General features: G+C 41.8%; 2 protein-coding genes and 1 long non-coding RNA gene across 3 annotated transcripts in view; all 3 read left to right on the top strand.

The window, feature by feature from the left end:
• LOC127139220 (transformation/transcription domain-associated protein) overlaps nucleotides 1-131 on the top strand; it is a 10,175-nt gene extending 10,044 nt beyond the window's left edge. The window contains exon 15 of the mRNA XM_051066550.1: nucleotides 124-131. Within this exon, the coding sequence (XP_050922507.1) occupies nucleotides 124-131 (8 nt within the window). The remainder of the gene's footprint in view (nucleotides 1-123) is intronic.
• A 6,048-nt stretch (nucleotides 132-6,179) lies between these two features.
• LOC108895303 (transformation/transcription domain-associated protein) lies at nucleotides 6,180-85,157 on the top strand. The gene is given in 73 exon segments (XM_018694028.2): nucleotides 6,180-6,269; nucleotides 6,861-7,044; nucleotides 7,710-7,759; nucleotides 8,067-8,177; nucleotides 8,553-8,657; nucleotides 9,059-9,142; nucleotides 9,656-9,712; nucleotides 9,928-10,053; nucleotides 10,521-10,598; nucleotides 11,020-11,108; nucleotides 11,633-11,729; nucleotides 12,559-12,697; nucleotides 13,383-13,461; nucleotides 14,082-14,316; nucleotides 14,412-14,748; nucleotides 14,833-14,930; nucleotides 15,092-15,286; nucleotides 15,425-15,616; nucleotides 15,704-15,869; nucleotides 16,004-16,260; nucleotides 16,784-16,984; nucleotides 19,102-19,253; nucleotides 20,841-21,040; nucleotides 21,348-21,565; nucleotides 21,755-21,952; nucleotides 22,136-22,396; nucleotides 22,555-22,716; nucleotides 22,993-23,089; nucleotides 23,462-23,583; nucleotides 25,154-25,324; nucleotides 25,736-25,804; nucleotides 27,490-27,609; nucleotides 27,934-28,053; nucleotides 28,354-28,518; nucleotides 28,670-28,851; nucleotides 29,439-29,637; nucleotides 33,423-33,551; nucleotides 34,502-34,768; nucleotides 35,234-35,257; nucleotides 35,259-35,441; nucleotides 37,572-37,730; nucleotides 38,010-38,147; nucleotides 39,501-39,611; nucleotides 40,350-40,496; nucleotides 42,392-42,605; nucleotides 44,085-44,213; nucleotides 45,156-45,305; nucleotides 46,862-47,061; nucleotides 47,449-47,570; nucleotides 49,313-49,526; nucleotides 49,749-49,928; nucleotides 50,235-50,381; nucleotides 50,792-50,911; nucleotides 52,427-52,714; nucleotides 53,087-53,224; nucleotides 53,506-53,618; nucleotides 54,501-54,636; nucleotides 56,840-57,031; nucleotides 59,576-59,771; nucleotides 60,476-60,594; nucleotides 60,688-60,834; nucleotides 61,934-62,034; nucleotides 64,114-64,315; nucleotides 65,876-66,037; nucleotides 70,258-70,348; nucleotides 70,599-70,804; nucleotides 71,838-72,099; nucleotides 77,867-78,092; nucleotides 78,456-78,673; nucleotides 79,528-79,712; nucleotides 80,652-80,855; nucleotides 82,588-82,782; nucleotides 83,959-85,157. Coding segments are annotated over 72 exon segments (11,532 nt in total). The 5' UTR covers nucleotides 6,180-6,269; nucleotides 6,861-6,944; the 3' UTR covers nucleotides 84,244-85,157.
• Nucleotides 85,158-86,917: 1,760 nt separating this feature from the next.
• LOC108895301 (uncharacterized) lies at nucleotides 86,918-96,446 on the top strand. Its single transcript, XR_001962938.2, has 3 exons — nucleotides 86,918-86,953; nucleotides 89,099-89,245; nucleotides 95,963-96,446. It is a non-coding gene; the product is annotated as an uncharacterized LOC108895301 (long non-coding RNA).
• The last annotated feature ends 26,187 nt before the right edge of the window (nucleotides 96,447-122,633 follow it).

Below are 122,633 nucleotides of genomic sequence, written 5' to 3'. Positions count from 1 at the left end.
ACAATATTTCATCTTGCCTTTTTCTGCACAACTGTGATGATCTAAATCTGACAGCACTGCAGTTGCCGGATGAAAAATGCATTTCCTGTACCTTTCTCCCAGCTCGCTGATCCTCTCCACCAGGGCGTTGAGCGTGCTCTCTGTCTTCATCCTGTAGGCGGCGGTGGCGTTGGACAGCATGCTCTTCTCCTCCTCCAGGTTGCTGACTTTCTTCAGGAGCTGCTTCTCCAGCTCCCGAGCCGACGCTGCAGGAGGTCGCGGAGCTCGCTGGGGAATGAGGCGCCGGACACGTTGGCCCGCATCTGCTGTTGCTGTGAGGGATGATGGACAGGGCATCATGAGCAGGAAGTGTGCAGGGATGATCAGGACAGTGAGCCTCATGGGAGCTGTGGGTGCTGCCTTACATCACCTATAAACAAGTTGTGACTGTTCTGCATTAGTGACTGACAGGTCTATAAATATACTGTCAGGATTTCTACATCAGTGGAGGTTGGATTAACAGTAAACAAGCCTTTGTTCCCTTTACATCACATATAAACTCTTCATACATGAGAGACAAAGGGGGGTAGAAATAAATAATCTGAGTGACCAATAAATGACATAATGTGCAATCATTTTAAGATTGTGAGGTTGATGTTGTTTAAGCTTTTTAACAGACTGTAAGTGGTTGGACAAGCATAACAAACACACGTCCAGTCACTAAATCTGCTTAAAAGGAAGTTTGAGGTGAGACAATTAATCTCTTTCCTCTGATACCCGTGTTTGATCTAACGATTCCCAGAAGTGCTGGTACAACTGAGCAATGAGTTTACAACATGTCCTAAGCCTATAAATCCGTACGGAGAATCAAACTCTGATTTTTACGCATGGCGCCTTACCTCCAGGTTTTCCAGACGGTCTTTGAGCCCTTGCATGGTTTTTCCAAGACTGTCAATGGTGTCATTGGGATCTCTGGGAACATCCCCCATTGTGTTTTTTGCTTTACTTTCCCCCAGGAACCCCCTTGTCGTACTTCCTATCGTCGGTGGCTGAGGCGCACAGGGACAGCTTGGTGGTCAGCTCGTTGATGGTGCCCAGCTGCTTGGAAATAGTTTCTTTCTGCTGTAAAATCGTCTCTCGCAGCTGCATGACAGTGTTCCTGAGCTCCTCTTCCTGGCTCCCGACGTTAAGCTCGGGTAACAATGTAACAGGGCAGCTGGCATCGCCGCTGAGGGGTATTGCCCGGCAGATGTACCGCTTTCCATCGTCCGCCTGGCCGCTCGCTGGTTGACCTGAGCCCAGCGCACAAAAACACAACAATCCGCATAAGAGTGAAAACATACCGACAGCGTTTACCGTTAAGGGAAGTCGAGGGAAAAGTGAAAAGTTTAGTGGAAACACTAAACCCTTAACACTCTCTGACGAAATCCACACTGAAGTTTAGTGCGTAAAAGTGGAGCCTAAATGGTCTACCCACAAAAAACATCACGTATTTCTACAACGTAGCGCCATGGCTAAGCAGGAATAAATAAATAAAATTCAAGAAAATTCTGAGCAGAAAATCCGATAAAGGGCTGAGTCGGTCACTGTAAGCCCGGTTAATGTGACTTGTGTTAACGTGGCTATTCCTGGCGCAGGCAGAGCGCACAATGCGGTGCTGATCGGACAGCTCCTCTAAGGAAAGAGGATTACCAAAAAAGGTGTCTGTGTGAAAGCTCCTGGATTGGTTGTAGTAGACTGACGTCAGCGACAAGCTGGGTCAAACATTTGTTTATTTATTTGTTTGGAAAGTTAATTAATTAATTTGCCACAAGGACTTGAAAGATGTGATCATGTTTTGTGGCATCTCTCTGACACTTTAACTTCTGTTTATTCTGATGCTCTTTTTTGATTAATTTATTCATCGCCAATAGCTGTGTGAGACATGGTAGTGTTGTAGTACACAGTATCCGGATTGTAGCAATAAGTATAGAACAGCAGTCAATAAGACCAGTGAGATAAAATGTAAAACTCAGAACAGTAAGAGCAGATATGGATGCAAGCAATTATTCTGTCTACATCAGCACACAGAGATTTCAAGGCCAAAGCCAGCATTCAAAATTTTCCCAGTTGTCAAAAACGTGACAAATCATTCTAAATGCAGGTGAATCTCTTCAATAAACCAAGTGGTGAAGAGACAAAATGTGGTGGTAAACAATTAGCCACAGCAGCCTTCCTGTCTTGCAAAAGGTCAATAAAGCCTGGGGAGCAGACTGCAAGACACACCACTGTGCTTTGAACATGGTGTCCAATCATACTGCAAATCACACAGTCAATCAGGGTTTTTTTAATGACACTCAGGGAGTCAAATGAGTCAAATAAGGACAAAAAACGCTGTTACTAAGATGCTAAATTGTTGCCTTTAAAAAGGCGACAAATCTTACAGGCAGTTCCTTGACTAACGTGCCTCAAGGGGTCATATCAGTTCACTATCACAACCAAGTTGTGTCAATGAAATACTTGCAGCATGTCACATTGGGCCAGTTTGTACCATTTGAAATGGAAAGACTGTATTCAGGTTCTCCTCTCCTGCTGTAAATTAGATGAACTGTGGTTATCATTCACTCTGTGCTCTTGTTCAGTGAATTCCCTTTTAACTAAAGCCCATTCATACAAAAAGTATCATAAGAATATCATTCACAGTCTAATTTTTCAGCAGTGGAACAGACATTCAGAGCCTTTTCTTGAGTAAAAGAACTAATACAAAAGACCACATTGTTAGGTAGTGCTGATGCTGTGCAGCTGGTCATGGTAGCTGTAGTTTTAATACTTTATATACAGTTAGGGTAGTGGTAGCCAATCCTAGCCGACAATGAGCAAGAGGCAGAGTGCACCATTCACACTAACATTCACACCAATTACCCTAACCTGCATGGAAGCTGGAATGACTGGAGAGAACCCATGCAGGCACAAGGAGAATATAAAAAGTCCACACAGAAAGCCTTCTTACTCTAATCCTTTCATGAATGATTATAAAAAAATTTCAATATCTTTTGGCCCTCTGACAAGTGTGGAATAGAAACCACTCTGTAATGCAGAGCTGGTAAATGTCATGTGACAGGGGGCCAAAATCAGACTCAGCTTTTTCATGAGGGATCACAGGACAAAAATGTTGGCAACCACTGGTTTAATCATCAAAGATTAGTTGTATTTTATAAACTGTATAAGTTGTTTAAGCCCCCCCAGTTGATCATGCAAAGGGAGTCTATAAATATTTAATAAGTGGTTTCCTGGTTTTCCTGTCTGCCTCTTCACAATCTAATAATAAAAATAAAATCATCTAAAGATGTAGTGGAGTAAAAAAATACAATATTTTCCTGACAGCGCTTAAGTAAATCTACTTTAAACTGAGCAATATGAAACCTGTAAGACTGTGGCTAAATTCACTGGTGAAAGAAAGAAAGAAAGAAAGAAAGAAAGAAAGAAAGAAAGAAGCAGGGTCTGACGACACTGAGTGACACCATCAGTTTGCTCTACACAGGCTTTGGTAACTTTGCTAAACCTGTGCAAGCCAATTACCATCATCAGTGACAGCCTCTGCCTCCCTCGGTTAAACAGAGAATATTTTACTCTGACATCACACCTGTATTCTAGTCACAAGCTACGTGCTAGTCCGACATAAACTCCAGCTAATTAAAAACAGCTCCTGGCAGTTTCAATAGATACAACACTGTGATTTGAAATTAAAATTTTCAGTGACAACAATATTCAGAGAGCTGTTAGATTGTCTGCTCTGAGTCTTTTACACAGCTGCATGCATGGTTAACAGAGAACATGTCCTCTTATTTTGCAGACATCTGGAGTGTTCATGGGTAAAAAAAGAGTGAATGTGCATGGGAGCTTTAGATGCAAGAATAGATTCTCAGCATTCATTGTTGATGATTCAGACTCTGTCTCAAGGAGAGTGCACTTCTGACTATATGGGGAATAATGCAGGGGTGATCCGGCTTCATCATGAGGGCATCAGCAGCCGAAGTGGTGCACTGAAAAAACACAAATCTAATGGACAGATGAGTGGTTTTGGAAAGCCGCAGAACCAGTGTGTGTCATCCATTCTCCCTTTTTCTGTATAAAGCCCCAGTCAGAAAAAAAACCCACTAATGAAACGAACAGGACAGTGCAATAAGCCTGAGACAAACATCTTTTAGCAGATCATTATTACTGAGGGAACAGAGAGCGCAAAAGAGAATGAGAATGTCACATTATATGTCAAATTATCTTTTACATTATGTGTGACATTCACTGAAAGGAATATCTCATTCTGCAGTCTTTTGCCAGTGGGTTCACTCTATGGACACAGGCGGCTGTGAAGGGGAGAACTATGAATTAAAACCCATTAGCAAAGCATGTGGGCAGGAGACAGGCTTGATAGATGAGGCCAAATAAATAATGACCATCTTTCAACCAGACTTCATTATTTCCAAAGCTATTAAAACAAGCATTATGGGAACAAAATCTCAAGTCTTGTTGCCTTTTACACACACACACTTTCATTTATGAACCATAGACGCATACACGACAGTGACTGAATTTAGTGACAAGACTTTAAACAGGTCTTTAAAAATGATTAATATCAATAATACAGTATATTGAGATTTTAGATAATGACTGATGTGCTTATTTGACTGTAGACAAGAGAGAAGAGGAGAGAAAAAAACTGTCTGACAGCCAATGAAAAATCTACATGTTTTGGCAGCCGAAAAAAAGAAAAAGGAAAATCTCAACTTTTCCCTACAAAATTAAAACCCCGCAACACTCTGGACTCCTGCCTCACCTCTACTAAATGTTGCACATCTTTCCTCTAGCACTGTCCCAGTCAAATATATAAATAATCAGCCCAGAGGATCAAGATCTCAGCCCAATTTCCTATGTTTTCTTCCCCTAAAATACACACAAATCTATACCAGGCATCAGATAAGAAAATAATATTTGCAGTGCTTCATGCCAACATCAATCCATTTTCTTCAGTGGGATCTCATAGCTAATGATAAGCTCAGTTCACTGACTAAAATGCAGTTCCTGTTGCATGTTTTATCATTCAGAAAGGGTTGTGCTTGCCTCACTTTAAGCAGTGCATAGTTTACGGCCCCACTGTCACCTTCAGTGGGCTGCCATCTTGTGGTAGAAGACAACCACACTAACTAGTGCAACAGCATAAAGATATTCATTAAGACAATGAATGAATGACATTGATTCATGAAGTGTTGAAGTGTTATTTAAGCTCATGGTCCAGTTCTCCTAATTCTTCACACTTAAGTTTTTTGCTGTTATCATACAGATCTTTTGGGTTGCCATGTTGTGAAATATCAATCTGGCTGTTGTTTATCCTCCTCCAGCATGACACTTGCAATGTATTTCAAGCTCAGCAATTAAATAGGAAGACCCTTCCTCTAAACCAGTTGACCTCTGACCTTCTGTATAAGAACTGCAGAGCATCTGGTCCAAAGTGAATTTAACAACTTATGAATATTTGCAACCACAACAACTTGATGGATTGTTGTTGAAAAAATCTATTAGCAACTATTTATAATTTCAGACTTGTTGGCAAATGTGTGTCGCATTATTAATGACTCTATTAACATTGCAACTGCAGAATTGATGACTTGGAATTTAGACTCATTAACCTCAATTAATGAGGAGTTTTGACTTATATTAGTATAAACTTAATAAACACGGACTTATTAGAAAGTGGTACCAAAATGATAACAATACAACTACATGTAAAGCTCGTAAAATCAGGCTGTAATGTTGGGATGGCACAGTTGCCTATGTAAATCCCTTGCCTATCAGAATTTAGTAAATATTTTCACACGAGTCTTCACAATACTACAGAATGTGTTTACATGCTTTACCTGCTCCACTGGGTCCTGAAACAGTTCACCTCTGTCAAAGGGACAGCCACCGGTGAGCATGCGCAGTTCTCCGCACACTCACTGTCCCGGAGTCGGAAGACCATCGAAAACGATGGTCTTATATCCCATGGTTTTCACTGTGTATCCTTCCGTTGGCACTAGAATAAAACGTTTTGACCAACATAACATATTTTTTCAGAACTTTTAAAATCACATCGCTTCCCTGGGTGTATCTATGTCAATCCAACATATTAAAGTATGTTTACATATTAACAGTGTAAATACGATAAGCAATCCGCGGAAGGATATTACTCATCTTTGCCGATCGCAAGCTCCGTGCAGCAGCAGCAGCGCGAGCGCGGCGGATACAGAGCGACAGCTTCCTGTCTGTGTCGCTGGGTGAGTGCAAACGGTTCGCTTTTTATTGTTACGTTTGGCGAGATAATGTGTGTTTTCCACAGCCTCGCGTGTACGAGTAGCTTTGGAAGAGTTTTTGGCATAGAACGGGTGCTTTCTTTGTTCGGATAGTGTTGTTTTTCTTTCACACAGAGTTTAACGTCAGGCGGTGCGTGAGCGCTTTCTTTCTTTGGGGAAGCTAACTTAGCTAACGGTTGCTAACGTCTTTTGTCGAATTAACATGATGTAAGACTTTTGTTGCTTGTTGGGCATACGAATAAGCGCGTGAGGCTTCTGAATAACAGATGGCCTGCAATATTGATGCAGAAGACACAGTTTTTAATTGACAACTTCTATCGGAGTGTGCAGAATTGTGCTAGCTGATGCTTGTAATGATGTCATCACTGTGCGCCCGTTAAGGGGCATGTTGTTTGTGGATCTGTTACCGGCTCGTTAGTCAAACATTTTCCTCTAACAACTCAGATTTATGCCTAAATGTTTAGAAAATACAACTTCCATTTCTTTATTTAGATTTAAGACTTAGCACCTCTTTCAGTGCGAATGTTTAAAGTCTCCTTCCTCTTATTTCTGTAGTGTACATGAGATCACAGTGAGATCTGTGCAGACTGCTGTCTGCCCCTTTTCCTCACAGCAGCCCAGTCTGTCACGACCGCCACCATGGCGTTTGTGCCGGCACCCAGCCCCACCGTGGTCGACCAGACCACACTCATGAAGAAGTACCTGCAGTTTGTGGCTGCGCTCACAGACACCAACACACGTAAGTTCATAGACCTCAGTGTTTGATTAGACATGAGTGATGTGGTCAGGAATTATGAAAGATGTCTAAAAATGACACCAAGTAAGGTCTATTTGTATCTAGTCAAATTGTATTGTGTCCAATGCAGGTTTAGTTCATTACATTATGTGTTGCTGAAAGTTACTAAATGGAAACACACACTCATATGTTTGGTGTTGGTCCATCAGAATAGATCAGGGTAAATGTGACTTATCAGTTTGCTTATTTGCCAATTTTTAAGGGTAGTCAGAAGGTTACTGTAAGAATTTATGTAAGTTATAATTTCAAAAATATATTTCTCACATAGGTTATTCATTATACACATCTCATAATTTCATTTAGCTTTTTGTGCTTTGTGTCAGCAAAATAAGTGATGGCTCAGGTTAGGCACCTGTGTTTAGCATGGGCGATGTGATGAGAGCGATATGCTTTAGTCCAGTCAGAGGTACGTGTGTCTGGAAGAGTGTGTGTCTGTGTGTGTGAGTGTGAGTGAGTTTCTTGATGTACCTCTTGATCAGTCTGGACGTTGAAAGTAAAACTGATAAGATCTGAGAGTCCCTGCTGAGCATATGGGGATGGCCATGAAAAGTGAAACTGTATCATTAGCAACTGTGATTAATGGCAGTGCTCTGTCCTTCAAATTCCAGCTGATGAAACTAAGCTGAAGATGATGCAGGAGGTCAGCGAAAACTTTGAGGTGAGTTTGATGAATGTTTTCAGGGTGTGTGATGGAGGGGAATCATTTTCCGCATCTCTGCTGATGGATTATGATGGATATTTAAGAAGTTTTATAGATCTCAGTAAAGTTTTTTTTTTTTTTGAACTAATGGAAGTACTGAAATAGTGGAAACTGGAGATATAAAGCATGTTTCTGAGGCATTCAGTAAGCATATAGCAATAAATAAAAATCATTCATTTAAAACTTTCCCAGCACTGAAACATTACTGTTTCTGATACACAGAGTTCCTTCATAGCTTAAAATATCTTGGGTTTGTCATTTTCAGAATGTGACATCTTCACCTCAGTACTCCACCTTCTTGGAACACATCATCCCCCGCTTCCTCACATTTCTTCAGGATGGAGAGGTGCAGTTCCTTCAAGAGAAACCAACACAGGTATGAGGCTAAAGACAAGGGCATGGGACTCCTACAATGAATTTTTATCTGTTCATCAATGTTCAACAACTATTCAGAGAAAAATTCAATTATTTGCTGATAGTAGTTTCAGTAGACTATAAGGAAATGCAGCGGTAAGACGTTACAGCAAGTAAAATATCATGGTATAATCTGAGATTAATAAACTATCTTGGTGTGATTAAAATCCCATATACTCACCACTGAATTAAAGCAAGCAGATAATGCTGATTCTGGTAAATCAGTGACTGAATCTCATCATAACACATTTCCTGAAATTAGTGAACATCATTAGATCATATAAAAAGTGTATATGAGGCTTGATTATTCTCTTTAAAATGTTGTCCATTTGTTCAGCAACTGAGAAAGTTGGTGCTGGAAATCATCCACCGCATCCCAACAAATGAGCACCTTCGTCCACACACCAAGAACATCCTGTCTGTGATGTTTCGCTTCCTGGAGGTATGAATTTTTGCACCATTCAGTTACTTTAAAATTGTATTGAGTATTTTCTAGTGCTGCTAGTAGTAGATTTTGCCTTATTTTCTCACAACAAATCCATTTCCAAAGCTAAGTAAATGCACATTAAGTGTTGGAAAATTAATATTAACCACCTGCCAAAAGCAGTAAAACTTTTTCTGTGTCGGTGATGGGTTTGTTTTTTAGTAGACTTTGAACAAAGTATGATTAAATAGGTGGGGTTCATTATTGTGACACAAACACTCAGGTTGGAAAAATTGTGAAGCTGATGATGTTTGGATTTTCACTGTGGGTAGTGGGTATAAGAAAAATGAGGTATTCAACACATACAGGAGCTATTTCATGGCTATCCCACATAAAATTCTTTCTGTTTTTTTTTCCAGATTGAAAGTGAGGAAAATGTGCTGATATGCCTTCGCATCATTATTGAGCTGCACAAACAGTTCCGACCCCCAATCTCTCAGGAGGTGAGTTCTGGAGATCTGAAAGAATTTTGAAAGTGATTTTGATAGGGCTGTCCTCAGCTGACTAATTGAGAAAAAATTGAAAAATCTGTCAGATTGTGTCCCTGGTATTTTGTCCCTGTGATGATGAATGTAAATCTAGAAAGCAATCTTTTCTGGCCATTTCCTGTTAAAGACAGAGGCGCATTTGTTAATATTCTTGTGAAGCCAGAGATGTCACGATCAAGAAACCGTCTTAATTAATCACTAATACCTCATTCCCTGTGGTAAATAATGACATTGAAAATATGAGTAATCAATGCAACAATGCTCAAAACCACAATGACAAACAATAGGGGCAGCACTGCATGTAATATGTACAGGAACAGATTTCTTCTGTTAGACTTAACCTAAATAGAAGTAAGACATTAAATGGTAATTGATTTCCTCATATTCTTTGTTAAAAAAAATGGGGAACTTTTGAATGTTTTCCTAGAGTCTTGGATTCATGTCTTTTCCATAATCCTCTCTCCTCAGATTCATCACTTTCTGGACTTTGTGAAGCAGATTTATAAAGACCTTCCCAAAGTTGTTGTAAGTAAAACCTCCACAGCAGGTGGCTTTTCTCACAGTGAAGAGGTGTTCAGTTTTGATTTGATGGATACTGGAGGCATTGAGTAACTTGCCACCATCCTCCTCTCTCTGCCTCTCTTCCTTTGTGAACATGTCAGTGTCTTTCTTCTAACCTTTATGGAATTCCTAATTATCCTCTTTTGTCTCTAACCATTCTTTCTCTCTGCTCCCACCAGGCCAGGTACTTTGAGAACCCACAGGTGATAGCAGAGAACACAGTTCCCTCCCCAGAAATGGTGGGGATGATCACCTCTGTGTTGGTTAAGACTGCACCTGAGAGGGAAGACAGCGAAACACGAACAGTAAGCTAACCAACCGTTTGTAGGTGTTCATATGTCCACTTCAGTGTTTGTACTCCATACTGAATTCTTTGACAGTACGGTCACTAACCACTGGAGGGTAGTAGTGCACTGTGTTGGCTCACCAACAGCAGCGACCACAAAATGTGGTTATCCTCAACTAGAAAATATGTAGAATAGTCTTTTCAGTAGAGAACTGTTTTACAGTAGTTGATACAGTATCATTGGCCACTAAATATATGGAAATTTCATGCTCTGACACTAAACCTGGGATTCAAGGGTAAAGTGGGATGCTAAAATAGACAATTTATTGTACAAGTGCAACCCTATGGCCTTAAGTCTACTTCTTAAAGTTGACCTCTTTACCTGTTCAGTACTGCAGCAAAAGAGCATGTGTCACTTTGTGTGTTTAACAGTGGCATCACTCAGTCATTACAGTCTTCTCATTATTTTTCTCCTCTTCTTTCCAGCACACCATCATCCCACGGGGGTCTTTGTCTCTCAAGGTGCTGGCAGAGCTGCCCATCATAGTGGTGCTGATGTATCAGGTGAATGAAATACTCCTGAACTGCTAAATAAACCTACCTTTTCCCACAGTAACCTTTGTTAATGTGGTTCTATAACAGGAAAAAGGTACATGCATTAGTCACAACAAAATGTGATATCTGCTTTTTGTGTTAAAAAAGAAAAGTATGAAATTTGCAATGTAAGTGCAGGAAGGAAACACATAAAAATTCATGTAAAATACACCTCCTTTTTTGAGGTGGAAATTGAGTTGACATTCATTACAAAGATTTTGACACCAGTAACTGAACTTTCTCATCTGCAATTTAATTGATACCATAAAAGTTCTGGCATATTTTCTTTTGCAATGAATTCCTTCAGCTGTGATAATGTGTGTGTGTGTGTGTATTATAATGAAGTTAGTTTCTCACTAACTGGGATTGTGTGCTTGCTCTGTTCCCTCAGCTGTATAAGCTGAACATTCACAATGTTGTGTCAGAGTTTGTACCCCTCATCATGAACACCATCATGCTCCAGGTGTCTCCACAGGCCAGGTAAGATGCATCAGTGTATTTGTGTGTCCATGCACTCTTTCTTTGTGGGCAGTTTGAGTGTCATTTTAACAAATTTCATTTTCACTTACAGCCTTCAAAATGAGTTTGGGCATGTTTAAGAGAATTGATTTTTTTTTTTTCTGTCTGTTGATGGTGCTGCTCGGCACTCTGCCTGCCAAAGTTAAAATCCATTTGGAGAAGTTAAAATTGTAGGAATTGGCTTAGCAGGAGGCGAAACCTCTCTGAGTAGGAAGAGAGTTGTGTTAAACATTCTGAACAGGAAGGAAATTGAGCAGAGTTAATTTAGAAAAAAATACCTCAGCGGTGTTTGGCAGGTATAGTGCTTCTTCCTGACGTGCAGTAACAGCTGTGATGCAAACAAACAAGCCACCCATGTAGAATTGACTGCCATATGTAGATACACAATTTAAACCCGTGTAATTGCCACCTACTGCAGGTATGCAACATTAATGTCTTTGATGGGACTAAATGGCTTTGTCTAAATTGTGCTGTTTCCTTTGCAGGCAACACAAGCTTTATAACAAGGAGCTTTATGCAGACTTCATTGCTGCGCAGATCAAGACTCTATCATTTCTAGCCTACATCATTCGAATCTACCAGGTACACCTGTTTGATGGCTGCATGTTGCATCACTCACTGCTAATGAATAGGTTCAATGAGTAATCCTGCCTTAAAGGAAAACGGTTATCATTTCTATTCAAACCTGTGTCACTTATACCATTGTATAGTTTTTCTCAGCAGTATTTTCCAATGTGTAGCAAACATCCCATGAATATAAAGATGTAATGAATCAAGCAAACATGTTTTGAAGAATAGTTTTCTAGATATCATTTCTTCCTGTGGGTGATTGGCAGGAAGCAGAGTGTGGTATAATGTTTGCACTAATAATGAAGACACTGAAGCTGGGAAGAATAAAGATAAAACACACTTTGAAAAATTAAATTAAAAGTTTATATTTACTTTTTTTTTTTTTTTTTTTTTTTACACTGAAGAGACGAATGGCACAAATAATTTCTTCTGAAGCTATCTCCTACTATACTCACTGTGTGTGCAAACTTTATCAGGGACAGTGTAAGAGACAATAAAAACCTGCAATTGGCACAAACATAAAAAACACTGATAATACCTTTGTAAAAAAAAAAAACTTCTAACTCACCTTGTAGAATTCCATTAGTATGGGATTTAGTGTGCTGTTATTTGTGCTGTTACAGACACCCCCTGTCTATTAACAGAAACATGAAATTTAAATTGAACTAAAAGATATTGAGCACTAGCCCAAAACATTAGGGAGGAAGGGAGGAACATTAGGGTCTACAAATATTATTAAATGTATTGGAGAAAATTAGTTGGTCTCAGTATACAGTCATTTTTTTTTTAAAAATTAAGTATGCTTTTAAACCTGTTAAATGTTGTATGTGTGTGTCCGCAGGACCTGGTAGGGAAGTACTCTCAGCAGATGGTAAAAGGCATGCTGCAGCTGCTGTCCAACTGCCCCTCTGAGACTGCTCACCTCCGCAAGGAACTGCTCATTGCAGCCAAGCACATCCTCACAACTGACCTACGCAGCCGTATGTACACACACACACGCTAATGCTTATGTACTAATGTGAAAGAGGAAAATAAGAAGGCTGGGTGAATTTTTAAAAAACTTGTATTTTTTTCATAACACACATCATGTTTTTTCTTCTCAGAGAAACTTTTGGGCTAATTGTAGTTTAATGTGTTCTTCCTGGTCACAACATTAGCAGCCTAGATTTTCTTGCCAAGTCACACTTCATTTTTCACATTTCACACTTCTGAAATAACATTTTTATTAGCTGTCAAACTGGCTGTAGAACCTCATTTAGATTTGGTGGCTGAGCGGTGAAAAGTGAGACTGAATGAAATGGAATAAAAAGCTCAACCACCCATCAGTGACATTTTGAGACAATGATACAGATTTTGGTGACTTTCTGTGTTGTATTGTGAGTTACTTCTGCATCTGTGGCTGAAACTATTTTCAGTGATTTTTCTCATTTACTGCAAGAGATTTGACATTGTGGAGTTGCAGAAGACTGAGGAAACTACTTAACCATTGTTAAGTGTCTGGGTTTTGTTGCCACAACAGGGAGAGGGGCTTTGATACAGTTATTATATTTTATAAAGTGAACATTTCAATTATTTTCTGTATGTTTATTATTCTGTTGTCTTATAAAAATCTACTACTAATAACATGTATTGTAAAACTTGAAAATGTATTTCATTGTGTTGCAGAATTCATCCCTTGTATGGACAAACTTTTTGATGAATCCATCCTGATTGGTTCCGGCTACACTGCTCGGGAAACTCTTAGGTGAGTGTTGTGTTTGTTCGATCTCCCTGATGTCACCCCTGCCCCCACCCCCGTGGTTGATTGCTCAGCCAGGTGCATGTTAAGTGTCCTAGCATATTAATCAGGCAGCTTTCAGTGCTGCCAGAATTCTCAAGGGAAGCTGACTGCAACTGCTGCACAGATCGCACTGTCAAACTGTCATGTACACCTGCATCTCCAGAGGGCAGGCTGCCCGCATATCCTCCCATAGGTCGATTTCAGAAGCTCCTTGAACCCTCTTCTGATGCCAGACTAGCTCACCTCATCAACAAAATAGCTGTCATTTCACATTAGTACTACATAGGAAACAAGGCAGCTGGATGAGACCTGGCAGGACTATCAGTGTCACTCATTACCTCACCTTCTCTTTCTCTTTCTCCCTCACATATGCCAGTTTCAGTTGCATCTGCAGCTATTTTCCGTATCTGTCAAGCTTTTCCTGTCTTCAACTTTTGTGATTACTACTTTTCTGCCTTTTAGAAAGTGTCAGTTCACTAGAGCACAGGCTTTTCAGTTCTCGCTCCCATTAAATCATGAAATCTGAATATAATTCAGCTCTAAATGTCACAGTGACATGTCTCTCTCTTTTTTTTTTTTTCCAGACCCTTGGCCTACAGCACATTAGCAGACCTGGTGCACCACGTTCGTCAGAACCTGCCCCTGACAGATTTATCCCTTGCTGTGCAGCTCTTTGCCAAAAACATTGATGATGAGTCACTTCCCAGTAACATCCAGACCATGTCCTGTAAACTGCTGCTCAACTTGGTGGACTGCATTCGTTCAAAGTCGGAGCAGGAGAACGGCAACGGACGGGACATCCTGATGAGGATGCTGGAGGTAAAGACAAAAGACAGTGATGTACATTTAACACACACAGTGATGAAGAAAATGTTGAGTCATTTTTTGTAACCTCTCTTCCACTTTTAAATCAGGTGTTTGTGCTGAAGTTCCACACGATTGCACGCTACCAGCTTGTCTCCATCTTCAAGAAGTGCAAACCACAGTCAGAGATGGGTGTAGTCGACCCGGGGGCGTTGCCTGGTGTACCAGCCACACCCACTCCAGCCACCACCCCTGCCATTCCACCCCCTGCTCCTCCCACACCTGTTGCTGCAACGCCCCAACCACCAGCAACACCCTTTGACCGACCTGGCGAGAAGGAAGACAAACAGACATTTCAGGTGTCTGACTGCCGCAGCCTAGTCAAGACCCTGGTTTGTGGAGTGAAGACGATTACTTGGGGCATCACCTCTTGCAAGGCTCCAGGAGGTGAGAAGACACAGATCCATGAAGCCGTTAAGCACTTGAGGTTGTTGCCTTCATGCTCTGTCTAACCTGTTTTTTTTTCTCCAGAGGCTCAGTTCATCCCTAACAAGCAACTTCAGCCAAAAGAGACCCAAATCTACATTAAGCTGGTCAAATATGCCATGCAGGCCTTGGATATCTACCAGGTATGACCAAAGATCTTCACCATACTGTGAGCATTTTTGTTTTGAAAAAGCACAAATAAAAGTCCATATGCATAAGTCAGTGGGACATGGCTCTGATGAACAGAATTGTTTTAAATCTGTAAACAGCCAAGTATAACAACTCTTGTGTTTCTCCTGACTAGGTACAGGTTGCCAATAACCAGCAGACATACATCAGGGTGGCCAACTGTCAGACTGTACGCATGAAGGAGGAGAAGGAGGTTCTGGAGCACTTTGCCGGGGTCTTCACCATGATGAACCCTCTCACATTCAAGGAGATTTTTCAGACCACAGTGCCATATATGGTGGAGAGGATCTCCAAGAACTATGCACTACAGGTACCTGTTGTTCCATATATAAAAAATGTGCTAGTATTGCATGTTGGCTGATACATTATCCAGATGATGAGGTATTTTTTTCGTTTTAATTCATCACATGTGCTGAAATTCTATGTTGTGTTCTCTGTTGTTTCCCAGATTGTGGCAAACTCTTTCCTGGCCAACCTGTCAACATCTGCTCTGTTTGCCACCATCTTAGTGGAGTATCTTCTTGAAAGACTGCCAGAGATGGGCTCAAATGTTGAGCTCTCAAACCTCTACCTCAAGCTCTTCAAACTAGTCTTTGGCTCAGTGTCACTATTTGCTGCTGAGAATGAACAGATGCTCAAGGTTGGTCTAGTTTTTTTGTATATTTTTTGTGAGGCTATTTTTGTCTTAGGGAAATCTTTACTAGTATGACTGTCCCTTTTCCCACAGCCTCATCTCCACAAGATCGTGAACAGCTCTATGGAACTGGCACAGTCAGCTAAGGAACCTTACAACTACTTCCTGCTTCTCCGGGCTCTCTTCCGCTCTATCGGTGGAGGAAGCCATGACCTACTCTACCAGGAGTTTTTACCCCTTCTGCCTAACCTGTTGCAAGGTAAAGCCTCTCATGTGATTTCTCATAAGTGTAAGTAAGTTGTATTTGACAAGAGTGAAAAAAAGTATAATCTATTGTACATGAGTCACACTTGAATTCTTTTTTTCCTTAATCTCTTCTCTCCATGCCATTAGGTCTGAACATGCTGCAGAGTGGCCTTCATAAGCAACACATGAAGGATCTATTTGTGGAGTTGTGTTTGACAGTGCCAGTGCGTCTGAGCTCCTTGCTGCCCTACTTACCCATGCTAATGGATCCACTGGTATCTGCCCTCAATGGCTCTCAGACTCTGGTCAGCCAGGGCCTCCGCACCCTGGAGCTGTGTGTTGACAACCTGCAGCCTGACTTCCTCTATGACCACATTCAGCCTGTCAGGGCTGAGCTCATGCAGGTGAGGGAGTTGTTCTCAACATCGTGACCAATCATTGTGCAACCTAATGCAATTCTTCTTGAACTTGACTGGCAGGACACAGTTTTCAAATTAATGGTTTTAAAAGTAATTCATTCATAGATATAAGTATTTAATTATTTACGCAGTACCTGTTGACATATCTGCCTGCTAGTGGTGAACAGGCAGGAAGACCGTATCTGCATCCATCTCACTAAACCAGAATAAATCACCCATCTCTCCTTGTGATACTGCTGAACTATGGAAAGTAACTCATGTCTCAATATTGAGTACATGTCCTTGACAGAGGTTTTGACTGTCTCACAAGCCAAAACTGAGAAATAAAATAGATATAGAAAATAAATATGATTGTTCCTACTTATCTACTAATATTGCTGTTAACTTGTAGTGACTTATCAGCCAACCTTCTCAGCATTCTGCTGGTGTCTTATGTAATATGCAGTTAAATGCTGTCCTTCTCTTTCTTCCTTTTACACCTTTTCTCCTTCTCACCTCTTTGCTCCAGGCCTTGTGGCGTACCCTCCGTAATCCAGCAGAGAGTATCTCCCACGTAGCTTATCGGGTGCTGGGAAAGTTTGGAGGCAGCAACAGGAAGATGCTCAAGGAGTCTCAGAGGCTGCATTATGTGGTGACTGAGGTCCAGGGGCCCAGCATCAAGGCAGAATTCACCGACTGCAAGGCATCCATACAGCTACCCATGGAGAAAGTAAGATACAATGATGTTGAGACGTGATGTCCTCTACTTTGTTATGTTGTTTGCACAGCTCTGAAGAGGAAAGTTTTGGGATGATTTGCCTTTCTCCCCTTTTTACCTTTGTATTTCAGTTTTCGAAAGAAAGAATTAAATGCAAAAGAGCTTGATATTCCTCATTATTGTTCTCCCCAGAGAACAATATATCCTTGTCAGGGGTTTGTGGGGGGGGGGAGTGAGGAGATGTGTGTGTCCTCCAGGTAATTAAATTCATCTCCTGTTTCTCCTCCTCATCCCCAGTCAGTAATCATCAATCTAGTGTGGGCCACCATGACGGCATTATTTACTCTCACTAATGGCTGCTCCTTCTTTCTGGCTATCCATCTGTGTGTTTGCCATCATTGTGAGCGTAGGCAGTGCACACACTGAAATTCTACACACCCACATGCACAGGCTGAAGGCATGAATCTCTTGCAGGCTTATGATGCAGCCATACGGTTAGTTGGCACACTGAGGGAGAGACAGCTTAAAGTGTTTTAAGGTAGACAGAGAGATCAAATATCAGTGATCTGAATAACTTGAATCTCATCAAGGTATTACAACGTGTTAAAACACTCACTAGGGATTTAAGCTGCATATCTCTGAATTTCAGTCTGCTTCTTTTGCCTTTCAAGCTCTTTTCCAATTACTGTTTTCAAATCTCTGTAGAACTCAGCGTTAAAATGTGGTGAGGCATAGACCAGGGCTTGGGTATAAAACAATTTCTAGAACTCAGAGTGTTCCCAGAGGCCTCAATAATTATGACATGGAAGAAGTTTGGAACCACCAGGACTCAGGACAGAGTTGCCTGAATGGCTAAAGTGAGTAACCAGGCAAGGAGAGCCTTGATCAGCAGCACTCCCATCAATCAGGCCTTAATGTCAGAGTGGGTAGACAGAAGCCACTTTGAGTAAAAGACATATGACAGCCTGCTTGGAGTTTGCCAAAGAGCATTTAAAGGACTCTTAGAGCATGAGGAAAAAGATTCTCTGGTCTGTTGAGACAAAAATTTAACCCTTTAGCCAGCACTTGAAAATAATACCATCCCCATGGAGAAACAGCAGGTATAGAGAGACTGGTCAGAGGGAAGGATAGCCAAATACCGAGAGATTCTTGAAGAAAACCTGTTTCAGAGTGTGCGCGATGCTAGACTCGTGTGATGGTACGACAATGACCTGAAGCATACAGCCAATATGGCGCTGGAGTGGCTTTGGGACAAGCCTATGACTGTTCTTAAATGGCTCAAATGACCTGAAAATGGCAGTTCAGACACTTCACATCCAAGCTAACAGAGGCTGAGAGGATATGCCGGGAAGAATGGGATAAACTGCACAAATCCAGGTGTGCAAAGCTCATACAGATTTAGCCTAGACGACTCAAAGCTGTAATTGCTGCCAAAGGGGCCTCTACTAAGTACTGAATTAAGGATCTGGATTCTTTGTAAATAAGAGGGTTTTTTTTCAGTTTTTGATTTTTGACAAATTTGCAGTAACTTTTAAAACCATATTTTCATTTTGTCATAATGGATTATTGCATCTAGACTGATGGAAAAGAGGGTCATTTTTATCCATTTACAATGAACTAGACAACACTATAAAATGTGCAAAAAGTGTTGTGCTTATAATTTCTGAGACCACTGCAAGTAGTTGTGATAGAATATTTGTCAGAGTCCCATTTCTGACAGAAATATCCTCATATCCTAATACACTGACAGGTCCACAATTCAATTATGCTGTGCCCTCATCTCTCCTCTCATCCTCCCTCTAGTCTCACATCCTCCTAATCTTCTCCCCTCTGTTCTGAGTGGCATTAATTAGTTCATTTTCTCTCTTTTTAAGTGCCTGGCTGCTGCGGCTTGTCAGCCCATAATTTAGAAATCATAATGACCTTTGCTTGGCCAGATGGCATCTGTGTTACTTCCTGCAAATTAATCACACATATATGTACATGTATGTTGTTATATATTGCTGTTAAATTCCAGTGTTATTGATTTTAAAATACTGAAATTTTATTCCAAATAGAAACTTGTCATTTTAGAATGGAAATGGTGAAGATTTTGATTTTGAAGATTTGCCTGTTATCTTCTCCCCAAGGCGATTGAAACAGCTCTTGACTGTCTGAAGAGCGCCAACACAGAGCCCTACTACAGACGACAGGCCTGGGAGGTCATTAAGTGTTTCTTGGTGGCCATGACAAGTCTGGATGACAACAAACACGCTCTCTACCAGCTTCTGTCTCATCCCAAGTAAGAACATAATTATGGTCTGATTTTGACTGTAGCATATCCTTAGATATTATGATTATTGTAGCATTAATTTACAATTGATTTATTATTATTTTAGTTTTTCAGTGCCACCATAGATAACTTTTTAAGGTTCATATAAATGACAGAGGTGATATAATTTCATGTCACACATTTGGCATTGGGTCTGTACACAGCCAGGTCTCCGATCAATCTTCCCCCTCTATAACCTTTACTTGACTCAACTTGAACTTGACCTCAACTCCATGCCCCCTATTTACCCCTCCCTTCTCTCTCTGAGCCCACTCAACCCCACCCACCACACCAGCCCTGTCTCTCTTCCCCACCACCTCCACCCCTGTTCCGCCACCTGCTGACATGCCCTACTTCAATCTCCCACATCATGTCTTCACCGTTCTCCCCAACACACACACCGCCTCATCAGTTCTGTCTCAAGAGCAGGAGTCGCTAATTACACGCTTGCAGGCACTCCCCACCCCCACCCCCTGGCAGACTTCACTGTGAGGCAGAGACACATACATGAACAGACCAACAGAAAGGTGGGGGTTAGTCACATTACCATCATTGATCCCTGGGCAGGGGCTAATTGACTTTCTCCTGTCTGTTTATGCTGCACCATGCCCCTTACACTCTCCTGTCATTACTTCCGTACGCAACACACACATGCACATGCACACGTCTGTGTGCACATTTCTGAGGGGATAATGAAGTGTGTCAGTTATGATCAGGGGGCTGCGCCTGCCGCCTCCTCTTGTCAGATGTCTCGATTTGCAGTGTCTCTCTCTTGAAGGATTTTCTTTTTTTTTCCCCCCTCTCTCTCTGCCTCCTTTCATTTTCCTCCCACCATCTCTCTTTGCTTCAGTATTTGATCACTGCAAATATAGCCTTTCAGTTTAGAAAGAAAAAAGACACATAGAGTAATTCTTGAAATGCCGACTGGGGAGAACGGCGCAGCACTGGAGTGGCAGGCCCCCGGATGATTGAAGGGCAATTGATCTGACATTCTGTCAACGACGCCAGCAACCACACTTTTTCCACTTGCCACGTTCCTTGCTTGCCTTTTTCCTCCTTCCCCAGTCCCTCTCGCCCTCCCCCCACGCCCACTTCTTCTCTCTCCTCCTCCAAAGAGCAGTCTTTTAAATGGCAATAATGAAATGAAGTGATCCATCAGGTCTGCCCCTGGCGTGTGGCATTATAAAACACAAGCTCAAGCATGGAGAAAACAGCTGCTCAATCACACCACGGCCCAGCTGCCTTCAGCTGCAGTAAATAACAAAAATACCAACAGGGGACAGAGAGGGAGGCAGAGGAATAGAGAGGCAGGAGAGGCAGGCAGGAGGGAGGAATTTAAGGACAAAAAGAATCAGAGATGGAGCATTTTGGACTGCAGACAGGCAGTAAGATGAATCTTTACTTTGACATATTGAGTGAATGGGCTGAACACAAACCATTAAATGATTTTTGGGTTTCCAGCTCAAAGAAAGTTTCAGTGCCACTGTCTCATATTAATCAGTTGTCCTTGTTAATATGTAATCCTCCAATTCATTGTGTGGTTTTCTCCTCCATTAGCTTCACTGAGAAGTGGATCCCCAATGTCATCATCTCTCACCGCTACAAAGCACAAGACACGCCTGCCCGCAGAACGTTTGAACAGGCCCTGACTGGGGCATTCATGTCTGCTGTGATAAAGGACCTGAGGCCCAGCGCTCTGCCCTTCGTAGCCAGCCTGATTCGCCATTATACCATGGTCGCTGTGGCTCAGCAGTGTGGTGAGGGACTGCTGCTCTTCGTACTCTCTAAATCTAATATTAGCTTTTTGTTTTGCCCTAACATTGGCATTTATTCCCAGCTGCACAAGAAAATCAGTCACTTTCCAATTTTGTCACTCGTCTGATTTTTATTAAAATTCTGGCTTTTAATTTTGTATTGAACTTAAAATAGAGAGAATTTTAAATTTAAAACCTACATGCACTGCAACATATAGGTATTATTGTAAAACATTTAGATTTATATTAATCTTAATATATCTCACATGAAACATCATTCCTTTACTTTTGTCCTGTCCCTTAATCCCAGGTCCGTTCCTGCTTCAGTGCTACCAGCTAGGCAGCCAGCCAAGCACAGCCATGTTCCATAGTGAGGAGAATGGCTCTAAGGGCATGGATCCATTGGTTCTGATTGATGCTATAGCTATCTGCATGGCTTACGAGGAGAAGGAGCTGTGTAAGATTGGAGAAGTGGCCCTGGCCGTCATCTTTGACGTGGCCAGCATCATCCTCGGTTCCAAGGAGAGGGTATGTAACTGCGAGGAGGGTGTCGGAGAATGCAGTTGTTTTGTTACTGTGGTAAACTGTGTCTGCCAATAAGAGAACTAAAGAAATGTTTTGAAATGATTTCTATATGTTTGATTTATGCATTCATGTATGTATAATTTTAAATTGGTTAATCAGTGAATCATCCAGGCTTCTTGTCTCTATCTCCAGGCATGTCAGCTGCCCTTGTTCTCATACATCGTGGAGCGTCTGTGTGCCTGCTGCTACGAGCAGGCCTGGTATGCCAAACTTGGTGGTGTTGTGTCCATCAAGTTCCTGATGGAGAGACTGCCTCTGATCTGGGTGCTACAGAACCAGCTCACCTTTCTTAAGGCACTGCTCTTTGTCATGATGGACCTCACGGGAGAGGTGAGAGTAAAGTAGTGCATAATCCAATATTTAGCAGATAAGTAACATCTCTGTTTATCCTTTGTGGCCTTTTATCCTCCCATGATGCTTCACAAATGCATGTGTAACAGCTCGCAACCTTGTTCTCCACTTTGCTCTTACTGCTGTGGCATTGTACTTACTAACTTATTGATTTTCACACAGGTATCAAATGGAGCGGTGGCCATGGCTAAGACCACCCTTGAGCAGTTGTTGGTGCGCTGTGCTACTCCACTGAAAGATGAAGAAAAGACTGAGGAGCTGCTGGCTGCCCAGGACAAGTCCTTCCACATGGTCACGCACGACCTGGTCCGTGAGGTCACCTCCCCCAACTCCACCGTCAGAAAGCAGGCCATGCACTCTCTGCAGGTGCTAGCCCAGGTCACCGGCAAGAGTGTCACCGTCATCATGGAGCCACACAAAGAGGTGAGACCAAGGACTGTAAAGTTTTCTAATAGTGTGTGGTTTAATGCTGTGTCAGACAGGACTTTTATGTAAAACCCACCTCTATTTTCACCTTGAACACAAAATAGAAGACAAAATATCTTTTAATCTACATTAATTCTGTGTCTCCCTCTCTTCAGGTGTTGCAAGATATGGTTCCCCCTAAGAAACACCTGCTCCGCCACCAGCCTGCCAATGCTCAGATCGGCCTGATGGAGGGCAACACCTTCTGCACCACCCTGCAGCCCCGCCTCTTCACAATGGACCTCAATGTGATGGAGCACAAGGTGTTCTACACAGAGGTATGCAAGACGCAGACAGTCACTCTAATCAAATCTCCTTTTTACATGGTTTCTTAATATAACATCTTAATACATGTCTTTGAAATGTGTCTAGTGGCACAGTATTATATGGTGCAAAGGTATCTCAGATCTCCAAAATGTGCACCCACCTTCATCACCTTTCATTCCTCAATCCACCGTAAACATTTTACCCAATCTTTCAAACCTAAACATCTTAAATCACCACTGAACAGTCTTGAGTGTTGACCTCTGACCTTTCCCCCCTTCTCTTTCAAGCTGTTGAACCTGTGTGAGGCAGAGGATGCTGCTCTGATGAAGCTGCCTTGTTACAAGAGCCTGCCTTCCCTGGTTCCTCTTCGCATTGCTGCCCTCAGTGAGTAGGCCCCACTGAATTGGATAGTGGTTCCTTGTATTATTGGAGTTTTGCAATTGATGTTCACTTACCTTTTATGTACATTGCGTTGAAATTCAGGTATTTAGCTTGATCCAGAAGAGCAATTTGCAAACTATAATCCTTAACCTTGCGGAAATAAATGTAACAGATTTTATCACTATTTATATTGTATGTTGTATATATTGTTCAGTATATATTTGTTTCACCATTATGTGAACTAGGTTAATAGCTAGTTTACTAAAATCCTTTAAGTATTTAAATGATCTGAATCTTGTTATGTTTGGATTATTTTATTGATTTGTTTCTTTTCTGTAAGGAAGTGTTGTTAATGTTCTTTCCTTCCCTGCTCAGATGCCCTTGCAGCCTGTAATTACTTGCCACAGTCCAGAGAGAAGATCATTGCTGCACTGTTTAAAGCCCTCAACTCCACCAACAATGAACTACAGGAAGCAGGAGAGGCGTGCATGAGGAAGGTCAGTGCATCACGACATCACTGTGTATAAGAAAGTAAAACTCGACATTGTTTTCGGCTGCTAAACCCACCATCTTCACCAAGTATAACCAGTAAATTTTTTTGTTGTAGACACTTCCTAACTGCACTGTTGGTCTTTTAATGGTTTACATTGATCCTGACAATGCTGTAAAATGTTTTTTTTTTGGAGGCAGTATTTTAAACTTTTCGTGATCCACCATCTGCCCGCTGTTGCAAGATGTTTGTCGCCAGGCAACACCATCTTTACTTCATTTTGATGTTAGCATCCTCCTTATTTACTCCTGGTTTGTTTTTGAATTGATTTGGAATTGATCTCAAGACTTTATTGATTTACTTACAAAGCCCTGTTTATACAGCTCACTTCACCCACAACTTCCTTTGAGTAAAACACATAGCCTGAGATGCAGACGTGACCTTTCTAAATCGGGATTAAAGACTGCGCCTCTAAACCTTTGAAGTAGCCCTCTACCATGTTACCCTTGTACTTTCATCTCCTCATGATCTCCATGTGTCTTTATGTTATTTTATGTTGTGCTTATAATATATTTTGTATATTTGTTTTCTTTGTATAGTGATTTATTATTTGTTTTTAGTTTTTAGTTTTCCTTTTTGTTTCATTAGTCTGCCTTCTGTATCACTCAAGTCATTTGCCATCATAGAGGTCCTTTGTTAATTCTCCCCTCATACCATTTCCCCACCCAGTTATCTTCATGAGGACCTCCCTCAGCTTTATCACACTCTCCCTGAACCAGCTCTGCCTCTATTCATCACAGTATCCATACCATCGTAACCTCTATCCATCTACCCCCCAAGCTCTTTGTCCCTTTTTCTTTCCATTTCTCTGTCCTTCATTTTCTTTCCTTACCACCGTCACTCTTTTTCACTATCCTGTGAGTTATTTAATTCATTTTTTTCTTTTTCGGCAAAGCCATTCTCTGCTCTCTCTCCATTCCTTCATCTCTGCCCTGCTAGCACTAATGAGCGTTGCCATGGCCCGATCGATACAGGATGGAGTGTTTGTTCTCAGCGCTGAGAGGAAAATGAATGTGGCTGCCATGCATCATTCCCCTCCCGTCTGTGTGACGGTGTGGGTGTGCGTCATCAGTGTTTGGTGTTGGCATGTGTGCTTGTTTATGGCTGGCCATGCCCTCATTTGAGTGGCCTTAGTTCCTTAATGGAGACACAAGGGGTAGTGAGCAGTTCATGGGGCTAGAAAGCCTGACAAGGCCGTGTCTGATGTGGAGGGAAAATGATTTGTGGAAGGGAAATAAAAATGATTTGGTTTAATGTGTTGGGGGTGGGGGGTGGGGATTTGGTCACAGATCTGAATAATACTTTATAGCTTTAACAGATTCTTTTTATACATAGTTCATCAGAGCAAAACAGTTATGATAATAAATATGTAAATTCAGTAGCGGCATAATTTTACAAACTATGCTTCCACTTTTTCAACAGCACCAGTATACTCAATATTGAATTTGTTTCTTTTGCAATATTAATTTGGAAAATTCTAAAAAGTTTATCTGTGCATGTCTTCTTTTCTATTGTAGTTCCTGGAAGGTGCCACCATTGAGGTGGACCAGATCCACACCCATATGCGCCCCCTGCTCATGATGCTGGGTGACTACCGCAGCCTGACGCTCAACGTGGTGAATCGCCTAACCTCTGTCACACGTCTTTTCCCCAACTCTTTCAACGACAAGTTCTGTGACCAGATGATGGTGAGAGACCTCATCCTTTGTCCTCTGCCTCCTCTTTACACCATAACATTGATGTGTTGTGTGTGCTTCAAAACACCCGACAGCACAGAATGTTGTTTATCATGATTAATACTTTTTGGGTGGGAAAGCCAGCAGACCTCACAAGGTCATGCACAGTGAGAAGCAACAGAGACTATTGTCTGGGCACCTGCCTACTTTATAATAGTTTCATAGCTAAGCAAAGCTTTGCAGCAGAGATTCTGTTTATTAGGTGAACACTTGTTATTTATAACTTGAATCTCTTGAGTAAATATTCAGTCCCTGTTGCTACTGTGTGTTCTACCTGTTGAGCTAGACAGACATGCGCACACACACAGACTACACCACTTACACACAGTCTAAATCTTATCTTATTGTCTCTGTCTTTCTCAGCAACACCTGAGGAAGTGGATGGAGGTGGTTGTGATAACACACAAAGGTGGCCAACGCAGTGATGGCAGTGTAAGTATACACAGTTCAGACTGTCCTGTAATACAGATGTGAAGCTTTCATCACTCATGACATGTTGATGTGTCTTGTTTCTTTCATCTACCTTTGTTGAAATTCTGCTTGAATGCGTTACAGAAGCAGTCAGAGTCTGTAGGAACAGGTCAATACAGCTGTCTGCTGACACCTTTTTTGTTCAGGTGTTCTGTTCTGCCTAAACCAAACAGCTCTCACTGAAGGGCCAGAGAAATTGTGCCTTATACACACAAAGCCACAGTCACATGTAGTCAACACCTCTTCAATGTGGCCTCCTCCCAGATGAGCTGTGAGTGGCCATATTACAATCAATGATTAATTAGGCGCCAGGCAGGCGGTGGTGGGCCCAGCGCTGCGTCTCCTCATTATCTTCCCGACAGATAACCTTGTAAAGGCACAGAAAAGGTGAGAGAGAAAGAAGGGAAAAACAGCTGCCTCCCTCTTGTCGAAATATAGCCAGTTTTTTTCCTGTCTTCTCTTTGTGTGAGTTCATTCTGCCCAATCTCAAAATGGTGTGTTTAATTAGATGCAAATTGGCCCTTTGTCTTTCACTTCCTTTAGCCCGTGGTCTTTGTGCCTGTTGACAGCAAGGCTGGCAATGACAATAAAAGCGCAAGGGTCATGGGGTCAATTAGCCAAGCTTGATAAAGACAAAAACTGGAAAAAGAAGGATGGAGCAGGGCCAAGAAGGATGGCCTGAAGACATGTAGACATGAAAGAGGGTTTTGACAAAGAGGAGGAGAATATGGAGTGGAGTAACGAGGTGTGAGGAGGAGTATAGGGCTTGTATGAAAAAAGTAAACCATTTTAAGGTGACTGAAAAGGTTTAACCAAAACAGAATGTCACTTTCTGTATTCATGATCTGATATCAGTCAGTGTTTTTCTCAAAATGCTGTGGATTTTGTGTTGGATTCTTGACTAACATTCCATTATGGCTGCTGCCCTGTTACTCACCCAGTGCTGAGAAACGTTGTTCCTGATGTCTCTCGTTAAGGTTGCTGCTGTCTCATTCATTTCATTATCACCCTGTCTCATTGCCTCACCTTCCATATGGAACACAGACAGACAACACACAGCCACACAAAAAATGCACACATTCTGCTCTGCTGACTCTGATCATTGTCTCCCGTTCCGGTACAGCCTGCGTTGGAGGGCGTTGAGGTGAGATGTGACCTGCTGTTGCGCCCTCTGTTGGTGACTCTCTGTCAGTGATTGAAACGTAGTTCAACCAATGTTGTGGTAGTGGTGCTGGTGAAGTTGCCCTGTATTTTTGTGTCCATGTGTCTGTGGTCGTCTTCAGAAACTTTATTGTCATCTTGCTCTAATCTCGTATTTTGAACGTTAAAAAATGTCCAGTTCTCCCCTTTTTTCCCTTTGACTCTCAAGGTTTATGAAGATTATCGTACATGCTGTCCTTTATTTGTTTGTACCTGTGCATTTGTAAACAAAGGAAACTTGTACCTTCCCTGGTGGAAACTATATACCTAATGACAACAGGTGGCATTTTCAGTCTTTTGACTAAGATTCATCCTCGTCTTTCCACAGTGGCTGTCCATCAAGACTGTCTGTCAGAAATTGTGACCGTGTATAGTCCCATCATCCCTCCAAAAATTTCATCCACTTCCTTCTTTCCTCTCTTCTCTTTTTCTGACTTTCTCTGTAGGAGATGAAGATCTGCTCTGCCATCATCAACCTTTTCCACCTGATCCCAGCTGCACCTCAGACTCTGGTCAAACCTTTGCTGGAGGTAGTCATGAAGACAGAGAGGGCCATGCTCATAGAGGTAGGACACCAACTCCTTTCTTTAGACAGAGTTGAAGTAGTGTAGTGGAAGTAGTGTAAAAAATCAGTGTCTGCAAAGACATTTGGAGGATTAGCAAGTAAATTATAGATCACTGCTCAAATAGTACAATGGAAAAGATGAGAAATATAGATAGACTTTAATGGATGTTACAGTGAACATGTTTAAACTCTGCTAATCAGCACAGATGTTTAGATGAAAGTGAAGAAATTAAATCTGCATTTGTGCTAATGAAATCACTCCCATCTTTCCTTTTTCTTACCATTTCCTTCTCCTCCCCTCCCTCACTCCTCCCTCCTGTACCAGGCTGGCAGTCCCTTCAGGGAGCCTTTGATCAAGTTCCTGACACGTCACCCATCTCAGACAGTGGAGCTGTTCATGATGGAGGCTACGCTTAATGACCCCCAGTGGAGCCGCATGTTCATGGTCAGACACTAGCAGCTCTAAGTAGCAGTCCCTTCAGTCTTTTCATCGACACATTTGCTATTAGAACAGCATTTTGCTTTTTTTTGCTGCCTCAGTAATGGGCTATAATCAGGGATATATTGGCTGTTGAGAATCTCAGTGGTCCTAAAAGCAAATAGAGACAGATCACACTAAAAATGTATACTTTTCTGTCATGTTTTGTTACAGTTGTTGAACCAGTGCAGTGAGAATAGTTTTCTCTAGTCTTGTTATATTTCATTTAGTGTTATAGTTACACTATGTGTGTGTGTTCATATACAGAGTTTTCTGAAACACAAAGATGCCAAGCCACTGAGAGACGTGTTGGCCTCTAATCCCAACCGCTTCGTCCCCCTGCTGGTTCCTGCTGGCACTGCAGCTACTGTTCGACCTGGATCACCCTCCACCACCACAGCCAGACTGGATTTACAGTTCCAAGCCATCAAGGTACGCACATTTTAATTATAACTCTATTAAGGTAAGGTGTATGTGTATATATAACCTTTAGGTGGTGCTTAATCCTAATCTGAACACTACATAATCCCCAGCAATTCCACCAGTTAACATCTAACCATTTTTCTTCATCCTCTTTGCTCAGATCATCAGCATCATAGTGAAGAATGATGAGGGCTGGCTGGCAGGGCAGCACTCTCTGGTCAGTCAGCTCAGACGAGTCTGGGTCAGTGAGGCGTTCCAGGAGAGACATCGCAAAGACAACATGGCTGCTACCAACTGGAAGGAGCCCAAGCTGCTGGCTTACTGCCTGCTAAGCTACTGCAAGTATGTATCATTCACATTGTAATGCAGATGACATGCCTTGGACAGAGTTGTCATGTAAGACCTGCTGACAGGGAACTGAGGACAGTCTGCTGTCCCTCAACATTTACTGCAGATGAACCTTGAAGGAAGCATTAATCAGAAATTAACAATGGAATGTAAATTTTACTTCAGTGACTGTTTGGATATCATATTTGTGTTATTAGTTTGTCTAAGGGCTTAAGGCTAATAATACTGATCATTTTTAAAGTTAGTTCTGTTTCTAACTTTTACTAAATATATGGCATTCCAATCATGAATGACCTTCTTCCCCACCTCTCTGTCAAGTACTGAGAAAGAGCCAGTACACTTTGTGCACTAGGCACTTAGCAGATGTTTATTTTAGACCCTGCAATTAACCCCCAACTGCTCCAGACAGTACTTTTGGAGTGTATATCTTAAGTCACCCCTCTGTTATTGCTAAAATACCAGTCGCACTGTTATCAAAGATTATTTGAAAATAATGTCATACAGTATATTTGTGATTGACACTAGACATTTCTCTTTTTACCTGAGCACTGAACATACTGACCTCTCTGTCTCCCCTGAAGGCGTAACTACTCCGAGATTGAGCTGCTGTTCCAGCTGCTGCGGGCCTTTACGGGTCGCTTCTTATGCAACATGACTTTCCTGAAGGAATATATGGAGGAGGAAATTCCCAGGAACTACTTGATCGCGCAGAAACGGGCCCTGTTCTTTCGCTTTGTCGAGTTTAATGACCCACACTTCAACGATGAGCTCAAAGCTAAGGTACGTACACAGGCAATCACAATGAGACAGTCCATTTATGACTACATGCCACAAAAACCTGAAATTCCCCACAGTCTTTTACAGTTTTGCCTATCATCTTTTGGTAGAATGCACAGTATTACTGACCACACAGGGAAAAATATCCAGTATTTGGCCTGTGGCTCATGGCTTGGCTTTACAAGCATAATGTGACCACAACAGTTGAGAACACTTAAATCAAACTAAAATATGAAAAGGATCCAATCAAATGGTGAATTAAGCAGCAAATTAGATTATGTTGATGGATACATTTAATAATTGTTTTTGTACACACTATAAAATGTCTAAATTGTTAAAATTGAGTTGTTATAATGCTTATCCCTCGAAACACTAACAGAGAAGGATTAAAGACTGCAGCTTTGCTCTTATTTTTCTCCTCTGTTGTAGCACAGCAGTTATTGCTTATTTTTGGTTTTGAAAAAACAAAAAAAAAAACAACAAAAAATACATATTCAGACAAACATGCTAATTTAAAACTGTGGTGCACTTGTAGGCCTTAACTGGAAAAAAACATTTATATTACATCTTATTGCTTATTGCTGGCAAAAAAAGATAAAAATGGACTGACCATATTGCACATTTCTGGGCTGAATGACATATTATAAATGTTGCAAATTCTTCTTCATTGTGGGAAATGCAGGCATTTAGGGACCTGATCTGTGTGACTTTTGTGGTTGGTGTGTTTTGAAGCAGAAGTTCTGTGATCGAGTCAGGAAGGTCATTTTGTCTGGTTCTAGACCCGCAGAGGCTCACAGATGAATGCTTCTGTCCTCTCTACCTGACCTGCTGCTGCAAGGATTACAATCATTCAGGCTGCTTTTTAATTAAGCCCACTCTCTCTCGAATGCATGCACTCACCCATACACACACGGACAGATGTGCGCACGCACGTTTTGCACAGCTGTAACAGGCACACAGCCTGGCACAGAGGAGCAACAGCACTGCTGTTAAGTACAAGCGGGTCAGTGGGGAAGGCCTGCCCTGGCACTCAATAGCACATAGCCAAATGGATGTGTGGCAAGAACACACAACTGTACACACACACAGACACGCATGTACACGTAGACAAGAAGCTGGCAAGTGTGCCCAAATCCAAGGATGTACACTTGTGTCCATGATGCTGTTCACTCCACCCTGCTCTTTTTGCTCATTTTCAGCTTGCGTTGCTTTAGCAGCATATGGACTGGAAAAAGAAAGAAAATAAAGGCAGGCCAACTCACTGTGCTGTGTCTGTTTTGGGCCAAAATGCTGTGTTAGAATTTTTAGCAGCGCAGAGTTTAGTCTCTTTGGTAGCAGAGCCGCAGCACCCACCCTACCCCCTCCCCCTCCCCCACACCCCAACAGAATTTTGTTGTTTTTCCCTTAATTGTTCTCCTCTGGTGCACAGCAGATGCTGGCTGTGCATTTGTGAGGCAGACAGACAGACACACACACAGAGAGAGGATGTGTTTCTGTGTGAATATTTTTGTGTTGACTGGTGTTTGAGTCGTGAGCAAGAGAATGAGTGTGGGTGTTACCTCCACCGACATTTAAATAATTGCCTTTAGCATTTTCCCGGAAGCATAATATCCCAGGCAAGACTGCGTGTGTCTCTGTGTGTGCGCGCATTTTCAGTATGCCTGGGAATTATATAGAGGTTCATGTTCTTGTGTAGCATCACAGGGGTCTGGGAGAATATTCCACTTCTGGCTAGACACAGAGAGGAGTGTGTAAGAAAGAAGGAGAGAGACAGTGTGGGACAGCAGCAATGAATCATCTATGATAGCACAGACTGACCTCATGCTGCTCCTGTATTGCATCTTTTGTTCTGTTGTAACAGTTCTTACAGAAAACTGCTTTTGTGCTACTTGTTTTTTTTTTTTTGTCTTTTCTGTTGTTGTTGAAAAGCGTCTTGACTATTCATGGAATAGAATTCAAAAAGGCAGACAAGCAAACAAACAAGTGTATGATATTTATGAAGCATGGCGCGTCTGTTTCACATTCTGCTGCCTTTTTTTGTTCCTGACATGACATACAGTGTAACATCAGAATGTGTTTACATGCTGTGCTAGTATCATCTCCTCAGTGAAGATTGAAGTCAAACTGCAGTGTTAGGTTGAAACATCAATACATACTTTTGTTAGTACCTACACCTTAAAAAATTAAATGCCTCTTCTTGCATGTAGATTTAAATTCTGTTTCTTTTATTTTCATTTTTTTAATGCCAAGGTACCTTTTAACATGTTTGAATAACTGCAGAAGCTTTACAAGATTAAAACCTGAGTGCAACTGTACTAGCAGTACATACAGTATTAGACCAGTTGAATAAAAACACATTATTGAAGCAGACATCTTAAAATTAATGGCTTAGCTTGATTATTTGAGGTGTGAGATTTGCACACAGTGAAATTAGACCCTGCAGCTCTTCCCCTAACTGTGTGTAAAAATGATCCACTGGTTAAAAAAGGGTTTAAGTATGTACTTGTAGTACTGGTAGTGACTATTATTCAAGACCTCCTGTGGTTACTCCACAATAAAACCCATACATTCTGGGTTCCCCTTTCCACTGTCTCCCCCCTGTTGTGGTAGCTGCAACACACAACACACACTTGTTATTTGTTTAAGGGTATGGAGATGGGATTTAAGATAATTAAGACACCTGCAGAATGAGATCTAGGCTGCTTGCCCAGAGGTAATACATGTGCACATGTGCATTAACAGATACAGCCTGCAGGATCACATCATCTAATGGCATCACAAAAATAAGCTGTAGTCTTTCAGTGATTGATGTCAGAGAAATGTAGAATTAATAGGAACAGATGAGACTGAAGAACAGACGTGTGCTCAATGCATTTTCTTTGTGTCTTCATTTATGGGTGTGTGTGTGTCTCTCCATGTGCGTGCGAGTCTATCAGCCATGCATGTACATTGTGCAGAGCGTGTGTGAGTAATGTGTTAATGGAGGAGCTGGAACATATGCTTCCACAGCTCGTTCTCCACTGAGCGATGCCCTGTCCTCCCCAGTGATGGATTGAAGATGCGGGTTCATTAACAGATAGCAGCTTCTTTAATAAATGCAGTCGTTAGTTGTGCCGTGGTGGGGTTATTCTGCATTTACTAGCTAATCACGCCTTTGTCTTCATTCGCAGATTCCTGGTAACTATCCCTGCAGGTTTCGGGGGTGTTGGTAAATAGCATTTGAAGCCTTGCCTCAGTAGTAGTTTAAATCTTTTCTCTTTTAATGCTTTTGGATTAATTAAGATGGCATGTGGTGATTCTTTGGTATTATCGCAAAGGTTGAGATTGTTTCCTTCTGTGATTTTTTTAAAATGTCACACCTTGTATTACCATGGATTTAGGTAACATTTGTCATGCTATTCCTCAAGTCTGTCTTTATACTCTTAAGTTCTTTTTCCCCTCGCTGAAGAATCAAAGTGTTTTCACTTGTTATTATCAATCTGAAAAGGGCCTGTGTCCTGCTGATTTTAGAATAGATTTTGGAGTAGATTACTATTTCATCACTGATGATGTGCCATGAAGAGGTGCTGAGCAAGTTTTTCTTTTTAAGCAGCTTTTGAAAGCCCACACCAGGTGATTTCACTGATTAGTTTCTCCTTTCTTGAAGGTGTGTTCTCTGTGAAATCATCCACTGTAGTCTTTAAAACCTGAGGGAGTGAAGGTTGCCTATTCCCCTAATTAACTGTTAGAATGTTATAAGGTTTCTTATCATTAAAATCATTCCAATATGTTTTTTTCCTGTGTCATAGGTGCTTCAACACATCTTGAACCCAGCTTTCTTGTACAGCTTTGAGAAGGGTGAAGGTGAGCAGCTGCTTGGACCGCCCAACCCTGAAGGAGACAATCCTGAAAGTATTACCAGCGTCTTCATCACTAAGGTATACATGCACACACATGCTTGCAGGCATTCTTTTTCCTCTTCTCAACATTTATCTTCACATTCAACCCTGCTCACTTCTCCCCTCTGCTTTCTTTGTTCATTACTCAACAACTTTGTCTCTCCATCAGCCCCTCTGATTTCATTACCTGCTGCATTTCCTCTCATAATGCCTTATCAGTCCAACACATCTCCACCCTCTCAGTCATCATCAACCACATCCCACTTAGTATGATTCTTCTTCCCTGCTTAATTGCTGGCATCCCATCTTTTGCTACTTCCTTTTCGTCTCGTCCATCTGTCTTTTTCTCTCTTCCTCCCACCACGCCACCAGTTCCCTCTTCCCATCACGTTTCATTCATCAGACCAGACTATAATTCCTGGTGTAAATGTCATGGTGTGACCATGCTAAAGGTCAGCATGTTTGTTTGTGCTCTGGCAGATCTCATCACTGACTAACACCAGTCCTAATGGCTGCTAATGGCTCCTCTACGGTCTGGTTAAAACTAATTTCCTCGCTCACCTCCCTCTTTCTGTCTGTTCTCCTCTCTACCTCCTCTCCAGGGAATTCAGATGGTGATGGGTATTTTTGAGTGGGGAGCTGTCTTTCTGAAAGACGGTTTCAATATGTGAGAGAGTGGATTGCTGTTGTGCTGCAGTGTCACTCAGATGTAATTCTTGGAAGTAAACAATAGTGCAGTATAGTATACTGTAGCTATTCAGGGAAACAGTATATTCAGTAGAATGTAGTTTTCTTTCTTATTTATATAGATGAGATGCATTAAGTCGTCTAAGACTTCTGTTGACCTCATCTCAGATCTCAGGCATTTTTGTTCTACATGCACAAAAAAGTTGTGCCACTGGCATTGTGCAATGGACACCAAAATCTGTTCCTGTTTCCTCTTCACCCAGCACTATGTAACCCCCACATCTCTCCCATCCCTCTCCAAGGTTCTGGACCCAGAGAAGCAGGCTGACCTGCTGGACTCACTGAGAATCTGCCTGCTGCAGTTCTCCACCCTGCTGGTGGAGCATGCACCGCACCACATTCACGACAACAACAAGTCACGCAACAGCAAGCTGCGGCGCCTCATGACCTTCGCCTGGCCGTGCCTGCTGCCCAAAGCCTGCGTGGACCCTGCCTGCAAATACAGCGGTCACTTACTTCTGGCCCACATCATCGCAAAGTTTGCCATTCACAAGAAGATCGTCCTGCAGGTGAGGAGAGATACAAAGACAGAAAGGAAACATGGAACATGGGTTTAACGTTACCTAAAATTTAAGACTGAGAATACACATAAAACTTGTTTAGTAGATGTAAAAAGCATATCTATGCAGGAAGACAAAACAAGGAAATCATTAAGATGAAAAAGATTCAACTGAAATTAAAGCGCAAAAGCAGTCTACACAATGGAAGATACTTAGAATAAGTACACTTACTGTGTGAATAGTGCTTGTGGAGAAAGATGATGATATAGTGGAATTGAGCAAATGGTAAGGGTGTATATTTGTTTGCGAGAGTGAGAAAGTGAAAGAGTGTGTGTTTATCTGCATTGTCTGAAAGCCCACATCCAATGAAATATGAATGTGTAGAAAGGGAAACAGTAGTTAAAGGGTTTGGAAGAAGAAAAGGAAACCGTTGGTATGTTACCAAATTAGATATGGTTTGTGTACTCTGTATAGGTCTTCCACAGCCTGCTGAAGGCCACACACTATGGAGGCACGGGCCATTGTACGGCAGGCCATGGCCATTCTGACCCCAGCTGTGCCCGCCCGCATGGAGGATGGCCACCAGATGTTGACCCACTGGACTCGCAAAATCATTGTAGAGGAGGGACACACAGTACCGCAGCTGGTTCACATCCTGCATCTCATTGTGCAGCACTTCAGGGTAAGCGGATATAAACGATCAATGGTGCACTGGTCAATAGTACACCACCTACTGTCAGTCCATCACTATTGAATGTATTGATTCCCAGCATATTTATTCAGGCTGGGTGGAGGCAGACAGGACAGTCCAAACAAATCTGATTTCTGTCTTCTGTGTCATACAATAATCATGATGAACGCGTCTACACAGTTTGCTAAAATTAACACATTGTGGTGTTCATCCCAATGCCGACCACACAAAGTAATCTGTTTCATAAGGTTGGCTAATTACTGATGATAGAGTGTCTGCGTATAGTTTACATTTTATGGTACTTTTAGGTAACCTGCCACCACAAAGAGTGAGAGGGCAATTCTTCTGTACATCCACTGCCATTTCTTGCTGCTACCAGCTCACTGCTCAGTGTGGCTTCAGCAACTGCAGGGAACCACATGGGGAAAAAGATTGGAGGAGCTATTTTTTACTGATTATCTGAGTGCCTTGGATCATATGACACCTCTGAACCAGTCCATGGGGCAAAAAATTAAAAGCTGGATTATCTTTTATGGTACAATTAGTAGTTTTTATGATATTAGTCATGTAAACTTGAGTTTCACATTGGTGGTAACCATGACAATGGTGCTGTGCTCTGTTGTCTCCTAGTCAAAAGCAGGATCATTAACTCTGGGCAGTGTGTGTAACTCTGGGCAGTGAAGTTGACAGTTACTGTCTGCTGCCTGTAATCGCCTTAATGCAGATACATTCTCAGACACACCCTTCACAATGATCATCAGCAGAGTCAAAGAGCAACTTGTCTGTGCACAAGGCAACACCAGCAAAGGATCATTGGCCTTTATGTTTGCCCTTGTCCTCAGATGTCCGAGACACTCTGCCCTCTTGCTCCTTTGGCTGATGTTTGCCGCCTTGCCAGTCAGAGAGCGACAGTCTCTTAGCAGAAGACTGACATTTTCCTCAGCTCCCCTCTCTATCTCACTGACAGGCTGCTCTCACTGGGCCAGATGACTAATCTAATGTAATCACATCAGCATAATTACACTGGGGAGGAGATAATGACAGACAGATGAGAGACTTTGTGTGTGTATGTGTATGATAAAGAAATAGAGAGATTGTGCGCGTGTTTGTCTGTGTGCACACGTGATGGACAGGGCTTAGCCACTTTGTTATTAAGGGGCTGTGAAGTCGTGCTCTATCGACTATAATTACCCTCAAAGTGAGAAGCTTTAATATTCTTTGACACTGGCAACAGCCCTCAGATAGACATCTCATCTCTTGCTCTTTTGTCTGCGTGTGTCTCTGCGTTTGAGAGTCCCAGTTCGGTTTGCGATGAAGTTAAGTGACTCTTGAGTGTGACTCTTGAGAGTGTGAATGCTTTGGGCTAAGTGTGTGTCATCATGTCCTTGAGACTAAGTGGGAATACGACTTTAGAGTTTGCCTCTTCTGACTAAGTGTCTCAGAGTGATTGAGCACCCTGTTTAACTTTGCATGTGTTATCACCCCAAAATCTGGAGCAACGTATGACCAGTGTAGAAGAAATGAAACCTCCTGTAAATCAAGACAGTTGCCTTTGATTGGCTTTTGATTTTTAACAGGCAATGGAAAAAGTAGTTATGATCAGTGATGATTATGGTAAAACAGACCATTTAACACCATGATAAAAACTTGGGGATAATTCTTTTCCAAGGTGATGTTGTCCTCCTTATCTTTTGTGGATGCTCTCTCTTTAGCCAAACCAGAAATAGACAATGTAAAATTAGTGTGCACAACATTCATGCTTCATTTCATTATTTTATAATCCACATAACATGTTTGGGGCTTATTGAAATTTCTGGAGCCAAATAAATTTTGGCCTGTATTTTTGGTTTTACCCATCTGGAAGGCATGCTGGCGCCAGGAGGGAAATACAAGAATATGGTTTTATGTGAGAAATGTTTTTTTGATGGACACACACCATGGGGGGAGTTTAACTATCTTGCAAAACAGGATTGTTTCTAAACTTATAATCCTGCAAAATGTATCAGTGTTTTTCTCTTCCATGCTTGAAAGCTATGCAACATGTTGAGTCACTGCTTGATTTTATTATATAAATTTCACATACTTATTCTTAAATGTGTACCCCTTGGTGTCTCTTTCCAGGTGTACTACCCTGTGCGCCACCACCTGGTGCAGCACATGATCAGTGCAATGCAGCGTCTGGGCTTCACCCCCAGTGTGACCATAGAGCAAAGGAAACTGGCTGTTGACCTGGCTGAGGTGGTCATTAAGTGGGAATTACAGAGAATCAAAGACCAGCAGGTGAGTTCTTGGATTATGTAAATACACAGTCACACCCAAAACCAAACAGAGAGGCTAGACATGCTTAATATTTTGCAAAATAAAGCTATTTATCTTAGTGATTAAAATATTCTCTCACCCATAATCCATAATACTCCTGACTCATAATCTTGTAGCAGCTGGTCAAAAACCTTGACAAGATATACACATATCTTAACATATTTCTGGAAACTGTAATTATGTTTGTTTCACCCCTATCCTCCCCCACTCTCCCATCTGCCCCTCTCTTTGGTGTGGCAGCCGGAGTCTGAGGCTGAAGTAGCTGCTGGTGGTGAAGGAACAAGCGGGGGAGCAGTGAAAAGAGGGCTGTCTCTGGAAGCTGCTGCCACTGGACAGGACGTCAAGAGGTTCCGTACAGCAGCTGGAGCAGCCTCCACGGTGAGCTCAATCAACAGTCACTCAGATGCCAGCAGAATGTGGCAGTGGCTGACAGGTCCCCCTGCCCACTCGCTTTAGCAAGGAACAGGCTACACAGTAGTTCATTACATCTTGTTAGATTTCGATTACACCCTCCAAAATTAACGTCTTACCTTCAGAGTTCTTGCTTGGTGTCCCTGTGCTTCAGTGCTTCTCTGGATGATTGCAGAACATTTTGAAAGATCCTTTAATCAGACAACCATTTTTACATCTGCCTGAGAAAAACATTGCCACATCAGCGATGACAGCGTGGTTGTTGTTGCCTTTCTCCACGCTTCCTTACAACCGTAGTGCAGCTGCACTGTTTCATCTTAGTTTCATCCCACTGTGGTCTGTTTTTTCTGAGGTCTCAAAACTGGATGAGATGCCTGTGTTACAAGAAGTGCCTTTTCAAAATCAGAACCTAAGTTGTTGAATTACACTGTGGTTAATCACTGATGCGTACAAAGATAATCCTTGGTCTATTTTTATTTATAATAGAAACTTGCTGCAGCATTAGCTTGCAATCACAAGTCTCCAGGTTTTGCTAGACACCGTTATGATGCTTCCTTACTGCATCTGTCTGTGGCTGTGTGTCATAGACTGGAAAGCCATGATTGGGCAGTGAACACATAGTTCAAATAAAGTTTATTGACTGGCTTCACCTATTGTACAGTGATATTTCTCATTTTGGTATAAATAGCTAACGAATTCCAAAATGTGAATGTCTTACTCTTACTGAAAATGTTGAAAGCCTAATTGACATTTTTTACTTTGATAAAGGCAACACAACAGCACTTTGGCTGTTCGTATATGCACACAACATCCTGCAAAGCATCGCAAATCACAGACACAACCACAGATTCTTTTTTATTATGTGTTTAAAATCACTTTAATACCTAAACAAAAGCTGCTGTACTTTCTGTAAACACTGGCATAGGTCTTAGTAGTCGCAGTCATAATGACAGGGTAATTTCCAGCTTCTTTTACCTGATGTCAGAATAATGCAATAGTAGCATTTGTTTCTACTAGAGCTGTGGAAAATGTTAATTGTTCAGAAATTGCCGGGATAATTATCAGGAAATCATGGCTCCAGCCCACGTTTCACTGTAAGCAAGGAACAGGAAAAAAAAAAGATTTTTTGTAGGCTCTCCCCTGATATTCCCCACTGACTAAGGACTTTATATAATGTTTGCACTGCTGTCACAGAGTGTTATCATGTATGTCTACAGTTTCTAAGCCACTGGAGGTTTAATGTTTTTTTTTTTTAATAGACTCTGCTTTTCTCAGTATAAAAACTGACATATTAATAATTATGTTTATATGTGTTTTTAGGTGTTTGGCCGCAGCCAGTCCATGCCAGGTACAGAGACCATGCTCACCAAACCTGTCGAGAAACAACATACAGACACTGTGGTGAACTTCCTCATCAGGATTGCATGCCAGGTAACACCCCCACCGTCACCACCACAGACACACATAGCACTTCATCTCACTCACACCAGGTACAGTTCTGCCATCCATAGCGCCTGCCAGGTAGGACAGAACTATTCTAACCCCTCAGTGGTGAAGGTAGGACACACCTGGTGGCTGTCCTAACACATCTCCACACACTCACACACGCACAGACCTTGCACAGCTGTCCCTTGGTCTAGTGGCAGTGATGACCTTTGTTCCAAGCCTGAAATAGACTGTTGAGATTCACTCACCTTGACTTTTCTTACTTTCTTTTTTTGGGCCAAGCTCCATTCTCACTGTTCATTCAACCATCTCTGTTGAATATAACCTTCTGTATAACCGGTGAGGATAAGTCACTGCTCACAGAACAGTCTATAGAAACACAGTCTTTCCATTGTATTCCACCTGATGACAGTGTATTGTGATACTAAATTGATCCCGGTACAAAAACTGTATCTTTCCACTGGATTACCATCAACCAAAGAACACCACACATAGAGCTGTTAGGGATTCATTATCTTCCTTGAGGATGCCTATGCAGGGTGGATGCTTGTCACCATGAAGGCTTGAACTAGGCTTTCTGATTGAGGGACAGTTTCCCTCTCGGCTATGCTATGCTGATATGATTTCTTACCGTGTCAGGATGCCATTGTGATATTGAAGATTAAGACCCATTGTCACTGATAAGGATAATGATACCAATCTTCCTCCTGCTCTCCTGTCCAGGTGAATGACAGCACCAACGTGGCCGGGTCTCCAGGGGAGCTGCTGTCCCGTCGATGTGTTAGCCTGATGAAGACTGCCCTCAGGCCTGACATGTGGCCTCGCGCCGAGCTCAAGCTACAGTGGTTTGACAAACTACTTATGACAGTGGTAAGACGGTATATGCCTACAGAATGGACCAGTTGGTCCTTATGTACCTTATTAGGCTCCCTTTATATTTCATGTAGCCAGATTTATGCTTGTGTTGGTGACATTTTTGGTGCTGAGCTGTCATTACTGCTGTGTTTCTGCACAGCTTTTATCAGAGATCATTTGTCAGTCAGTGTCCAGACCTGTCATGACTTTTCCTTGGATTTCCCATTTATTAATATGAACTTTTCGAAAGTGTCTGGCTCATCTTGTCTGTTTAGTTATGGGGACTATTGCTGTACTTCTGTGAAGTCCAAAAACAGTATTTGTTGTTTAAAATTGCCAGTGAAAGTGAAACAGCATTTCAGGCAAAATTCAGAATATTCAGGCTTGTTATTGTTTTGGCTAACAGCAGTAAGCAGCAAACAGTAAGGGATAACTGATGTGTCTCTGCTGTTTTCCTTCCCAGAGACTGCAGAAGTTTCCCTCTTCCTGCTTAAGCTCTTAGTGTTTGCTCTAATGCCTCCAAGTCCTTTGTCTGTTATCAGTAATACATGAAGTGAGGCACAAACTGCCATAATGACAAAATAATGACTGGTGAGATAACAGGAGTCTATCCGTGTTGGCCTGTGCCTTCTCATTCAACCCCCCCACCCCACCCCACCACTCCTCTTCATCCTAAACTCCTCATCCTGTATCGCCCCACTGTGCCTCTCTGCATCTCTCCTCCCTGCCTTTCTCCCTGTCTCTTGCCACCACTGCCTCCTCTCATCTCTTCTTTTCTTTTCAGCCTCTTATCACAGCCTCTTCTCTCTCTCTCTCTCTCTCTCTCTCTCTCTCTCTCTCTCTCTCTCTCTCTCTCTCTCCCCCTCCCTCTCTCTCTCTAGCCGTTGCTCCTCTCCTCTCTACTCATCTCTTTGGTCTGATGTGGCGCCACTTTTCAGACGAGGTTATCACCATGCACCCACAATTGTCACGTACTTCCCCTTGTTCTCTTTTGGGGATCTCTGCATTGGCCACTCCTTTCTCTTTGCCTAGACACACACACACACAAACCCAGTCAGCCCCTCCTGATCCCATAGGGATGGTCTGACAAACAAGGCTTTCTGTGGGTCTTATGCAGATGCACAGACACAGGCCCTTCCCCCTTGGGAGCATGCTCTACCTGCCCAGCCGTCTTACTCAGACTAATGAACAATGCTCTAAATCGGATTACCTTTTATCATCTCATTGTACTGCCATGACAGTGATTAAGAGTCAGGAGGAGTGGTGCGAGAGGGCAAATTAGGAGGAGCAGAGGACACGCACACAAAAAATGCACACAATCACACACATACATATGCCCTATCTGCATGGCTCTGGAGACAAGGTCCCATTCTGTTAATACTGTGCCAAATCAATACCACCTTAATATCTACCAGCAGTCTTATCACAAGAGTCACCTTGTTCATTAGCCAAGATTAGTGCCATGGATCTGTCCCAGATTATCCTCTTGGCCCTGCCATCATTGTAAACCTTGATTGCAATTTAGACAAAATTAGTACCTGATGTTGGCCATTGATCTTTGGTTTAGCAGCAATCACAATGCCTTAGTTCTTTTGTGTGAGAAATACCTCTATGTATACATATTGATTTTTTAGTTGTCTGGATTTTGTATAGAATAAAACCTTGAATGATTTATGTATCTGAGGAGTTTGCACTATAGTTTTTCTTGCTTTATTTAAGCATTGTACACTATATGGCTATAACATATATTTGCATGTTTAGCTAAATATGGGGATCACATTTAATAAGAAGCATAATAGGTGCTAAATATTTCTGTCTTTTGCAACAAAAATACATTATTAGCATTATTCATGTACACACTCCTTCTACTCCACTGATCGGTTTCACTGTTCTCCCCTGTGTCCCGTCAGGAGCAACCAGCACAGGCTAACATTTCCAACATCTGCACTGGACTAGAGATCCTGTGCTTCCTGCTGACTGTGCTGCAGTCCCCAGCCATCCTGGCCCACTTCAAGCCCCTCCAACGGGGCATCGCTGCATGCATGACCTGTGGCAACACCAAAGTCCTGCGGGCTGTCCACTCCCTCCTTTCTCGCCTCATGAGCATCTTCCCCACTGAGCCTAGTAAGTTTCCACTGCGTAATACATAAATTCAAACAGGGATTGAGTCATACCAGTAATACTTAAAACTCAGGAAGGCACTGCATCTCACGAGTTCTCTCTTGAGAAATTATCCACTGCACACTGCCTGGCCAAAAAAAAGTTGCCACCTGGATTTAACTAAGCAAATAAGAGCCTCCTATTGGATAATTACTGCATGGGCGATTATCTTTCAGCTATTTATTTTAAGTTATTTAACCCCAACCGATGTAATGAGTAGCTTCTCATTTCTTAAACAACCATGTCAAAAGACACATCCTGTGGTTGTGGAAAAGATGTTAGCCTGTTTGAGAAGGATCAAATCATTGGCATGCATCAAGCAGAGAAAACATCTCAGGAGAATGCAGAAACTACAAAAACTGGGTTAAGAACTGTCCAATGCATTATTAAAAACTGGAAGGATAGTGGGGAACCATCGTCTTCGAGGAAGAAATGTGGTCGGAAAAAAAATCCTGATTGATCGTGATCGGCGATCACTTAAACGTTTGGTGAAATCAAATCCTAGAAAGACAACAATAGAATTCAGGGGTATGTTTAATAGTGAAAGTAAGAGCATTTCCACATGCACAATGCAAAAGGAACTCAAGGGATTGGGACTGAACAGCTGTCTAGCCTTAACGAAAACCACTAATCAGTGAGGCAAATCAAAAAAAAAAGGCTTCAGTTTGCTAGGGAGCATAAAGATTGGACTCTGGAACAATGGAAGAAGGTCATGTGGTCTGATGAGTCCAGGTTTACCCTGTTCCAGAGTGATGGGCGCATCAGGGTAAGAAGAGAGGCAGATGAAGTGATGCATCCATCATGCCTAGTGCCTACTGTACAAGCCTGTGGGGGCAGTGCTATGATCTGGGGTTGCTGCAGTTGGTCAGGTCTAGGTTCAGCAACATTATGTGCCCAAAGAATGAGGTCAGCTGACTACCTGGATACACTGAATGACCAGGTTATTCCATCAATAGATTTTTTCTTTCCTGATGGCACAGGCATATTCCAAGATAACAATGCCAGGATTCATCAGGCTCAAATTGTGAAAGAGTGGTTCAGGGAGCACGAGACATCATTTTCCAGACCTTAAGCTCATTGAGAATCTTTGGGATGTGCTGGAGAAGACTTTGCGCAGTGGTCCGACTCTCCCATCATCAATACAAGATCTTGGTGAAAAATTAATGCAACACTGGACGGAAATAAATCTTGTGACATTGCAGAAGCTTATCGAAACACAATGCTACAACGAAAGGCGGTCCAACAAAATATTAGAGTGTGTGACCTTTTTTTTGGTAGCGACTTTTTTTTTGGCCAGGCAGCGTATTTGTACCACTGTTCTCTTCTGTTAGGATAATTGATGCTTAAATTCTTAAGCTTATTTTGCTTTGCCATGTGTTAAAAGCAAGGCATTAGATTTTCAGCTGTTCTTTGTTTGAAGCAAATGTTGTTCTCTTTCTCCAGGCACATCAAGTGTGGCTTCCAAGTATGAGGAATTGGAGTGTCTGTATGCGGCTGTGGGCAAAGTCATCTACGAGGGACTTACCAACTATGAAAAAGCCACAAGTAACACTAACCCCACACAGCTCTTTGGTAAGACCTTCAGCTCTCCAGTTCTCCCTCTTTTCTTCCTCTCATTAATTCATTTCTATCCCCTTGTGCTCTGTTACTCTCACTTTGTTGCTCATAAACCCTGTTTTTTTTTTTTTAAATATATTTCACACTCCCACTCTTTTCCCCACAAAAGCAAGCTATCTCTCAGTCACTTTTAGCAATTAAGTCCAGTGAGTGGGTCGTTAAAATGCAAGCCGATGGGCCCTGCTGCTTAGACTAACATCTGGTCTGTTTAAACGGAGGCCACAGTCCAGCGGTTTGGGAAAGGTTGTCTTGGGAAGGATTGCTGCTTTCGGCTACCTTCCCTGTACAAACATTACTGTTATCCACCCAGATGTAGTAGAGTATTTATGGAAAAGATTTACATTAAAGCTTATTCTAAGGAGACTATCGTTATTATTATTATTATTATTATTATTATTATTATTATTATTATTATTATTATACTATTTTAAAATACAGTATAGCAGCTTTCCAAATAAAGGACTTAATGTGACCAAATGGCAATTGGAGAGCAGTGTAAAGGTAATGCTGTTTGGTATGGTTTCCCAAAATGGCAGCTGTGGTCAATAGGGAGCTTTTGGTATCCTGCTGTCGAAAAGAGGTAACACTGATGTGATGCATCCGTCTGACCAGGGGGGTGACATTTTAACATTTGTCTCCCCTCCAGGGAGCAGTGACAAAGAGGGACATTACTCATACCTATCCCTGCCTCTGTGACACACTGGAACCTTTGCTAGATTTCCTATAAAAATAGAATAAAATAAAGAATCAAGTCCTTGTCATGCTCTGAGAATGCTGACCACATGTGTATTTGTCTTTTACCTAACTCAACAGAGGTTGAGGTTCTTGTCAGATTTTTTTATTTCCTATATTTTCCTCCTTTTCACCTGCATCCCCTCCCTTCCATTTATCTTCCAGGAACACTGATGATCCTGAAGTCAGCCTGCAGTTACAATGCCAGCTACATCGACCGCCTCATCTCTATATTCATGCGCTCACTGCAGAAGATGGTGCGGGAACACCTGAGCCCGCAGCAGGCCAACCCAGGGGTCACCGAAACCAGCACAGGTACATGCCTAGGCATGAATTCAATGGAAAGATATGACAAAGCCAGGCACAGTAATAACACATACAAATATAGTTGAACAGAAGTTTAAGGATGTACAATTTACACGTATTATCAATATCAAAATACATTGTCTGTTTGTGTTCAAAAATAAGAGGAGCTAGTGTTGATTAGTTGACAATGTGATGATACTGCAAAAGCAGCAAATAAGTATTACACTCAAGCACACTCTAGCATGAATTAAAAACCATCCATACACCACGTGTTCACACCAACACATCCAAAAACCAATCACAGTAATTCCCTGATTCCAGTTAGTCTTACCCCACTGCCCCCATTTCTTCTACTATGTCTCCCTGTGTGACTCAAATATTTACCCCAGTTCTTGAGTTCATGGCACCTGAGTAGCAATTCAAGCTCAAAAGATCCACCAGACTGTGCATGAGACATCAACTGCTGTTTCAGTTGAACTTATTCTGTAGGGCTGCAGTTAAAGCTGGCTGACATTATCAGGAAGGCTAGAGTACCCAACCCCGATCCAACAAGGGGTTGACTGTGTGTGAGGCTGGTTGTACACAATACACACACGCACACTCACATGGTGACCTTCCTCAGACTCCTTTAGAGCTCAAATATCCCATGTATCTCAGCAATGCCTAGCTCCATTCAAAGACCCTATCTGAAGTTCTATATCAGTGGCCCCGCCTGTGTTCTCAATAGCCATCATGGTGAGGGGAGATCCACTCTACAGATAGTCTGGTTTCACAGGGAATGTTCCTCAACTCTGGTTCCCAGCCTGCATTGTCCCCAAGCCACTCTGGATAAAGCAAACAGATGGTCACCGTTTAATGTTTTGCTAGATTTGAAAGGGTAGACACTGTATGACGTGCGAACACAGCTTGCCTTGTATGTCTCTCTGCAGGGGTAAAGGATTGTGTAAGTGTTGTTCGTTAAAAGCTTCAGGTTTTTTTTAGCTTTGTCATGATTATTACCAAAATTCATTAATGTTTTCTGTTCACTTTCTTCTCTGAGCCTGGCTTTACCAGGTTTATAGAAGTAGGCAGTACATAATTCCTGTTGCTACTTCAGACGGGAGGTAATGGTTGTAAGATGCTATCAGTGCTTTAAATGGGCCCCTAATGACTGTATCGGGGAAACACAGACATTTACTCTCCAGTAGGAGCAGTTATATTCACTGAGACCAAAGGCTATCTGAACAGCAAGGCCTTTGCCTCTAAATTGTGTTCATGTCTCACTAATCTAATAATCTTAAGTACTTAATGTATTGAAATTTTTTTGTTGTATTTTGCCTGCTATCATTATTTAAAAAAATAGATTCACATAGCACTCCAATAGCAAATGTTAAATTGATGATGTGAGTGACTCTTGAGTAAATAGGACTTGAGGCAAAACTTTACACACAGCTCTTACATTTTGGGAAATCAGTGAAAGAAAAAAAGAACAAAAGCCATTTCCTATATGGTGGTTACTTACCTAGATAATATTGAAGGCTAAACCCAGATTATACAAACTGACTGGATAACCTCTGATCTCACAGTGACCAGTGAGTTGGTAATGCTGAGTCTCGACCTGGTGAAAACTCGACTGTCCGTCATGAGCATGGAAATGAGGAAGAACTTCATCCAGGTCATCCTCACTTCGCTGATCGAGAAGTCACCTGACCCCAAAATCCTCCGCGCTGTCGTCAAGATCGTGGAAGAGTGGGTGAAAAACAATTCGCCCATGGCTGCCAACCAGGTAAGGACGAGGTTTTTCTTAGTGTGATACAGTGAATGTTAGACTCTGAAACAACATTAAATTATACAAATATAATATGGACCAACATACAATTGTGTGATTCTGTTGACCATTGCATTATTTCTTTGATAATAGCAGATGTGAATCCAAGAGCTGAATCATCAGTGTACATTTTAAAAAGTATGAAACCTTTGGACAAACAACAAGCAAAGCACATTTTCTAAACCCAGTCAGGTTAACATTAGCATAATACCCACAGAGATGTCTTTGGTCTTTATTTTCTTTTAAGCAATAGGAGGAGAGTAAGCAGTAAAGGGTTGAGGTGGACATAGAGATGCAGTTGTTAGAAAATAACTGAACAGATTATCTGCTTTTTTTAATTTTCAGATGCCGAACCTGCGTGAGAAGTCCATTTTGCTGGTGAAGATGATGACCTACATAGAGAAGCGTTTCCCCGATGAACTTGAGTTAAACGCCCAGTTCCTGGACCTTGTTAATTACGTCTACCGGTAATTACTGCCATTCATCACATGGCCAAATGGCCGTGCCACTGACGCCATACTGCCCTTGCATCCACCTTAACAGGGGAGGATGAAGGTCGGGAGGTTGAGACGGGGAAAGACACGGGAGGTTGGGTGAAAGGGAGCAATGGAAAATGGAGATAAGGAGGGAGGGGGTTTGAAGCATGAGCTTTGTCCATTCATCTTTTTTTAAAAGATAGAAGTAAGGATATGGAAAGATAGATCATGAAAGATAGATGGGAATGCTTAGAATCTGTTGGGGGTACGTGGTAGCAGAGGAATAAATTATAGGAAACAGTAGCTATAAATAGGAAAAATTTGAAGAAGAGCAGGGTGGTATTGTGCAGGAGGAGTGAGAAAGACAGGGGGTTAGTGATTGAGATAGATATTGCGAATGGGTCTCTCACAGGTCTACAGTAGTGTCAGGACTCAGCTAACTCATGACAGGACACCCAGCAGGTGGGGGCCAGAGGGGAGAGACTGTCCTACTGCCCGCTATTCATCAAACTATGGCTCCCTTTGTCTTTCTGTCTCACACACATACACATTTAATCAGCCAAATGTACCCTGTATCCCTCCACCCCATCTGCTCTTCATGTCAGAAGGTTTAAAACAAGCAGTAAAGCCATGATGGACAGCAAGTAATGATAATGGAATGATAAAGCAGCTGTTCCAGAACAATGTGTGATTAAGAAAACAGCACAGATAGGGGCAGTATGCAGCTGTGGTAGCCTTGCCTTTGTTGTCGCTTTTATCCCACCTTCCCTCTCTCCCTATGTTATGTGAATCATACCCATGAGACTCATTCAGTGCAGCAGGATGATGTAGAAATGATGACATTTGTTATTTAAGTGCTTATTGCATGGCTATTAGTGTTTTACTATCGCTGTAGTCTCAACATCAAAGATATTCAATTTCACCCAATATTCATTGTTAACTTCAATCTCCTCACATTCCAGTGATCCTCAGCATGGCATAACATGGCTTTTTAAACATCCTGGCATGTTGTATTTGAATGTTGCCATGAGATTAATGTTTTTTTTGTCATACCTGTCATATTTATAAATAAGCCCTTAAACCCAATCAAGATTGGTTGGAATGTATTTTGTCAGTTATGAATTATGTCTATAGTTGCACAGCAATACCAGAAACATTTGAGCTGTCAATATTGATTAATCCGTTTTAATGATTTTTCTTTGGCTAGTTTTGGCTCTTAATCAAGTTTTCAGATAATTCCTGCACATAACTTATAAAAATGTGATAATGAAGACTGACTACGCCTTTCTGTGCAGTTTAATTATTAGTTGTAGTTGTAGTTAACAGGAGTTAAAGTAATAGATATAGATAGATAGAGATAGAGAATCAGTGGCATATGCCATTAATTTTTGACATATATTACTACTATTCTCTTCACATGCTACTCAGTGGTATTGTTTGCTCTATAAACATCTCCTGATGAAATGAAGCCCTGGGTCAAAGAACGTGAATCAAGGATTTTTATCACTCAAATTACGTGAGGATGCACAACTTGTTTCATTGTAGTTATTGGCTCTTGCATCCATGCAGCGACTGCTTTCCATTACTATATACAGTATTTCCATGCATATGTGGATGTGGCATGTTCATGTTCAAGTACATTAATTGTTTTATCATGAATCATGGAAGTAAAATGGGTAAAAGCCCACGTGCAAGCTCTGTCAAATAAATGTTTTGTCCGTCACATTATTCAGGGATGAGAGCCTTTCAGGAAGTGATATCACATCCAAGTTGGAGCCCGCGTTCCTCTCAGGGCTTCGCTGCACTCAGCCACTGATCAGAGCCAAGTTCTTTGAGGTGTTTGACGCCTCCATGAAGCGCCGTGTCTATGAGAGGCTGCTCTACATCTGCTGCTCTCAGAACTGGGAGGCCATGGGCAGCCACTTCTGGATCAAACAGTGCATAGAGGTAAACAGAGTGCTGCCTCTGATCTTCCAGCACTGCTTTTAAGCCTTTTATCCTGCATTAAAAAGAGTGTGTTGTTGACTCATATAATAAGTCTTTCTTTTGTTTAGGCCTTTCTTTTAGTTTGTCTTGTCATGCCCATCGCTTGTCATATCATTTACTGTTACTGATGTTCTCGTGTTTTGCACCTGTTTGTGTGTGTGTGTTTGTGTATGTGCTTGTTAGCTGCTGCTGGCAGTGTGTGAACGAAACACCATCATTGGCACCAGCTGCCAGGGATCCATGCTGCCGTCTATCACCAACGTCATCAACCTGGCTGACAGCCATGACCGCGCCGCCTTCGCCATGGCAACGCATGTCAAGCAGGAGCCACGTGAGAGGGAGAACAGCGAGACCAAGGAGGAGGTGTGACACACAAACAGACACGCACACACATGTACCCCAATGCATCAACAGACATGCTCTCCCACACAAATTAGCACATTATCCCATTAGGAGTGTTACATACTGTGGTTCTGAGAAAAGATTAAAGCCTCGCTTCTTTGTCTGTCGTTAAAATAAGTGTCTGCTCTCATCTCTCACCCATTACCTAGAGGCTGTTGATGGTTAATGTTATACAGTCGCCTTTCAGAACAGTGGTGTGTCCATGAAGACTAAATGTCAAAGCTCTCTTCAAAGACAGTTGTTTTCCTTTTCTCTCATTTCTGCCAGGATGTGGAAATAGACATAGAATTAGCACCAGGGGACCAGACTGCCATCCCCAAGACTAAGGAGCAGGCCGAGAGAGACACAGGCAACCAACTGCACATGCTTACCAACCGCCACGACAAGTTCCTTGACTCACTACGGGAAGTCAAGGTAAGGTTGGTCCCTCTGGAGCCAGCATGTAGTCTGTCCTTCAGTTCAGTGTACCGAGGGGTTGATGAAACTGGCTGGATTTGGACAAGGCTGGAGGAAATTATACATCTAATCATTATGTGAAGGGATTTTTAAAATTACCCTGATTACTTACTACTGTCATTACAAGAGAATACAGTGTTTGAAATGATGAACTTCATCAAATTTTTAAAATATTTTCCCTCAACTCTACTGTGCAGATGTTTTTCATGATCTTGAACCCTGCTGATTTTAATTCTAGCTCTAAAATCAAGAGCTGATTTTCAAATAATATTAAGCACCCAGTGGGATTGTAAATAAACAGTACTCTTTAGTCCTGGGGCCAAAGATCGCAAAGTCAGCGGCTGTCATTTTTCTCTGGCCTGTGTTAGACGGGGGCACTTCTGAACGCTCTGGTCCAGCTTTGTCACATCTCCACACCGCTGGCTGAGAGGACCTGGGTTCAGCTTTTCCCACGCCTCTGGAAGATCCTTTCTGACAGGCAGCAGCACGTGAGTACAACTTACTAACCTGGCTCAAGTTGCACGTGTGACCATGAAGATATCATGTTTTCAATATTGTGAATGGAATGCAACTTCCTTTGTGAACAGGATGTCTGTCCAACTTTGTAGGGAAATATGTGAAGCCCCTCTACATGTTAGGTATTGGCAACATATTTTACCTCTGCATGACACATACTATAGGGCTCTTGTCATTTCTTCTTTAAATCCATAAAGTGTCCAGTGATTTAAAAATCTTTCTCATTATGTAAATAAGTATCTAAGTATTTTTGACTTGCACATTGCTTATTTGAAAAGGATCCCTTACCCCTTAGATCACCTACATCCTGTATATTGTTTTCTGTATCTTAACAGTGACGTTAACAAGCAGACAGTAACTCTGACCTTGGCCATCCCATTTCTGTCTCAAAATGTGTACTTCCACTTAATGAGGACAGATTCATTTATGCTAAATATAGAAACGCGAAAGCCGAGGGAGGAAAGCTGTAATGAGTTTAACGAACCAGATGCATATAGAGTATTTTAAGACTCATTGAAAGGCCTTGATTTGAAGTGATTGAGCTCTTGAACATCTTGAAGATGCAGTCAATAGAAAGATGGCTTCAAATTACAGTTTTTTTTTCTTCTGTGACAACCATGATGTGACAAATATGTCATATGTGTTTATTCTGATGCCTGCCCCAGCTCTGAATTTCATGCCACCATTACACCATATCAATTCATGGTGAAAATAGAGTGATTACCAGTGCCCAGGCTTTATAATGCCACACTGATTATTTCATGGGAATGATAGAAAAGCATCTTCTTCATAGGAAGGAATTTGACGACATATTGGCCTTCTCCACCACCAATCTAATTAAAGTGACCATCAAGGCATTAATTATTCCATGCTGTCAACTGGCAGTGAAAATTATATTCATTACCAATACATCATTTATTTCTGAGTGTGTGTCAGTCATGATTATTGGAGCGCTAACCCTATGGTCACACTCTAAGTCTATTCTGTCCAGTTGTGGGCGGTCTGAGAGTCTCTGATTGCATAGTGTGGCCCTGTGCTGTTCAAACAAGAAACTCATGCTTTTTTCTGTGTATAACTGGACAAAATGATTAAAGTCGACATCATGATACTGATATTTTCCAGTATTATTTACATCAACTGTATGTATACTATGCTAAAATCACAATATAGCTGTTGTATTCAACCGTGTCCAAAATCCTATGTTGCTCATTTCTACAGGAAATTAACTGACTTGCAGTAACTTACGTTTGTTTTCATCTGCGTACGCAGGAAGGCTGCAAATAATGTATTTCTCCCTTTCCAGTCCTCTTACCTGTTTTTCTTTCTTTTTTTTTTTTTTTTTAAATAACTCTCTTTTACTGGAAAAAGGCATCATGTTGCGCTGCATACATGCAACAGAATGCCTTTATCAATATGCTGTATCAGTGCACTGCTGCTCATGTGAAACTGGGTGGTTGATAAACTCTCTCTCTCTCCCACCTCTCCAGGCTTTGTCAGGAGAAATGAGCCCTTTCCTGTGCAGTGGCAGCCACCAGGCCCAGCGGGACTGCCAGCCCAGCGCCCTGAACTGCTTTGTGGAGGCCATGTCCCAGTGTGTGCCTCCTATTCCCATCCGCCCGTGTGTGCTAAAGTACTTGGGCAAGACGCACAACCTGTGGCTCCGCTCCACTTTAATGCTGGAGCAGCAGGCTTTTGAAAAGGGCCTCAGCCTGCACAGCAAACCCAAGCAGAGCACAGAGTTTTACGAGCAGGAGAGCATCACACCACCTCAGCAGGTAATGTATTTAGATTTAATCTTTAGCTGCATTTGTTTTTGATGAGGACTATTCATGTTTTGGATAATTTGTGCCATAGTTTTTTATTTTGATCATACATCACTTGGTAGGTGGTTGTTAACATTAGGGTTAATTGTGTTTATTATATTACTTTCCCTGTAAGTGTTACGGTTCTTTTTATTTATCCTCCTCTTCCACTGTGGACGGTCTTGAGCTGTTACAGCCTCAAGTTTAAAGTTGGCAAATCTGCCTCTCACCCTGTTTGAACCAGACTCATTACCAAAGCCGTTCTCATTCAATTTACAGCCTTGATCACTGCAAATTTTCCAATTTGTTCTGCTGCCATCCACATTTTGTTCTACTTCTCTATAGGAGATTTTGGACTCCCTAGCAGAGCTTTACTCTCTGCTCCAAGAGGAGGACATGTGGGCAGGTCTGTGGCAGAAGAGGTGCAAGTTTCCTGAGACGGCCACTGCCATTGCCTACGAGCAGCACGGCTTCTTTGAACAGGTTAGAGAAAATCCGATGAAAAACCAGGCAACACTGTAAAATGTATATATGAGTCCTGCAAATAAATACTGTCATGAGGGTTTGTTTTCACTTTTATGGTTATTATGGACACTGTAGTTTGATGTGCTGTTAACCTGTAATGCATTTTATTATTTCGTTCTCTACATATACAGTGAGGGTAGACTTGATATTACATCAACATATCACGTTGCACAAACAATCATTTTATTTTCCCTTTAAAACACAACTGGTACTAAAACTTAAACAATGTGTCTGTTCAGGCCCAGGAAAGCTACGAGAAAGCGATGGAGAAGGCTAGAAAAGAGCATGAGAGGAGCAACGTCTCCCCAGCCATCTTCCCTGAGTACCAGCTCTGGGAGGACCACTGGATACGGTAAGATTTCTGGAACAGAAAAGATGCTATTATCCCAGAGGGCAGTCTTCTTGCACATCAAGTGAGAGCCAGCAGAGCACAAAACCATGGTGGATTTTTATTTTAATACCTTCATATATATACTGTGCACTATTGATTATACAAACCAGATAACATTTATTTCATTCATCATATCATTGAATTATTCAGCTGGCTATCCAGAAATCACAATATTTGGAGAATATAATGAACAAAGTGAATTTTTGTATGATATGTATATTTTTCCTCTATGAAACTGTAAATGTCATTTTTTTCTTTGCAGGCCTGTAATATATTTTTGTTCATATATCGATGTGGCACAGGCACTATAATATGTCTCTGTCAGCAGGGAAATCTGCATCCAGTCTGCTTCCTCTGTGATATATCTAAATTAAATGGCTTCTTAATAACAACTTGCCACAGTCTAGGATATCCACCATGCCTCTCTGCAGAGCCAAATGACTCTTCACAGTTGTATGTCCTGTTTCAAAAACCACTACTGTTATTTTATCGTGTCCAATATTTAGTGTATTTTTCCTCAAATATTTGATGTAATTACCATGCAAATCATTCATAAAATTAAAAGGAGACACACTAATGATATGTGTGAGACTAAAAACCTAAAAACCCCAAGGGGCCTATGCAAATGTGAAAAACCCAGGAGGTATTTTTAAAAAGTCAGAATGATCAACAGTGAATTTTTAGTCAGGCGAACGTCCCAACAGTGGTAGCTCTAAATGACGCACTGTGAACCTGACTAATAAAATGGATACATTTTATTGCTAAAATCTTACCACTGTAGCACATTTAAAAGTATAAATTAAAGTTTCCTTAACTTTTCATCTCCCTTGTATTCATGTACAGCTGTTCTAAGGAACTAAACCAGTGGGAACCGTTGACAGAATACGGCCAATCTAAAGGTCACTCAAACCCTTATCTCGTGCTCGAGTGTGCTTGGAGGGTTTCCAATTGGGCTGCTATGAAGGAAGCTCTGGTACAGGTAAGGAATGCACAGTCACCTCATAAAAATGTATGTATATATGGATTTCTGCACATGCAAACACACATTCACACTCATGTGCGCTCTCACTGTCTCCCAGAGGGTGCAGTAACCCCCAACGGTTTGACAGAAAATAGAAACTATGACCACAAGTTCTCACTAACACAATCGCAGACATACTGGAGCCTGTAGGTGTGAACCCAGTGAACCAGAGACTCCACTCTTTTTTCTGTTTATTCCTGTTTTCCGGTACAGTGCTGTATATTGAGCCCAGGCCTCATGTCATGTCAGTGTGAAGTATAGAAACTTGATATTGGTACCATTCAGCCCCTCCGCAAACCCACACCCCCGGGGAGAATGAGAGAGCTGGCCGTAAAGCCGTGGAAATGCAGTTCAGCTGTTTGGTCCGTTAATTTATTGGCCTCGTGTTTCCTAAAACAAAGTGTAGACGGGTGGTGAGCGCGTGATAGTAGCGGACATATAACAAATACTCCTGCTTTGCTCTTTCAAGGAGACTTGGAACTAATCCATTGAGCCGCTCTGTCCTAAGGTGACACCTAATTAAATTGTCTGGATGGTAGCGGCAACTCCTGCTGTATCCCCTCCTCCTTGTTTCATTCCTTCCTTCATCGGTGTGCCCATTTCTCCGTCTTTAGCCTCTTACTTCTCCACCTTCTCCTCTTTGCTCAGTCTTCTTCTTTTTTAATACTATGCTCTCTACTTCCACCTCCATCTCCTCATCCCTCGCTTCATAGCTCTGGTTCTAGCAGCTAATATTTACGACAGCTGCGTGAGTGAATAATTACCCTGGCATCTGCTGCAGGGTGATTTGTTTTATGGTGGAGGAGAGGAGCAGGGCTTTCAGTTACCTGCCTGCCCAAAGCTCACCAGCTCAGAGGCAAAGTCCAAATGTCCCCGCTTTCAATTAAAGCTGGCTCTTGATAAGGGCGGCTCTGTCTCCAGGATATTCATCAAGCGTCACCTCTGATAAGTGTGCTTTGACCGATCACTGTAATTTTCTCCAACAACGGAAGCTTACACAAATACACACCCATGCTCTCTCACTCTCTTGCTCTTTTCACTCGTCCTCCTCTTGGTCTTGTCATATTCTGTTGTTCTCTCTCTCAGTTATAAACACACAACAGCAAAACCACAGGTTTGACGTAGCAGGTTCCCCAGGGCTATTGTTTGTTTAGTGTTAATGCACTCAGCATTTTAATCAATAGCGGGGCCTTTTCTTCTCCTCCGCCTGTGTCAGACTCGTCAGGTTGATTGGTCATTAGTACAAAAGTCCTGCTGAAACCATTCAGAAAATGAACTGGAGACAGTGTTGGGTATTTGTCCGAATACTAAATTATGTAAGGAAAGTGTCATAGGCCCATACTTAAAGCATGCATGCTGTGCTGCTCGACATCATAGGGACAAATACACACAGAAACCAACTCAGTCTCTGTATTTAGAGAATATGTAACCAATAACAAATTTGTTTACATTTCTTTTGGTTAGATAGATACCAGCTACTGTTTGTCAGTAAGTTTCAACTTACTGCTCATGCGCCATCACACACTGCAAAAACATTATTTTTTGCATGCAACGATTTACAGTCAGACAATCTCTCTGTTTTGTCAACAAGGACACTGTGAGGAAGCTAAGAATTAAAAAGTGATCCTGTATTATTACCTTTAACAAGATATTTGTTGAGGAGATTGGCAGCCGTCTGTGCTGTGTTTTATCCTGTGGTCCTCCCATTATGGATTTTACAGGAAAACTGGTGGATTGCTTGACAACATAAAAGAGCAAGATGAATTTGTTTTCCCACTTCAGACACAAGTAAAGCTTTGATTTGATTTTGGTGATGGCAGATGGTAGAAAATATAAAAGATGGGGACAAAAACTAATCACATTTGTGCCTTTGAACAAGAAGAAGACTCAAGAAGTAGCAAGACTTTTGTTTCTAAAAGCAGCAGTGCTGTGAGTCATCTTAGCATTATGACCACTGCTGTTTAAAATTGTGATTGTTTCAAGGTACACTAATTAATTTGATAGCAAGATTTTTTAAACACCACTCATTGCCTTCCTATTATCCTTTAAAAAACAGATATTGATTTTGTATTTTACTTTTTTTTTTTTTTTTTAAATTTATTGATAGCTCAGTTTTGTAGTCACAGTCATTTGGAAATTGACTTTCTCTGTGAATTTCCAGGTGGAGCTGAGTTGTCCAAAGGAGATGGCTTGGAAGGTGAACATGCACCGTGGCTACCTGGCTATTTGCCACCCAGAGGAGCAGCAGCTCAACTTCATAGAGCGGCTGGTGGAGATGGCCTCCAGCCTGGCCATCCGCGAGTGGAGGAGGTTGCCTCACATCGTGTCTCATGTGCACACGCCATTGCTTCAGGTCAGCATGAAGAGTTTTTCTGTTTTCAGAGCTCCATTTAGAGTGACGTGGGAGTCAGGAAGCCAGGGAGAGAGTAGTGAAGGGAAGTCATTTTATTGTGATAAGCACTACATGTCGAGAGATCATCAGTAGCCCTGAGATGTTGCGTTGGTGAGTAACACTGATAACGGCCTCTATCTCCCTCTTTCACTGCATTTTGTAAAATTGAGATAGATGATTAAAAAGAATCAAAAAAACCTTTAAGCCTCTTTGATTCCACCACGAGAGATTACAATAGACAGGGCCAAAGATGAAAAAGGAGAATCAGAAAAGAAGGGAGACTGAGGCGATGGAAATTGAAAAAGGTGGAGAGTGAACAGAATTGGGGGACACGAGGAGAAAGGGAGAGAAGAAGAAGAGGAGGGAAGAAAGGGAGTTAGTTTAGAATGGCTGTAATTACTTCCCTGCCATCAGATACCATTTGATTAAATACCTGCAGCAGAATTACATTTACATGATGAATGGGACGGTCTGAATGAAGGTTAGAAATGGGCCATCAGCTGATATTAACAGATAATTGTGAAAAATATTGTATTGCCTAATTTATTTTGTTTTGGGAGATTTGATTTCAGAGCGGGGGGGTTAAGTCTATAGCACAGCTCTGATTCACTACATTTATCTTTTCAAAATGGGTATTTGAATTGGGTGACTACGCTCTTTGTTATTGTGTGTGCGTATGCGTGTGTCTGTGTATTTTGGCGTGCGTGTGCTCGCATATGTGCAGTCCAATTATTTACCCCAGCCGAGGGAAAACAAGCTATTTATTCCTCTACCCAGCCAAGCGGCCTGTTGTAAATCTCCATTCCAAACTCTATATCTCACATTCACAACTCCATGAGCCTTGGAGAATGAGAACCCCAGACTCTGCAAATACAGTAGGGTTCAAACACCATTTGAATCAAGTCATCATCAAATCTCAGCTCTCAGCCCTGACTGACGATCAATGGATTATCACCCACGCTATCGATTATGAGGGTTGGCATTAATATTGATTGATGAGCAGGTCTAATGGAATGATTGATTATATGTTCACAAAGCAGCTTTAGGCCAATCAATGAGGCTTCTTTTCACAGAATGAGAAAGAAGCCCTCGCTTATCATTTTCACATTTTCCCATCTCCTTGTCCTTTTTTCTGAGCCATATTGGAGCAGATGAGGTATTGAAGCAACATAGGAAGTCATAACGATTTTTCCTGCAAAATTATTTTCTGGTGGCCTGAGAAAATATTGCTGGACCGTATTTCTAATTAAAAAAATAAAGGGTTTCTGTTATTGTGACATTTTTGCTATATGCAGTCCCCAAGTGTCCTCCACTAATTATTCAAATTGTTCTTAAAAGAGGAAATACAAACCAAATTGTGTCAAAAGTCAACAATAAATTAAATTAATGTGCTAATTTGCAGCAAGATAGTTAGAGAAGGTGCTGCTTTTTTCGTGGCTGTGTTAAGAGATCCTCAGATCTAGCTGTCCTTAGAGGTAAATCTATTTGGTCGCTTTGATCCATCTCATTTTGGAGGCTCTCAGTCCCCAGGATTGTTGAGTATGAGTCTTAAGCTAGTGGCCTAGAGGAGGGCAGTACCAGCATTGTCTCCTTTCTTCTGTCTATACCAATCCAGTAACAGTCTTTTTTCTTATTATTTCAGTCTCTGCCTTTTACTGTATCTTTTATGTTTTTTTTACTCTCAATGCTTTTACCTTTCAGCGTCACACAGTCATTTCTTTCCATTAACACAGCAGTGTCACTCTCTCTTCACATCACCTTTCCTCTTGTTCCTTCCATCTATCACCTCATCGTCCACACCATCTCACCACCTCTTCTCTAAACCCTGATCTCACAAGACCCCATATTCACTTTCTAACCATGTTGTCACCCTATCATCTTTGTCCTCTTTTACTTTCTTTTCATTATATTCACTCAGATATATTAGGGACGTTTTGCTTTACTGTGCTGCACACCAAACAGTGAAGAAAACAATAAATAATGGGGGAGAGATGGGGCAGACATGCACAAGACTTTTTTAAATGTAAAAACAACCTGAAGCAAGCCAAGCCTAAAACTGTCCATGGTTCCAGAGCATCTAAAGAATATGAGAAGAAAACAAGAAAGTTATGTAAGATTTCTTAAACTTTAGATAAGTGACCAGTCACTGATTGACAGCAGATGGACATGATGTGTATAATGCAGCACAAAGTAAGCAGGAAATTTGGCCAGCAGCATACATTTGCTTAGTGTAGACAAAATATTAACAAGATTAAGTGCAGCTGTTACACTGTCTGGACCAAATCTTTGAGGCGAGCCTGGGAACACAAATTTGTAACTGTAAACAAAAAAGTTAGCCATTGCAAGCATGAGAGCATTTGCCATTTGCCTGTGGCTTCAGATCTGCCATCTTGCATGCACCATAAAAGTTTAAAGTTAGGGCCAAAGAGTTAAGTGAGTGTGTTCGGGATACCGGTGATATTGTATGAAAGCTCATGAGCTGATGTATTTATAATTTCTCCCCAGGCGGCTCAGCAGATCATTGAGCTGCAAGAAGCAGCTCAAATTAATGCAGGACTTCAGCCAGCAAACCTGGGCCGCAACACCAGCCTCCATGACATGAAGACAGTGGTGAAAACCTGGAGGAACCGACTGCCCATTGTTTCTGATGACCTGTCCCACTGGAGCAGCATCTTTATGTGGCGCCAGCACCACTACCAAGGTACAACACACACTGACAAAATTCATCTAAATTTGACATTAGCTTGATCGAAACATATTTTTCTGTTCACATGTGTGACCTTTTACATGTCACAAGTGTGTTACAGGGTGCCACTTTCATGCAGTCGTGCTCTTATTTTGCAGCTTTTGTTTACGCTAGTTCCACAGACGGGTCTTCTTTAAAAGGCCATGATGCGCAGAACCACCTCAGGGTCTCTGTACATTTCTAAATGTCAGCTAGCTAAAGCGCGCTCTCTCACTGTAGGACGTAACACACACACACACACACACACACACACACATACATATTTACCTTGCTCAGTGGTTAGCTCTCTCCTGCGGTGACTTTGAAACCATTCAGAGAGTCAGCCACTGCAAAATGTGATGTCTCAAGCAACTTGAGCTCCAACTCGCACTGTGAGGAGCTGAAATAATAATAGCGCCAGTTCTGCAGCACCATGCCAATAAAATCCACTTCATTTATACATGACAGCCTTCAAACTTATGTTGAAGTGAAATGAAATTTTCTTGATGAAATTCATCGCCATGGCCCATTTACTGTTCAGTACATTTAGTGTCCCCACTGCCCACCTCTGTGTTATGACAGCAGAGCTTTCAGAGTGCTAGAAGATCCCCAGTGTTCATATACTGCTCTATGCTGCTCTCATTTCACCATGTTCATGACTGTATTGTTTCTATCTGCAGCCATAGTGACAGCATATGAGACAAACACACAGCATGATCCCAACAACAACAATGCCATGCTAGGAGTCCATGCCTCGGCTTCTGCTATTATTCAGTATGGCAAGATAGCACGCAAACAGGTAATGGTTCATTCAACTTTTATCAAATACATTTGAAATAAGAATGAATCAATAAACAACATCAAGTTCAACATCATATTGTTGTTTCTCTAGGGTTTGGTGAATGTGGCTCTGGACATTTTGAGTCGTATCCACACCATCCCTACAGTGCCCATTGTTGACTGCTTCCAGAAGATCAGACAGCAGGTCAAATGTTATTTGCAGCTGGCTGGTGTCATGGGCAAGAATGAATGCATGCAGGTAAGATGGCATGTGACCGTCTCTCTGTTACTGTATTTTAAATTAGCAAATCTGTTGCTTATTTATTTATTTATTTGATTATTTAACCTGTGCACTAAATATAGATTCATATGAATGCATAAACTTGTGCTTAATCTCTATATATATGAGCCACAGGATTATTATCGAGAACTTGCCCTTTAATTAATAGTATGTTACAAATATCAATATGTTAAGTCTTGGTTTTATTAGCAAATGACATATTTTTTTCTACTGCAGCTTCTAAATAACATGAAATATTGTATTGGAAAAGTCACTCTTTTAGAAAGAGCAAAAATCATTTTGCTTGTACAATCTAATTATGTGTGATGAAAACATGATAAATATATTGTACGCGTGCAACACCTGCACCGTAATGTAGCACAGCTGCAAGAGATTTGGACCATGGTAATGGATGCTCCAATATGAAATAAGCCAGTCTCTACCGAGCATCAACACATTTGATGCATTTAGTGTGATTTAAGCACTTGGGTTGATTTCTGTTAGCAGTAGCTGGAAGCATAGTTAGCGGTACTTTGAGTGGGAAAAGTAGTAAGAGCAAGAAGTGTTTGGGGTGGCTCTAGGTGACAAGTTATAGCAGGGAGACTTATAAGAGAGTGTAACTCGGGAGCTTGCTCTTAAGCCCATGGAGTACTCTGATTAATAGAAGTAGTCCAGCACACCACAAGTCATTAAAAGTGCCAGTAGACACTCCTCTTTCTCTCTCTCTCTCTCTCCCCCTCTCCCTCTCCCTCTATCTTTTTCTTTCTCTCTCTTTCTCTGTTCTATCTCATATCCTCTGGTGCTCTCTGTCTCTCTCTCTTGCTACACATCGTTTGTCACAGCAGTACATAGGGGACACCTAATCAGAGGCTCACCATAATGGAAGTTTAGCTCCCTTAACACCTCTTTTCTTACTTCTTAATGAACACTGAGCAGTTTGTTTGTTTTTCACCTGTGATTATGGCACTGTCTAAAACAAAATGCTGTGGTATCTTCTCTACAATTCCTCTCTCTAGTGTCAAAAGTTCCTTTTACAGTTTGAAGTTAAACATCTGCTGTTCTTTGCTCTGTCTGTCAGGGTTTGGAGGTGATAGAGTCGACCAATCTGAAATACTTCACCAAGGAGATGACGGCTGAGTTCTATGCTCTAAAGGGCATGTTCCTGGCTCAAATTAACAAGTATGTCCACCAGTGCCCCAGCTGTGTTGTCTTTGACTACCTTTCCACTTTTACACAAGCATTATCACTTTGAACCAACTTTAGATTTGCTTCTTTAACCTTCTTATATTTTTGACAATCTAAATCCATTCCTTGTCATTCCTGTCATCCCTGTCAGTGTCATAACCTTTGTTCAATATCCTCAAACTGTGTCAGTGGTCCCTCAACTCTGCGTGGGTGTTTTCTCCTGTCAGGGCATGGCAGTCATATTTAATAAGCACTTCTCGCCTCAAGCTGACGCATCTCTGAGATTATGTTACTAGGTAACCCCCATGACGTGGCTTAGATGTTCACGTACATCTGTGTCATCAGCTTGTGACAGTGTCAGCAGTGTGTTTTTGGCTGCAGGGGTTGCCTGCAGAGCATACGACTGCTGTTTCTGTGCTTTACTGGGCTATGCCTTCCCCACTGCTGCGCTCTTTAACACCCCTTCCCCTTCAGCACCCCCCTTTTCACCCGTCATCTTTGACGTGACATGGTGTCCTGAGGGGTGAAAGACAAATTGAGGAAGGCTTATTAAATGTATATGCAGCTCAATAATTAACTTGAGGCAATTTGCAGGAATCTATGGGATCAGCAGAACTTGCCTCCACCTCAGCAGGGTTTATTGCAATCATTAACTTTCCCCTACACCGGGGGAGAATTAACAGCAGAGTGGGGGTTAGGGGTTGAAAGAGTCTTTGCATGTGTGTGTGTGTGCATGTGCAGCCACATGTGCTAAGGATTTTGGGATCATTCAATTAAACGGGTGTCAGAGATTTGACAGTCTGTTGGGTGCCTGTGCTCCTGTTGAGCCGGGTAGTGGAAACTGTTAATGTACTTTAACACTGGCAAAGTGACTGAGGCAACCCCATTAAGTATTACTGGAGGGTCTTCGGCTCTTACTCCCATAGCAATCAAGCTCCCATTTCTTAATCACATGCCAAAATGCCTTTTATAATAACACATTTTAATTGATTGGTTTGGGAGACATTTCACTGGAAGTAAGTGGGAGAGTAGTTTTGGAAGCACTCCACTAAAATGGAGGTCCATTTACCAACTGTAGCTCAGTAAGGCTTTTTCATTGACAGGCCTGTCTCCTTGTTTTGACTGCAAGGTAGTGCGTCTCGAGGTGCCTTTGCATCTTATTTATTAATCAAGGGCTGAAAGGTGTGTAAAAATTATTCAGAACGCGTGCCAACCAGTGGTTAGAAACCGCTTGGCGTGGTGAAAACAGCTGATGATTCAGAATATATTTCACTGTCAGCATAAATGGCGCAGTCAAAACCTGGGTCTCCTGCCAGACTTCACCTGTCTATTTCTTTGCCTGCTTTTTAACAGTGTCCATATCGAATACTTAAAGTGTGACTGCTAGATTGCAGTGGCAGGATAAAGAATCCCAAGGATTCTCAGGTTTATCAGCCTGCAGATTTCTCTAAGCGGTGGCAGTGCTCTTCACGGTCAGTGTATTTGTATACAGATAAATATAGCCATTACTCTGAGGTTTTTACCTTGCTGAGGTTCTGTCATTTCTGATTAAATAGGAAGATGTAAAGCTCATATGTCACCCAGTATTAAATGGATTGATCTGCACAGTATGATAGGGTTGGGTTCAAGTCATATTATAGTGTAGCGAAACGGCTGAACCCTCGACATTAATTCATGCTGGGTTAAATGCTTACTCTGTAATGCCATGGGGAAAGGCCTTGAAGATTACAGCAAATGAAATATGGTGTGTATTGATGTGTAGTACATAATTCAGAATATGATCATCATAATCTGTTTCTTGCACACTCCATCTTTCTCCCTTTATTTCGCTCCTTCAGCCCGACTCTCCAGTCTTCACATAAGTATTGCATCCATCTCTTTGACTCATCCAACCCTCCCCCCTCTCGTCAGCGTCCCTCCCTATTCTGTATCTCTTTTTTTCCCCTCTGAATTCCCTTTCATTCAGTTCCTTCTCCTTCACCCTCCCTTTGCTCACTTGCCCCTGACACTTTTACCCTCATGTCTGTCCATCACTCTTTAACACTCTCCACCTTCCCTCCTTCCTTGTTCCAGGTCAGAGGAGGCCAACAAGGCCTTTTCAGCAGCTGTACAGATGCATGATGTCCTAGTGAAGGCCTGGGCCATGTGGGGTGACTATTTGGAGAACATCTTTGTCAAGGACCGCCAGCTCCATTTGGGAGTCTCTGCCATCACCTGCTACCTCCACGCCTGCCGCCACCAAAACGAGAGCAAGTCCCGCAAATACCTGGCAAAGGTGAAATGGGAACTGGGAAGGAGGCCTTTTGTTTTGATTATCCATGTTAAAATGTAGTAGGCAAGATGTGAATCACTGTTGTGTATGTTTTGTTTTCACTTGTTGAGGATTTATGAGTAAAAGTGTTTTTTCTCTTTCTCTAAAAATAGCATGTCAGCAACCACTTCTGCTCCTAACTTCGGTTTCTATAAAATCAGTAGCCTCAATAGGCTTTTTACAAATAGAGTCACAGTTAATTCCCTAGTTTCCTGACCCTGTCCAGCCTGTATATTATTGGTGCTGATGAGAAGAAAGACATTCTTTTTTCCCCTCCCCTATCAGACTGCCACAGCTACAAGCAGAGAGTAGTAATTTGATCGATTACAGTCTAGGGGTATACAGTTTGGATGGGTTCCCACAGCAGATCGATGGTGGAGTGAAGGCCATCTTCTGGCGCAGGGGTTAACAGACTTAACAGACTAATGGCAAACAGTTGGACCAATACTACCATACTTACCAGCTGAGTAAGACCTGTGTGGGAGGTAAAAGGGTAGACTCCTTGCTAACAAGCATCCTGCTGTCTTACACAGACACGCACCAGTTCATTCAGTACAGTCCCTCCGGAGATTAGCACTGAAGGTCAGTACCACATCAAATCAGATGATCACAGCAAAAAATGTAAGAAAATGGTGGCAAATTCAGGTAAATTCTTCTTGGTAGGTTTTTTGCTTCATTAAAAACACTGGATCTTTTTTTTCTATTATTAATGAACTGGAGGGGGCTGAGAAATTGTGAAAATTTAACTTAACTGCCTGCTGGGTCTCTGCTTTCAAAGAGCCACAGGAGAGTCAGATTAGAGAAACTCATCCAGAGAACAAAATCTACCAGTTACAGTACCTCTGTGTGTCAGGCTGGATAAATAATAAATATGGTCCTGCCACGTCCAGTGTTACCATCAGGCATTACTATCATTATCTGCTCTAATAATGGCTTATAGAAGCTTCACATTCCAATTAGATGTTTTTCTGGTGACCCTCTCTGGTATTGTGCTGCCAAGCTGGTTTGGCAGTGCCGTGTCCTGATGGATGAAGAGAGATGACCAGTCATTATCAGTAATTATACACAATCTGTGTACCCGGGTTGGCTTGCTGAGGAGAGCCTGGGGGGAGAGGGTTGAGTGGGGTTAATGTCTTCATCATAATGTAGATACACACACTAGCACACCAGGGGAAGGGGGAAGGGAGATCACCTCCACACCGGCTCAGCTTTGATCATAGCGAGGATTTTTCAAGACGTACTTTCGGATTCTTTTCTCTATGCCCCCCCACCCCCCCACCCCCTTTGTGAACAGAGCCCGGGTAGCAGCAATGGTCTGATCAGTGAAAAAGACCTTACCTCTTGCTGCTTGGTGTCTTTCACTACTTACTTTATTGTGAAATTTATGGAATACTCTACCATGACAGAACACTGTTGCATTTAATTTGTTTTTTTTCCATTCATCCTTTTTTTAATTGCTTTGTCCTGACTTCACCTTTCTCCCTCCCTTTTCACATTTTTTTAATGTTTTTTTTTCATTCGTAGGTGTTGTGGCTGCTCAGCTTTGATGACAAGAACACCCTGGCAGATGCTGTGGACAAGTACTGCATTGGAGTCCCTCCCATCCAGTGGCTGGCATGGATACCGCAGCTCCTGACCTGCCTGGTTGGTTCAGAAGGAAAACCTCTGCTCAACCTAATCAGCCAGGTGAGGCCTTTACAAACAAACAAAAATCCTCTTGGTTTCTGTCATCAACTTTTTATCACTGAAAACATCTTTGTCAGATAATCTTAGCATTTAGAATGTGTTTGAAAATCATTTCCGCCCTCCCTGTTGCTTTTTTGCATTTTGTCCTCTTCAGTTTCATGTCTGGATGTCTGCTCCACCCATCAATCATCCATTTTTTTTTCCTTGGCTTCTTTCATCCATTTGGGGCAGCACATCTGGCTGCTGTGTTAGCATTAGTGCTCATGCACGTCTTTCTAATCAAGATAAATTAACTGCATTCACGCCAAAGTGGCCTCTCCTGCTTTCTATTTACCAAATTAAGCATTCATACTCTTTCACTGTCCCTCTTACAGCAATTTATCGACTTTCACCAGTCCCTGGTGAATTGGTTTTTAAATTATTTGTTCAAGAAATTATTATAAAGTTAATATCGTACGCATCCGCACTGCGGGAACAGAGCTAGTAATTAAACTGAGGACTAATTTGCTTTGCTTAATGGAGTATTATTTCCGCACAATTTGAAGAGGGTGATCTTCAAAGAGTAGTCTGCTATAACAAACAACCATCCTCTCAGCAGAGCAGGAATATTGTATAGAGGATATGAGAGAAAGTGTGGAGGAGGATAAAGAGAAGAGAGGGAAGAGACAGGGTTGTAAAATACAAGTGGGTAATTTAAGAGATAGATGTAGTAGTATCATGAAAAGTCAGACCAAGTGTGTGATGAAGTGATGATTACTTTGGGAATCCTTTCTACTTTTTAGCATGCAGATAAAGAGCTAATATCTCACTGATGGTTTGTTCTTAAGCCTATTAACAAGCTGGCTTTACATAAGTTAGCTGTTAAATAAATGAACACAGCAGCAGAAATATGCTGAATAATTTGCATTTATGTTTTTATCTTTCGATCTTTTTATACATCACATTAATCCTTTTGTTTAACTAAAGGATACTTGAGCAGGACATCTGGTTGTTACAAGGTTCAAAGTTGTGGCCTCTTAGTTTCAGTTGAATCACTTAATCTAGTACCTGCCTTTTATATGTATATAAATGGATGTCAGTGGGTGACTGTAGAGATTTTACAACTGTGGAGATCCAGTCCTTCCTTTGGTCGGCCTTGTCACCTGTAATGACTGAAGGGTAGAAGGTTGGTGCTCTTTTCTTTATGTAAAGATAAAACCACATTTTAATGCATGGCAGGTTTTATCTCTGCCGTTTGCCTGAATTATTTAGAGTTTCTCTGCGGCGGCGGGATGTTTAAAAAACGTATGTTGAAATATTGATGAAGGTGAGGAGAAGAGCGCCTGGGGGCAGGCGGGAAGATGAATCAGAAGTTAACAGAGAATCTCAACACCCCTCCCCACACGCACTCCCACCCTCCCTCGCTGCTGCCTCCTTGTCTACCACTCGCCCTCTTCCCCTCAGCCCACCTCAGCTTCGCCAAAATATGACATTTCTTATCTTCCCATTAGCGTGCTGATCTCTGGTTCCTCCTCTTCCTCTCTGCCATCCTTCCTCTTTCATCTTTAATGCTGCTGTTAGCTGCCACTTAGAACTCCCTTTTCCCGTTACTCCTGAGTCCAGTCCTTCACTTCTCGTCTCAGCGGTGTATTTTTCTTTTTAAATCTAAATGTCTTGCAGAAAATTCACTGTATATACAATATGAGATATTAAGGAAAAGCAGTGTGTAAACAGCTGCAGAATACTGTGTATGTACAGGGTGTACAGTAGTGGATTTGCTGGAGAAAGGCACTCATTTATTTGAGCAGTGGCTTTTTGTACTCAAACCATTGTACAGATGGCTTTTCTTTAGCCACTAAAGAGCAGTTAAAGCATTTTGGTGGTGACTAAAGGTGTTTCCATAACTATAACAGCTCACCATCAAGGAAGTGGAAAGTATTTTCCTACATGTAGTTCAATTTCATAATATTTTTCTCTTCTTTCCTTTTTGTATCGTCTCCAGGCTGCGCAGGCTTAGACCTTCCACCAGCAGCAGCCTCTTTCACCGCTAAGTTAATCCTATCGGTCTCCCCTGCCTCAGTGCTGCATTCACAGCACACTACCTCTAACTGACTGACCATGTAGAGTTGTGAGTTACATGCATTTAGGGAGCTGAGTCTCTTGAAGAATTTGAGACCTGCCAAGATCTGGAATAGCTCTTTTTATTAGTCCACACAGTCTAAGCAGAACTACTGCATGTTTTAGCTACTCATTGGCTCACCTGTTCTCACCTTTGGTAACTTTAAAGCTGAGCTGGTTTTCGTATAATCTTGATTGGTGCAGTTTTGAGAATCTCTGAAGACCTGGGCTAGGTGTCAGAGGAATGTCGATCGAGTCAGGGAAAGCGTAGAGGTTCCAAAATCCATTTAGCCTTAGGCTGAAGTGTGAAAAAAAGCTTCTTCTCTTTCCGTCTTTATCTCTCTCCTGTATCTGCCACCACCACCATCCATCCTCAGCCCACCTTTAGTCATATTGAGCTCAGTTTGTTGTTGAAATGTGGAGGTATCCCTTTCTGCCTTGCAGGCATATAGAGAGTCTAGAAGGGATCAAGTAGCTATGTAATTGCACCCTATGAAATTGTGCTCTGAGATCTGAGAGAACTTTGTGGTTTGGTCTTCTACCAATGAGTGGGCCTAAAGCCAGGCTCGCAGATCTATTCCACCTATAATTTCAAGGAAAAAATCTGCTTTAGTGTGTTTTACAACCTGGTTATTGTTTTTGTACTTTTAGTCATCATTTCCATATGTTTTAATAACATTCTGCATCGCTACAACAGAGTTCAGTACGACAAGGAGGAATGTAAGTGGTCAGACAATACCACATGTTATAAACAAACCTCCTAAAGACCTTTCCTGCAGGTTCACCTTCCTCGAAAATGTTAGAAAAGAAAATCTGTGGGCAGAGGTTATTTTACCTCTGCTTACAATTTTTTTAAAAACCTCTGTAGGATTTTAGGGAGCTTTTGTCACACCTCATGTTCCTCCTTCAGGCACTCACTTTGTGCAGCCACAGTGATAGCCAAATGTCAAACACACAAATATATCAGCGTCGTGTTGAGTTTGCCTCTCTCACTCGAAGGGTGATTCCTTTACAATTTCTGTGTGTGATGTGTCACAGCGGTCGCCCTCTTATGTATTAGAATGTCATTTGGTGACAAGTGTGGAATTGAGACTGCGGCTACTGGTGGGGGGGCATTTGAGAATTTGTTCAGAGGCTTTTACTGAATCAGTGTGTATTTAGACACATGCTTTCTGTATTGCCATGTGAGCTTGCTGGACCACATGAATGGATGATGAATGAAGGAAACCTACAGTAGGTGAATTCACCTCTGCTTAAAGTGTTGTGTTTGTTTACACCAACTATGTTTAGTGCTCAGTGCAACTTTAAATAGCCCTCTTAGTCATACTATAATAAACAGAAGAAAGAAATAAAAATATCTACCAAGTATGCTGGTAAGGTAGCTTGCTAACATTCTTTTGAAAGGTTGGCTCATTTCTTGGTTTAGTAGCTAACATTCAACAGAATTCAGAGTTTTGATTTCAGAAGTGGATGTATCTTGGATGCTGAACGACAGTCTATATAGCTAACTAATCCTACCTTCACACCGAGCTGTGACCTGAGACAGATTTATGAATTATACACCAAAGGTATACACTGAATTCATCTGCTGCATTACTTATCAAAGGAATCCTACTCCACTAAGTTTGAGGTGAATTTGCTATGTGTTTAAAACTTGAAACCTCTTATGTCCTGACTTCAAGCATTAAGCCTCCCAATGTTGTCAGTGACTTTTCTTGAAAGTCTTGAGGGCAATTTCATCATCAGTCACATTCAGTTTTGTAATTCAGCCATGACGTGTTTTTAACTTCCATAACTCCCCTGACTCAAAGCTTCAAACACTCCCTCTGTTATAGCAGAGGTCTCTGGCTGTATCAGTATGATCTCTCTCTCTCTCTCTCTCTCTCTCTCTCCTCTCTCTCTCTCTCTCTCTCTCTCTCCTCCTCTCTCTCTCTCCTCTCTCCTCTCTCTCTCTCTCTCTCTCTCTCTCTCTCTGACACACATACACAAACAGTGCCTCCCTGTCCCTCTCACTCTCTCTCCATCTCCTCCTTCCCCACCTGTGTCTGCCTCCTCTCCCTCTCCTTTGCGGTCCTGAGGGGGTGTCTTTGAAATGTAATCTGTGACCCTCTTTTATCTGCTAGGTGGGACGAGTGTACCCCCAGGCTGTCTACTTCCCCATCCGCACCCTTTACCTGACGCTCAAGATCGAGCAGAGGGAGCGCTACAAAAGTGGTAAGTAAACATGGCTGGCTGTAGTGTGTTTCCGCCTTTCCACACTCTGAACATTAAAGGCTCTTTTCTGCTGTTACCACGCTGAGTTATTACATTTAAAAGTACATAAAGCATAGTTTATAGCATATGGAATATGCCCTGGACAATATAACTTTATGCATTGTAACTGTACTTCGTTTTGCTTGCTTTTCAAATCCTGATTGCCTTTTTTTTTTACCCTTTCCTCCTCCTGTCCACTCTCCTTCCCCAGATTCATCTGGACAGCAGCAGCCCAGTTCAGTGGGGGCCCAGCCTCACTCTGGGGCCTCCGACCCAGGTCCCATCCGGGCCACCGCCCCGATGTGGCGCTGCAGCCGAATCATGCACATGCAGCGGGAGATACACCCGACCCTGCTCTCCTCCCTGGAGGGCATTGTGGACCAGATGGTGTGGTTCAGGGAGAACTGGCATGAAGAGGTGAGGAGAACAAAGGCGCTGGTTGCGTGCATGTCTGACTTTGGCGCTGCGTGTGTTTTTAGCAGATTAGATGGTGAGAAAATATTACAGCTGGTTGTGAGAACTGTCGTGCAGCTGTGCATATGTGTGAAAACAAGTTGGTGTGCACATCTTGTATATGTGTATCATACCACCTGGTCAACCAGATGACCACAGTTTGGCAGATCCTGTCTCTCTGGTGGTCCGACACATCTGTTTAGTCTAAGGTGTTAACCCTACTTGTCTGTTAAAAGGTCGTCTTCCTTCCCTGACTTAAATAATGTGCTGCCATAAACAGGCCAGAGCTGAGAGACCTGGCTACCATATTAATGACAGATTATATTCAAAAAAGAATAGCAAATAGATGCATGTACATTTCAGATACATTATGTCTTGGCTGGTATTTTCTCAAATCCCTTTTGTTGAAGCATGTCCACTTAAATTAGCTGTTCAGTGCAGGAGGGAGGCCCGACACCAAACTTGGTGCAGCTGCAAATTGTTTTAGCCAAGCTAGGTGGCATCCAGGCAAGGTAACTGGTGTGTAGGTGGGTGGAGGGGAAGTCTGGGAGAAGGAGAGGCAGCAGGAGGAGAGCAGACTGAGACAGGTGATGGATGGGTGCGGTGAGCGTGTAGGATGGGGCAAGGGATTTAGGGCCTGAAGTTTGTTGGTGTGTGTGTGTGCCTGTGTGATTATCTGTGATGGTTTGGGGCACACAGCAGCAGCTGCAGGCTCTATGCTTCGTTCCACTGGGCAAGCAGGGGACACAGGCATGCTACACCATCATCACCTCGCCCTTCTCTCTTGCTTTGGTTGCTGTATGACATCACACAGCTACACCTTTGCTCCCAAAAAAACGTGCATGTGTATTTGGCTGTTTAGATGTGTGTTAGTCGAGGTCTTTGAGTTTTAAACTACGCCTATCTGACAGAGATCAGAACTGATTCAGGTTGGAGAATAACGTTGGGACAACTCTTATTAATATTAATATAACTATCTCTCTCTTTCTCTCTGCAGGTCTTGAGACAGCTCCAACAGGGCCTGGCTAAATGCTACTCAGTGGCCTTTGAAAAGAGCGGGGCAGTGTCTGACGCCAAGATCACTCCACACACACTCAACTTTGTCAAGAAGCTGGTTAGCACCTTTGGTGTCGGCTTGGAGAACGTCTCCAATGTTTCCACCATGTTCTCCAGCGCTGCCTCCGAGTCACTAGCCCGTCGGGCTCAAGCCACAGCCCAGGATCCTGTTTTCCAGAAGATGAAGGGGCAGTTCACAACAGGTTGGTTGGCTTTTGAAATATACTCACCTCTGCCTGTATATACATAGAACTATACAGAACAGACAAAAAGAATAACAAGCACTGAAGAGCCCTTTCATTTTGAGGTTGTCTGTCTCCTGTATTTACTTTTTGAATTTAGTTGTTTGTTCACTTTAGTTTCATGGCTGTTGGCCATGTTAACTTTAGGCATTGGTGGTTTGACCTCTTTCCAACTTTATCATAACACTTGGAAATTTGAAGAGAAAACAAGTGGCATATGTTTAGAGGCAATGAAAAAAGCTGTTTTGTGAGTATTTGACAAGGTGCGACAATTGGCCAGGTAGCAAAACCAGCTACACCTCCTAGCTCTTCTCCCCAAAGCCCTGCATCAGACATCAGCCACCAAACAAGAGCAGCACTTCTGTTACTGTATGTCTACACTAGTTTAAATGATGAGACAGGTGCCCAACTGGCCTCTGTAGCAATATACACTTGTGCTACTCATATGAGCGCTGCCAGGACAGACTGCACTGTCGCTTGGAGCAGCTGGAACATTGGTGTTCTGCAATGTAATTAAGGTTTCCAACCAGATGATTTGATTTCAGGCAGGGGTTGGGCCTGGTGACTGGTTAGAAATAGGTGTGTGTGTGTTTGTGTCTTGATTACACTGTGTGTACACATGGCCACATTGGTTTTGATTATACTCAAGTCAGTGTCATTTCTAATCTAAGCTGGTGTAGCACTGTGGTCATGATTTCAACAACCATCAGAAGACCTCTTTATTTTTCTCCTGCCTCTGCAGACACTATGAAACAGTGAACTCCTCGTGTAAAAGTTCAGTTTTTAGTCTGAAAAGCATTTATAAGTCTGTAAAACATCATATATCTACTGAGGTGCACTGTAATGAAATTACTTTAGTTCTTGGCAGCTTTTTGTATCGGGGTGAAATGGATTCTCAATGCAGGTTTTATAGACTTAGAGTCCACGAGAGGCTGAGTAAAGCAATTTCCACCATATTGGCACTGGGCAACTTCTGCCATTTTATACTGACATGTAAATTTATTGGAACTATCTATTATTATAGACTAAGTACTACCAGCCACCAGTCAAGAGCTGTTGTATTCTAGGTTGTGCCCACTGTATTATTCTCTTTGTCAGAAAAAACTCAGAGTTGAAAGCATTGTTTACAGGTTGCTTTCTGAACCAAAAGTGAATATAGTTCATAAAATATTAGAACAGGTAGGTGAATTCAAGAGTCTACTTCTGCTTCAGCTACTGGGGCACAGAGATGAAACACTTAATTCCCTTCCCCTGTTATATATTGATCTAAAATAATACCAGAGTAGCTCTTACATTCTCATTCCAGTGAAAATGATTCATTGGAGAGGAGAATTGGCAATGGATTACCAACACAAATAACTTCAGTCTGTGTGGATTCACTGGATTCACTAAAGTCATCAAGGTAGGATGATACATAGCAGTACCTAAAACAAAAGTCCACTGAGTTTGTCCAGCAGAGGTTTTTACTGTTGTGCTTTGTTTTACTTGATGTTGAATTATGGCCTGTATCTAGTCCAATCTTCAAATTGACAGCATTTTAAGCCTGAACCCCTAGAAAATTCCTAATGGCACATTGTATACTTTCCGAATCTTTGTATTCTCAGAGGTGTTGTACGCTGATGCAACATCAAAGATTAGGAGTTGGAAGACGCTCTGCAATGAAAGACAGTTCTCTGATCTGTCCCCAGTTTTGGATTAACACATTTCAAAGCAAAAAGTCTGTGATATTCATGTGTATGCTTGTAAGGCAGTGATGAAGCCTCCAGTCATTTTGGCCTGCATGTTCAGATTCATGTGCAAGCTGTGGAATCCAACAGGACAGGTGCTGTTCTTGTTTAGCCAAGGCCCCCTCTGAGACATTTTTCTCAAAAACAATCATTCCCCTGTTTTTGGAAGCCACGTGTCTGTTTTTCTACATTACATAAGGGAGTTGAACACAGTTCACTGGACGCGGTTTAAACAAGGACCGTCTGCAGCTCCCCCAGCTTTCAGTGTTTAAATAAACCTCTTTGCTGACTCCTTTTCTCTCTCTCCTATGGACTGACTGCACATACATGTTCATTGAATTGCTCTCCCAGTAAACGACCTGGTCTCTCCTTTTTATCGCATTTCCACACAGCAGCTCCTCCCATTCCTTCCCCTTCCCCAGTTCTGCTCTTCAGTGTCTCCTGTGCTTTTCCCCTCTAGTGGTCTTCAGAGTGGCCAATAGAGTTAATGTGTTTGGCCCTGGGATAGAGGAGGACAAGGAGAGAGAGTGAATGAAAAGCAGCTAGGAAAAAGTGATCACCTGACTAAGTGAGAAAAAAGCCATAATAACTGTGAGCCAGAACAGAATAGCAAAGAAAATTAGAGAGAGGAACATGAAAGATGGATGAGAGGAGATTAGGAATGGAAAACAATAGGAATGAGAGGAAACATAAAGACAGGTGTGATGGCATTAGTGAGCAAAAGCATGGGAACGGCACATGGACTGACTGAATGAACAACACAAACAAGACTGAATGAGACCCACAATGAGCACTGTGCTGATGAATCTCACCAGATGTTTCAGTGCCAGCTGTGCTCATGCAGCCAGGCGTCACCAGGGCTTCTGCCTCGCAGGGTGCCTGCCGACCATCGCTACCCAGCTGTCCCCACGGCGACGTGGGAGCAGGGCCGACAGAGACTGAAACCACACAAGCCTTCCAGAGCGGAACAAACAGGGTTTACAGAGCTGCTGAGCAGCCAAGCTCCCATTCCCCGCACCACGTTAGTGGCTCACTCGCTTTCACAGGGTTTGTGGGCCGGAAAATATGGGTTTATGTTTGCACATATAACATTTGGCAGCAGGGAGGCATTCAAATCCAATTACGGCGAATGCTATTTGCATGAGTTACTGTTTTAACAGTGGATCTGTTCCAGAGACTTTTGTCAGAAGAGCTTTTTTTGGAAAAAAAACCCACAAGTTTCTTGGCTTTTTAATTGTATGCCTGAATAGTCATTTGTCATGCTAAAATGATATTTAACATAGTTAAATGTAACTCATTATAATTCTGTATAGCAATTTGGCTTAGCACCTGAGACCTTTGTACTCTCTGTTAGACGGCATGCATAAGCTTTAAATGTGAACTTACCCTGCCAGAAACTCCCCTACCCCCATCCATGCTGCTATGATGACCTCTGAAATGCCCACAACTTCAACCCACCAATTAGATATAATAAAGTCGAGTTGACTCCATCTCACCACACACACGGGACACATAGAATCCCAGACTCTGTCAGTAACAAGACCATACATGAGGGAGTGATGGTTTTATATACAGAGGTGGCCCACCTTCTGGGTCTGGATCTATAATTTGGTAGAGCAGTGCAGACACTCTGCTGTGGTCTGTCAGGCAGGCCAGGTAGGGCAGAGTTGCAGCCCAGGTTTCTACACACAGGTCAAAGAGGAGCCTGGCTACTTTCCACACCACACTCTTTCTCCCGGCATTCTATTCCCTCTGCTCGCTGACAGAGCAGGGGTCAACGATGAGTTCAGGGGGACTGAAAATAACTCCTCTGCTCTCACTGGCTGTATTGCACTCGCTACAGAGCACTTCTGCAGTTTCTGCAGTCTCTCTCTATTTTTTATTTTGTCACACTTTTACACGGTTGATTATGGCAGATAAAATAATAAGTTAATATCAGAACAGGAGTTGGTCCTTTTTGACAAAGTTTTCCTAAATATCAGATGTTCAAAGGCTAATGAATGAATTGTAAAATGTACGCTGGAACTGAAGTAGCTACAGTCTGTGTGTCAAGTGCAATATCTGGAGCGCTTTGCACTGGTTGGCCTGAGGGTGGCACTGCATTGTTTATTAGTTTTACTCATTTGATTTAACAGGAGCAATTCAGTGAAGTTTTTTTACTGAGTTGCTTGATGCTAATTCATTTATTCACATGTTAATGTGAGATGGACAATGCACCACTGATCTGACTTTGACAAAAGGTGTGTGAGTGTTGCAGCTGAAAACTCTAAAGATGTAAGTGAAACAAATTGAAATATTGTTTTGGAAAAGGTCTTTGCTGTTTACGTTTGACAGCATGTTGAGTTTTAACTACTTTAAATATTCATGTATTTTTCATGAATAATGCTAACATAATGCCTGTGTCTGCAGTCTTCAGATTTAAACAGGTAAAATGTTTTATATCTGATAAAGATGAAATGATATTACCGTATTGCTTCATGGCTCTGAAGGAGTGGAGCATGTCTCGCTTTTTCTATTTGTAGGCATTATACACTTTTATGGTGCTGAATTGTTGTCGGGTTGCAATTTCTCAGGACTGTTTCAATTTTACCTCTGCTATCGAGGCAGGTGAATTGCAGGCAGACGGATAGCGAAATAGGGCCACTCTGAAAAGAACATTGGCTGTTTTAAAGGGCTTATTTAAAGTATTAGGAGGTCTCACTCTGGGAGAGATTGAACGGGTTTGAAATGGCAAGGCCTTGCAGTTTCATGGATTCATTATAACAGGCAGCACAACGGGGTGTACTGAAATAGGAGAGGTTGGGGTGCGTGTGTGCGTGTGTGTGCGCATTCATGTTACAGAGATGTCCTGGGGGCTTTACTCTAAAATGGAAAACCTGCCCGGCTGACTTCCCCTCCTTACGTTGTTATTGCTGCAGCTCATCACAATATGTTATGTGCAATATGAGTTGTGACTTGAAACAGGAATTTAATACTTTAAGACTCTCATTTTTATAGCTCTAATTTAATCAGCTCCCAACCTCCACCAGGGAGTTTTAAGTCGATAGAGCAAACAGCTCTCCTTGTGCTGCCAGCCTGCCATGAATAACTTATCCGTGAAGTTCCCTTAAGCAAGGCACTGCACCACACTGCTGGAGTGCAGTGACCAACGGTGCAACACAATATTTATAATGGACATTTCCCAGATGTAAGTTTGTGTAACCACTGCCCTCCCTTAGGCCATCGCTGTGAAAAACAAGGTGTTCTTAGTCAATGTTACCGTGTATATAATAGTAAAATAAATACCCAGATCTCACTTTAATTAATCTCAAACAATCTCTTCAAACAGGCACTGCAATATGCAATGAAATGTCATCTGACATCTGTCATCTGACCAATAAGCTATCAAGCGTCATACTTTTAATCCTATTTATGTCTGTTTTATTTTCTTACCTATTTTTTTACACACTACTTTGAGTACTTTCCCGTGTGTGTTTGCTGCTTACAGGCTTATAGCATTTTTTTTTTGGCAAGGTTACTGAGAAATATGTCTTTATTAATAGCACAGGTCTGGGAGCATATATCTGCAGGGGAGGTTAAAGGTCACTCACACATACAAACACACCTGGGAGCTGCTTACTACTGATACAGTCTTGTACTGTTGGTGGCTGGGAGCAGCTCCACTCGAACAGTTTGGGGGTTAGTGTCATGCTGAAGGGCATTTTGAGGCTAGATTGGGGAAAGGAGAGTGTAACACACTGACTGCCCAAAAAGGCTTTCTCAGGCAGCCTGCATCTGCTTTTGTATATCTGGTTTTCTTCTTTTATTCAGTTTTTAATATCCCATTCTGCTCTCAGGCATTGACACTAAATCAGTAGGTTTACCAGACCCCTGTGCTTTAAAACCTATTTGAAGCACAGGTGATCTCTGGCTTCATTATTGTGAAGAAAGACAGAGATTAAAAAGGCCAGAGCTCTGAGGAGATTCTTGTAACCCGTGACTTTTCTCTCCTCTCTTAACAGACTTTGACTTCAGTGTGCCGGGCTCCATGAAGCTTCACAATCTGATCTCCAAGCTGAAAAAGTGGATCAAGATCCTGGAGGCCAAGACCAAGCAGCTGCCCAAGTTCTTCCTCATTGAGGAGAAATGCCGCTTCCTCAGCAACTTCTCTGCGCAGACAGCTGAGGTGGAGATCCCCGGGGAATTCCTCATGCCCAAACCCACGCACTACTACATCAAGATTGCAAGGTAAACGACTTTTCTACACAAGGACACCTGGGGCTAGTAAGCAGGAGGGTGAATTTACACCAGCCATGAGCCAGAAGCCCAGCTCTGCTCTACCAAGCACATATTACATTTTAGATCTCCTTTTCTGTTCCAGATATGGTTAGTTCTTACTATCTATACATACAAAGTATGAGTAAAATATTTATCATCCTGCCTTGACTGACACCCTTAGTGATTTTAATACAAAGTTAGTCCTTATTTCATAAATCTTTTGAGTCGGTGCTCCATAGGAGCCCTGAATAACAGAGGGGAGAAATGTGCCCACGTATCATTTCTCCCACACTGTTTGTTACTTCACTTCTGTCTTTCTGCACCTCTCTCCAGGTTCATGCCCAGAGTGGAAATTGTTCAGAAACACAATACTGCGGCACGTCGTCTCTATATCCGTGGCCACAATGGAAAAATCTACCCCTACCTGGTGATGAACGACGCCTGCCTGACCGAGTCACGCCGGGAGGAGAGGGTCCTGCAGCTCCTGCGCCTCCTTAACCCCTGTCTGGAGAAGAGGAAGGAGACCACCAAAAGACACCTCTTCTTCACTGGTAGGACCAGGGATAAGAGAGAGATGGGGCCCATGTTGTTTGATGTTTAAAAACATAGGGAGTAGGGATGAAATCTCACTAGAATTATATTCTAGTACTTCTCTTTTTTATGAGCTTTCATTACCTCTTTTACTAGCTTTTGATTAAGAAAAAAGGAATCTGCTTTTTTTTCTACACCTGTTTGTCCACTGAGAACAGTTGGCACTGACCATCTCCTTTCGTTTTTCTTCTTTCTCTCTCTGTCTCACTCACCCACCACTCACACACACAATTTCAATTCGCTTTCAAGCACTATTTCCTCTCTTGTCATCCCCTTGTGGTTTTTCTCCACCCAGATGTTTGCCCACTCTCCATTTATGCACTTGATTGGTTTGTTTAAGGGGAAATATGGATGGGGAATTCAACGGTCCCTTCCAACCCATTTCCTCCCAACTGGAATGGCTGGTATTGATTTGATTTGGGGTTCCAGTGTATGTAAATGTTTAGACTACTTTCATTTAGCAACCTATGCACAGCCTTTTACCTTCTTTGACCCTGCTTGGTGTTGATCAATGGCACGCCTTCAGTGCAGCTGTTTCCCAACTCTGGAGTATTTTTGTTGTATGTTTAGAACTGTGGTTTTACACTGTGGTAAAACAGGAACTGTTCGCTCACAAGTGCAGCCAAATGTTTACAGCTTATGTGTCACTGACTTGTTTGTTTCCCCCCCTTTGTTACCTCCCTCCTTCCACCACTCTCTCCTCTTCTTTTTTCTTTGGGTTTCCCTACATCCCTCTTCCTCCTTCTGCTTCCCCCCTCCCCATCTCTTTTTCCCACCTGTGTCCCATCTTCTTCCTCTCCCTCCATCTCTCCAGTGCCCCGAGTGGTGGCAGTGTCGCCTCAGATGCGGCTAGTAGAGGACAACCCTTCATCTCTGTCACTGGTGGAAATCTACAAACAGCGCTGTGCCAAGAAGGGCATCGAACATGACAACCCTATTTCCAGATATTATGATCGTCTGGCCACTGTACAGGCTAGAGGCACACAGGCCAGCCACCAGGTATGGAGACAATCATAGATATACATTTGCAAAAATACATGCATAACATAGACAGCCCGTACACAGCTTTACACCTCTTTTATTGCTCTGCATTAATATGCATCCCAGGTGATTGAATTGTTATTTAACAATAGCCTTGTGCAGTCATGTCACAGTCACCTGGGAAGGTTTAATGAGCACTTAGTCACTGTTATTTACCCATAAAGAAACATTTGATTCCTCTGTTAATTCACCACAGTTGGAGTCTCACTGGATAGTGAGGATTTGCTCTCATAAGTGACTTAATCAGTGGTTGTCAGCCAAACTATTATATACTATATCAACCAATCACTGAATAATAGATGTGTTCTTTATTATGAAACATCGACATGAATGCTTCACCTGATTGGCTGAATGCACTATTACCTGTGTTGTCACACACTTATGCTTCAAAGTCGCAAACTGTAAAATTATGGTGGCTGTTCCTGGAAACTGATGCTCACCTAAACTATCAATCAAAAATAGGCTAACCAGGCCTGTTGATTAATTTTAATTTCATCTTTTGGCTTCATTGCCTTTTTCTCTGGGAAGGCGCTTTTTACTAGAGAAATTGTATCTCTGCCTCCTCTATGATGGATGTCCATTCAACACAGAGTAAACTGGTGGCACTAATAGAGAGCCTTTGCACTGATTCTTAAATACAAAAGTCTGACATATTTATTGTTGATATTTTAGATAGCTAGAAAATTATGTTGCTCTCGGGTTGGATTCTTTTGACCTCTGGAAGAAGAAAATCCACCACTGATTGCTGTGGACAGTAGATCATATTTAACTATGATTTGTAGTTGTGTGTTCAGTTATATAGGGAGGAGGGACTACTGCATTGAATAAAACAGAGCCTGAATGTGATGACCAATAATAGCTCAACCTAACCTATACCCTCTTCCTGTCTACTACCAGGTCCTGCGGGACATCCTGAAGGAGGTGCAGGGGAACATGGTGCCTCGCAGCATGCTGAAGGAGTGGGCCCTACACACCTTCCCCAATGCCACAGATTACTGGACCTTCCGGAAGATGTTCACCATCCAGCTGGCCCTCATAGGTCTGGCTGAGTTCATGCTCCACCTCAACAGGCTCAACCCTGAGATGCTGCAGATAGCACAGGTAGAAAATGCACACAAATTTATACAAACAGAAGCATGTTGGACTCTCTGTCAAGGGCAAGTGGGAGCCATTTGACGGTGGCTAATTCAATAGATATACACTCTCATAGATGCATTAAGAGATCACCATTACCCTCTCCATATCTGGCCGTATGAATTACCATTCTCCCCAATGACATTCACGCTAGGCCTATCAGTCAACCAGTCGCTGTCAGTGCGAAGGATGTTTTGACAGAACGTTATATTCAGTTCCTCTTCTCTACAGCTATCAAAGACATTTCAATTTGAAGAGGCCGTGTTTGTGTGCACGCGCGTATGCCTCGCAGTCCACACGCATCCGTCTGGTACTCGGGGTCCGCAGACAGCTTTTTCAAAGTCATTATTAAAGATGATTGTGTCAGTCGGCCACCCCTCCCCTCTGATCCTAATCGGCCTTTGCTGACAGGCGTTCCTCCGGGCAGCTAAGCGCTGGTATTAAGCCCCCTCTCTGCCTGTTCCACTCCGCAGATCCCATTAGACACAGGAGGATTACGGTGCGGAGTGTGTACGCACACACAAACACACACAAACAGAGAAAGAGAGTGCAAGGACAGGACATCACAGCCATAGCATCATGCCCCACCCTGCCTAAATACAGACCTTAAGTTCCTTTAAATCGGCCTTTCAAGAGCTGAGTGATAGTGTGGGGCATCGGTTCATAAGGCACCTGCTTTGTGTTGCTCATCAGGCCTTGATTCAGTTAAAGACTTTTCCTGTCTTCATAAGGTGTTGCATCATCTCCTGAGAATCTCTTGAACTGCCTTGTGGAATTGTTTCTGACTAACTATCTCCTCTGATATCACTGACATTTGTTCTGAAAATCACCCAGTTGCTGTCATTTTTCACAGTCCGGTTCACAGCCCCAAAGTCACCACATGTGGCACGCTAATGTCGTGACATCCCATTCACACCAGCCCCTAAAATGAAGCCATTGCTGGCCGCTAGTCTGGTGATTTAGCATTCTGAGCGCTGCCTCCACATCCAACTGTCTGTGGGCTTATCTGAGCCTCCTGGGGGTTGCTGGTGTCTCAGCCCACTGCCTTGAGGCTCTCCACTGGGGCCTAGAGGAGCAAATGACAGTAGGAGAGAGAGGGAGAGACTGGGAGGGGTGGGCGTTAGGGAGAAGGAGGGGGAGGGATGGAAAGAGGCAAGACAGGAGGAGGAGAGGGAGTACGAGCTGGAATGAAATGCTCCGCTATAAAGCTGTCAGAGCCACTCACCTTTTCATATAAGGGAGCTTATCTTCCCCGGAATGGCTGCTTGTGTAGCGGTCCTCTTGCACATAAATGCAGGCTTAAGGATGAAAACTTGGCTGTATATATTTAAGTCAGCAGGGAGAGACGGAGGGGGAGAGGGGAGTGGGAGTGAATTGAGGATTATAGATGTTCTGCTGCTGATAGTTTGACGTGTTACTGTGTCTAGGGCACGCAGATCAATAACAGCAGCCATTTCGTTGGTGTGAGCTTGTTTTGTAACTACCCTAGTAGCCTTTCTGAAGAAGAGTCATTTTCTTACAGGGCTTATATAGACTAAGAAGCCTGTGGGAAAAAAGTGCAGAATGGAATATTTATAGATATTTTTTTTATTTTTTAGCTTTTTTTAATTTATTTGATTTAAAATGTGTCCCTGTCACACATGCACACTTATTTGTAAGACACATCCCTTAATCTTTATTCTGTCCTCTTGTTTTGTAGGACACAGGAAAACTGAATGTCTCCTACTTCCGCTTCGACATCAACGATGCCACGGGCGACCTGGACGCTAATCGTCCTGTTCCGTTCCGCCTGACGCCAAACATCTCAGAGTTCCTGACCACCATCGGCGTCTCCGGCCCACTCACCGCCTCCATGATTGCTGTGGCACGATGCTTCGCACAGCCAAACTTTAAGGTAACTTGTCTGGAAGAGCTTGTCTGTATATAGTGTATAATTAGAGGCTCACTTGTTGAGATATTGCACATTTTTAGGGTGTTAACCATTGTTTAGGGAGATTTTTTGCAGTCTCATTTGAGCCTTTCTATAATTTTAACCTTAATCAGGCATGTACACATAAAATATGCTTTATATTTCTGTAATAAGGCAGCTTTCTCCACTTATTGTTTTGCACTTAAACTTAGTGAACTTCTCTCTGGGCTGATCTGAGGCACAACCAAACAAAAACAATGCAGTGAAAACAGGACCAGTCAGAGGGCTGTATAATGTATCTGCTGCAGGGCAGTAATGACAGGCGTGTGGTGCCTATGTATAGCTCTGTTTCATACTTTAAGTCTGGTTGATGTGGAGGGAACAGGAGTGCTCAAGATGCAAATAAACAAAACACTCGACAATGTGAACTAGTTAGTGCGACGAGTGCCAAAAGCCAGTGTTTCTTGTGGTCAAAGAAAATGGAGGTTTCCAGGGAACACAAGAAAAACACAGCAATCATCCACTCAAATATAGTGAGGCCTTAAACCATAAACAGTCTAGTGCCTGAAACCAAATAAACACTTTCGCTGAGGGCAGGGAGCAGCATGTACCTAGTTAGGTGATGATTGCCAGTGTTGCGGCCCCGTCATGGTTTGGATGGTTATGTATTTCAGTTCTGTGTCACCACAATGAGCTGCTACCCACACACAGAGATTTCCCCAAGGATGATTGACACATCCTTAATTGGACTTAACAGCTATGTTTTATGTGTGTGTTTGAGATTGGAATTAGTTTTCTATAAACTGAGGTTTCATCGTGTTTCATTGCTCTCGTTCCCATGACGGACATTTTGAACACACAGCTTAGGAAAATCTGCCCAAGAGACTGCCATACCAACTCAACATATAAACAGCATTCCTTTGACACATAATTCAGAACATCAGATAGATGCAGCAGTTATCAAATTAGCGAGGAATCTCACGAGCAACTGTAATGCGTTAGCTACCGCCTATATAATTATACTGCAGAGCTATGGAAAGTCTTACACACCACTGCAGTTTTGTGTAATTTTTTGAAACACAAATGTTTAATGTTTTATTGTACATGTTTCAACAAGATGAATTCTTGAAACTACATCCTCATTTCCTCTGTGTCTGACAGGTGGATGGCATCCTGAAGGCCGTCCTCCGTGACGAGATCATCGCGTGGCACAAGAAGACCCAGGAGGACACGTCCATGCCCCTGTCCCCGGCCGGCCAGCCAGAGAACATGGACTCCCAGCAGTTGGTCTCGCTGGTCCAGAAGGCTGTCACGGCCATCATGACCCGCCTCCACAACCTGGCTCAGTTCGAGGGAGGGGAGAGTAAGGTCAACACACTGGTGGCTGCAGCAAACAGCCTGGATAACCTGTGTCGCATGGACCCTGCCTGGCACCCCTGGCTCTGAGAAACCAGAGGGGAAGAGGTGACGAGACACTGTGGAGGAGATGTGATGCAGGGCAAGAAAAGGTGTTTTTGTTTACTTTTAGAACACATCTAACAAACACGACAACAGCTGTTAAATGAGCGTCGCTCTTCACTGTAACAGAAGCCTGATGGGCAGAGTAATCAAGTTGAAACAAAGGCCCTGACTGTCACACTGGTAGTTTGAACAGCCTGCCAGTAAGTTGAATTCACATACCTGGACTGATCTTTTTATGAAAACACAATTCCTCCTTCAACTTATATTTATTTTTATAACTAAATGACAAGGAGACTACGTGTGAGGCCAGTTGCCCTGTCTTTAATGTGGCAGTGCAAACATTAGTGTAGGTGTCATAATGAGCCACTTCCTCACGCTAAAGGGAGTTTTCTTTTTTAATTTAAGAGATGGAAAAATCCTGTTGTGTGCTTTAGCTGTGTCGCATTTCACCTGCACCCAGAGCTTACTTTGAATACATTTTCTCCCAAAAATCATTTTGTTCTCTCAAATTTGTATTTTTATTTAAGCGGAAAACTATGTAGCTTCTTTATCCCTGCTGAATGAGGAATTTAATTGTCCTGTGAATAACAGAAGCTCTTTAGTTTTATTTTTAAATCCACTGCTTGAACTATATTAAGATGTTTGACTATTCCAAAAGCCATTTTACTTTACATTTGTCTTTCCATCAGTCTGGTTTTGACAAAGTAAAACTTCAGGGTGGAACTGACACTGTCATAAGCTATATCTGCTGTAATGCAAATATCATTCCCAAGCTGGCTATGTATGCATATTCCTCCCCCATTTTTGTAAAGGTACAAAGCCTTTTCCAACAGAAGTATTATCTGTTGCCTTGTAAATAAGCATTTTGTTTTAATAAAATGCTCTTTTTTAATACAGAAGGTGTTTTCTCTTTGTCCTGTAATCTCGAGTCTTTCTTTATGCACACACACACACACACACACACACACACATATTTATACTATATTGTATATTTAGACACTTTCAACCAATGAAATTAAAGAATGAATTTCAACTGTGCCTTTAATTACCATAAAGAAACACTCTCAATTAGTTTTCTTCCTGAGTTGTCTTTTTTACCAGTTGTAAAACAGCCATAACAACCAGTAATCCCCATCTGTGTTTCTCGTCTACTGCATCACTGTCACAGCCATAATCACCCTGAAGGACGCACTCCTGGATGTTATTGCGGTAATAACTCAAGCTGTGAAATGACTCCAGACGAACTGTTCTCTGACGTTAAAAAGTCTATTGCCGCCATCCTCGCGGTTCACAGTTAGGAGACATTTATGGAGAGGCAGTTCGGCCTCGCGGTGTTGAATCAAAGTGCGGCTCCGTCTCGCGGAGCTATAATAACCTTGTGGTCATTCCTTCCCTCTGGTTCCTAAAGTCCCGTGGAGGTGTGCTGAGGCGTTTGTCTCCTCCCCTGGTGTTTGATTAATGCGTGCCGGTGGATCTCCGAGTAGGTTGGCCTCGCTTGACTTATACACTCTGTCAGCCGGCCCGCCCGCACTCATAAACAAAGGTTATATCTCTGTTCGCCTCTATGCGGTCCACATATACAGGCTCTGCCTCTCAACATGTTTACGCACCGTCTCTGACATTTCTCTTCCTCCCTGTGCCACAGAAGAAAAGAAGCGCTTTGGTTTATAAGGTAGTTTCCAACATCCACCATGAATTTCACTTTTTTATTTACTTATTTTTATATTCGCCCTGCTGAGCATCTGTATTTGTGCAGGATGTGACGCTAAGAGATTTCAAGTTGCCCGAGGCCATGAAGGGAGTTTAACCTGCTCTGATTCACCTCGAGATTATCAAGGGAAATCTGAGCTGACAAACCCCGGTTCCTTTAATTAGTGTCGGTCAGTTGAGTCGCTGTTAGATTAGTTTGTGCGTAAAAGAAGACGCACGTTCATTCTGTGGCCTAATGAGGAACATTAAAGAGACTCTAACGGCAAAATGTAAAACTGTGACTGTCAACAAAACCAGGGAGGCTTGTTGTCAACACACTCCCGACCGATTAAATTCAGTGGTAAAGTGTTGTCACATGTTCTCTAGAATCTAAATTTATAAAATTAACTGTAACTGATGAAAATTATACCATTTTTTAAATACACTTTTAAAAAATGAGGTAGTCTACAAAATCTTCACAAGAATAAATCTCATTTTACAGTATTAAAAGGATTATTCATACTGATCATATGCAACAATGACGCTTAAACCTGTCATGTACTATATGACTATATGGCTATAATGCAAAAAATAAATACATACAGAGTGGAGAATCATCCCTTCCTCTCTTCTCATCCTGCGCAGTCCGGGTCGGATCAGTTTATAGATGAAATGTAAATTATCATGGCAGCAGAACCCGGGTAAAACATATCCACCTTCTGTTGTCCGGCTTAATCGGGAGGTCATACCTGACGTCATTAAATTACCCCGGAAGTTACCTTAATAACCCTCGTAGCACAGGCCTCAGGCTACCTGAAAAGGTGAATCGCATGCGTTTACAGCATGTGAGTGATTTTAGGCTTTAAGAAAGTCTGTAAAAAAAGTCTCAGGGGAAGAAATGGAGAGTATGAACACACCGGATTACAACTACCCAAACTCACCTGGACTGAAAACGGCCCCACTAGGATGTTTCATCAGGCGAATGCCCAACACGACAAAGGATAAGGTATGTGCACAAAATGTATGTTGATGTCATAGTCAAGTGTCCTCCCAGATGCATCATGCACAATCAAAAACGTTGCACAAAGCGAATAGAAAACACAAAATATTAAATTATTGTCTTTATATATTTAACACGACTGACCGTCTGCAGCCATGTTAGTGCCTCTGTGAGTAAATGCTAACACCTGCATGCTAACAATGCCAATGCTAACATGCTGATATTTAGCAAGTGCATTGTCATTATGAAATGTAGATGGAAAATTAAGTCATCAGAATTCATCATCAGAGGAACATGACCATCCAAAGCCCACAGGATTTGTCTACTGGGGACCATGAATGTCTAGAAAATTTCATAGCTCCCAAAACCATGTGTATTTACATTAAATGTACATGTGAAGAACTTTTCAGTCAGAATTCTGTCCCTGAACAAAACGTCTTTCTCAGTTTTAATCTCTCCTGACAAAGCAAAGCAGCTCTGCACCTACATTAGGTGTGTTATTTCACTGACGTGGCCGACCAGCTTGTTACTGGATGCATCATTTCCCCCAGCAGACTCACACCAGTTTCAGCAGCAGCCAGACTGACCCCGCAACCTGCAACCACTGTCTCCTCGGTAACAAGAAATGATATTCATGTCAAGTAGAGACAAAGTGTGATGGAGGGATTTAGTTGCTCAGTAAATGGAGACAGAGACAGACACACATTCAGCCTGTTTGGTCCTTTTGAGCGATTGTGTTTGAAGTTGTGTGTGCCCTCTGTTGCGACAGGCATCCATTTCACGCCTCAGGTGTCTGTTCCGATTTGAGAGAGATTAGGTGAAATATGAAATCCACAACAGCAAAACACACACACACACAGACAGACACAGACACATAGACACATATGCCCTCCCCTATAGATCTGTCATAACCTGCCCTCTGGGCTCTTTCCTCGGCATCCTGTGACTGCTGATAGACAGTATAGGAGCAGAGGTGACGGCTGCCGCAACCCCACCTCCATCTTTCCTTTCCTTTTTACTCTCTGCCTGGTATGAGTGAAGTGGAAGCGAAGGCTTCACCATCCCCACCTCCCACATCTTCCTCTGTTTTTCTCCTCCTGGTGGTGTGAGAGGAGTGGAGGTGATTGATGTGCTCCGGTGGGAGTGGAGGTGTAGAGCCTGGATCATCATCAGCGCTGGCACAGAGCAGAGATCTCAGAGGACACACCAAAGCAGGAATAGATCCTGGCAGGACCAGATGATGAAATCTTCCCCCTCCAATGATCCTCATCCCCGCCAAGGGATGGCTGGAGGGGGGGCGGAGGAGGAAGGGCTTAAGGGAGGAGTGGAGGAGGGAGGATTTCTCAGAAACTGTTTGGTTTATATGGCAACTAAGCTGTCATAATATTTCTCTGGAGATGCGTTTGGATACAGTGTGATGAAAACTTACAGTAGACAGGCAAATACGCAGAATAGTGGTTGTAACACTGAGTCCACAAACACATGGATGAAGCTTTTCTAAGAGTAAAGAGAACAGAGTGGAAAAGTACTTCACCAACTCCCTAATCCACTTTTTTTCCTCTTCACAGTTCATCATTTAAGAGCAGGATGCAACCAACTCTTCTGTTTTCACACCCAGCATCCAATTATACATCACATTGTATCAGGCCTTGTAGCGCAGTAGGGGGAGAAGCTTCTTTGTGTCTTTATGTAAACAAACAGTATTAATCAAATAACGACTGTGTGTTGATCTCTAGTCTGGGAAGCGGCACATCTCATATCTAGCAGCTGAGGATTTGTTTTGTTACTTGGTGAAAGAGCCCCATCAGGACTTCTAATGGCATTTCCACTCAGAGGAGTTGAGCTCATTAGTTCTGTGTCTAAAATCTGCCATTATGATTTTAATTGCCCAAGCTGTACACGCAGCAGTATGGGAAGCAATCAAAGTCACTTTTTTTTCCTGGTGACAGTGATGCAGCTGCGCATCAACGACTTACATGCTGAGTTAAATCTGTACTTATACACTCTGTACAGAGTGACAGGATGGTTTAGAGTCAAAAGGGCTTTAAGTTACAATAAGTTACAGTAATGTGAAAACAGCGTGATCGTTATAATGAAACCCTTCATTTTTTACTAATCAAAACTAATTTTCTTTTGTTTCTGATGCTCCAGATAAAAAAGAAACTCTGCATTCAGAGGAGGAATTACAGTCTGAAAAAGAAGGCAATCAACGGCGAGGACAAATACGGATTGTAATTACTCTCACTGCCAGAAGGGGGCGACACTGCGGATTCCAACAAGACATCGGACATGAGCAAGGTACAGCTTCCTGGGTTATAAAGGGAGGGGAAGTGAAGTTTCCATTTAAAGATGTGGTCCAAATCTTTAAAAAATAGTTAAACATTTTTGGAAATAGGCTAATTTCCTTTGTGGCAGAGAGTGTGATATGAAGATACCCGTCTTATATCCTGTAAATAATAAAGTAAAAAAATGAGATAAAACTTTAGTTAGTGAGCTTTAGAGGTGCGACTGGGCAAATGTTGTCAACTTTGGACAGAGCCAGGCTAGCCAGTCTTTATGCTAAGCTAACCACCTGAGCGTTACTCCTTCATATTTTGACAGATTTGTGAATGTTTATCAATCTCGTCACCCACCTCTTTGCCAGAAAGTGAATACATGTGATTTCCAAAACTGTTTTAACACGTTATGTTAGCCAAAGACACTTTCACCAGCATGTGAGTAAATGAACTGCAGTAGCTAACATTACATCATGAAAACCGTGCAGCAGTTAAACTGTGTCACTTATACTTCAGTTCATTCACAAGCACATGTTGACATTGTGGTCGTATTTTTAGGACCAATTAAACTGTGGGCCCCTTGACTTGCTGTTTGATTTAAAAAAAAATGATTTCTCAAAAACAACTGAACAATTAAAAAATGTGGTCATCACATAAACCTACAGGACGGCTGCATCACCAAGACACAAACGTGTCTGTGTTAAGTAACATTTGCACCTTTACTGGGTTGATGATGCCGTCACATAAAGATTAAATCACAATGACGACATCACTCCCTCTCATTGTTTATTGCCAATTGCCAACAAAAGCTGCAATTGAGTGTGAAGCAGTGCAGCGTGATTAATTACAGAGTACTCTTGGCACTGACTGACATGCTGAAGTGGTATTAGTGTAAGTGTGCATGAAGTGTTGATTAAGGGTATTTCACACTGGCTTTGTCAGACGATGACTCATACTCAGTGTAAGTGCGTGCTTTTGTAACAGTGTTATTTTGTGCAAAATGAACAAATATGTTGTTGTTGCTGAAAGTGTGTCAAGTATTTCCCACACAACCCACTGTATTCCTTTGTTTAATTGCGATAAGACGTGTGGCTATCTTCGGCTTTCTTTGGCTCTCTCTCAGTACAACATGGTTAAGTAGGTTGCAGGTGGACAGGGAAGAGTCCAGCTTTGGACTAGAACAATATTAAAGTGAACTAACAGTACTGAGTAGGACAGAAATACATGAAATATGAATGACCTCAATTCTGTTTTAGTCTCTTGTAGCAAAACTAAAAATACGTGTTGCTAAGCTTTTCAGTTGTTCTTTCAGATGTGCCTCATGTAACATCATCCACTGGTTCCTCTCCATTTTTCAGTCTCTCTTAACTATGGTTCCTGTACTTTTCCAATTATTGGGAAGTCTGTTCCTGGTCAAATCAAATGTTCTAATCACTCGAGTGGCTGGCTGAGAGGCATTCACATGATTCCTGCTGTGTTTAATGCGTCATAGTGCTTGAGAAATCAGTTTGTGTGCAGTAGGGCTTGGTGTGAACGTTTCTGCTCCTGCTGCACACATTGATCCAGTGCTTCAAAGCTGCAGACATGCTCGCCGATGACGATGATGTAGAGAACAAGGAGCAACCAGCATGTCAATTACCAGTGATGGATTTTGGATGTGGGTGAACATGGGGGTCTGTCTGAAGGGAATTTGATGATGTTATAGCCTGAACTGACCGCTTATACAACATTATGAGGCAGTGTAGGGTAAACCAGGACACACATTTTCAAGTAACCAAGATGAGTAAGAGCAGTTGTATCATCAGCTGAATTTCTCAGAGCGTCTTTTCATTACCATACCACAGCACAGTTACAGGCTACCGCTAAGATTTTGTTAAGATTGCTGACATTATGCTGCGTTCACGACATGTCGTAAAGTGACAAACTGTTGGCAGAATGCCTGCAAATGCACCATCGCTAGCAGTTATGTCAAATTAATATCCAGAATTAACACCAGTACAATCAAATGAGCTAACTGTATGACAGCTGTGCATTATGTAGTGTCTGCTTTCACTTGGCGATGAAGTAGTACAAATATGTAACAAAATAGTTAATTTATGCTGTAAATCTGCTGTGACTACAAGAATAGCATCAAGGCTGACTGACTTGTGAACACTCCCATGTCCAAATACTGTGTGTTTTTCCTGTTTTTCCCACAATACAGACTCTAATTAGCTAGTTAGCTGCGTTGAAATACATGTAAAATTACATTTCTAAAAAGTCTGGCTGAGTTGCTAGTGTCTTGCTTGGGCTGCCAGGTCATAAAGAGAATGAATTATCAATGAGCACCGGTGATTCTCCGGTGATTTATAGTTTCCTCCATTCAGAAATTGGTTTTGTAAAGTGAAAATCCAGAGACGTTTCTGTCGCCAGGATACAAGTTCAGATCTGAGTCATGACTGCTTTCACATTATATGTTTCCCATTAGTTTTTAGAGCAGTGAACAGTGCTTTAATAAAACTTAAATTTCACTCAGAAGGTATTTTACAGATTCTCCAGCATCAACTTAAAAAAACAGGTATCATTTGAAGTGATGAGATAAATTTTGCTGCTTTTTGAGATAAGTGAAAAAGTAATAATATGCCAGCAGGAGTAAGTCAGTGAACCAGTTTTATTTGAAGAAAATTTCACCCCCAGATACTCGTACTGTTAGGATCAGTCCATTCCATGAGTCATTTTGTGATGAAGTGTTGTAATATACTTTTTGGTGCACCAAACCAACCTGCCTTATCTGCTTCTATTAAAGTTAGAGATTCTCCACCTTTCCCAGATTCACTTTCAACAGCAACTCCACCAGGCCTGAACTTGTTGCATTGAGCTGTTTCGTAAGTGTAGCTTGAGACAGAAAAGCAATACTGATGGCTTCAGGAAGAGAATATTTTTAAGTTAAGAAAAAGTAAGTTGCACCTCTTCTATTTCTCAAAATGCAGCCTCATTTAGCTAACACTGCATTATGTTGTTTTCCAACTTCAGTCTTCTAAGAAGATACTGCATTCACCTGGTGTCCCTGGTCTAAATCATTCCTTGTTAGATGTGTCAAATGAACTGGAGTCAGCAAGCTCTGCTCCGGTCGATTGAGGACACTGTTGGTAGGGAAATTGGCAGCTCTGTTTCTTGGGTAATGGATTTCTCCCTGTTTGATTGTTGAATATCGGCAAGAAGAACTCTTTTTACTCTCATTTTCTGATTATGAGGCTGTGATGCAAGGAATGACCTCACACCATTGATACGTTTAATATAATCCCTCACATTGTGCCATGGCTCTAGAGATAGTAACGTCATTCAGTCCAACTGCAATATCTCAACAGGGAATGAAACTGAGATAATTATTCTCCCCAGAGAATGAATCCTACTGAATTTCATGACTCCCTGACATTTCATGCAACGCCACAGAGGTTGATGTGATGATGTGATGTGACATGTCTCAAATATTGGGTTGGTTGCCATTACATTTGCTGCAAAAATTCATGCCCCCTAGTGGATACAGTTGTACTGTACCATCACAAAACCTAGTGCAAATTACCAGATGTTAGCATGCAAAATCTATATGGCAAGCTAACCGTATTAGCATGTTGTTATGGTGGTAGATTGTCAGTGTGACTGGTGGGGTTTGTAGTTCACCTGCACCTTCTGAGGCTGCTTCATCTCTGATGGCCTTTAATTGCGGGCCATCATGGCTTTGTCATGGACGTGCCCAGCAGTGACGGAGGCGTCTCCCACCTCCCCTCCTTCCTGAGTCAATTAATGATTCTCCTCTTAGATGTCCTCATCAGACCAGGCAGTGAGCTGTTCAACCTGGTTGACAACTGCTCCCTCTCCTCCCTCCTTCCCTCCCTCCCTGCCCTCCACCCAACCATCTCAGCATCCTCAGCACTCTCACTCTCCTCTGCGCCCAACCGCGTGATTTAATTTGTTTGGTAATATCAGGATTGGCATGTTCAGCCCAGCTTCACTCCAAAGTGAAATTGGACAAGGGCATTGGAGCCTCACCATGTAAAACCGCCTCACCTTGACAGCTGCTTGAGTGGGCAGCGGATTGCTGTAGAGAATGGAGGAGGAGGGAGGAGAGGAGAAGGTGGAGGGATGAAGGATGTACCTGAGAGGGAGGCAGACACCAATTCACTTCTCTCTTTTCCACGGGGGAGTTTTGTGTCAGGAAGGGAGCCAGCTACCAAGACGGAAGCTGTTTAAAGTGGAGACAAAGCACCAGGTGCTACTGGGGACCAATCTGCTCCACAACAACATGCTGGAGCACATCCAATCTGTCCAATCAGCTTCCAATGAGACTCTGGCAAGACAGCTCATCCTGTAGTGTGTGATGGATCTTTCTGTAATTTGTCACGTTTGTTTTGTCAGCTCAGATCTTCAAAGTCTGCATTTGATTGTGGAGATCACAGGTATGCGCACAAGAGAGCTACCTGCTTCTTATCTCCAGATTTTCCCAGTCCTCTCAATATCCACACAACATGTATTAACAAATGTTGTTTTCTTGTTCTCATTGTAGTACTCCAAAAGCATGGCAGGTGTCTTGTGTAGTCTTATTTCCTGTGAGTCCATTATGAGCATTTTAAGGACAAATAATAAAATAATTCTGATGAAAATATTCACATCGTTAAAAGAATAGTTACAATTTTTGGGAACAGTTTTTTTTGCTGCTGCTGTAATCCAGAGGATCAGTACCACTCTGATGTCTGCTTGTTAAGTATTGAGCTAGAGACATGAGGCCATTAGCCTAGCTTAGCATGAAGGCTGCAGGGAGAAGTAGCTAGCCTAACACACTCCAAATTTAAAAAATACACTCCGACACCTTTAAAGCTCACTAGTCAACACACACACACACATATTTATTTCAAACACAAATAGAAATGTAAAAAGTTGTGGATAATGGAGTCTCTGGTGAAACAGCTGAAATGCATTTCCAGTACATTCAAACAGAAGACACTTTGATATGAGTTAGCTACATTTGTGCAGAGCGCTGAGCTCAACAATCTACCTCATTTATGTCTGATGAACTGGCAAACCTTCAGCACTGGATCCATTGCAAGCGGAGTTGTGTAGTGCACAAATTTCATTTCAGATTAAACAAACAGGCCAGCAAATAACAAGCAATTATTTTATTGTGTTTCATAGCAAAGCAGTCACAGCATGTTTACAATGGAATTTTAATTTTGTGTATAAGTTATAGTAAATTAAGTTTTTTTGCTTCAGTCTTGAGATTTGAAAACTAAAAGTATTTTGTGCCAATGTTCAACATTCCTGAAGTTCACCAAAAATCTTACCAGGAGAAATTTGGCTTTATATAAATGTGGATTTGACTGACAGTAACAAGTAAGTTCTATATTTGCTTGGCAATGTTGGAACTCATTATGGAAACTATTGAAAGTCACCAAATGAATGATTAAGTAGATGAAGCAGATTGAGAGAAACTGGTGAAAAGAAGATCACATAGTAACTACTTTAATGAACATAGCAGTTCAATGAATAATTAATTCATGTTGTGTTGTGCTTTTGTTTTCAAATGGCAGTTTAATTTTGGCCATTCTCATCAGATTCCCTCAGATCCAGGGTTTGTTTACAGCTGCTACAACATCTGCATTATTGCGAGTGTTGATTTAACATTATTATCCTCACACAGCAACCCTCCTGGAAAAAAAAAGGTTTAATAAAAGAGTGCAGAGGCTGACAGGAGAGGCTGTGTATATGTCTGGAGTGACAGCTTAACAACCCAGCAGACAGACAAGACAACCAGTGAACCTTATTACATGTATATATGGAAAGTCCAGGTCCGTGTCTCTGCCTCTCCCGCTGTAACTCAAACAGTAAAAGCTCCTGGACCAGAAACATGCTGAGGCAGCAAGGAGAGATGATAATCCGATTAGTTTTCCCAAAACTTTCATGGAAGGCAGATGGCCATCATTTGTGACTATGTCACTCTGTCAAGGCCTCTGTTGTTCCTTATAAGTCATGGCGGCTTGATGGACAGTGATGAAGAGCTGGAAAAATGCGAGTCCCTGAGTGTTTAGCTGACTCTGCTCCTTCAAGAGCATCGGATCAGCCAGAGAAAGAATCGAAGGTAATTGGATTCAATAAAATTGTGCTACAATTGATCATTCTGTAGTTTTGGAAAGTTGAGGGTTTAGCTCACAGATATATACACACACACACCCGCTGCTTGCACCCGTCACGTCAAACAAAGTGAGATGGCCTAGATAGGTAGACGGGGGAGACAAGCAGGGTGTTAGAGGGAGCAGAAAGGAGTGGGGATCTGAGGCCGGATTCATTTCCACCTCCAGTGGAGGGAGACCACCTATTTAGCCTGTCTGTGAGAGGCCAGGCCACAGGGACGATAACAGATCACAGCCCATCAGCTGTCAGAGCTCAGATCTAACTGATGGCGTTGAGAAGAGAACTCATGACTGCATTTCACAAACTTACGACTTCAATTTCCATATCATTAAGCTTGTCTGTGTTAGTGCAGCGCTGGTTTCCATAAATCCACAGTGATACATAACAAATCACAGTTGTCATGAATCTAGCAGTGTTGTTTATAGTCCAAAAAATGTGTGTTTTTCCACTCGCTTTAGCTCATTTCATCTGTCATTTTACCAGCATATAACCTCGTTACACCTTGAGGGACATAGGGAAATATATTTTTGATGTGTTGCTTGCACACACTGAATGATCTTCCTCTCTTGTTTAGTGAGTGAAAGAACAGAGGAGGAGCCCCAATCTCCTGTCTTCCCACCTCATTACCCGCACCTGGATAGGACTGCAGGGGATACTAATTTAAGTCACTCGTTAGCAACGTCCTAATGCGTTCTGACAGCAACAAGAGCCGGCGATGGAGGGAAGGTGAAGGAGAAAGATCGAAGGAGAGAGAGGGTGAGGGAGGGTGAGGGAGGCGCAGAATTGTCTTGACAGAGACAACCACAGGACACAGCAACCAGAAGGAGGGAAAGCGTCTGTGCATTACCAGAACTTTCCTTATTTCTTGCTTTGATTTCCATAAAACAAGCATCATCCTAAATCATCTGCGCCCTCTCCGCTGGTGGCCTTGTATGCATAAACCATTAGATTCCATTGCTAATGCACACAAACTAATGAACACAGTATCGTTTTTTCCACTACTGTACACCGCAGCACGACTGGAAATCAAATAAAACCCTGTTTACCAAATAAATTCTTCTATGTCAGTTCGGTCTGCCTCCGGTTGATTGTATGTTTTGCAGCAGACGCAGCTGCACGGCGGCTGCAAAACAACACAACACATCAGCATGCTGGGTAATGGATCAGAAGAAATTATCGAGGGAGTTGGGGTAAATTTGACTTCTGAGAGTGAAGCGTGGTGAATTTACACCTCCAAATGGGTTCGGAACAAGGTCGGAAAGATTTTCGGTGAAAGCAAATCCCTTTGTCTGCCTGAGATGTGGGAGGATATATCCTCCATTACCTTACAATTGCAAGAACCAATGTTCACTTCCAGCACAAATCCCATTTCTCTGCCCCCAGTGAAACGTTTTACAAGATTTCCATATTAGGCCAGTTATATCCCATATTTAGTAATTGAAAGTCAGTGAATGTGTCTTCCACAAGACTGCTGCTAAAAGACAATCGTGTTATTCATTTGATGGGGGAAAAGGGGGTTTGTAGGTCTTTACCAAGTGGGGCAGAAAAATATAGTGACAGTTAAATATAGAAAATGTCTTAAAGCAGACCAAGAGGCTGAAATTTGGTGATTATTATTATCACTGTCTCTTTCTAAACTTTTACTTGATTGCAGCAGAAAAGAAGTAGAGACAAAAGAAATGCCAACAAAGGTCTCAGGTTACACTCATTGCAAGGATGAAGTAGGTGTCATCTGAGTCTCCAGGATGCCCATTATTTTTAAATATATCCTTCCAAAATTTCCATTTCGTGTGATATTAAAAGTCTGAAGTGTGAGTCTGAGGGCTGAGTGTCATTTTGAGTCTGAAGGTAGTTTTGAGTGAGAGCGAGCGAAACCACGAACCCCTCTAAAAACTGGGAGACAACAAACCGAATAAGAAAGAAGGCTGGAGAGGCTCAGGATCAGCAGGTTCATCTCGATAAATATGAGAAAATGTTCCAAACCCACTCATTAGTCCTGACCTGGTGTATAATTCTGGCTCGGCAGCCTGTCGAAGCAGCGCGGTGAGAAGCGGAGAGAGAGAGAGACGGGGGAGGGAGGGTGAGGGAGAGAGAGGGATGTGACAGGAGAAGCGCAGAGAAAAAGCACAGCTGGTGACAATCCGCTTCACGTTGGCATTTTGCAGATGAAAAGAGACCTTCTGCCTTCAAAGACACTGAAAGATGAGCGTGAGGAGAAAAGGGGAAATAATAAGAGAGTTCCAGAATTAATGGACCTGCAGTGGACATCACTGTTCTCTCTCTCTCTTTCTCTTTTAGGGACACTGACACTTGTAGTAAAAACTGGACCATGTCGGTAAAGTTCTTAGGTTAGAAATAGTTTATACGACATCAAGTATAACTTTATTAATAATTATGACAATGACAATGATTTTTCTCAGCTGATGCGAGAGTTGGCTGTGTAAAACCCACAGAGGATGATGGATAATTTTGGTGGCTGTGTTTTTGTGGTTGTAATGGATAAGTTGTCCATCAGGAAACTATATACTGTATGTAAGTGTAAGAGTGCAGTTCCTCTCAGCTCTACAGAGCGTGTTAGCATCTTTCAGCTCATTGTTTTGGTGTTCTGTACTGTTGGTGCACTCTCACTCATTCGCTGGTCTCATTGGCGTTCACTTTAAGCCACAGCAGGAAGCTGTTTTCATGGAAAAGCACTAAACACCAACTGTGTGCTACCGCCTCAGAACCAAATGAATGCAGAATTCAGTAATAGGTGAACACGGCTGAGCAATTAGCTTGAGACCAAAACAGAGCTAAAAAGAGAGAGGATATTGGATGGACATTTAGTGTTACTGTTGCTCCATGTCCGCTTGATGTGTAAATAAGAAACTGTTTGCTAAAATGTTTTCCATTCAGTTCATACCTTTTCACCTCTGTTTGCAGGTTCTTAGTGGTCATCTGTTGAATAAAATATTTCTAGAGGACTCAGAGGAGCAATACAGTGACATTTACAACTTGCAGTTGGATTACTGACTTGATGAACCAAGTATAAACCTCCCTGGAGCAGCTAAATAAAGTCTCGTTTTAGTGTCAAACATACAAGATTTGACCCCCAATCTGCTCCTGAATCCCACATGTGCAACAGGCAGATGCTCTATTCAAATCCGGTGTGAATGATAACACCAAGGAGCAGCAGCAGCTAATTACATATTTAGATTTATGGCAGTATAAAACTTGAATATGAATGAAGTTGATACATATATATTTCTAAAAGTTGATCTACACTGCCTGAAATGTATTTTTAGTGCTGGTATTTTTGTGTCTTGATAGTTGACCAACAGAAATAAGGGCTCTTGCCCAGCACAGCCTGTATGACTTTTAGCAGGTGAGATAAATAAGAATGTGCAGGATAAATGACCACAGAATTAATATTTAATCTCGTCCTTACTGTACCCTCCCGTGTTGGTAATGCAGCCTCACGGTTTTACAAATATAACAGATCGCTAGTCACATAGCGCTGAATAATTCTCTCACTGATTGGAAATAAAACTGGGAAGCCTGGAGCACAAAGATATGAGTTTTAATTTGGTTTGCTGATGCATTCTGAGGGATAAACAAATAGATAGTGACATGATCTTAGGACAGGCAGAGATGGATTTCCTGGTTACTTTTTCACGGTTGACTTTGTTTGTGTAGCATGTTGTAACAAACTGGTAATGAGATTTTTAAGCTGAAATGACATTCAAATATTGGTAGATATCCAGATGGGTGGGGAAAGCTAATGTGAAGAGAGTATTTATAAATTTGTTGTAGTTAGTTACAGTTATGTCTCTTCAACTTTAGCTATCTGCAGAAGACGAAGGGCTTTATCAACTGATTTCTAAGCCCCTCCCCCAGACAACCATCAATCATAGCTTAATAATCATATCTAGGGGCAATAGGTCTGTTTACTACTAACATTAGCTGCAAAGGTTAGCATGTCCTGCTAACTAGCTCACTACCCACAGCAGTAATAACCATGCATATAGTATATGACATGAAATAACTATATTAATAATAATTTTGCTTTGATTTTCATGTGCATTGCATTTCAACTGTTTTACATGCAAATGTCATGAGGTCAGAACACCAAAACAATAAAAGTGAATGCAAACAGAAACAACAGAACAGAAGAAGAAGGTCATTAAAAACGGAGGCCAGTTACAGCCAGGAAGGCTACTGATAAAAAGCAAGGTTGTACAAATGTTTGCCTCTCTGATATATCTTATCTTAATCTTAATCTGTAATTTTGAGGCAGACTTAAAAGTCGCAGCATCTCCAGTTTTCTTATGAACCAAATTCCTACCAACTCTTGGACCAACTCTGATAATTATATTAATCAGGCTAAATCTTCACATTTTAAATCAGCGACTTGGCTCAGAAAGTCTTTGTTTGAGATAAAGTTTAACAATGTATCTATCCTGGAAAACAGAGTTTTAAAGTTGCTGCCAGACTCTGTGATAATCTTTGAGTAATGGGCCTTTCTCTCAGTGTGAAAAGCTTTGTTACCAGTAGCAACAAAGTCCATGAGAATACTATGAAGGAGCTCAAGACTTGTTTTATGCCAATTTTCTTTCTACTGCTCTTCATGCTCTGTTAAGCTCACATAAAGGCTGAGATTCTCTTGGGGCAACTTTGTAAAGATAGTTGTTAGGTTATTATTAACAGCATTAACCATTTCATCCTGAATGACACCTGACCTACATGGATCAGAAGAACTAAGGAGCTTGTGGAACCTTTCTTCTGCTGCAGCGTCAAGAGCAGGTTTAGAGATGGTAGTTTGTTTTTTTGTCTTGGCAATAGTCAGATAAGCATTAAAAATACACAACAATGACCAGAGATACATTATCAGATATAAATATGTCAGTGACCAACACTTTGGACACTATTGCTATACTACAGCTAACATTGGCAACTCTAACCTGAGTTTACATTCCAGCACCCTGGAACATGCACCTTTAGATGGAGTCTTTTAGAAAAATATAATTTATGTCACCATCAAATGCATATTTAAGACCTTCTACAGGATTCTAGTTTGACTAACATTAGCTTAGCTGATAAAATCCTCCATTGACAGCTATTGTTTTAGCTGACATAATCAACACTAGTGGGACTAGAATTTAGAAGCCTGCTTTTGTCTACCTCTGTCTGAACTCATAGACCTATTGTTTCAAAAATATTAAGAACATTATCATTTTTAAATTGCGCATGGACTGTGCAGGACTGAAAAGCCTGACAGGTGAAGCAACAGTAACTTTAGCCTTGACAATCAGCCAATTCAATGTGTCTTGAATTTTAACCTCAAAATCAAATCGTTGCAGTAGGAGTTTGTTGTCTTGATAATATGCTTATCAGCCTCTAAGTCTGTCCACTGCTCAGAAACACTTTTCAGGCATATCCAAAGGCAATGACACAAGCCATATTCTGCTTTGTCCTTGTCCAGGGTATCTGAGCATTTTCCAGCTAGTTGACCTCTGCCACTGCTTCGAAGGCACTTTCCAGCTATTAGACTAATTTGTTCTGGGCTCCCGCAGTCCTACAAAAGGAGCAGTGAAAAGGTTTTGGAGTACAGTGTATCTTCACAGGAGGGTTGTAATTAGCACAGATTGAAGCGCTGTGCCTTACCTACCCCTGTGCAGCACGACAGATGCCTTGAATGATAAACACAGTGTGCAACCATGCGAGATTGCATTTACAGTTACATTATAAAATCTGAGTAAACAAGAAATATGAGGAGTGTTGACATTCGATATTCCAGTGTGACTAGGATCACCTTTTCATTTAACCTCTTAATGCGTTTTTTTATTCAGTCCAACTGAGGTGCAATTTAAAAGGGGTCACCCCTTAACCTTCAGCTCCTGTAATAGTGTCAGTATCTCCCTTAGAGGACTTGTAACACTGGCTGGAAGATTAAATGGGTTCAAATGTGTATGTGTGCAGCTTGTGTTTGTATGTGACATGTGTGTGGGGGCATGTACTTTCCAGTAAGGCGGGTCAATGTCACCGGATCACCGGGAATAGCCTTCTTATCTACCTGTCGTTGCTGTTCCACTTGACACAAGGGACGGTTGTCAAATGAATCAAAGTTTAAGGGCCGCCACCACAACAAATAACCCCATTACCTTTGTGGGAGGATTGAGAGATGACTCCCATGGACTCTTCCCTATTAATAATTAAAAACACTGATGCTGTTGTCACTTTTCATAAATCAAATTTAACAGTATCATGATGGAGGGTTTGTGCGCATGCATCACTGTGCATTTCTGTGTTTGCGTGCACATGCTGTGAGGTGTAAACTACACACAAAAATGACTTACAGCATGACCTTAGCTGTTTGATGATGGATTGCTGTGTTATTTAACATCCATAACAGAATTATTTTGATGAGTTGCTGACATCTGATGACAGCTCTGGAGAAATAATCACTCCTGGATTCTTCCACTGAGTGTAAAAAAACAAAACTTGATGTTACATTCAATAAATGTGCATCTGTTAAAATTAATAAATGGCCAAAACATAATTTGTTTAATTGGTTTTTATGTTAATGTTCCATAGCACCAAGGAGTGAGAGCTTTGTTTACCTGCAAAATGAAAACTAATAGAATGGGGGGAAAAAAAACAAAAAACAAAACATGATATTTATAGAAACCAATTTGCAGGTCACTCCACACACAGTTCTGTAAATGAATAGCTGTTGCTGCTTCTGTGCTGTGTGTGTCTGTGTGTATGTGTTTAAAAGATACATACAAAAGCTTCCTGAAGGTACTCCACATTATCACAAAGGACAGAGAGGTAATGTACTGTCACAGTGACACCTGTGTGTCTTTGAGGCTCCACACGTGTGCATCTGTGCGTCAACTGGTACTTTTGTGTCCGCACTTTCATGTGCGTGCCAGCGTGCGTGTGTGCAATCACATCCAGCCTCTGCTCGGGGGGCCCATGGGACTCCAGTGATAAATTGTTGACAACCTGCAGTAATTACTGATCTGTGCTCTGATAGCTTCAGCCACCAAGTCTGAGGAGGCGAGATAAAGCAGCAGATAGTTTTCAATCTACCAGTTCGTCATATATAATAAAGAGATTGTCCCATTTGATCATCACAGAAATCTGCCCAAACAAATTAATATTGGACTCTTGTTTGTTCTGGAGAGCATTTCTTGTTTAAGGGAGGGGGAAAAAAATCGAACACTATCCTTGGCTGTGACTTTTAACTTTGCTTTCCAATTTCTCTCCTTCTGTGAGTCACATTCCTTTGACAGAGTTATAATGGCTGCGAGATGAAAATAGATGAAAATAATGAATTCACTGTGCACATTTTCACACAGGGCTCTGTAGCTACAGTGTGCCTGATGACATTTAGATAGTATTTGTGTTTCTCCGTGGGTGACCCGTGTCAAAGAGCAAATCTTCTCTTTTCATCTCACTGAATCTCTAATTACAGTGCAGTGAATCATGTTATTTCCTGCCATTGATATCTTCTCACTGACTCATTCGCAAGCACATTCAGTTACAGAAGGAGTAGCAAATCAAGTAAATTGTGTATAACTGATGTTTGGGATGTGACTTCTTTTATAGATCTGTTTGTATTATCAGACATGTTTTGAGTTTTTGCTATTTTTGCAAGCTGTACTAGCAAGCTAGCAGAATGAGAAATTATCTTAAAGCAAAGAAAACAGTTTGATCAAACACTTGGATAATGAGGCAGTTGCAATATAGTTAGAAATGAATGGGTTAATTGTGATAATTTCTTACTGTGCATTCAGACTTCTTCTCTAATGTGGTGCCAAAATGTATGAAATGGAAGGTGTAAGATGCTGTGATTGCATCTGTGCAGTCTGCAGTTACACAGCTGTGAACATGTATTTATTGCTGCTTTTGCATTTTCTTCTGAAACTTTATTTTAATATGTTAACATCAACCCCCCGTGATGCAACCACCCCCTAAGCATCTTACTGAGTCTGCGGTTCAGGTGTTATCTCAGATTGAAGTGGAGGATTTTAAATGGCTGCAATCAAGTTATCATCCACTTTCCAGGCTTTCCAGGTGGAACTGTTATTTCTACAAGAAATTACGTCAGCGGCAAAACAAGGAGTGCAAAATCTGATTGGCTGTTGATGGTTTATGATCTCAAAAAGTTTAACTGTGGCCTGTGAGACGAGAGGCTGTGAAGTGACTAATCAGTCACTAATAACATTAACAATGGCTCTGGTTGGTGTGTGTCAGTAAGCCATGACAGCGTGAAGGAGCTAAATTGAATTTTGCTATCAATAGTTTTACTATTTTCACCTGAGCTTGACAAAGTGAAAGGGTCTGATATGCTCATAATGAGCTACCTAGCTGGTCGCTAGCTTTGTGTTTCTGCTGTTTGGTGCTGGGCAAGTAGAGATTTTTTGCTAAAAAAACAACTTGCTGTGGCTGAAAATGGCACTGATGAAAGTGGCCAGGCTGAACCAAAACAGTAACATTACAGACTGTAAAACCAAAGAAGCTAAAAGAAGCTAAAGCAGTCAAAGCTGCACTGCAGAGTTGGCTGATAATTCTCTGTGGGTTCGTCACTTCAAGCAAAAGCTTTCACATCCATCATTTGACTCGTTAATAATAAAAAAATGTTTTTTGGTGTTTGCACTGGTACCATTCGCCACGTTCACTCGCCAATTTGTCTTCACCTCAGGTGACTTCCTTCAACAGTTGCCTGTGCTGACTGGAAGCTCCCCTAAGTCTCACTGGGGCTTTGAGTAGTTAGCAACTCATTTGTGGGGTATATTTTAGTATATTACTTGAAGCCACAATAATGTCCCTGAAATGGGTGCATTGACAGTTTAAGCTTTTTTTTTTCTTTTTAGAACAGAAATCAAATTACATCAGCTTGACACAGCATCATATTTGATAATAAATATTCACACCAGCACTAACATTTCAAGATAATGAACAGAGCTATGATTAAAGATAAAGATTATTTCTAAATTAAGCCTGATTTTATCAAATACTATATCTGCCTGTTCAAGTGTCTTTTAACCAACTATTCACGGCCTTATCAGAACCATTTTAACTTTAAGAGCAAGTTTATCAGCTCAGTTAAACTTTCGTCAGCTCTGTTTTTATCATTTAACTTTCTTGAGTTGCTCGCCTCATTGCAGCCAACTATTTTTGGCCAACAAGTCTGCTGTCTGTCATCATGCTGGCTGCATTTCCCTGTTCACTGAGCTCTGTAGGAAATGAATGGACCTCTAGTGACTTGTTGATCACGATGCGCACAGTGGGAACATATGGTAACATCTTAGAGAACGGAGAGAGACATGTTGCGCCAACATAATCAGATTTGCAAAGGTCACTGTGCTTTGCCTGTTCTTGCATTTGTTTTCGCAATTACTCATATATCACAATGATGCATTTACTGACAGGGATACTGGACAGAAAACAAATGTTATTTATTTTGAATGCAACGACAGATCACAGACATTAAGATCTATTCTGTGTACAGTCTTTTTGTTTTATTCTGCTGGTGTGTTCTTCATGACAACAGGTCATGTATTGATTAACTGGCTATCACGCTACTGCAGCCTGGATGTGGTATGAAAATTTGTAGCATTTGTGTTGAATAAACAGCTACAAACTTGAACTTTTGTGTGAAGTGCTTGGATTCCTGGGCTGTTCAGGGATGCAACCTGAGATGAACTCACTGCCCACGGACTGTGAGGACCCTGAATTAAACAAAAACAAAAACAAAAATGATTGGTTTAACCAAACCAAACAACAGCCACAGCTTCTGATTGTGTACACCAGCTGCATTTAAGCTAGTTTGTAATGTAACCTCTTTCACCTTGCAGAACTCTGTTTCCTAAGGCAATGAAAGGTTAATGTTGAACCTGCCCTCCACTTGACACTATGAACATTTCTCTGCTCTCCATCCACTTCCTGCCCTCCAACTCCACGGCCAAACTGTTTGCGAAACCCAGCACCACTGATGCAGGATAACTACAGACTCTATAACAGACCTCTCAAAACGTCCTCTCAGGTGAATATCACATCCACGAGTGCCAAGTCGATAAATAAGTCCTTGCAGAGAACACTCCCCTGAAGTTGTGGGGAAAACAAACTCAGGAGGAGAGAATATCTTTGTTGTTTGAGATGTGTTTTTTAATGTGACAACATCAGTTTGGACAGAGCTGTTCTTTTCCCTTACATATGCGACTTGTTCCTCACAAACACTCCAGAGTTGTTTGGATGTGATGAGTCCCAAGGTTTTCTATTCCCCAGTCATCATCTGCAGTTTCAGCCAAGCAAACATTGAGGATATTTATACTCTGTCCTTTGGTTATTGTTTGTGTATTTCTGCTGTTGAATATTGCGTCAATGAATCATGGAGAACAAAAGAACAAGTGCTACAACAATCCAATCTAAAGCCAAAACCATCAATTGTTTTGAGTTATTCAGCCCTTTCAGTCATTTTTCAAGCAAGAAAATGCTAAAAATGATCTGATTCAATTATCTGCTTTTCATTGTCATCAACTCTAAATCTTTAGGTTTTGGGTTGTTATTAGGACAAAACAAGAGGATGTCAGCTTGGGCTTTTGTGGAAGTTGTTGTTTTGACTTTTTTGTGACATTTCAGAGACTACATAATCAGCTCATCAGAAAAATAATCAGTTGATTAATCATGAAAATACGTGTTAATTGAAGCCCAGTATCATCTCTCTCTCTTCCTGTCAGCATAATAAAATGCATCCTATCAAGTTAAAATGTTGAATGCATCATATGATGCTGACAACCACAGTTTAAATATTTATATTTAAATGTGTTTTATTTAGTTCCCGCAGCAGCCTTCTCATTCTCCCTCACATGCTATAATTGGTTACATTTGCTTGATTGCATTGGTTTATTGATTTACTTATGCATTTAATGTTTACTAGATTTATAAATTGGAAATAACTGATAGGTATGATAAACTCAGGGCATGTACGCTGAGGGGATTACTGGTGATTTTCAGGCACGTCGACACATGACAGAGGAGGTTTTATCGCACTGTAGACACTTACTTTCCTAGTGATGAGGTGGCAGGAGGAATACTGGATTTTTAATGCTTATAGTGTTTCCTCTATCTTTCTGATGCTACAGCAGCTGCGAACTGAGCCGTGATACAGCCCCTAATTAGACGTGATGGTTTAATCAGCCTAACAAGGCAGAGTCAGTCAGTCACTCTGACAGGCTCCTAATGAACCAACAAGTGTTTGTAGTAAAAGGAAACCTCATACTGTGTGAGATCTGTGTCTGAGTCATATGCATGGATGTCTCTTTGCCTTGAGTGGATTTTTTTGTTCGTAGTTGCTGTGTGTTGCAAAAGGCTGATCGATAAATGACGAAGACAATGCTGATAAAAATAAAGCAGACGTGTCCGATTCTTGGTCAGCAAAGAGTCGTAAGGATTATACAGACCAGTGAGAAGAGAGGAATAATGCAGACACCTACATGATTCAGTATAATAACTGCAGATGTCAGAGAGAATGTCCTTCGCTTTAAGGAGGGCTATTTAAATAAATCTCATTATCAATATGCTGAGGCAGTTTTTACATCACAGAGGAAAAGATGTAAAGCAAAAAAAGTGAGCGTGAGGAAAAAAGAGTGAATGACAAAGAGGAGACGGACAGACAAGGAGAGTGAGCGAGATGTAAAATAGTGTTTAACAGAGATGAGAAACAAAGAAGGAGGGGCCGACTGGGGTGAGGAGATATGATAATAGATTCACTACAGAGCCAAACCAATTTCCATTCTTAACCTCATCCAGACCAGCTGATGATTAAGAACACAGCCGGGGTCACCTTGCTCCGACTCTCCTTTCTCCATCCCAAATTGGAGGCACTTATGGATTCATGACATGCATGCAGTTGATAGAGTCACTCTGAATTATATGTCAGTATATAAACCAGGACACTCAGAGTTAATAAGGCAGACTTGCCAAAATAGTATATAGAGTATGTTAAAGAAGCAAGACGATTGAGCTGGATATATTCCTATGTTGCAGAAGGAGGTCATGATCAGGTCATGATCAGGTACTGAAGTTGTGTTAAAGAGGTGCTGAGGTTCACCTGCATGTGACCTTAGAGCTCAAAGTTATTTTTGAACTTGGCATTATATATTTTTAAAAAGAGAGTCCAGTCATGAAGTATTGCACCTCCATAAAGCTGAAGAGCTTGTGAGAGACAGATTTCTAAAAGAATAATTTCACATTCTGGGAAATGCACACATTCACTTTCTTGCCCAGAGTGTGATGAGAAGACTGATACTTCTCTATGTCTGTACACCAAATATGAGGCTGGGGGAAACCGCGAGTGTCATTCTGTCCAAAGGTTTTTAAAAAATCCGTCTACCAGCACCTACTTACACATTATATCAAGTTTGGTTTATGTGTAAAAATCAGAGCTGCTTCCAGCTTTTTGTGCCACGCTAATCAAAGCTAAGCTAAGCTAGCTTCATATTTACTACACAACATGAGAGTAGTATTGATCCTCTCATCTAACCCTTGTCAAGAAAGTCAGTAAGTGTCCAACAATCCCTTTAAAAACAATGGTTAAAATTAAAACAGCAGAGGCTGAGATATCCTGAAGTCAAGCCCCAAAAAAGCCTTTTTTATTCTACAATCCCATTAATGTCACTTGGTAGCACCTTCATTAGACCATCTGTGCCTCATGAACACCCACATCCATCAAACTCCTTAGCCCCAGTTTGTTACACAGAGTTTCAGCTAAAACTTTAGGCCTTTAAATATTAATTGACATCACTCTGACATCATCAAGGGGTTATCATTTCAGACTTTAGAAAGCTAGAGCTACCGGACATTATACTGCTACTACTAGCAGCAGGACTAGAGCTCATCACGACAAGCAACCTGGTCTTCATGTGTAAAGTTGACGGAGTGTCCCTTTAACTGTGCATGCTTTATGTCTCAGTCAAAGTTTGACTTGGAGTTTGAGTTTCTGTAGGTGGTGCTGTTTTCTTAGTCTTTTCAGCCCAAGTGGCCATCACTGCTCCTGCAAACTTTCCAGTTCTTCTTCTTTAGTTACTCCAAACAAACTAGTTTAACTACTTTGAAAAGTGCAGATGCCTTGGCAGATTTCAGACTCCTCGAGCAGCCATATTCCTCGCATCACTCCAGGACTTTGTTAGAACAGTGTAGCAGCAGGATTTTTTTGTTTTCCAGGACACCAGCATTCAAAACTAATCTGGTATTCAGTGAAATCCTACCACTGTACTGATCTGAGGATGGCCTGTGCTGCTACAATCAACAGATCCATCCCTTTCTTTCATCCATCCTTTTCTTCTGTGGGCTCATTTATCCCATTGGAGTGTAGCTTAGTGTAATTGACTCCAAGAGCAAAGTAGAGCTGAAATTATTCACAGTAGCACCACAATTTCTTGCATTATAGAAGGAAAATGGCACTGAAAATGGTCTCCCTCTTTTTCCCTTTTCTTTTCAATTATTGTGGTCATTTTAATTACAGTAGGTTTCACTCCTGGTGTGAGCTCTGTATGACCCAGTGTGACCCTGTATCCCATATAAGATGTATAACATTTCCCCTTTTTACCTATGTAAGCTACAGCCTACTCTCCAGTAAGAGTAAGAGAGTAGAAGCTTTAATTACACTAATAATTAATAATAAAGGAAAGTTGGTTGGATAACATTCACATTATTCCCCAAATGGCAAAAACACATAGACATCCATGTCAGAGGAAAAAACAATTAACAGCAGAATCAGTGGGGCCTTCTAGCAGCTCCCTAATTGCTGCCTGTTGTTACCGACCTTGTTATCGCACGCAGAGGTATACCCTTGGACCACACACTGATGCATGTTAGAGATAGTTCCATGTGACTTAATGTGTTTCATATTGTGTAGCAGTGAAAAGGGACCGTGATATAATTAGTTTGGATAGGGGTGGGGAAGAAAAACAAGACTGTCAGGCCTCTGGACAAAACATTAAATGTGAGGAGCAGAGAGAGACTGAAGTGACAGTAATCTCTTGGATTATGCTCTTAATTATAGATTTGAACACAGGCAACCATGCATCATTAAGTCCCATGCACACACACACACACACACACCACACCACCTCTCGATCTTATTTTGCTCCACCTGAAGGGCACACATTACATGATCTCCATCAGAAAACATCCACATTACATCCTTCCTCCAGCATCCAATTTCCTTGCGGCGACTGTGCAGGCTAACAGGTTAATAGGTTCAGTGGTAACCCTGTGGTAAATTGGTTGCTCTGTAGTGGTTAAAGGAGTAATCAAAGCGGCTGATTGTGGCTCACTCACCTGTGCTGATCCCAAGGGTCGCACCATCAAACCGGCTGGTCGCACGGCTGCCGCTGCTGCAGGCCGGGGCTGGCAGATGTCTAATTGAACAGGCGTGGGCTTTCAGAGGGAAGATAGAGGAGATGAAAAAGAGCGGAGAGATGGAGGGACAAAGGACAGAGGTGGGGGGGGTGGGGGGTGTAAGAATATATACTGCACATTTTATGGGAAGGTGAGCAGCAGATTCTGAGAAACTGTGAACATGGCACCAAACTGAAAGCTGAGACATCAGTTAAATAGGGACACTTATTTGCTTTCTTTCCAAAGGATAGATTAGATTGATATCAAATATGAACCTGTAGCAGCCAATTAGCACAAAGACCTGAAACAAGCGGAAACAGATAGCTAATAATTAACACATTATATCGCCTTTGTTATATCCAAAAACCAAAGTCCAAAAGTAACATGTGGCGCTGTTACATTTCTTGTTTGTGAGCGCATCTCTCCCATAGACAAACTGTATACAGGTAGAGGAAAAAGGAAGGGAATACAGAGGCAGATGGTGAGTCAGAGAGAGGAATAGACAGCGATAATAGGGGATTAAAGAAAAGAGGGACAGACGCCGGTAAGGAGGGAACAATAATTAGAAAGTAAAGGTAACCGACAAGATGGGACTAGATACAAGGATGGAAGGTTTAAAAAAAGAGTGTAAAATAAATCTTTAAATATTATGTATAGAAGAAATGAAGCAGGGTCATTCAGCCAACATGACCTGTGTCAGCCTTTTGAAACACGGCAGCAAAAGCCCTGTTTGAATAACCACGGCTTCCTTTTGCCCAACCTGACCCCTGGACTGTGGGTCTGAATATTTATAGAGACAACACGCTGAGGAAGAATCTCTGCGGCACATTATCCCAGTGAGAAATTCATCTGCTATTCCTTCTCGCTGCAATAAATCCTTTACAAAGCATTTTTTGACCCAATAAAATAATAATAATGCACCACATGCAATTTTTTCCCCCAGTGAGAGATCCATTTCGGTGCTAGCTGTGGCCAGTTCCCCTTCCTCTGATTATCACAGTGGCGCTGAGCTTTCCACCTTGAATATCCAGTCATACCTGCAGTACACAGGATGTATTTAACGACTGTGATTTGTAGGACAAAGAGTCTGAATGAAATGATTTGCAGTGAATCATACGGCAGATGAGGTGTTTTCGTTGACGCTGTGTCAGATGCTAATTATATTTTTCTTTGCACTGTTTCATTTTTACCATTTGATGTGTGACGGAAAGCCGTCTTCGTCATTTGCCAGAGTAAAGCCGTCAATAATAGATTTTCCTTTCATCTCCATTTTCTTGTTGCTTGACATGATTGTGTGTGATCACTTCCTGGCTCTCGCAGGCAGACAGCCATTGAGACAAGCAGGCGGAAGGAGAGACAGGTGTGCACAGTCAGGTATTCAAATAGTCAGGCAGACAAACTGCTAGACAGACAGATAGTCACACAGTCCAGCCTGGAGGCAGGAATTCAAACAGTCAGGTTTTTCAGAAGAAAAGGCGGACATGTAGGAAATTCGATATTGATGCAGTCAGTTAGACACAATCAGGCATTCAGACAGGTGGTCAGTCAGTTCAGCAGTCAGGCAGACAGTGCGGTTATTTATGCCAGTCAGAGAGACAGACAGGTGGAGCAGTTAGATTGGTAGGTAGTGCTGCTGTGTTGGGAATACAAATAACATTCATTCAGTGCCGTTACAGCCCCACAAACACAGACAGTATGGCAGATTAGCCACTCTCCACTGACCAGAGGCTTTGGACGAGCCAGCGGAACCACAGAGAAAGAATGGATCATTTAACAATAGGTCCTTCTTCCAGGCAGAGGTGGGGGGTAAAATGACAGATATGGCTGCCAGAAAGACGACGATGAACACTGGAGGATTGGCCATGGCAAGGTTTAACTTGGTTAGTGACAGCTCTTAAAACCTTGAGCTTTGGGGGATGTACATGCAGAGTTATACAGTGTTTTTTGTATTTTACGTGATCACAATGCAAAACTGAGGACCGACTGTTTGGTTAAATTGACTGGAATGGTGCAGTTTAAGCCTCATTAGTCAATCGCTGCCCATTAATTCTATTAGAATTGGTGTTAGTCTCTGGTGTGGACATTATCCACGATCCTGCCTTCAACAACATTAGCTATCAGGCATTCTTATAATAGATCACCTTTGTAGCTTTAGTGCAGTAGACGTAGAAGGAAATTGAAACAGCGTAGAAAAAGCAGGTTGTTCCACTCAACCTCCTTATTAAAAATACAACATGACCTCTGTCTGCACTGCATTGTGGCTGACTGAGGTAGAGAAATGAATAATTCTGACTCTTCTGTGATGGAGTCATATCTATTGCTTTTTGATTCCGACAGACTGATCCCAAAACTTGACATTTAGAGACATGAAAAACACTGATGATTAATTAGCAAACTTGAATGAAGTCAAACAAAATGGTAGTCTGTCAGTCTAACAGGCCTTTTTCACAGCAGACATTGTGACTTGTCGTATTGGGAGAGACACTGGTGTTGCTAATAACAGTAACACTTTCTATTCAAGTATCCCAGTGTGACATGTCTGTGTGACAAATGTGTGTGACGTAATTTAGCCACAATTAACTGTATTATCTCCACTTTTTCTTACTGTGACATGTCAAAATGTCTCAAGTGAAAAAGGCAGATTATCAGTCTAGGTCAGTGCAATAGTACTGCAGTGTGCAACACAAATTGTCCTCCACATTCTACTTTATTCTTTAGACCTACTTTGAATCTGCATAGTAAGCACGGACACTTAAATATGTTGAAAACTTTGTAAACTCTGTTAGCTCCTCTAAATTCTCATCACATACTTCCCTCTGCCAGGTTGTTTGTTAAGGCATTTTGCTTGCTCACAGCCGCTAACTGATAGAGAGAGATTTATTCCAACTCCTGCTCAGGTCAAAAGCCTTGTTTTGCTTCCGGGTGCAGCTTAATAATGCCCATAACGAGCACTGACAGAGAATTAATATAAATTAAAATGGCCCAAAGAGTGCCTGCAAACTTGTCTTCATTAATAGGTAAGTGACAATATAATTTTTGCGGGGTTCTCTTGCCAAGAGGCTCGTACAATAAGCTATGTACAGGCTGCCATCCTATGAGTTATTTCATTGTTTTTGAGCATAATTAGCTTTTGATAAAGCTTTATGAGGGGGTGTAGTTGAAGGCAGGAAAGAGGAAGGGTAAAATAAAACTGCTTTAACAGGGTATTAGCCTCCGGGACCTGTCCTCTTACTGTGGGGTCTGGGCTCTTCATGTTGTGTATTAGGTTATATTAATTTGGAGAGTGGTATCTCTTGCAGGAAAGTGGGGGTGGGGGTGGGGGGATCTCTTTGATGTGCTCTCCTCTGCGGCTCCCCCTGAACCATTTTTTTCATGTAGGTGCTCCACTCTGTATTGATTAGGCCTCATAAATTGTGAAAGAGTATAGGGGCAATGGAGAGGCCTAAAAGCTGCTCTAAATAGGTTAATGCTGGGCAGCGAGAGCCAGCAGGGAGGAGAGGAGCAGCGAGAACCTCATCTCAGAGCGGCTCATTTGAAGGCACTATTGGGACCATGTATAATCCCCTTATGAAATTAACTAAACGTGCAAGGAGCTCTTTGTCTCATACAAATACAGATATGTGCTACATGCACACTGCTGCTTAAAATCCACCAGTATTATTTTATTTTCAGTTTTATCATCAGTGTGAAAAGCTGAAAACTGCATTGACTTGTAGTTTTTCAATCCAGTGTGGAAGAAATGAATGTGTACAACCTGTGTCTGAAATCTCTTATTCACTCGTTAACTATTCTCTTGAGGATTATTGTCACTTTGTGTCATTACTCATTAATTAAATGTGACACATTGCATTGTTAGCAGAAATTAGAATACATCCCATGGAAACTACCTTTTTCTTCCATTGCCTGAATTTTGAAGGCTCTATTTAGCTTAGTTTATGGTTGGTGTAGAGGTAATGTTTTCAGACGAAGGTTAGCTTTGTGTATTTGATCATTGAAATTTATCAGTATTAGCACTGATATAGAGAATTAGATTGTCATTTGAATACCAGACATCACAATATTTAGGGTATTTCTGGCAGGATTTGTTTTAGGTTAACTGTCCTTCTCTATGTTCATGCAATCCTTTTTTCCTATTCATGTCTAAGCTGCAAAGAAACCTTAGATCAAAATCATTTAGCCTCAGTTTTTGGCTTCATACAGATAATGTGAGATTTATATTCATTACTATAGAGTTGATTCCTTATCCTAGCAAAATAAAATCTTAATTAGTGACAGATTTGTTTGTTAGAACCAAGTTGTATTCAGCTAAAATATATTTATAATAGTGACATTAGGTGCTTCAGTTCAGTAAAAGCTTAAATACCAGTTTTTATTCTTGTCCTGCACACCTCTCTCCAGCACCACAGTCTGTTCATATGAAGTGTAAAGTAGGTTACATCCCTGAATAGATTTGCACGTTCAGTCATTCAAAACAGTCAGATAGACGCGTCGGTCTGGAACTGAGCTGTGAATGAAGCCTCAAATGTGCACACGCTAACACAAACAGTCATGTGTACTTCTGTGTATCTTTTCTCTTGTTTACGTAGCATCTGTCAAAACTGAATATGTGCGCACAGTCATGTGTTCTGATTCCAAAGATACTGACATGTTAAACCCACCTCTCTCCATTTTCCTTTATCACACTGGGCTGCTGCCTGTCACTGCTATGATAGTGTGGAGAGTAGAGAAAGATGAATGTCTGTAGCACTCTGTTTGTTTGGCACAGTGTACAGTATATTAGAATGTGGGCTATACATGATTCCCTTGTGTTTGCGTTGAATGTCCTACACGTTGGTGTGACTGCATGTGTCCTCCACCACGTCCCGTGTATGGAAATGAGGTATGAGTTGTAATGGCGTAGCAGGGAGCCACAGTCATCTGTCTTTGTTCAACGCTGATGTCCTGTTATATATCAGAGGCAAAGATGAATGCAGTTAATAGACTGTGACACAGCCATTAACTACAGCTGTTATAGAAGTGTAATGGAATCAAACAGCCATTTCTCCCCTCGGCACAGGTAAATGTTTAAAGACCACTCGCTGTTGAGGAAACTGCCTCGTCCTTTCTCACTCCCCTCATGTTCCTCTTTTATCTCGCCCAGTCCTTGCTCTTTTCTCTTGCATACATGCACCTTCCCCGCCCCTCCTCAGTCCCTACCCTCCCCTTGGCTTTGCAATCGTCCTTGAACCTCCCATCAGTCTTTTCACCAACATCAAACCCAGCAGATAAAAGTGTCCAATTGTCCATTTTCCTACTGATACTCGCTGCCGCCAGACAGATCCACTGATGTCTGCTTTTATCCACAGTGTCTTGGGGATAAAATGTGACATTGCTCCCCACACTCCTCTCTCTGTAACCCCATTTGTAACTCCTTGTATATTCCTGTATGAAATTACCGTATTGATTGGTGAAATTGTCGTTTATGGTCGAGCTCTTGAGTTTCAGGAGATAATGGAAGTCGTGCTATGCAGCAACCTGGACAGAAAATCATTGGAAAATGGAGAGCAGTCATATCTAAACAATGTGGGGGAAGATTCACTCTGAGCTCATATGGCAATTTTTTCAGTATGTGCATCAAAAATGTTTATTATTGGTGTTGAAATCCTACTTTCATGCGATATGGCTGCATTTTGCTTTCTTGCATTACTGTGATATATTTGTGGACCGTTTTGCGCTTGGCTGGAAACTTTTTCCACAGGAACACACAAGTGTTTGACTGTAAAACATTGCATTTGGAAAACAAGCCTTTTGACATTTTTATCTAATGCCAGTGCAATTTACATTTTTTCCAACCTCACAGTATACTTCAGTGAACAGATTTCACTGCTACTGTAGATACAGGAGACACAGCTTATGAAAATAGTTAAATTATCTTTTTTGAAAGAAACTATGGCAAAGAATGTATTTCCAATTTTCTTATCGAATTATTCTTCATCTTGCCTTTGTCTCAACCTGCAGTTCTCTTGTTTCTGGCCTTCTATGCGTACAGATATAGACTAGGAGAGTATACCTTCCATCCAGAGATACATAATGTTCAGGTGCTGATTCACCCTGCTCCTTGTCTTCCCTCCCTTGTTAGCACTTGATGCCAATCACCACAACACAGTTATCACACATGTGGGAGCACAAAGAGATATTCTGAAAATTAGTCTGTTTTTATACTGTGTTGTCTATGGCAACGTACCTTGATCACTAAATGATTTTCTTTATAAATGTACATTTTATGGATATATTTTAGCACGTTAAAGATGAACTTAAGTTACATTTACATTCAGTGTTACTTTTAAGAAAATGAATTGTACCTCATTTGGCTGTAGGGATTTGTATATGCACTGGCAATCTGTCCAGGGTGTACCCTGCCTCGCACCCAATGTCAGCTGGGATAGTGCGATATTCTGATCAGATTCCCTGTTCTGATCTGTTTGTTTGTCTCACCCCTGTGCCCTGCCAAAAACCTCTCACTGAGATCTCTGGCTGTTATTTATTTTCCCACCTTTCCCCATCAGACCAATCGATTCTGATCAAAACATCCTCAACTGGCTGACTATCGCCTAACATACCTGTGTGCACATCTCTGTGTCTCAGAGAGATATTGACATTAGCTCTGTGCTCAGATATGCCTCAGCCCACTGACCACTGCCTCAGATCGTGTCAGCTCACAGCTAAACTGAGAAATATTTTTAAAATTAAATACTGTTCATATGCCAAGCAGGCCTGTCTCCCTTGGAGATGATATAAAAATAACCTCAGCTTGATACTGTATGTATCTCATTACATTATGAGAAGAAATGTGCTGAAAAGATTTGTCTGACTTTTTTCAGTGCCATTAGCCTTGAAGGGCAGTATTTGATGTCAGTGGCTTGTGAAGCAGTTGATGAGATTTTTTTCAGAATCAACTTGCACAATGTGAAAATAATATCTGAAAAGTGGCATGAGTTGTGCTTTAAAAGCAAAGCTTCAAACAAAATCACTCTCCAACACCACAAAACTATTCAGAGAAGATTTTCAGAAGGTCCATCCATGCATGCTAACAGGGACATATTTCAGAAATGATTAAGGTCGAATAAGCTCCATCCTGTCCAGCTGAGAACAATCATGCAGTGATATATGAATTGTGTCTGCTCGCTGTTTACCAGAGCTGTGTAGCTGCTTCCTGATTAATCAGACTCACCTGTTTCTGGCCCCGTCTGGGACTGGACAAACCAAGCAGCACATCATTACCTGGTCTGATTAGACCTGGATGGCTGCAGGCGGCCACCACGGGGCTGTGCACCTGCTTCTTCCGCCAGGTAACAACCGCATCATAACTTAGTGCTGCTCCTTCATTTAGCTAGTTAGATCCTTCTTATTCTTCCTCTTTTTAGTCCCTCTTACAAACTTCTAATTGTTTTAATTTCACCTCTTTTTCCCAAATTTACATTCTGCAGTTTTCTGAGATAAATGCAAAAAAAATTTGGATGAAAACATGCCGATGACTCATGTTAACATCTCAGCAGGCAGAGCGGCTCCACTGTTGACTGAGAAGTAAATCAAGCTCAACTTGTCCTTCCACCTACTGTCCCCCCATCAGTGTTACGAGTCATTGCCCTCCGGAGCACAATCCACCATTCTGGCTGCTTATGTGGCTGCCTGCTCGGGAATTTAGTAGACTGGTAAATGATGTCATCCATAGTACACACACACACACACACACACACACACACACTCTCAAGGCCTCTCGTGTCGAAATCTCCAGATGGAGAATTACAGCCCTGAAAATTTGTGGTTTGCAGACATGCGTGGAGCAGAAAACGCACCCACGATCCGACACGGTCCTGGACACACAGGTGGGGTCAGATTAAGATGGTTTTCAGTCAAACACATGAGAAATTATTTGGGCCAGAAATGCTTTCGAGTACCTGGGGGGGAAAAAAATCCACATTAATATTGGAAGTGTCCTTGTTCACATTTTATGCATTGAGCTGTCAATATTCACCACAGCTGATGCATTTAAGCCTGTATAATGTGGAGGTTCTTTCCTCCTGGTGAGTTTTCTTTTTATCAGAAAACAACTGAGTGTGCAGTCTGAAGCAGTGGAAAAATGTTGGCACCATCGCAGTAGAAGAAAGTGCCAACTCCACACAAACTATTTTGCTAGCAGAAAATAAAACCGACGAATATGGTGAAAAAAAAAACCTTAAGGTAGATGGTTGGTTGGTTACAGAGAAAAACAAACAGCATCCTCTCCTATAAGAGAGGGACAGAGGCAGAGGGACTTCCATTTGCCTATACACAGTGCTTGTATTAAATCATGAAAAATGTCTCCTAAAAACATGTTGGCTGTAATGATGCTGCAGACATATGTGCATACACGCAAACAGTACAAGAAAAGCGACACTAACACAGGTGCAGGAAGGAGCAGCTAGGCAGGCAGTCTCACCTTGCTGTGTACTCTGTGAATGAGATGTAAATGTGCTGCTCACTTTGCCACCACTGGATCCCGCTGTGATCAAAGTGTTTTTAGAGACATGACTGCTCTTGTTCACTGTGAAAATCTGCTCAGAAGAATATGACTGCACGTGGCGACACAGGCATTTTAATTACATTGTTAGTCTGTGTGTGTGTGTGTGTGTGTGTGTGTGTGTGCAGTAGTAGACATATGCATGCATTTGAATGTGTCTGTGCATGTAATTTTAGTCTTTTGTACTAGTGTTCACACTGTATTTTGTGTTTGCATTCTGACACTTCTGTGTGTTTCCTTATTATCGTATATGTCAGTTTGATTCAGTGAGTGTGTGTGTGTGTGTGTGTGTGTTAATGTTAATCTGCATATGTTAGACTTCAGGCCATCAATAGTATCTCAAAGTGGCAGGTGGACCTCTCAGAACCTTTTTTTTTTGCAGGGGCAGCAGCAGCCACAGTGCTCAGAGGCTCAGCCACCTGCTGTTTACATTACAAGCCTCCAGACCATAAAGCATATCATGCAGGTCTTTGTGTCAGCATATTTAACAATATTTTAGCCTCCTCAAAATGCAGCGTTTTGCCATATGACATATTTTGTGGTTCACCTTTGCAAATTCATTTGAGTGTGAAAGGTTGTGCCAAATGTACCTGGGCGGCGAAGGATATTAGCGACTTCATAAATGGTTCATGACACTGACACAACAACAGCATATGAAGCCTGTGAGTCAGAAGGAGCAAGAGAAAGAGAGAGAGAGAGATCACTGCCACAAAACTCTGCGGTGTCTTGAAGATAGTCAAACAATTTTCAAGACCAGCAACTTTCAAGTCTATAAAAATTGATCTGTTTGTCATGAGAGCAGACCCATTTGGGATTCCTCAAGCGTGAAATCTTCGTGAAATGGCTGTATCAATCAGAAAAACTGAGAGACAGAGATTGAAAGATGATAGAGGGAAAGAGAGAGATGAGAGATCAGGGGTGAATGGAAGAGCGGGAGAGAGAGTGGGAAAAAAAGACAATATCGCTTTAATTTAGTCGTCGTCTCAGCTTTCCAAAATCCTTTCAAGAAGAAAGGCAGTGTTCCAGTCGTCTTTCTGTGGGCTAAGAGCAGCAGAATATCGCTGCACTGTCACAGCAGATATGAAAAGAATTCAGCTCCTGTTACATGTACGAGCATATGATATCTTGTTTCGTCTTTGTGTTCTTAATAGAGCAGGGCTGCTGCCGGATAAATGCCTGGTATTCTACAGTATTGGTGCGCGGCATCTGCGTAAATAAAATGCATTTCAACTTCAGCATCCAAAAGGCCGACTCTTCTCTGTTGTTGCTGAGCTCGGGTACAGGCGGGAACAAAAGCAGCTCAACAAGCAACTGCTCGTGTTTTCAAAGCTGCCGGAGTACATTATTCACCAACAAAAGGCACATTGTTGACTCTGTTTTTGAGATCTTCTGATTTTAGAGGACGAGAGCTCCAGTCATGGGCTTCACGTGTGCATCTATGTGTATTAGACTCAGGAAGAACACTGCAGGTCGAGCAGGTTTTTTACAGTGATGCTGAGAAATGCAGTTGTTCACTGTTTATAGTGACAATGATGGCGGTTTTACCACCTGAAATTTGCAGTAATTTTTTAAAGTATGTGTCTTCAATTTGTCACAGAAATAAACAGAAGCAGATTTCTCATGTCTAGTCAATGAAGATCACGACTGTACTGGAAGATTTTATCAGCTGTAGCTAGGTAGAGTAAGGTAAAGCTGACTTTTAATGTTTCCAGCTCATTTTAGCATCATTTACATGGTGGGTACATGCATGTAAACATGATGTCATGCTAAAAGACTGAAACTAAAACCACATGTCTCAGACCTGGGTGAATATTCTTACACCTGGTATTAAAATGTGATCTGTATCCACACACCTTATCCAGGCCAGTGCAAGGTGTAAATATGTTGTGATCAGAATGTAATCAGATCTGCCTGACCACTTCTGGAGGTAGTCTGACGCACATTGTATTTGGATCTTGGGTAGGCTAAACGCAATGAGCTGGCATCCGTATTTAGACAATGTTTTAGACAACGTCATCCTTCCTGCTCTGACCTCTGAATACCACTCAACACTCCTTGCATCAGAAGTTAGCCAAACTGATGAATATTTAAAGGACTTTAACAGTTACAGTGACTGGTAGAAGTGGAAGATTCACGTCCCTGGAGTCTTCAGGAAACAAGATTTTTCTTTTCTTTTTGGGACAACAGAGCTGTCCAAGCAAAACTGGATGCTTCCAACAAGAACAGTTAAATTTATCAAGACATTTTTGACACCTTCAGCTGATTTGCTGTCACCTCAAATTACTCTTGTGTAAGTTTCTCAGCTGGTTAGCCCTAGTATAGATTAAATAAAAATGTTATTTGTTCTAACATAACCCTTAGATGGTTGGTCAGCACAGTGGTTAGATTTATGCCTTAAAGTGTCTATTTTCAAACAGTATGCTTCACTTTAAGAAGAGAAAATAATTTGGGGAAGAGGAATAACCAGTGAGTTTGGCTGGAATAGAAGAGCAGGACAGATGAAATGCTGAAATACCAGCACTTTGGCTCCCAGTCAGTTCATGTTCCAATCCTGAACATGTTTTTCTAAAATAACCTGTAACCCTGCATTATAATGCATAATAATGGTTGATCAAGTTCCCCTAGCTTTTGGGAATAATGCCAATTTACCGTTGTGGGTTACACACATGTATCTTACAGTACAGAGCAAATAAACACACAGTTTAATCCATTCCTTAAACTTGTGCTCTTGGGCTTTTAGTTTTGGAAAGCTGATTAAAAAAAGACATCAACTTCCAAACTCTTTAAATACAAAGTATTGCTCTTATTGGGGCTGCATACACACAGTTTTAGTATGTGAAGAAACTGAAAGCTCGAGACACCTGCTGTGCTGTGTTACAGCTGCTGAGCTGCGATTGGCTGGGGTTTAATGAGCAGTCAATTGGGAGGAATGGAATAATAGTGTATTGAGATCAAACTCCGCACACTTAAAAGCCTTTATCAAAGAGCACAGAGGACTAAAAAACACAGAGGTATTTCAGCTTTTGATGTCTTTAGAACATAAACACATCTCTTCTGTTAATCTTTACTCTTGAGAACCTAAAAAGATAGTGTTTGTCTCTTGTTTCTGGTGTTTCGTGCATCCATTTAGTTAATTTATATATATATATATATATATATATATATATATATATACCACTTTCCAGTGTTTGCACCAACCCTGAATCTCAGTGTTATGCTCATATTTTGTTAGATGTAAGGCCAGGGTTTTTTTAATTCCCATGAATCATCGGTCATGATTCAAGTAGTTTATGGTGACAATCTGTAGCATTGTAAAGATTTTTTTTTTTTTTTTTGCTCTGTCACCAAACAATGTGGTGAATCTTGCTTGGGATGGTGCACTATTAAAAGAAAAAAAATCCCATCACCGGGGGAAACAAGGAAGAGAAAAATGCTGTTGTTAACTGTCAGTGGTGCATGGCTGTCATTCTGACAGTCCTGCCAAGCGTCAACACATCAGCTTTCAGTTTATCTTCACCTCTGTAAGCAATCCAATCATTTTGACCATATCATTCAGGCTGTGAATGTGGCTGGGTATAGCATTTTGTGCCAATGAACCCAAAGAAGCAGTTAGACAACCTGTGTGAGTTGCTGTAAATGTGCTCTATTATGTCTTAGAACAACAGCCATAAAGCACAGTGAGTATGATTTAAATGCTTTATGGGCTATCAGCTATCATTCTCTACCCACAAGTGCTCTGGTGCTTTCTGGAGACATTCTGGATGATTGGATTTTGACTGGTTTAGATAAAGTGTCAGATAATATCCATAGTGTGTTTACATGCATATTTATGTCATCATCAGATTACATGGCATTTCCTGCTTGCTGCATGATAACAAAGATCAATTGAATTAAATTAACCGATCGTCATGTATGTGTATCCTATTCACTGTAATTGATTTACTCTTTTGTGTGTTGGTCCTGCTCAGTCCTGCTAGGTAGATATTTTTATTTTGTATTTTTTCTACAATCAGGCTGTGGACCCCTAGTGCTGCCACACCTCCACTTTGAATGTCTGTCACGCTCTCTCAAGGTTGTGAATGTGTTGCGGGGATCAGCAGTGTGATGGCCGTATCCTGCCTGTGTCTGAGAGGGACATTCAGTCGATAACAATGCATCCTTACTTGAAGCAGACAATGAGCTGTCATGGAGATGTAATGGCAAGACATAACCGCACTCTCCATCCATTATGGTCACAGAAAGCTCCTTGATGTTCCTTATAAACCTTATAAACTTTAATGCAAACTGGGTGAGGCGATTATGTGCAGCTGGGAAG

This window comes from Lates calcarifer, linkage group LG23, assembly GCF_001640805.2.
Source record: "Lates calcarifer isolate ASB-BC8 linkage group LG23, TLL_Latcal_v3, whole genome shotgun sequence".
NCBI lineage: Eukaryota > Metazoa > Chordata > Actinopteri > Centropomidae > Lates > Lates calcarifer.
This window is presented reverse-complemented; position numbering and strand designations above follow the sequence as displayed.